The sequence below is a fragment of the Sceloporus occidentalis genome, unplaced genomic scaffold (assembly GCF_023333645.1).
Source record: "Sceloporus occidentalis isolate IW3139 unplaced genomic scaffold, rSceOcc1.0.p SCAF_136, whole genome shotgun sequence".
In the NCBI taxonomy this organism is placed as follows: domain Eukaryota; kingdom Metazoa; phylum Chordata; class Lepidosauria; order Squamata; family Phrynosomatidae; genus Sceloporus; species Sceloporus occidentalis.
In genome coordinates, this window is record NW_028317116.1 from 679,286 (window position 1) to 786,135 (window position 106,850).

The following is a 106,850-nucleotide window of genomic DNA, read 5'->3' on the forward strand; positions in this document are numbered from 1 at the left end:
GAGAAAGACTTTCTTTTTTCTTACTAGAATTATTCCTGTTGGGATGGCAGGGTTGGGATTAGAAAGTAAAGCAATGGAAATGTAATAAAAGCAAAAGCTGAGTATTGTCTGTCTTGGACCTCCACTGAAGACAGTTTAACATTGTAACTCTGATGGACTGGGGCTTACTGGCTCCTGTCTGAACGTCTAAACCCACCCCTAGGGCAACAATAACTAATATATTTGTGACAGCAGAATTCTGGCAGTAGAATAGGGTCTGGGAGAATTGCACTGCAGACAGTGACACCTAGTGGTGGGATTTAGTACAGCGATGGTAGTTCGGTGTTAGCCTTCAGACACAAAAAATTGTCACCCCTATTATTCTTATTTTTCTATTATATAGCGCCAACGAGTTCCGCAGCGCTTCTTACAGTCCATATATTCAATGGTTCTGACAAAACTAGAACCGATAGGCTAACTGATACATTAGGTAAAGAGGGCTCGGCTTGGAATGTTACCCGCTTTTGTTCACTTTGTCTAAATTAGCCATTAAAAAATGCCCCTGGATTTCGCTTTACCTGCTGCAGACTTGGTGCTCCCTACTAACAAAAGGTTATACCTTACGTTTATTTATATAGCGCCAGCAGATTCCGTAGCGCTGGGGACGGTGAAAATATGTAACAAAGACAATCTAAAATCACAGCAATATTAACATACATTAAAACGTTCTGGGGCAGAAGGAGAGGAAGGGCTCGGTCTTGTGATCTTACAGTTTATACGCCGTCACTGTTATTTTTCCCAAACCTTACATTCTGAAGTTCAGTACGAGTCCGGACTGGCCGGATCAGACGGCTGCTGGCCTTAAAGTGACAGAGCCGCCTCGTCATCACCAGTCTGGCCCTGGTTCAGTACATGAAATAAATCATATAATGGTCGTAATTTATATATATACCATATATATTTCTGCAACCCACATTCCCCAAAGGTTATTATTATTAGACCTGGTCAGAGGCTCCCTATCCTCTTACTTTTCGTGATGGTAAATTTGTTGACGCCATTTGTCCCGGCACCTCTCTCCCCAGTAGCCGTGCCAGCTCTAGAGCTAATATATTCCTATCCGAGACGTATCGCGTATCTAAGCACTCATAGAGCTGTGTATGCGATAGTTTGTGGGTCTCTCGTGAAGGTCGATGGGTGACTTTCTCTTCCTGCTCACAGTCTGACACTCGCCCAACACCCATCCTCCAGAGAGTGATCCCTGGGCTCCTGATAACCTCCACTCACCCCATGCAATTTGTGCCAGGGGTACTCAGCCTGCCAGAACGTTAACCCATTATTAGCTGGGTTGGCAGCCCGTTTCCTTTACATTAAAACGATCCTCTAGCTTCGTTCTTGCAATGGCGTCTGCAGGATATTGTGTATAGAATAATAATCAGCTCCACGTCTGGATGAACCTGCGCCTTTATTACCTTAATTTCATTGACCCATGAAAAGGCAGAAAATGATATTCTGCAGGTCTCACGAGGGCCACCTATCTCTGGGCTGATACCCTTACCCTCCAGCGGGGGGCAGTATAATCAGCTCCTCTAGGGCTACTAATCTTTCTTAGATGAAGACCAATAATTCCCTGGTTCTGCAGGAGGTTTTTAGCTCAGAATCTGGGCTTTAGGGGCATCTCCAAAACATTATCACTATTTTTTTACCCCATCTTTATCTGTTCTGCACCGAAATTCACGTAGAATATAATAAACCAGAAGAGCCCTCGTTTTACTGCATATCTCTGCGCGGGAGGTGTGACGGTGGGAACAGAGCAAGATCTTTTCCGATGAGCCTTCTCACATCCGCCGTCCGGCTTTCCACCGGGGGGTTTTATCAGCACTTATTACCCACTAGTGGCATCTCCTGCAAAGCCGGGACCTTATCGTTTCTCAAGCCCTAATCTCTGAGGCTTCATCGTCCCACGGGAAGCAAAGTGTGGGGACCTGGATATTACTTCGCTGAACCAAAGCTCCATTCCTATTGGCTATTGATTTATATAGCGCCCTCCTATTCCGCAGCGCTGTACAATGGGAAAACAAGACATAACAAGTAGTGCATCACATAACAATTTGGAAAGAAATAAAAAGGGAGGGCCTTGCTCAAAGAGCTTACAATCTAACATTTTTATAATAATAAAGCAGCGTTTGCCAACCTTAAGAACATAGAATTCCAAGGAGTTTTTGCCACGGAGACCGTACCCCGAAACGTGGCCCTCCACACACAGCATGTGCGTTAATCACAATACAGGATAATAAATGGCGGTTTGATTAAATGTTTGGGCTGTATTTAAGGTATTTTTGTACCTGCCTCGGACTGCGATACCTGAGAATTTTATTGCACTTTTTTACAAGGACTTGGCATACTTACACGGTAACCTATAACCTCCATAGCTCCTTTATTAAACGTAGCCAAAGCTTGCGGGGGTTTCATTGGGTTGTCAATCAATGTCATTTTGTTTTGGAGATAGCGTTAAAGTAACAGAACAAATGGGGAGGAATAATAATTTATATCCTGAGAACAGGAGGATGATATACAAATTCATAAACACCATTAACACATACAATGTATCACCTGGGAAATCTGAGTGCTTTTAAACGTCGGTCCCACTGGCTTCGGCCGCCGTTCCGCTGATGATGCAAGAAAACTGGCGCGGTTGGAGGGGGAAGTGGGCGGGGAGTGGGCAGGGAGTGGGGCGGGGAGTGGGCTAGGAGTGGGCGGGAGAGGGCTGGGAGTGGGTGGGGTGTGGGGCGGGGAATGGGGCGAGGAGTGGGACGTGTCCCAACGCCTCCCCTGCGACCCAGAGTTTCTCACTGAAAACCCGGAGACCCGGAGAAGCGGAGTTTCACCCGGAGTCCCCACTCGAGTGTTTCCTCTCTGAAACCCTAAAAAAACCAAAAGGTGCTCCAGTTCCGAACAAACTTTTTACTCTATTTATGGGGGAAAAGTCTGAAAAAAATGTAAAAATATATATTGAAACTCAACGTCGCTGTCTTTAATGCTGAGTGACATCATATCCCAGCACGCTGCCTTTTAAAGAAGGGGGGCGCTAATGAATCTATGGAGGCTATTGGCGGGTGAGGGAGATCATAGATTCCCGTTTAACCCATTGAGCAGGGAGTCGGTCGCCCGAAGGAGGTGCCTATAGGGTAAAAGAGCTGAAGCCTCCAAGACCGGCCACCCTGGGCCAGGATAAGGCCACTGGCTATATTAACTATTAAAGTGCCAGAGCCCTCAATGCACGTGGTTACATATTTGGTCACTGCAAGGACCGCGTCTCCGTGCCAAGCGTCTGCACCTTGACTTAAGCTTCATGTCGTCACGACAGGGAAAGTTTGAGATAACACTTATTTTTTTTCAGAAGGACGCGCTTTGGGTCTCGAAAAGCTGTTCTCACCGTGGAAATATTTTTCAAGGCGCGATCTGCGGACCATGGGAACGGGCTGAGCGACGTTCCCTCGCTTTGCTATGTTTTCCCAACTGGTCTCACGCTGGGGGTCCGCGCTCGTGTTTTTCCTGAGCGAGGCTTCCCCGTCACAGAGAGATCTTTTGAGTCCAGATCCTTTCTCTCGGCCGCGGTCCGAGGCGTATCTGGGTGACCTTGCAGCTCGCGGAGGGAAGGAGAGGGTTTAGGTGAAGGAGGTGAGGACAGGAGGGGTTCCCATGGCCTTCCATGCTGAGATCACAATAGGCAAACGTGAAAATACGCTCGTAACCCCTTAGTGGCCGGACCGGAATATTTGTACAGCGCTGCAGTATATGGGGAGCTTTATCAATACATTGCTAGTATTTGCTGTAAAACATCAACGTACAAAACTCCCAAGTTTCATGTTTTTGTGTACAGAAAAGTCCAGCTTTTAAGTAACGTTTTCCTGTGGTTTTTGGGCCATGCACACTGCATATGAATATTATAACACAGTATTAGAACAAAACAGCGCTACGGAGTCTGCTGGCGCCATATACATAAATGTTATGTATGGGTTCAGCAATTACAGATTTTGTATGTCTATCTAAAGGAATGTAAGGAAGTTTTACTTTACTGAGAGGGTGGTAGACAGGTAGAACAGCCTCCCAGCAGAGGTTGTAGAGGCTACTACAGTCCGCAAATATAAACATGCATGGAATAGGCATATGGTTCCTGAATCTAAGACAAGAAACTGGCGACTAGATGGGGCCGAATGGGGCCGATCTGCCTGCTAATTATATGTTTCTATGAATGGCCGTCAAGTACATGCCATTAGAACTCTAGTCCATGGAGCCCTATTGGGCCCGAGCAGCTCTGCAGAACATTTCAAGTGGAAACGCTCTGCAGGGCGCAGGGAGGTTGCAGGTAACGGTATTATTATTTATTTATTTTTGACTATATAACTTTTCCTTTAACAGTTTGAGGACGGCGGGAGGCTCACACCGTGTCACATTCGGAAACGTGGCTTCCGTCCTGATACACGGAGCGCGCTGTTACAATTTGTACCTTTGTAAAGAGATTAGAGGATTGCGCTAATCCTGGTTTAATCATTTAAGACCAGTGAGTAGTCGGTGGCTTCAGCCTGCAGGAAGTTAACCCCTTTGATGCCCAGGGGACATGGCATCACAATGTATATCACTGTCTCGCCCTCTGCAACTGACGGGTTAACCGTGCCTTAAAGATAAGACAGACAGGAACTTTTTCATTAAAAGACATTACCCAGCCCCTGCTAATCTCTCTAAGCTTGCACTGTGAGAGGGCGATAAACCAAAATTGTTATCCAGTCCATGGTATGATAGATCCCAGCCGCAGCAACCAAAGATAGTGCCGTCCACTGTCGCTTGTGGGTTTAACCCCTCGTGTATCATATGCCTGACTAACGGTCTTAAATTCCTAATAGGAATTTCCAATCTAGGATGGAGAAGTGGTTCCCTTTAGACAGGTAGCAGTACATAGAAAGCGCTGCCCCCTGTAGTAAGTGAGATGGATAAACTCATCAGATACTCAGTTATACATCCCGCATACTCCAGGGGGCAGCACTTTACATGTACTGGTTAATAACATGTGAAATTTATATGTCTCCCCCAAAAGAATGGCCAATGTGTCCCAAAGGGCAGATTGTCATCAGAGTTGCACCAGACTGATAATCTGCTAATTGTCAAAGAAACCTGGCAAGGGTTGCAGTTCATGGTATCGGTGCATTTCTCAGCAACCCAACTAGAGACTGCTATGTTTATCAGTCCTTAATGAGCAAGGGGGAGAGCTGACCATACAATCTGAGTGATGGCCAGAAATCTGTGTCATCTGGTACCTATGGTTTGTGAAGCCAGCCCTGCTCTCTTGGATTACCTGTATCCCTTCAGACCCTGTGCTATCTCTCTGTATTTACCCAGGTGTTAGTTTGTCACATATATTACGGTATTATTTGTAATAATGATGGCTTAGTCTTTAGCCTTCTAATACCAAGAGATGGCTTCAGAGTGTTGGGCTATAGATCTTTTACGCTGGCAATCACACTATGAAATGGATGGTTTCATTTTGCAGCTTGCACTGCCCCCTAGTGCCCATTTGGGGTACAGCTAGCACAGATCTGTTACAATGTTCCTTTAGATAAGTAACACTGAAATTCTAGGAGCTGACATCATATAACATGCCAGTCTTTGCCTCATTCAAGATCAATTATGATTATTTTATGTGTGGCACCGTTTTGGAAAAAAATATGTACTTTGCATGTCATGTAGGGACAGGAATTAGAGATTTGTACATATATTTTTTAATATATGTTCTTAGTGGTTTACATGTTAAAGTTCACTGAAGGGGGAAGTACAAAAAGGCAGCATGTAGGAAAGGGTGTGAAGAAGGTACCCTGGCCCATAGAATTTACAATCTAAGTGCAAGATTGTAAGTTCATTTGAGCAGGGTCTTCTTCTGTAAGTCTAATTGTTGTGCTATATACTATTTGTCGTTTCCTATTTACCCATTGTACAGCGCTGCGGAGTATGATAGTGCTATATAAAACACTAAATAACAAAAATAGTAAGCTCACTGTTCAAGGAGAGGATTGCTCTGCAAAAATACATGCATGCATCCTAACAAACTTTATGCAGTCAAATACTTGAACACAGGTGAACGCAGTTCCCACCTATTCACATGCACAGTGCCTTATGCAGACAATGTGCATGTAAGTGCTACCAGCTGTCCCACTGCATATGGTACATATGACTGATTCTTCATACAGTCCTGGAAAACGCAGGACTGTTGGAAACTATTTGGAATGTCATTGCAAGTGGATCTGTTGAGGTTGCTGTGTAGCACACGAGGCTGGGTGAATTATTTTGTACTTCCCACAAAGGGTTACATTTGTCATTTTGTTGAGTACGTGGTTTTTTTTCCACTTGCTCTCTGTGGCCCCAAAATATTTGGCTGAGACGCAAGTCCTTTATTACTCACCATTAATCTTTAATATAGACACCTATCACGCCAACCCGCTGCAATGCTGCCTGGTCCATCATTAGCTGCTTTTCTGTGCCCGTTAACAGGCTGTGATTGATGATGCGCCATTTTCTTTATTGGCCAATGTTGCCAACAATGACCTCACTCTTCGAAGCGGATGAAATAATTTTGTGCTGCGAGGCTCCTGTAATAAGGATCAGGGCTACCATCAGGAGAACAATGGATGGGGTCAGGGCAAGATCTAGAGGTAAAGTCTATGAATGATATAGAATGTTACAACAAAACATATTGTTTCTCAGGGTTCCGTAGTCATATACCTGGGAACTCTCAGAGTTTGACCCGGAGTCTCCAGGTGAAGCTCTGATCCCTGGGTCTCCGGGTCACTTTCCTCTTTCTCCAGGCAATGTTGAGTCGTTTGGTTATACCCACTCCAACTCCCTTCTATACTCACCCGTCTTAAGGCAGCCTGGGGCTAGAATGGCCATATGCACATCTACTCCTGCCCCAATCCTAGACCCCACCCGAACCAGCCCCCCAAAAGAAGGAGAGCTCTGGGTGGCCCACCCTGGCAAGTTTCTATATATGATGACATAGTATACACGTATAGTGGGATTCCAACACACATATATTGCTGGTTTTGATGCGTAAACATGATTAAACCGGTTTGTTCTGTAAAACATAGGATTCAAGAAAAAATCCCAAAAGATCCACTTTTAGATCCCCCCGCCCCCGGAATGATGAACCTTTTCTCCTGCGTATATCTAAAAAATGTAATGCATATAATTGTTTATTATACAATAATGGTCAAAACAACCAAAATTCTATAGGATTTGATATAATAAATGCAATTGCAAAAAAATATATTATTTAACTATGAATAAAGACTAGTCAATGTGTGACTAAGAGTCATAGGAGTTGTAGGTCAGCTGCCTGCCAGCTACCCCCTGTTTCAATGGTTTATTTAAGATGATGTCTGATGCCTGGGGGTGGGGAGGAATAAGTATTATATTATCATTTAACAAATGGTTGTGCTAATGAGCCCTTTCACACCTCAATCCCTAAATAATCTCTTAAACATATTGACATTGATGTCGGCGCAAAGTACAGAGTAAAGAACAAACACTTCACGTCAGGTTTATTCTCCTTCTGTCTGCGCACGGATCTGGAAATGTTCTCTTTATATGGAGGAAAGTACAGTAGAAATGACGACCCATCTTATTACAGAACGTACGTCGTCTGCTTACTTACTAACTTAGGGCAGAACAACTTAAATCGGGGTGTCAGAATGTTTCGGGGGTAGCAGCAGAGAGTATTTGGGAGCCCCCTTTATGAAGGCTGCTTAGGGTGCGCTCCCCTTTCTGTCTATTTTTTGCTGTGCATATTTACACGCTAACACTAACATTTTATTTCTAAGCCCAGAGGTCAGCGGCTTCGCTGTGGAAAAAAACAGAAAAGCTGCTCGGTGCCATTCGTGCCAAAAGGCTATAGCGCACACTAGGTCCCTTCTTGATTTTTTGGGGGGGGCCCCCCAGTCGTGTTGGGGACCCGGCTCCATCATGTCATTTTCGGTGTCATGCTAATTTCTGTGCTTTCTGTGTTTTTTGTGTTGTTCACATGTTTTTCGCACACATAAAAAACATGTGAACAACACAAAAAACAGCCCAATTCGTGTTTAACTGTCTACACGAAAGAATTCCCCATAGAAGCTGCAGCCCTTTAGGCTGGCGTGATTAAAAAAAAAAGTTAATGTATACACCAGATACCTAGCCTAAAAGCCTGGAGCAAATGCATATAAATATAAATTAAAAAAGTGCATTCCTATGAGGTGCCGTTAGGGACATTATTTCAGTTTTTTATCTCACATATATCATATACTAAAACGCATATATCATATACTGAAATGCATATGATATATGAAAAATGTCAGTATATGATATATACCTTTCACTATATGATATATGTGTTTCAGTATATGATATATGCGTTTCAGTATATGATATATGCGTTTCACTATATGATATATGTGTTTCAGTATATGATATATGCGTTTCAGTATATGATATATGCGTTTTACTATATGATATATGTGTTTCACTATATGGTATATGCGTTTTACTATATGATATATGCGTTTCAGTATATGATATATGTGTTTCAGTATATGAAATATGTGTTTCAGTATATGATATATGTGTTTCACTATATGGTATATGCGTTTTACTATATGATATATACGTTTCGGTATATGATATATGTGTTTTACTATATGATATATGTGAAATAATGTCCCTAACGGCACCTCATAGTTAGCGCTGCTTAAATTGTTGTCGCTATATAAATAAAAGATAATAATAATGATAATAATAATAATAAATGTATATGTAGGGAATAAAGGTGAATTAGGTGTTTAAAAGAAAAGTAATGCATTCTATGTGAACAGTTTAATGTATAATCCAATATCCTGCTGTTTCTATACACATTATCGGGGCTTTTAGAGCTGTAGAACCCTGCGATCCCCTCATACCCAGTAAACATTCTGAGCATCTCCATAAGAGGGGCATCAGGGATTCGGGTCCAAAAGCAGGACTGGCCTTCCTAAGGTGAGACAGTTGGGAGGTATGTATAGCAAACAACATGTTTTACTGAATTACAAATGGTAATAAACCAAAAAAAAAAAAATCCAGAAAAAATACAAGGAGCTGGTAAGGAGCTTTGCACACGTAAGGTCTAAATTACACAATTATCATGAAGTTATGAATTATTTCTATTTAATGGCGGCTGCGTCCTCGTCTCTGTCCTTCGAATAACTGTCACAGCAATCATTTCTAGAGCGGGTCCAAAGAGCCATTAACCTGATGATGTCTATACAATGGATCAAAGGTCTATATAGGTAAACCTGGCAATATAGAGGGATAGTTACTGAGACCTTGAGAGAGAGGAGATAAAGTCCAAGGCTATGAGAGACAAAATTGAGGGCTAATATTTACATATTTTTTTTATGAAAAAAGTATATATATATATATATATATATATATATATATATATATATATCTCTGTATATATGTATATATATATATATCTGTATATATATCTATCTATATATATATATATATATAATCTGTGTGTATATATATATATATATATATATATATATATATATATATATAATTATACATATTCCAACTGACTTTACCTTCTTATTTTGTATAACAAACTATTGGAGAATTCATATTTACAAAAATAAAAGAAATGACAATATAGATCAACACACAAAAAAATGGTAAAAAGTTGTAATTACTTTTTATAGGAAAAAGTGGTTATCAGCTTTAAGCCAATGTAGAAAATACATTTATTAGTAGCTTAAAGGAACGGTCATGGCTTATTTCTTTAAATATTATTATTTTTATTTGAAAAAGTAATTGAATTGTTGGAAGCCAAAGAAGAATTTGAGTTTCTATGAGAAACCCCTTTAGGTGGATTCTCTTGCACTGTGTGGATTAGAGAAGGAAACAGAACAGTGACATTGCTATGGTATATGGTTGCTTTGAAAATCTATCCATTTTAAAGGAATATAAAGGATATGGAACTGTTTATAATGATGTCATAGACACAAAAAGTAAAAATGAACCATTATGTCTGAAACAGAGGTATTGCATCTACAACGAAAATGCATCACAGCATTTAAATTGATTTTATATGTCTTTTTTTCGCTTTGTTGGTAGTTTTATGCCAGTCCTTTCTATGGTAAAATTATCTCACTTTATTCGCTTCTAACACATCAGTTGGGTGGCTGTTACATCTATCCACCACTACATAACACATTATTATTTACAGTGCTGATGGCCTTGCACAGATGAGTCCTGTGCAAATATTTGCTTCAAATATATCCTGTAGCCTTGTACAAACCTCATGTGATTGGGAACCAGATGGTTAAATTAATGTACAGAAAATTAACCCCCCCACCACCTATTTTGGTACTTAATAATTCACAAAATCTTTATTATGACTCATTTATATAAAAGTGGGAAAAGTGTTACCCATTATAAATTGTATATACCGTAGTTAACACAAATGAACAAAAAAAATCAAATCATTTTTTTCTTGTCCTGAGTTTGGAAATATTTAAAATTTTCAAGTCCTTTGCAAATATTACAAGGTGCGTATAATTTTTTTCCTAAGCTTTTTAACATTTGACCTTTTTTTTGCATACAATTTTCAAATGTGCTATGGATTTCTTCCATTATTTATTTTATTGTTCTTTTTAAAGGTGTTGGGATTTTTTTCCCCATTTTTAAATTTTTTAGATTTTTTATCACTAATCTAAAAGCAGTTGACCCAGTGATATACAGTGTGGCCTAGGCCAAAGGTTACTTCTGATGGGCATCGCACTGACTCAGGCTTAGGGTCCAACTCATGTGTGCACCATGATTAAAAATAATCTTGGGGTCTTTCCAGAGTAATTTTGACATCACAGAAGTTCCCTATTTATTATTATTTTCATTTTTGAAACAAACTTTGTCTCTCACTTTTATCACACTGATCTCCCTACCTGCTGACTATTGCATTGATGAGGACAAAATAAGTAACAAGTCCTGACAATTTCAGGACTGTTGGTAGCTAGTAACAGGTCTGGATGGCACTGTTCCATTTCTATGCCAATTATATGGTGGGCTACAGCTTGGTTTTTAAGGTCCCTAAGAATGTATAATATAGGATTTAATTATACGAAAAAATACTCTTCTAAAAATGCAATATATATTTGCAAGTTTTAATACCGTAATTAATAATATATTATTATTATTATTATTATTATTTAATGTATTGGTTCTTCTTAGTCTGTCAGACCCTTTGAATGTAGGGACTGTAAGAAGTGCTGCGGAAATTGTTGACGCTATATAAATAAAAGAAAATATATTTTATATTGATGGATTTGTGTCTTTTTTCACCCTAAATTACCATGGGACAAACGTATCATGAGATGTCTCTCTCTTCCCTCTGAGGAGCCCGGCAGATGAATGGGAGCTCTACCCAGATGAAGCATTTGCTTACATTATAGCAGCATCTGTGTTCTTCAATATACATTCCCCACACTTTATTTTCACTTTGCTAAACTACTGAAAAAGTGTTAATATCATTCTAGGTGCATTCGAGGAGCTAACTGGGTAAATATAACATTTATTGCAAAATGTGTTCAGAGACTGGTGGACTTTGTCTGCTGTAATGTTAGTTCAGATCAGCCCATCCTGCCCTGGGTCTAGGATCAGCTTATTCCCCCCCAGTAAGCAGGAGGAGGTTCTAGTTCCTCGTCTTTTTTATAGACTAAAACAAAACACTGCTGTCCTCAGCCATGTTGACTCCTGCATCTAGGAGCTTCTTGCCCCCTCTGAGCAGGGGAAGGGGCTTCTGGCTGCTGCAGGCATGCAGGGGGGCTGTGACCCAGGGGAGGACAATCACAGGGGCTGCAGCTGAGGAGGTCCAAGGAGAGAAGAAGATGAAGACCTTTGAAGATCTCCCTGGACCTTCCCTTCTCACCAACATGTACTGGTACTTCGTGAGAGGATACATTCTTCACAGTCACCAGTTACAAGTAAGAAACTTTGTTACCAAGTCCTGCTACTGTTTCATGATGCAGACTGACATCGCACTCAGACTGCTAACATTACAGCTGATTTACATATATATATAAATACAATTATTATATATCTGATGGCTCATTAGCCTATTGTCTGCTCACTAATCAGGCTTGTAAAATGTTAAAACTTATTAGAAAAGGATTTTTGTTGATTTCTATATTATTGCTCTCTATTTAAACATTTGGTTTAAAAGAAGGACATTAAACTCAAAAAAGAAGATATATATATATTGAGAATGCTGCTACATGGCACTGGTGGATTATCTCTCACCACATCTGTTTACAGATTCTCACCACAATGTTTACAAATAAAATCATTACAGGATACAAATACAAATAAATACATTCACCTTTTTCAGATAGCGGGAACCTCTTTTTTTTTCCTGAAAATGTAGTTCTATATTAAGCATTGGTATGATATACATAGCAAACTATATTTTGTATCTCAGAAAGAATGTGTGTATTCTTTGGCTTGCTTCTGATTGGACATATGTAGCCATAGTTTAATTGACTGAGGATGGTGGGAGTTGCAGCCGACAAAAGCCCCCATGGAAGACATCTCCATTCCAGCTCGGAATCAGCGAGTGCTCCAGACGGCGGTCTAATTAGCTCCCCATGTGCGCATGCGGAAAGTGCTCCCGTTTATTTCAATGGGAGCTCTTTTCCGCTGTTAATTGTCTGCAGCCAATCAGTGGTGTGAAACTTGGGACAATACTACAATAAATACATAATACAACAATAAAGTACTTATAATGTACTTTCATATGCATTGTTAAGGTGGCTCCCTGTGACACTGAGGTGTCCCTTAATATGAACTGTATTATTATTATTATTTATTGTTGTATATAGCGCCAACAAATTCCGTAGCGCTGTACAATGGGTGGACAGGACATATGTAAAATAACAATTTGACTTATAGAAACAACAGGTGAGGAGGGCCCGACTCAAAGGAGTTTACAATCTAGAGGTATTTAAAGACATCATTTAAATCTGGCTTAGCATATATTCTACATAACGCCATACCGGACCCTGCAATAACTCATAGGTGCCCACCTTTCTAATAGACACATGACTATGGCTAATCCTACCTTATGGAGTCAGTGAACTGTCTCATAGACTGTTATCTGTCTAACCTTCTGCTCATGCAGCAAACATCAGGAAATTCCTGCACGTTACCGGCACACCCTCCAACGCATGGAAGGCATTATAGCTTCTTAGAACATACGGGTTTCCTATGGACAACATTCTTATTTTAACCCCCGACGATTCCAGAGCTCCCTCCCTCCTTAAAGTTTTAAATATCTAATGTTGCAAGATTTTACATAAACCAGCATGTTAAGAGTTAAGATAATTCCTGAGTCTTGTCAACATTCCAAATACCCAAAGAAGGATAAATTAGGTGTTACTTAGGATCAGGGCTTTATTATTATTATTTATTGGTTAACATAGTGCCATCATATTCCGTAGCGCTGTACAATGGGTAGACAGGACATATAAAGTAGTGTATAACATAACCATATGACTTACAGAAACAACAGGCGAGGCGGACCCGGCTCACAATCTAACAAGATGATTTATCCAAATATCCCCTTCAGACTACGAATAGATTGTAAGCTCACCAGGGCAAGGCCCTCTGAAGTCTGCTTTATCACATGTGAATCTTACGGCTGATTTGGTCAACTTTAGTGTTGTTGGTAGTTTGTTACAGCGCTTCGGGATCTCTAGAAATAAAAGAAAATGCAACTTAATTTATTCATGGCTATTTCTGTAACTTGAGACATTTATAAGAATTAAGTATTTAAAGTGTGAAATATATAGAATATGTTTGGTGTTTATTGTGAAACTGCATGTGTTTGGAGATGGTTGCTAGAGCAAATACACTATATATATATATTTAAGCTGAGTGCTTGACGGGTTTAAAGTAACACGGTATCTTCTTATATCAGTTAATATACAAGAAGCGCTACGGACCGCTCTACAAAACAGCTCTTGGGCCGTTTAAAATGGTGAACATAGCCGACCCCGAGATCCTGCAGGCCATGCTGAGGCAAGAGGGGAAATACCCCATGAGAACGGAGATCGATATCTGGAGGCTTCACCGGGACAGCAGGAATCTTCCTTACGGGCCATTTACAGAGTAAGTTAAAGTCACCTGGAACTGTTAACCCCTTTTTTTCCCCATGTTATCACGCTGGAGTGGATTGTGTACAAAGTCCTGGTCCACAATATATTAGCAGTGATCCAGTGTAACAGTGTAGTCAGTTACTTAGTGCCACATAGTTATTCCTCCCCATAATGCTGCCGTCCTCTTTTGTGTCAGCTAGACTTGTGCATTCGGATTCGTACACATTTCGATTTTTAACAAATTTTGCTTAATTCGTTATTTCGTACGAATATCAGAAAACGAGGAGAGGATGTCTGTTCTGCCCCCCCCCCCCCCCGCAGTGTTTAAATAGCGTTACCCCCTATCTAATGGTAACATTAAAAGGTTTGGCGCAAGTTATATCTTCATATCGACAGCAATAATTATTAATTATTCTACTCAAAAGCCCCTTTAGCTCAGAAATCTAATAGGATTTACTTAGAAGAGTAGAATCCCAGAAATATTTTTCCTCCCCAGGATTGGGCATAAGTGGCACACGCTCCGTACAGTTCTGAACAAGAGGATGTTAAAGCCGGCGGAAGCGATGAGCTACGCCCCGAGCATCAATGACATCGTGACGGATTTTGTGGAGCGTCTGCAGGCGAGGCGCAGGGAGAGTCCTTCCGGTGACATGGTGAACGACATCGCCAACGAAATGTACAGGTTTGCTTTTGAAGGTAACCAATACCCCGAAAAATAATCATTACCCCTGGGGGCCGACCCAAGAAAAATCGCATTCACGCCCATTGTCTGGTTGACCGATCGGCTCTCTTGTGTTTATTCTTCGCTCCTAGGGGTGGCATACATAGTATTCGAGACCCGAATCGGATGCCTGGACGAACAGATCCCCCCTGAGACCCAGAAGTTCATCGACTCCATCAGCTTGATGTTCCGGAATTCCGTGTTTGTCACGTATACCCCGAAGTGGTCGTGGAAACTTCTGCCGTACTGGAAACGGTACATCGAAGGCTGGGATAACATTTTTGAGTTCGGTGAGTGCCGATCGTGTCGCCTTCTCCTTACTGTCCTTCAATCCTCTCGTGGGACTCCTTGTCTAGAACACAACTACATCCTTCAATGAGATTTGGGGCATAATAATGATTTCACGATGTTCTTTACCTGCTTTCCTCCAAGCCCTACCTATTTTCAAGTATTGGCTCTAAGAATGAGCCATTTCCATGGCCCTTCAACCCAGCCCTGCTTGTTTGACCTGATGTGATATAAATTGTACTATTGTTTGAATGCCAGATTGGCCCTTGGACCTCTAGCCATTTGGCAACTAGATAATACAAGTAATAGGATGGGGCTTAATTATAATGGGGGGGGCGTACAACACCTATTATTATCTCCTTTTGATCCCTCTTATCATGGTCCCCAGTGTGACAGAGCTAAAATATAATGAAGACAAGCTTGGTACCCCATACCCCTCATCACGTACCCAGCGGGATGGAGGTTCCATGTAATATTTCTTCTATAAATATAATATGTGTGTTTAGAAAATAATAACTCACTACTTGATCGTTCCACTTCAGGAAGAAAGTTAGTAGACAAGAAGATGGGTGAGATACAGTCCAGGCTTGAGAAGGGGGAAGAGATAGAAGGAGAGTATCTGACCTACCTGCTTTCCAGCGGCAAACTCACCAGCGATGAGGTGTACGGCAGCGTGTGTGAGCTGCTCCTAGCGGGGGTGGACACGGTAAGACGGTAACGTGTATGTCTCTGATACTTTGTAACGCGCTAAAGGGTTAGTGTAAGAGGGCAAGAAATTTCAAGGAACGCTGCCACAAACAAAACATTGGCAACATTGGTGGGCCATTCGACCTGAAGAAGAGGTCCTTAATGCAACTCTTTTTCATGGTTTCTCAAAGTCTTGGGTTTTTTTACATATTTTTTCATGTTGGACCAATAAAAGTTTTCATTTTTGACTAAGACCCAGTTTGCTAATAGGGGAGTCAAGGAACAGACCCCATTATGACAAGGTGTTATCGAGACCTACAACTTGTTCATGGAATGCTGAAATCGTTGGGTTTTGTATGATTTGCATATATATATAAATATATATTTTTTTGTATTTTATCACACTTTTTTCAGACCTCCAACACTTTGTCCTGGGCGTTGTATCACTTGGCACGGGATCCAGAGCTTCAGCAGACCCTGTACGAAGAAGTCATTAACGCAGTCCCCATGGATCGCAACCCAACATCTGAGGACATCACCAACATGCCCCTGCTAAGGGCCGTCATTAAGGAGACTTTGCGGTAGGTCAGGGGGTCAGGGGCAATATCGTGACCATAGCTGGTTTGAGGTGTCGGACACAAAGCTAAAAGAGCTAAAAGACTAAACGGGGTGAAACGGGGTCAGTGCTAAACCTGGTTATATTTTCTGAATGGGGACAACTGGGAAAATTGGCTTTAATAAATGTATCAAGCAATAGAATCGTCCAATCAGCAGAAGCCTATGAAAGTCCTTATCTTGGACCCATTCTAGTTTTTGGAATGGGGTGGGTTCCTGTGCCCAGGTAATCCTCAGATATTAAGGTGAAAGTGGAGATCCGACCCACGTCGACGTGGCTGCAGAGACGCTTTTATCTTCATGATGAGGTTCTATCACGTTCTAAATAATTCTCTTTCCCGATAGGCTTTATCCTGTGGTGCCAACCAACGCCAGGCTTGCGAGCGAGAAGGAAGTGGTCATTGGGGATTATCTGTTTCCTAAAAAGGTCAGGTGATATATATCCTTACATTGATCATATAGCGCCTGCAGATTCCGTAGCGCTGTCACAAAATAACAATATTTTACATTGTTAGGTAAAGACATATTGGTACAGAAGAGGGCATTGTTCTTGTGATCTTACAATCTATTGGGTGGCTAAACGGGAATGAAATAAAAGGAGAAAAGGTTTTTAGCGCTCGATTTTATCCAAGGCTGATCTCAGATATGATAATCCTTTTTTCCATGTTAATTTTGAGCTTGCGAGCCGAGCCCTTTTTCTCTAAGTTAAAGTTTTATGCAAAATCCTTTAAATGTATAAAATCACTTTTAAAAAGCTTTCATGCTTCGTTCACAGATAACGCTGGGACTGTGATGCTATCCTTCAGATATTAATCATTCATTGATATTAATTAATGAGTAAAGGGCGCTTTCCGATTGATAACAATGTATTTCTTTGGTTGCAGTCTCTTTTTGTTTTGGCTCATTACGCAATAGCCAGAGATGAGGCAAATTTCCCCGAACCCGAAACGTATCTGCCCCAGCGGTGGCTGCGAGACGGAGGGATGAAACACCATCCGTTCAGCTCCATTCCCTTCGGCTACGGGGTGCGCGCATGCGTGGGCCGGCGGATTGCTGAGCTGGAGATGCATCTGGCTTTATCTCGAGTAAGTTGCTTCTAAACGTCCGACGAATTTAATCAGATATTTTTAATTGGAAATATTATCAGCTTTAATATGTTTTTTAAAGGGGAAAATTATTTAGAATTAAAAGTATAACTTGGTTCCCATTCATTGTACGCCATAATTCCAGCGGGATGTTGTTATTAAAATATAAAATTTTGTTAAAAAAGTTTTTTTTTAAATGTAAAATCTAAACACTATTAACCCTTCTCGTTTCTGTTTGATTCTTCAGATAATCAGGACGTTTGAGGTCAGACGAGACCCTAAAGGGGGTGACATCAAATCCATTGCACGCATTGTTTTAACCCCTAGCAAGCCGATTAACTTACAGTTCTTGGAGAGAAAGCCTAGCAGTGTCTAGACTACATCTTACGACGAATAAAAATATTTATTTTCTTCCTGCCGAACTGATCCTTTGATGGAAGACATGGGTTTTTGATAATGAGTCTTTACAATATTGTATATTTAGTTTTTTACGGAAAAGATAAAAATCTCTCCATGTTAACGTAACTATCAATTTCCTAATATTTTTGATGAAAACAGTAACTCTCTGTTATCTATGAATTGTTATCCCATAATAAAACAAAAATAAACAATTAAAAAATAATAAACAATAAAAAAAAGTGTAAAGAATTTTCATTTGCCGTGATAATTGGATTAAAGATTTAGGAAAACGTGGACCAAATTTAACAAAAAGAAAAGGGTAGCAATTCTGGTGGGAAATGTTTGCAGCAATTAATAGAAGTTTTTAAATGTCTGTCCCCGGTGAAAGAGACGTAAGAATTTTATTTTATTGGACTCTTTTTGGCATTTTTATTACAGCTGTCATTTTATTCTTTCCTCTAAAGATTTAATCACGTAAATAAAACACCCATTTGTGGTTTTTCAGCCTCCATATGTTGCTTGGTAAAGTCAGGGGCCTAGGGCAAGTTTCTAGTTACAGTTTCTACAGCACAGTCTGTCTTCTGTATGATATACAAAAAAAGGTCAAATGTAGCCTTGAGATGGTGAACGGTATCTGTGACAGACAGTGAATACTTTAATTTATTGGCTGTTAACATTGATTAGGAATGTTTACCATGCACTTTGGGTAAAGTCTTCAAGACGGTCATCCTCTCTAATGAGCATTGGGCAGATGTTCCAATCCCGGCTGACCATCTGCCCAGCACTTTGCCCGCTATCTACGTTCTACATATTAAACGTATATTGCAGGCGCCGGTCTGCAAAGCTGTTGGGCTCCGATCTCCTCTCACAATCAAAGTTTTTGAACTTTTATGCCATTTGCTCTATTTTCTAGGGCAGGGACTATGGCCCATAACAACCTCGCCTTGGTTACGAGGAAAAACTGCACTTTGTACGGAGAATAATAACATTAGTTTGCAAAGTAAATATGCAGTAACTTTGTATTTAAAGGGAACCTGTCGTCTAAACTGTGGATATTTACTGTTTATTAAACCCTGCGTTGGAGCAGCGCACGTTCCAGCTTTATTTTAAGGTGCTTTGTACATACTTTTTCAGGTGACAGGTGTAATATAATGACACTTTTCAACGGCATCAGTATACAAAAGAAACTGTACATACCTCCCAAGTGTCTTTTTCTAAGAGGGACAGTCCCTCTCCCCTCTCCTGATGCCCCTCTTTTTTAGGAGATCAGAATGTTTGCTGGGTATGAGGGGATCGCAGGGTTCTACAGCCCTAAAAGCCCCAATAATGTGTATAGAAACAGTGCTTTGTCTTTATTATGATTGGTTAGAGTAAGTAGCAGTATTCACATGGTAAAGTGAACAGTTACGCAGTTTGCTTTTGGTCCAATCATATATTTTTTACACATTAACTGCTATTAGCTATAATAGTTAAAAACAAAATAGAACCAGTATTCTCTATTTCTGTTTATTTGATACATTTTAACAATTGCCAAATAGTAATGAATGACATCATCATATATTTAAAGATACAGAACACAAAACAAGATACTTTTATTAAATCTGTTACTAGCACAGTGCTTTATCTGTACCTAGATAAAAATAAAATACAACTGGGTCATCATCTCTGTTCCTCTTTGTGATACAATATACAAAAATATAGCTTTAAACAAAATGAGCTCATGAAACATTAAATATATACGGTAGTTAGTAGATTAAACAGTCTCTGCTCCTGATTAATGATTTTGGGGTGTTTGATGCTCCACGTCCTGATCTGTTTTACTCACTTTTTTTTGTATTATGTTTTTTTCCGAGGTGATTCTGGTTTAAAGAGCAAGACATGACTTCCAGTAACCTCCAAGGGTGTTTATCTATAGGACCAATATAGATAGATACCAGGTCCATGGATCATATGGAGGAGTTTATTGCTGGATGGATACTATGTGTCTGGTACAGTCCCTGTGGGAGGTGTGACATGTTTGTGACATGTGTGGCATAGCAGGGACTCTACAAGTAGGAGTTGCTTGCATTGTCACTGTATTTATTGTATAACAGACAGTACAACCAAGGCTTGCCTCCCATAACCATGGCCAGGCTCCTGTCTGCCCTTAGCACCCTGAGGCTGGCCTTAAACAGCCCCTCTCCAGCCATGTTAACCCCTGCATCCCTGAGCTGCTTGCCCCCTCTGAGCAGGGGAAGGGGCTTCTTGCTGCTGCAGGCATGCAGGGGGGCTGTGACCCAGGGGAGGACAATCGCAGGGGCTGCAGCTGGGGTGGTCCAAGGAGAGAAGAGGATGAAGAGCTTTCAGGATCTCCCTGGACCGTCTCTGCTCACCAATATGTACTGGGTGTTCCTGAGAGGATACCTGCTGTACTCCCATGAGCTGCAAGTAAGTTTAACTCATCTGATTCCAGGAAATGGGGGGGGGGGGGCGCATTGGCAAAATGCAATACACATTTCAACCAGTAGGGGATCAGGGTTCCCAAAAGCTACCAGGTCACTCAGTTTTGGGGCTGTCACAATGCATGCTCAGTTCCCTCATATATCAAAGGTCCCGTAGGGCCTGAGGCGCACACATCAGTCTCATTATGTATTGAGGGAATATGCCTAGGGTCACTGGTGTCTTATTGCCCCCATAGATGGGTGTGCCTTTTTTATTAAGCCCTCCCCTAATCTACGATGCCCCACCCATTCTGCATTGGAATTCCAAACCAAATTGAAATTGTAAAATTGCCTCCTTCATAATCTTAATTAATGAGAGAGAGAGAGAGAGAGAGAGAGAGAGAGAGAGAGAGAGAGAGAGTTAAAAGCAAATAATACCCCAAAATCTGTCTGATTTGGTTTACCAAAATATTTATACTCACAGTTAAAGAAATACAGTTTATTATAATTTACATTAAACTGCATTAAATGCCCTAATGCATTGTTCAACCAAAATACAAATCTGGCAGGGAATCCACAAGAATGGACGCTACCCACAATAGTTCTAATGGAAAGGATCCAGTCAGTGTGTAAATATATATGTATATAAACACTTGTTTATTTATTAGAAAGTAATATTAAAAGTCGGATGCTCTAAGATCTTTCCATCAAAGCAGCGCAATAGAAAACTGAAATTTAATATCATTTCTGGGAGAGAATTCCCATTTTGGATTCCTTCCATCCATACTGACCACTCTCAGCCACACGCACACTCCAATAATCACAACACATATCTTAGCCGCACACACCACTCTCAGCCACACACACTCCAATATTCACAACACGCATATTAGCCGCACACATCACTCTCAGCCATATCCCTGCACACCCATGATCAGTTTGGTGCCTCCCTTCTGGCTGCGACCTCGCTGATCACCCACTAACCTTGGATTGATGGAATTGGACATTTAATCACCAGACCTCCAAGTCACCTCAAAGATGGAAGAATACTTAAAACATGTAATAATAAATAAAAAGATGTAGCAACACATTCAAATATTTAATCAGGGATTAATTGGGAAGGAAGTATTAATACAATAAATAAATACAATAGGTTAAAGGGCTTCAGTTTTTTTCTGATATCTGAGATGATTCAGGTAGCCGGGGGTGTTACAGGGTCACCGTACCCAAGGCTGGGTCCCCCTGTTTGAGGGCTGAGGAATCACCAGTCAGTCCCTCATACGGATAGCACTCAGCTATCCACGGATCATCCAGACCACCATTCGTAGCAAACCAAGAAGAACTCTCTTTATTACAAACGCACAGAACTTTATACAATCTCAATGCAATGTGCACCGAACCCAACCCCCAATCCCATCAGCCACATCCCATCACAAATCCCATCAGTATACAGGGGATGTATCAAGTGAGGGGGATTACAGAATACAATGGGTTCCCCCACCTGTGTTATCCCCCCTGTAGTGCGGGTGCCGTCTGGGCAGACAGGGCTGTGCTGGCTGATTAAGAGCCCCAGCCAGATTATAGGATCGTCTCTTTGAAGGCTGGGGCTGAATCCACATCAGTCTCTGGGCCGGTTACACAATAAACACAATATAATATATTACCGGGTCACGGTATACGGAACCGGACACAAAAGTGCTCCGTGACCCGGCTAAACTTCATATGACACATGAGCCAGCTAGCCTGGCCCTGTCACAGGGGGGCGCAGAGACAGACCCCATATTGTCCCGTGTTACACCTGTAATGTATATTAATGTTCTAACCTCGAGCTCTATAATCATTGTGTAAAGATAAGACTCGCAGTGTTATCGTATTATCATCGTGGGATAGGAGAAGGGGCAAAAAGTCCAAGAGATCTGGGGCTCAGCGGCTGGCCGACCTCTGCTCTAGAGATATAAGGGTAAGGATACACAGCTTGAGAACAGATACATGGTTAACATTAACCCTTTTACTGTCAAGACTAAGTCCTATGTCTTATATTGTTTCTATATATTCCCCCCTTATTACAGGAGTCCCGCTAACTGACATTTGCTCCCACCATCCGCGGGAAAAACGGAAAATGTTCCTCCCTACCCGTTGTCATTTTTAGTGATGCGTTCGCTTTAAGATATTGTGTTACTGAGAAGTCCCTCGCGTTCCGTTTATTGTTCTACCGGTGCGTTTCAGTTTATTTTCAAGAAGAAGTATGGACCTATATGGAAAACCTCTCTGGGACGTTATAAAATTGTACACATTGGTGATGTGGATCTGTTGGAGAGCGTCCTGCGGCAGGAGGGGAAATATCCGGTAAGGAGCGACATGGAGTTATGGAAGGTCCACCGACGGCTGAGGGATTACGCCAACGGTCCGTTTACAGAGTGAGTGCGTAGCGTCTGGGCTGGAGTAGGGATGACTATGTGGTCCTGGCGTTTGTGTCTTGTGTAGCTCCAACAATAACAGTCACGTCGCATCACAAACGTCACTTTGTAAAAAAACATCATGATGTCACTACTTATCGCGTGGCTTATACATCAAACAGCTTGGGGGCCAGGGGTTTCTTCCCACGAGGGTTTCTGTAGGTGGAAACTACTACTTTATGGACAATGAATTCTTCTTTCAGGGAGGGCCAGCGTTGGCGCTCGCTGCGCTCCGTGCTGAACAAGAAGATGCTGCGCCCAGCCGAGGTGGTTCACTACGCCGAGACGACTAACGAGGTGGTGACGGACTTCCTGGCACAGCTCGACGAAATGAGAAAAGACTCACCGTCTGGGGATATGGTGAATAATGTAGCAAACGCCCTGTATAGATATTCTTTCGAAGGTAATAATGTAACAACGTATAGCAATGAATAACAATGTATACTCTGTATAATAATGTATTATAAAGCTCCCCCCCAAGGAAGCCAAGACTTAACAAACCTAGACTGGCCCCATGGCCCGTCGGACACATTCCCAACGGGCAGGTGGATGGAAGGGCTGCGTATTTACCTCCGCCATTCCACGTGCCACTCAACATGGAAGGAGAAGCTGGCTCATTCATTCCAGTACATTTTGTCCCTTTTTCCTATATTTTTTTAGGTATTTCACACATACTTTTTGAGACGCGGATCGGTTGTTTGGAGAGGCAGATCCCCGCGGAGACTCAGGAGTTCATCGATTCTATTGGTTCTATGTTGAAGAATTCCGTCTATGTGCATATTTTGCCGCAATGGACCAACAATATATTGCCCTACTGGAAACGCTATATAGGCAGCTGGGACAAAATCTTTTACTTTGGTGAGTGCTTTCACTATGGAATAACCTCGTTAATTATTTCTTTTTAAAAACATCTCTTGTTTAGTGGTCAAAATTTACTATTTAGGGAAGAAGCTCGTAGACCAAAAGATGGAGAAGATCCAGGAACGTTTGGATAAGGGTGAGGAGGTGCAAGGAGAGTATCTGACGTACTTGCTGTCCAACGGCCAGCTAACAGATAAAGAGGTCTACGGCAGCGTGGTGGAACTTCTTTTGGCCGGCATTGACACGGTTTGTAAAACAGAAGCTTCTTTTTATTTATTTCTCTTTTATTTCCTCAAAAACAGGTCGTATCTAGAAGAATAATGGCCGATAAAGATAAGAACTACTTGATTAAAATGAATGGTTATAGTGCGACATTTTGTTTCTCCTGCCACCAAGTCCTCTTTTGTCCACAGACCTCCAACACTTTATCCTGGGCCCTGTATGAACTGTCGCGTAACCTCGATATTCAGGATGCGCTGTATGAGGAGGTGTTAGGGGTCGTTCCTGGAGATGGGATACCCACCGCCGAGGACATCTCCAAAATGCCCCTGCTGAAGGCTGTGATCAAAGAAACGTTGCGGTAAATCCAGTTCTTTCATTGAGCGTAGCGTCCATCTGTAGGAAGTTCTAATACAGACGATATAATAGAGCTGGTCGTGTTGCGTTGGGGCCAAACCATGACTTGGCTCGGCTTGCCAGAAGGGCTTGGGTGCTAACCAGAGCTGGTCCTCCTGCTACGCCACCGGGTTGTTTGTTATTTATGGACGCACACTTGAACGTTGTACGTATCCGACGATGGGGTTGGATCTTCTCATCTGTTTGCCAAGACTAACGAGGTCTATGTCTGGGTATAACCTACCTTTGGAATAGTATAAGGGTTGTTGCATTCTCATGTATGCCGTACATTGGCAGGGTCTACCCACGCGCAGGAATTAAGTGTTATAAGAGCTGTTGGTTGTCTCCTGGCGGTTTTCAATATTTCCAATTGTGACACAACTCGTTCTCCTCCCGTGTTTTAGGATGTATCCCGCCGTACCAACCAATTCCAGAATTGTTGTTGAGAAACCTATTATAATCGGAGATTATTCCTTCCCGAAAGATGTAAGTCGCAATCATCCCTGCCTTCAGCACTTCACATTGAAATAATTGGCGACCTTGAGGGACAATGGGCAAGTTTAATGCATTAATGGGGTGTTGTTTGGAAGCCAAAAATAATTAGACTCTGTTATCGGAAAACCTACACCTGTTCTCAACCATTTGGAGGATGACAAAGAAATGAAACCTTAAATTCTGGTTTTATCAGTTTTCCAATAGAGAGCTAGGTCACATGGTCTGGATCTGACTCCTTCCTATTCCGCTCCACTATAATCACATATAAGCCTCCGAGTTGGTGCTTTTGCTCCCAGAATGTGTTGGTTGATATCCCTGCTTGAATGCTGGTGACCGAATTTAGTGTATCTTTAAATGATAACAAGTCAAGGTTTCAATGACGACCGGTATTAGAGCCATTTGGGCAACACATTTGGCAAGTCTTCACGGAAGGGTTAATACTTCAAGATTCTCAACACATAGACGGATTCAATATTTAGAAAAAGGTAGGGTTGAATCGAATTATTATGTCACAAACTCACCTATTGCGATCTCCCGGCTTCTCTCTGCAGACCCTCTTCGCTCTGAGCCATTACCTCATATCTCGCGAGGAGGCCAATTTCCCCGAGCCAAACAAATTCATTCCCCAGCGCTGGTTTCGAGAACAGAGGGTAAGGAATAACCCTTACAGCTCCATCCCCTTTGGGCACGGCGTTCGTGCCTGCGCTGGGCGTCGGATCGCGGAGCTGGAAATGCACCTGCTGATAGCGCGGGTAAGTGCGGGCCGTGAGTTTCATTATCACAGGGGGGTGATGTAAGAAACTGGAATTCGCATAAAAAAGTTGCTCTCAACAATAAAGATAGGGGGGAATGATAACCACGGTCCTAGTAATAGCGGCAATCAGAGCAGAGTATACTGTCCTCACTCACTATATTGCCCTTATGTATAGACAGCCCCTATGGAGTTTGCGAGAGAGACAAACTCCCTGTCAGGGGAAGCACTCCCTGCTCATGCTGCTGACAGGAAGCCCACATGGAGCAAACCACTTGTTGTAGGGGGGGGATCTATTCCAACTTTTATTTGGTTTGCCTCTGTATTTTTGGCCAGGTCTGGTAATAGTCTGCGTTGTTTTTTTTTTTGTGTTGAATTGTTTTTTTCTTTGACCTCCAGCTAATGAAGAAGTATTTACTTAAACCAGAACCGCAAGGCGGGGAGATTAAAATCGTGGCCCGGCTCGTCTTGACCCCTCACAAACTCATAAACCTGCAATTTGTGGAGAGGAAGCCGCTGTCCCCCAGGTCTGTCTGATCGCCGCTGCCCGCCCCGCTCATCACAGAAACGCAGATCTTTGTACATGGACAAAATATTCAATGTTCACAACTGTACAAAAACGTCGGCCTGAACACGGGCCCCCAGGACCCACTCATACGTAGCTCCTCGTAACCTAGTAACCTAGTATGTGCCAGCTTTATCAACGTATGACTCAAAATCTAGGACCTAGGGCATGTGAGCGCTTCGTGGCCATGACCTCACAGCGTGTGCATGCGCAGAGTGTCGATTACATCACACACACAGTGGTTTTAATGTATAAAGAAATTCTGATAGAAGTTATTATTTTTGCTACAGAGAGAAATGAATCGATGTGGAATTTATTTGCCGTTTTATAATCACCTCTCTGCTTTGGATTTTATTTACAATGTAAATGTCTGTGAATATAAGAGTTAATAAATCGGATTATTGACAATAAAATTGAATGATATTTACACAAAACTCTCTACTCGATTATTTTTGTTCTCCCGAGTTAGTGATGTCATCTATTGAAGGTAATGCTAGATATTTTTCGTAGCTGATAACATTTTTATGCTGCTATGGCAACAAAGAATGTCCATCTATGATCATGCTCTTCTTGTGTCATATGACTAAATGGAGGCCTGATTCAGACTACAAGGGGAACGAGAACGGTTATAAAAGTAACATAATCGAGGATGTACATGAAGAGCTGTAAACACCAAAGCCTGCCACTAGGGGGAGCACCACACACACACTCACTCTAACACTATACACTTAGTCATTCATACACATAAGCTCCCACCGCACCTGCCCTAGCGATCCCCTGAATTAAAGGGACACCCCGGTGCCCACATGCAGCTCAACCAATGAATGCACATTACTGAGAGCAATGAGATAGTTGTTCGCACAGGCCTTGGAAGCCCAGCGTTGGAGTTGGCCGGCTGTGAGTATAGTGATTGTTCCTTTCATGGAAAGAGGTGAGTATATTCTGCTGGGGGGGGGGAGATGCACTTGGAGATATGTAACGTTCAGACGGCATCCGAAAGGCAAAGGCGTTTGTTCGTGGCTGGCTGTGCATCATGGGGGTTGTAGGCAGGAGGCATAGTGCGAGTGGTTAGTGGCCCTATGTGCTGATCTGATACAACCTCCAGAGCCTGCATTAAACGTGAGATATTAGGCACCGTCATGAGGTCCTTGTCATGTTTTTAGTCATAGGGTGACTTAAAGGGGCTTTTGCCATAGGGCACACATTGGGAAAGTTGGGGGGGGGTATTAAAAGCCAAAAGCCACCTGGATAATGCCCCGGCGATCTTCTTGCCCTAACTGTATTAACATCTACAACTTCTGCTGGGAGGCTGTTCCACTTATCCACCACGCTCTAAGTAAAACATTCTTACATTAACTTTTAACCATATGGTTTTTTTTGTGTGTTAACCATTGCGGGGCCGGCTCAGGTGAGGGATTTGCACCCTACCGGTTCAGACAGTTTTCCTTACTGTGGCCTCGCATGTAACAGGCGTGTCTGGCCTCTCCTGCTGTAGGGAGGGAATCTGGCGTGTTCTCGGAACTGCCGGTATTATAAAGGTCTGTTACACGCGAGTCCTAAACCATCAGAAAAAAACCATGTTAACGGGGCGGCTGATAACAGCGAAAACTGCCCGGCTGCAGCAAACATGCCTGACCTGCGCCGCACCAGCGAGATCCAAAGCCACTCTCGGGGCCCTCGGGGCCCAACTGGACAAGGAGAAGACTCTGAAGACAATGAAAGACCTTCCCGGCCCCAGCAAGTGGAGCGCTCTGTACTGGATATTTCTTAGAGGAAACCTTTTCCATATGCACGAGTTAGGGGTAAGACTCGTTTTACTTTACTGAGAGGGTGGTGGATAAGCGGAACAGCCTCCCAGCAAAAGTGGTAGAGGGTAATACAGTGAGGGCATATAAACATGCATTGGATAGTCAGGAATCTAAGACGAGACCAACGACTGATTAAGGTTTAAGTCTTTACAGCAAACTAGACGGGGGCCGAATGGGGCCGACCTGCTGGCAGGTTCTAGGTTATAAGGAGTATAAAGTGGGGGACCCTAATCAGGTTGCTGATTTAAAATGAAGGATCAGATCCGGACAGAGAATGTATCGGGTATTCTAGTTGTGCCGCCTTCAGCCACAGATCTAGCTAAGAACGGTAGAAATTCTTTTTAAGTGTTAACAATACAAATAAGCAGGTTTTGTGTCTATTCCTTGTTATCTTGTATATCAGTCCGTGAACTGCCCCGTACTCTGTATGTAACAGTTACTCTCAGAGTGCATACTCATACACTCCAGGTTTCACTCGGAGTCTCCGGGGGAATCGCCGCTTCTCCGGGTCTCCGGGAGGAGACTCCGTGTTGTAGGAGCAGTGCCGCGGCTCGCCCCACTCCCTTCCGTCCCGGTGTTCGGCATAAACCAACATTACGGTTCCTTCAGAACTCACTTACTTCTGCCCGTCACCCATGTCAGGGTATGGACCCCCAATCGCAGACCCCCAGAGTCCTGGGCCATTCCCTCTCTGGCTCAGTGTCTGGTGACGTTGACGTAAAACGTGGCCTCTCCAGTCCCATCTTCTCCTCCTGGTTTCATCCTCCGCTGGGAGTTGGGACGTTCTCCCCCAAAGATTGGTGTTGTTGACGGTATCTGGTCGGCGGATCTGTTGATGAAGGTCCAGACCTCCCTGATGGTCGCTTCGTTTGTCCTCCAGGTTCCGCCGTTCGAATCTTTGCTGCTCTCTCTGGAGCTCCAGATGTTATGAGCTGTAAGAAACCATTAATTTAATGGGGGGGGGGGGCTGCTGCCGCCGAAGCATTGGTCGAAGTGTTATTATTATTATTATTATTTTTTTATTATTATATTGTTATTATTATTATTATTATTATTATTATTATAATTTGCAGATCTCTCCCTTCTTCTGCTCAACCAATCAACAATAATCAGCAACTTAACACCAGGGGAGGGATAACTTAATGGGGAGGAATAATCAAGCAGATACTGAGGAAGTTACGATACCTATAAGGTGGGTTTTTAATTAAGACCCGCTGTCCTTGTGTATCCAAAAAACACTTAATTGTTTCTAAAATAAATTAATTAATATTGGGGAGGTTCACGCGGAACCGATAAACGGAGTTCTGGGTTTTGCCGGAATCCTCTGCGTCTTTACGAGTCGTCACCGAGCCGGGGGTTCCGGGTTCGGATAAAGTCCCCGCTGCCCAGAGGTCGGCTGAGTGTAAGAGTTGATATTTAACTTTGTTCAGGGTTTTAGCGACTCTGTTTATGCAAATCGCGGCCGGGATTATTACGCAAGAGAAAGGACACGGACGTCTCCATTTCCCGGCCCCTGAACCGGTATAATCCATAGCTTTGTTTTTCCTGATATTTGGCCGCTAACTCTTTTCCAAACTCATTATTATCAGATTATCCCTGAATTCCTCTCCATGGTTAACACAAAAGAAAAATTCCCTTTTTTTTTGTGCTTTCTGTGGGAGCCGCCATATTGCTAATATTGCTAGTGCTAATAGGCTGGTCTTCCCCGGAGCCCCCCCTGCAGGATACGATCAAGAAGTCCCCCTGATGTCAGTGGGCTGTCCCGCTAATGTCGTTGACATCACGGGACGCGCCACTGTTTGGGGGGGGGGATTGGCGCATGTCAGAATGCCAATGACCTGGAATTTTCCGACGGAGACCCAGAGTAACAACGCTTATCCTGGAGCCTTCTCAGGCGTGGCCATGGCACTGTACCCGGCGCCACACGTCCTTAAGACATGGACGGCCAGGATGTGACCATACCTGGGAACTCTCCGGGATTGACCGGGTCAACATCTTGATCCCCCGGGTCGCAGGGTCATGACACGCCCCTCTCCCCGCCCATTTGCCCTTTAAATGGGGGTATTTCAGTGGGCAGTCCTGCCTGCATCCCGCAAGATAAGGCTCCAGGATATGCCATATATGCAATATGCCGTAACTCATTAGTAAGGACAGTGGGACGCGGAGGGTCCGGCTGGGGGTCTGTGTCAGGCCTATGGGCACCAACTAATCATAAATAACACCCCTGGCCACGAAAACAGGGCATGATTTAATGAAAATCTCCTTAAAAGAAGCGTTTGCAGTCTTACGATACCCGGTGAGATAATGTCATCAGGAACACTAAATGGGCCGAGTGGCTCTTATCTGCCGCGCCGAGGGTGCTCATCCATATTCTAATTAGGCAGATGTTGTGATATAAATGATGTTGCCCTGCAGCACGCTGCGCCCGCTGTAATTCCCTCTTAACGTTCGTTTCAGCTCACGGAGAAAAAGAAATACGGCCCAATTTGGAAAACGGTTATTGGAAATGACGCCATGGTGAGTGTAGGGAGCCCCGAAATTCTGGAGACCCTGTTGAGACAAGAAGGAAAGTACCCAATGAGGGCGGACATGTACATCTGGAGAGTCCACCGGGAACTCAGGGACCACACATACGGCCCGCTGTCTGAGTGAGTAGGAGCTGCACCCTAAACAAGTCGTCGGCCATCTTTACCTTGGGCGATAGGTCTACAACTTTTTGGCCCTAAAAGCATAAAATCAGATTTCTAATCAATTGACATCTTGATACTTTTCGAAAGCGTTGGCATCACGTTTGCTTGAGCCCCAGACATCTTGAACGTAGAGTAGGCCGAGCCATTGCTTGCCAGGATTGTGACTCCTGTTCCATTAAGTGCCAAGGAGATTTACCAATTTCCACTGATCCTCACCCATTGCTGCCCACAGAGAAGGCCACCAGTGGCAAGCCCTCCGTTCAGTGCTGAACCCAAGGATGCTGAAACCGAAGGAGGCCATGCGCAACGAGCTGGCCTTCAACGAGGTCATCTCCGATCTGCTGGCCAAGATTAAGGAAATCAGGGCCGAGAGTCCGAGCGGAGTCATGCTGAACAACATCAATGATTTGATGTACAGATTTGCGTTTGAAAGTAAGAGTAAAAAAATGATTCCTCTGCAAGTACACGGCCCAGATTAACATAAAATACCCAAAAAGGTAGATTAACATAAAATAACACGAATATTTAATATTTTAATGATGTGTGCTTTAGCATTCATGTATTTATTTTTACTCCCTCTTTCATTTTCTGTTCTCCTCTCAATGTTCTCCCTCTGCTGTTTCCCTTCTCTCTCTCATCTCTTTTTCTTTCTTCTCACTCTCTCTCTTCTATTTCTTTCTTCCTTTCTTTTTATCTCTTCTCACCCTCTCTTCCGTTTCTCTTATTCCCTCTCTTTCTCTCTCTCTCTCCCTCTTTACTTACTGCCTCTCTTTTCTTCTCATCTCTCTCCATCTCTCTCTTCATTCTCTCCTTTCCCTCTTTCTCCTTAATTGAATAATTTTATGTTTTGGCAATCGGGTGTAGATATGGCTGAAGGCCGACTTTGATCCTTTGTGGAGGTGGCTGCTGAACCTAAAACAGTTTCTCACAACTTTGCCTTCAGGCGTCTGCACGTTTTTATTTGAGACTAGAATCGGCTGCTTGAAAAACGACATCGCTCCACAGACAGAGAAATTTATCAATTCCATTGGAATAATGCTGAAAAACCAGCTGGTGTTGGAGCACATGCCGCGATGGTCCTGGAAGCTACTTCCGCACTGGTACCAGTACTTAGACGCATGGGACACCATCTTTACATACTGTGAGTGTCGTGGAGGGTATCACCAACACACATTATCAGGGCTTTTAGGGCAGTAGAACCCTGCGATACCCTCATACCCAACTTGTTGTCTCTTTCTGATGTTCTCAGCAAATCACTTGATTGACAGGAAGATGGAAGACATTCAAAAAAGCATGGAGAGAGGGGAAAGCGTGGAGGGCGACTATCTTACGTATTTGCTGTCCACTGGGAAGCTGAGCTTGAAGGAGGTGTGCGGGAGCATGCCGGAGCTGCTCCAGGCCGGGGTGGACACGGTACGTACACATGGTACGGGGCAGTTAGCCTTGGAACAGGAATGGACGGCAGTAAGCTTGGAGATGGGCATTTCACTAAGTGCTTTAAAGGGTACCAGTGATCAATATTAACCCCGTAGCATACACTCAACATTTAAATGGACAGAGGAGGAAATGTTTGTTTTAGGGGGTGTGGTTAGAGGTGTGGCTGGGGTGGGGCTTAACCAATACTTTCTATGTGACCTATTGATAGCTTATTAATTATAATAATATAGAGAAATAATGCATTTTATTTACCTCGCTTAATTTATAAAGCACATTATCAGGGCTTTTAGGGCTGTAGAACCCTGTAATACCTCCGTACGCTGCGGGTTTTTGAGTGTTTGCTAACGCTCCATTTAAATGTTAACTCTCTGCCTCGTCCAGACGTCCAACACATTGTCCTGGGCTCTGTACCTGTTGGCCAGACACCAAGAGATCCAGAAGTCCTTGTATGAGGAGGTGTTGCGGGTTATCCCAGGGGAGGCCATTCCCTGCGCTGACGACATTTCAAAAATGCAACTGCTCAGGGCTGTGATCAAAGAAACCCTACGGTAAGCATGTTGGACTTTTGATTTTTTATGTGACCCCCAGTGCTATATACAGTAATAACTCCCTTTATCTGCAGACCCGGAGCCGTCAGTCATGTGATATTTTGGGTGACTTTCTCGGTTCAAACACCACACTGAGCTGATGCTTTATGGCGATGCTAATGAAGTCCGTTCCTCCATAGACTTTCATTAGCCAGAGTGTCAGACTTGATGATTAAGGCCGAGCCATTCTATAGTTTTCCACAGGCAGTATTATAAGGAGTCAGGGTGTTTGTCTAGTAGATTGGGGCTTAGATAACAGAGCAAGAACCCCTAAAAAAGGCTAATATGAAGCTGTGTGAAAACATATTATGGGGCAAAAACTATAACTGGTTTAAGAAAACAACGCAGGACAAATATAAAACCTCCTATGTTGTTTCCATGAAGCAATTTTACTGGGTTATTTATTCTAGCAAAAAATGTAGGATAGAAAAAACTATTTATAATACTAATTACCGGATTACAAGGGAGGGAAAAGTAATCACAACAACCAAAAAAATGTTACAAAAGATTAATTCAATAATATATTAATTTAAACTGGTTTTCTTTTATTATACATTTTTTTTCCAGCTTGTATCCCGTGGTTCCTCAAAACGGAAGAGTTGCTGTAGAGAACGATGTTGTTATACAGGATTATTTTTTCCCCAAAAATGTACGGTTTGGTTACACTGTATTCATATGAGGGAAATTCCCATAGTAGGTGACCTCTTCTGTGGGCGTGGCTTCACGAAGGGGGTGGAGCTAGCTGCACACAAGGAGGCTTTTGGCCCCACTGATGGAATAATGCTTGTGGGGTATTTTTGTCCCATCAAGTGAGAACAGGCCAAGATACTCTTACAGGAACCTTTCTTTTTGTGGTTTTTCAGACGTTTTTTATCCTTTGCCACTACGTGATCTCACGAGATGAGAAAAGCTTCCCTGAGCCTGAGAAGTTTCTCCCCCAGAGGTGGTTGCGGGGCTCGGGGATGAAGCACCATGCCTTTGCCTCTATCCCCTTTGGATATGGCGTCCGATCGTGCCTGGGGCGGCGTATCGCGGAGCTGGAGATGCACCTGGCATTAGCGAGGGTAAAAGCTTTATGTATACGGAGCAGATTGCTCTTCTGTGTTGTAAATTACTCTCCGAGACACGTGTTTTACATTTTAATTCTATAATCAATAATTATTTTTCTTCCCCCCACAATTAGATGATAAAGACGTTCGAGGTCCACCCTGACCCAGAAGCGGGTGAAATAAAAGCTAAAAACCGCGTGGTTTTGGTACCCACTAAGCCAATCAACCTGAAACTTATCGAACGACAGTAACAGAAAGCCCTGACGCTATCGTGAATCGTTTTAATGAACGTTACACAACTGGATGAATAACCTCTCTGGAATAAATCAATTTTAAAAAAATGGGGAAAAAACTAATGAAAATGGGCAACAACTTGAAGGATAACGCTAAGGACTTAACGCTAAGGATAATTAAGATGCCGTAACTTATTTTAGACATTTGCTTTCAACCTATTTAAGTTCAAATTTGGACAGGATTTTCACAAGAAGTTACAAAGCTACAAATAGTGGAAAAGAACTGGAAACTTCTTTATGCTGCTTTTTGACACCCCTTGTGGCAAAAAACTCCCTTACATTTAACACCTTAAAGACTGGGCACGTAACGTTACTTCTTTCAATAGCCGCCCGTTCATTACCTGCTTATGTAGAAGAGATCAGGCGGTCCCCCCCAGTAGTTTTTTGGGTTTTTTTACCATTTTCTCCCACATTCTTAAACATATTTTAGTTATAATTACCGGTAATATAAAATCAAATCCCTCCTGAAAAGAAATCATACATAGAACTTCAGCATAGAAACGGAACCCTTCCTCGGTACAGGAGCTGGTTTGGCATTAATATCACTCGCCATTAAAGATTTTTTTTTTTTTTTAATTTCTGTTGTAATGTTTCATTGTCTTATTTTTACAGGACAATAAAAGTCATCTTTATAAACATGTGTTTTCATATTGTATTAGACATTATCCTGATTTATGAGGTCTTTTTTTAAAATAAAAATATAACACAGGGAAGACCGCGTAGCATTCCCACAAAATACGGTTGAACTCACCAGACCGGGGACACCATTATTCATTTTAAAACCATCAGCCTTTTATTTAAACATCACATAGGGAGATATATATATATATATATATATATATATATATATATATATATATATATATATATATATATATATATATATATATATATATATCCCTATCTTAAACCTCATTATGAGGCACCAGAGAAAGTATGAACCCTCGTACAATCCAGAATTTCCCAGCGGAACATGGCGCCGGATGCCTAGTAGATCCCGGGAATGCAGGAACATATTAAGCGGACGTCACACAATCAAAGAGTTAGCATTTGCTATGGCGGCTTCAGGATCAGTTTTATACATCATGAAGTGTCCTTGTACTTGGGCCGCACTTATCTTATCTGTGGACAATAAAGCTGCTTTTGCGAATTCCTCGGCTGACGAGGGCGTCTGATCCGGGTAGAAACGAAGGAACATCTGGGACAGCTGCCAGCGCGTGCAATGCCCCACGTACTGCTTCACGTCCACGCGGCCCGGCCGGATCAGCGCTGGGTCTAATCTGCAATCACATATAGGAACATACAGAAGCGTCAGATCTCTCTCCTACGCTGCGGATATGAACAGCCTCGAACGACACACTCCGGCGTGTAACACAATGCAACACAATGTCTAATGTACTTTAGCAATTATTAAAGTAACGCAAGCCTTATAATTGGGACTTTACTTTCTGTAAACCAAAAATATAAGGGTGCAGCCTATATTCCAGCGCATATGTGAATAGTTGCATACATTAAACTGCGTATGTTATTTATCTGCTTACCTGTCAATATGATTGGTTGTCATGAACACTATTCGAGCTTCTGTGGAAGCCACGCCATCCAATGCGTTTAGCAGGCCGCTGAAGGTCAGACGCCCCATGCCCTGATAAGCAATTGGATCTGCAAAGAAAAAATAATCGAAAGTGTGTTACGTTTGGCTTCATCTGCCTAAGAAGTGGAACTGCACCTTTAATAAAACGCCTAAGGAATATAATGGATACATGAAGAAATGCAAGTTAATCCATTTACATCAAGACCGAAAGGGTTAATACGTTGACTTTTCTATTGAGGAATTATTTAAATCGGATGGTTTAAAGCATGGAGTCGGGGGACTTTGTGTGATGCGCGCTACTGACTTTGCTTGCCAAGATCTCGACTGACAAACGCAGCGTCCACGTCTTCTAAAAGGATAATACTCTGCTGCGGGGCCACACTCAGCAGGTGGTTCAAGCGGTCATCGGAGAGGCTGCTGTCACTGAGACTCATCAGACAAATACTGTATTCCAGGTCTCCGGCGAGGGCCGTGCTGAGGGCAGGTAGAGAAGGGATTCATTATAACCAGGCGAGACATAAGACGCTAATTACGGGTTTTCTCAGAAATTCCCACCCCAATTGTCCTAAAAAGCCATAACGGGTCCTCTTATTAATTATCCCGATACGCACCTCTTCAGTTGTAGCTTAACTACAACACCCATGACTCTCAGCAAAACTTTAAGATAAGGACAGAAGATCATGGTCTTCAAAGTCAACAGCATTTTCTTTTATGCTAATAAATCATCTTTTAAAACAGTAGCCCCTCTTCTAATGTCTTCATCTAAGACTAATGTTTCTACTTACATAAAACTGCTTTTTCCGCACCCTGGAGGTCCGTAGAGCAGGTAACCTCTTCTATAAGGGATCCCTGAGGAAAGATTAAAATCATTCATAAGATTAAAGATCTAATTAGTTCTCATTTTAAAGCAACATAGGACCCCCCAATGTCAAACCTCGCTCTACAGAAAGATCGATACGCGTCTTCAGATAAAAACGCAACCCCTCGTGTGCGTCAGGGATTGGATGGATAAACCAGACATCCTTCTTACCTCGATCGCTGTACCACTTGGGGTTATCAATAAATCCTTTCACGTCTTGGATAATCTTCTCTGCAACTCCTTCTTCCAGAACTACCGAGGTCAACGGACGCCTGCGCCGAGGGAAGCCGAACTGCCGCCATTCCGCCCCCATTGCTGCGTACATTATGGTTTTACCTTCCTGTTCGTGCAAAGCCAGCTCCCTGGCTGCATGAAAAAGAAAAGAAGTCTCAACAGGAACAGCTATGAGGGATCTCTGTTTAATGTTTCTATTTTGTTTCTGAACTTTTAAATCCCCTCATTCCTACCCAACAACAAAGCACAGAGCGGACAGCACCGTGTGTGTTCCAAGTGCACATGTGGAGCGATATACACAACGCACACATACCATTCAAAAGTTTGGGGTCACTTCACTGTGTGCATGGAAAATAAGGACATTTCTGGCTGTAACATAATTACAGGGAAAAGAAAAAATGTCGGTGCGCTGAGCTAGTCTCAGGCTCAAATAATACAAATGTATAATACGAGGCCTACCAAACAGGTGTAAGCATGCTGCAAAACCAGTGTATTGGCTGTACAATGTATACAAAAAACAAAAACTGTCTGCGCTTCTCACCCTAATAAAGTTGGCAACAAATATATAAACATAATATAAATGAGAGGTTTTGGTTATATTATGTAACATAATTACAAAAGGGTTTCTAACCATCAATTAGCCTTTTAAACTTAAACTTGGATCAGCGAACACAACCTGCCATTGGAACACAGGAGTGATGGGAGTGATAAAGGGCCATTGGAGCACAGGAGTGATGGGAGTGATAAAGGGCCATTGGAACACAAGAGTGATGGGAGTGATAAAGGGCCATTGGAACACAGGAGTGATGGGAGTGATAAAGGGCCATTGGAACACAGGAGTGATGGGAGTGATAAAGGGCCATTGGAACCCAGGAGTGATGGGAGTGATAAAGGGCCTCTGCACGCCTATGAAGAGATTCTATTAAAAATCAGCCGTTTCCAGCTACAATAGACATTTACAGCATTAACCCCTTCTGTGCTGGATTTCTGATCCATTTCATGTTAATTTAATGGACAACATTTGCGCTTCTTCCAAAAAACAAGTTCATTTCTAAGTGACCTCAAACTTTTGAACGATGGCGTAGCATAGAATTTCCGCTGCTTGGACTGGTAGATGGATCAGTGAAACACATACAGCCTTAACTCCTCTCTGCTTTATACATTCCCCACAATAAGTCACGGTTTATTCTCATGTCACAGGTGACCTTTCGCACGTTACAGATACCCCCAGTTTACCTTCCTGCAGAATGTTAAAGAAAATATTCCGATTGGTCCCGAAGGCAGTGAAGGTGACGGACTCCCAGGGGATCCCCGTGTTCAGGTCAAGCATCTGCTTCTCGCGATTCCTCTCAATGCGGATCCATTTCCTTCGATACCTGCGGACGGAAGAGCAAGGCTTGCACTATAACTAGGTGGTCAACGATACGACATCCGCTAGACAGAGGAAAAACAAAAGATCAACGCAATATTTTAACTCTTCATCAGCCAAATGGTTTATTTGTGCAAGAAAATGTTTAGGAACTCATCACATGAGAGAAATACACAACTCTGGAAGGTACAGGCAAAGTGTGACATCATGGCGTAGAGTATACAAAGTATCATGACATCGCGGCAAAGCTTAAAACCCTGACGCATACAACCAAAAGTTTAAATCCCGAAATAATTAACCAAAAGTTATTTCATGTGTCGCTGAATGGACCAAAGCTCACGAGCGCTGCATTCTGTGATGGAGGAACCACTGAACAACCCTTTTATTTATACACCGACGTAAAAAAAAAAGCTGGTGTAGGGGAAATGAACTCCTATACAAAGCGCGGTGTATACGAAAAGCGATGTTGTCTTAATATGGTTGCCATGGTGATAAGACCACATAGCCTCCGCACAAGGACCACTATTTATAAATAGCCTTAAACGTGTCGCCATAACAGAAAGACCTTAAAGACTACAAAAATAATTAAAAAAAAAATCTGGTGGATATTGTATCAAACAGCTTTATTGTTCACATACCAAATGAAGTGGTTTCCAGGACTTGGAACGAAGTCGAATTTGGTGCTGATCCGTCCGCTCTCGTGCTGCAGGTACGAGGTTTCCACGCTGAGATGCTGCGTGTTCTTGGCATAGTGAGAGATCCAGTTCAGAAGCCACTGGTAGCTCTTGTCTCTGCTGGGCACTTCCAGCGTTATCATGTAGTGTCTCCTGAAGGCCACCATGCCGATCTGGGCACTTTTACGGGCCAAAGCCAATGCCGTGCCCACCCCGACCAGGCCGAACCCGGCACCGAAGTAAGGATTGTCCTTCAGGGCCGCTAGAAAATCAGCAAACGGCATTTCGGCGGCTGATGGAGATGAAGGCGGCTAATGCTTATTCCAACTCTTCATGCTGGAACAAGAGAAGGATAGAGATAGAGACATTACTTTTTAAACATAAAATTAGACTTGTTTCATAGTTTTGTTCAATGAAATACACACTCTTGGGCTTCACAATCAGGGACGCTGCAAAATTTATTTTTATTGTGTAAGGTGTAAAATTAAGAATAAATCTATTAACATCGTTACCATTTACGAGACACTCTGGTGTCACAGGGAGTCCCTTAAACAATGAATGAATATAAACCCCTCTGTGGACCCAACACGTCTTGCCTCCGATTGGCTGCTTGAATGAGCCAATCAGATGCAGATAAGCACTCGCATTAAAATAAATAGGAGCGCTGTCCGCACCTGCACAGGGAAGGGACCCCCTGGGATGTCAGCCAAACCAATGTTTGAGCTGGCGGCATGGCGTATATCATGAGCCAGGTAAGAGTTTGCTCGAACACATCTCCTGTGTGGCAAATACCTGGGGGTGGGGAAAAGGGTAAATGGTAAATGCAAAGGGGGGGGGTATTTTAGAGAATACCTCCATGCATCTGTGACAGGGACGCCATGAACATATAAGCATATAATGCACTTTGTATGCATTAAAGTGCTTATGATGGCTGGAGTGTCCCTCTAAGGTGACTAATATAGGGACTTTTATATGCCAGTTGGATGTATCATGAAACCATAATGATTCTTTCCTTTGTTTTAACCCCAATTGCTGCACTATATGAGATATATATATATGTGCTATGGATCTGCTGATTAACCATTTACACCAGTGTATTCACCCAGTCCCAGCTGTGACACTTTGGGAGGCATGGTAACACCGGAATGTGGATGTCTAGAATCAGACGCTGTAACAAACCAAAGAAATGGCGGAGAAACAACGAGCACCGCGATACGAGCCAAGCTGGAACCCAGAGGTGACCGACTACACGCATATCCCGGCTTATTACCTCCACGGCAGAGGACGGTCCGCCCGCTAACCAACCCCGCATGTCTCCGGCAGGTTTCAGTGCACAACTTCCTATGTGTTCCACGCCTCAGCTTGACACCGGAAATTCTTGTGTTCCATGTTCCTGTCGCGCAGTGGCAAAGCTTGCGTTTCACGCCTCAGCTTCACACGGACAGCTCTGAGAATGTGATTGTGTAGGGTATGTTCGCTATGCGTTCCACGTAGAACTTCCGGTTGCGTTCCAAGAGTAGCTCGCGGGAGTGTGTGTTCATCGCTTCCTTCTGTGCTCTGCTACGGCTGACCAGGCGACATTTCCCGTTGCTGGGCTTGAGCCTATGACCCGTTTCTCATTTCATATTATCTCTGCATCCCCAGACATACCAATCGGGCTGCTGTGCAAGGTGCTGCTGGTTACCAAGGTAACAAAGAGGGAATTATAAGTGGGGAGGAAGTCACATGCTCCCTGTCCCTCCTCCACGGTGCCAGAGGCCTATTGCCTGCCCCTCCCCCACGGTGCCAGAGGCCTATTGTTGCCTTTCCCTCCTCTGAAGACAGCCAGGTGGATGGACATATCGTCCGGCACCTGATCTACTCCCCTTCCGGTCCGCTCCAGCTGGGATAATCCATTCTGTTTGTGTATTGGTTTTAGAAATGATGCAGCAAGTTATGGATTAGTCACAAAGCGTGAAAGGAACGGCCTCCGGGAAATGGCAGAAGAAGAACTTGAAGGGTCTTGCGGTTGGACAAACAAGCCCTGTGATCAGCTTCTTCTTCTCCAGCCCACACCGGACTGCAGGTACCATCTAGAAGATTCCGCTCAGGAAAACGCCCTTGATCGGGATGGACCTCTGCATCTCGCCAGCTGCCTGGATGTGGAGCTGTCCTCCCAGGTTAAAGACTTGTCTCTAGATTCAGCCGTACAAGAGTTCTATGAAGGAGCTCCAGAGAGGGAATGCTGCGAACCCGCAGGTAATACGTGGCGATGTCTCCAGCACAATGCATAGGCAGAGTCGCAAGGAATAGAGGGAACGACGGGTTTCTATAATAACAGTCTGCATGGATACGTCACTCTGCAGCCCATTAGGAGGCTACTAGTTCTGAATAGCCGGGACCCTCTATCCAGACTCCATTATTCTATATTTGCTTTGCTGAACCTTATTTCCATAATTTAGTTTTCTTACATTTGTAATTTCATTTTATTCCATTTTTTTCCAGATTCCCGTCTGTTGTCTCACGGGTTATGTTCTCCGCTTGCAGACACCATTACGCTGGAGCTTCCGAACACTTCTTACAGCAAGACAGAGGGTTCCCCAACAATAATCACCAACTCTGTGTCCCTAAGAACCCAAAAGGAAGATGGAAACCACCAGAAAAGGGGCAGTCTTTCTTGCCCCATTTGTCAAAATGAATACTATTCACACAGTAAGCTCAAGGAGCATTTTAAGAGCCACGCTTATACCAATACTGATTTCACCTGCTGGGAGGGGGGCTGTTTTTTTACCACGCAAGACCGCAAGAACTTTCTTGCTCACCTGCACCAGGAGCATGGGGTGACCCCGGTACCTTGCTCCCAACGCACCTGCAAGTTGCTTTTCTCCAGCCGAGAGGAGATGTCCCTGCATTTTCGGAACCATTTCCCCTTTCATTGTAACTCATGCGACTTTGTCAGCTCCAATGTAAAGCTGTTCACCCAGCACAATAAAAAGCATCCTCCGGGAGAGGAAACCCACTCAGGTGTAGAGTCTATGCTCGATCCCGGAAAGGAGGCTTCCGTAAGAGCCGTGACCCACGATATGTGTCAGACCAGTAAGTACAGCAGAAGAGATAAGAAAAAAGGAAATTACATTAATACCCATATAAAAAAAATAACAATAATAATGTTTACCCGTTTTCAACCGCTTTTTTTTTTTTTGAAAATGCAGAACTTTTTTTTCCTTTCCTGTGGCATCGCGGAAGGATAATCAAACACATCGCAGTAACATGAGATGGTTATGATATGTTTGTACCATACATGGTTTGTACTATAAGCTACAATACGGATGAGTATTTGTATTTTTTAGATGAGGAAGCCAGCTGTGATTTGCTGCCGACCGCGAGACCCGGGAAGCGAACGAACTCTGGAGCTCTGAATAGGAAAGGTGATGATGAGGATAGAGAATGTACGCCCAGAAAGAAAAAAGCTGGGAAACTAAAAACGTCCCATAATGCCAAAACCAAGGCATGTAAAGGTAGGGTCCTCATCCATACAGCAGAAAGACTCATAAAATTGTTCCTGGATTACGGGAACCCAAGTTTATTACCCATTGGGTTAATGCATCATGTGCCGTGGTTGTGCACAGCATGTGATTATGTGGCCCCGGGTCTTTAAATATCTGCTTTCAGGCTTAGTGAGACATTCTCTGTCAGTTTGATTCTTGTTGCTGGTGCTGGTTTCCTAGTTAATGGCAGTTTGTGGCAACGGTACTTTTCACGACATCTGGGCAAGACTATGACTGAGAACACAACTGAACGAAACATGTCCGGCTTCGTCATATTGGATGATGAAAGTGGATTATTATTGGACTACAGGGAGACTGTATGTATTTGTCTCATTATTATGGTGCCTTTTGTTATTCTCCTTTCCTTTTTCTGGCAGGTGATGTAGATAAAGGGAATGAGCACCTTTTTAAGACCCACATGTGTCCGGAGTGTAAGCGCTGCTTTAAGAAGCGGACCCACCTTGCCGAACACCTTCACCTCCACTTCCCGGACCCCAACCTGCAATGCCCAAACTGCCACAAGTTCTTTACCAGTCGAAGTAAACTGAAGATCCACATGATGAGGGAATCGGGCGAGAAGACTCACCGCTGCCCCCTCTGTGACTACTGCTCGGTGGAGAGCAATGCCCTCAACCGCCACATGGCAAGCATCCATGAAGAAGTGTCCAACTTCTACTCCGATACCTACTCGTGCCCTGTGTGCCAGGAGACCTTTAAACTTAGCCAGGCTCTGAAAGACCACATGAAGGGACACAAATCCGAGCAGAATATGCTGCTGTGCTTCCAAGAAGGTTGTGACCAAGCGCTCTCCGATCGCAAAGAGTTCCTTCGCCACCTCAAGGAGTCTCACGGGATCCGCGGCATGGAGTGCACTTACCATGCCTGCTCCCTTCTCTTTAAGAGCCGCGAGGAGATGGAGGAGCACCGAAAAAAACACTACGCCTTTCACTGTCAGGAGTGCGACTTTGCTTGTTCCAACAAACACGCCTTCCGAAAACACAAGAAGAACGGGCACCCTGGCAAAGAGGAGCTGTCCTGCCTCTTCTGCCCTTACAAGAGCTTCAATCCCGTGGAGTACGCTGACCACGTGGGCAAAATGCACGCTAATGAGAAAATCCACCGCTGCGGGGACTGTAGCTTTGCCACCGCTCACAAAAGGGTCCTGATACGGCACATGTTACTGCACACAGGTAGGAAGAAGCGTTTAACTGCCGTTACTTTTGACATTTAGGTTCAAACATGACATGTGCCCCTGTTTAGATTAAAAGAGATCACCTTTTTGCTGGAAAAAATGTAGAAAAAGTAAATATACAAAAAATAATTGGGTGCTGTTAGCATTGAAATCTGGGATAAATAAGTCTCCGTTTTTTCCAGTATATCTATTTACAGAAGTGGGAATTTACTGGAAAGTTCCTCAGCTTCATTATGAATTATAAAGGGAGAACGCTGTCAATTTTTCCTGCATAATACGTAAAACAGGTGACTTTCCAGACGTTTCGCTGGATTACCTATACATTGTGCCAACCAAGGTTTTCTTGTAGCAGACGCTCACTAGGGTTGACCTTGTTCATTCATGAACTTTAAACTGCATGTCTCTTGCAAAATCTCACTTTAAGTGAATAATTTCCAACGTCTTTGGAAAGATCCAGCTTCCGTAGCATAACTCTACTTTGCCGAAGTACTAATTGGAAAAAATTGGTTTATGTCTTTTTCTATCTTCCGCAGGGGAGAAACCTCATAAGTGCAACTTGTGTGACTTCACATGCAGGGACATCAGTTACCTCTCCAAGCACATGCTGACCCACTCCAGCGAGAAGAACTACATGTGCACCGAGTGTGGCTACATCACCAAGTGGAAGCATTATCTGAACGTGCATATGCGCAAGCACAGCGGGGACCTAAGGTGAGCGCCACTGAACACCTCAGGACATGGTGGCATTTAAGGGCAGAGGTTAAGTAGCCACGTCAAGTAATGGAGGTACTTGTCCTTTAATAACTACCGCTAGGTTTACGGTGTGAATATACAGCTAGTATCCTTTTAAGCACCTTCCTAAAATGCACGACGTGACTTTTATTGATGTCTTATTCCAGGTGCGCCTGCTGTTCTTAGCATTTCCCAACCAGACTGCTCTCTGTTAAAGCGAGGCTCTTTCTAAATATAATCATATGACATCATATAACATCAAATCGAATCAGAAGAACCAGTACAGAATGTCCAGGACTTCTCTCTTCCGCCATAACGGATCACTGATTAGTAAATTGCAGAGAAAATCAATTCACCATCAACCAAGATGCGAGCGTTTGTTATAAATATTGATGAGTATATCGGGTAAATAATGCTGTTCCACCAGCACTAAACATAGAAAATAAAACTTAGCAGATCTGTCATTTTATTCATTCCTCTAAAGGTTTATTTACATCAAAACAACGCAGAATCCTTTAAAAAAAAAAAAAAAAAGCTTTTTCATTGGCAGCGAACTCTTCCTGCTCTTTTGTACCGTGTGACGGTGAAGAAATGATGAATTAGGCAAAATTTCATTATTTCTGGGAAGGTTTTTACAATAGTTTAGGTTTTCGATTACTCTAGTCCAGGGAGAAGTCGGACATCCGGGGTCTCTTGTTTCTGGTGCTTTCATCAGCTAAGTTGCCCATGCTTAATCCGGGACTTTAAAAATCATTTTCAGTGATTAAAACCTCTTTTTTTTTTTTTTTTCTTTTTCTCATTAGGTATCAATGCAATCAATGTTCCTACCGCTGTCATCGCGCAGACCAGCTGAGCAGCCACAAGCTGCGCCACCAGGGCAAGAATCTCATCTGCGAGGTCTGCGGATTCAGCTGCAAGCGGAAATACGAGCTCCAAAAACACATGCAAATCAAACATTCCCAGTCATCCCAGTTGCCCGTGTACCAATGCCAACACTGCAGCTACCAGACCAAGTACAAGCAAGCGCTCCTGAACCACGACAACTGCAAGCACACAAAACACAGGGAGTTCCGCTGCGCGCTTTGTCCGTACCGCACCTTCAGCAACACCAGCCTTTTCTTCCATAAACGCAAGTCGCACGGCTACATCCCCGGAGACAAGGACTGGCTGGAGAAATACGCCAGCAAGCAGCAAGAGGTTAACCAGGCTGGACTTCTGTTCCCGTACAATACAGAAGCTTCTGGGATGCCAGATACAAATAAAACTGTCCAAGTTGTCCATCAGACTCAGAAGTGTGAAACCGGGGCATTGGAGGACCAGGAACAAGTCAATCAGGTCGGTGAAGTTAGCGAGCCAGGTGAGGATGCCACCATTACTGTGGGAGATGAGGCTCTGATGGCCACGGTGACCCTGGAACCAGTTGAAACGTGCGGCATAGTGATGAATGATTTTCCCGTACAACTCGAGCTGTCTGCACCCGCGGAACTCTTATCCAAAGGATCTGCAGAGGAGACGCTGGTTACTTGTGAAAACTCTCTTCCGACGAGGGAGGAAATGCTTTGCTTTTCTGAAACCTTGGCCGTTGGGGACAATCAGGAGTTTGAGGAAGAGACAGATCCTCAGTCGGCCGGTCAGGACCAAAACGAGAAAGTGATGTGTCCGACGACTGTCCAGTACAACCAAGAGACCGTTCTGTGTGACCTTAACGGTAAATGTGAAGAGCTTCCCGTTCATGTGGCTACTCTGGACCTCCAGCCTGGAGACATACCAGTGGAAGTGCAGGAATCGTGGGCTGATGTTGTCAAGGACGGAGTGGAATTAACCATCGTATGCGAGTCCGAGGGTCTGGTTCACAGTGACGTTCCTGAAACTGAGAACTCGGCCAATTCCCCGGAAGAGGCACAAGAATGCTCCGGGCCGGAGTCCGTTCTCGAGGTTCTGAGGAAACAGGACAAGGAGCAAGCAGAGACCCTGGTGTTGGAAGGAAGAGTCCAGATGTTGGTAGTCCAGTCCAGCTCTCAGGTTTACAAATGTGAGAAGTGTTCTTACATCACTAAGAAGGAAGGGAGTATGCTCCAGCACTCCAAAATTGGCTGCCACGTGCGCAAAACGTCCCTTGTGTGCAAAGAGTGTGGCGCTAGCTTCAAACAGCAGAGAGGCTTGAACACTCACGTCCTGAAGAAGTGCCCCGTCGCGCTCAAAAAGAAGAAAGCTGTCCAGGCAGCTCCTAGCAGTGAGGAACCAGACCGGTGTCCGGAGTCCAGCATTACCCAAACACCTGGAAGTAGGCGAGGAGATGACCGAGTGCAGGTGGTTACTGTGCAGGGGTCTCAAAGGTCTCACATGTCAGAACACTGCTTAGAAGAAATGGATACGCTAACACCTTCTCAAACCCTAGTTAACAATCAGTTTAAAGAAACGACTCCTAAAAAACTAATCTTAGATCAAAAAGAAACTGCGGCCTTAACCACCCCCGACCCCCAAATAGAGCACGGGGATATCTCGTCATTTCCCTCTGGGTTCCAGGAAAATGGAAAATACAGATATGATAACGGAAGGTTCCGCTGTCTGCTTTGTTCCTTTTCGTGCTCCAGGGAATGTACCATTAGTTGCCACGTCAAAGAAAACTGCAGAGGTTTGAGAAAGTCTGCCGATGGCCGGTGTCCAAAAGAACCACTTTCAGAGGGCGCCTTAGGACAGCGTGAGCAGGAGAACCGCCGAGAGCAGGACCTGTGCCAAGAAAAGGACCAGGGGTCAGAGAGCTCAGCTGATGATGGGAGCCAAAGTATGGAGGAAGATGAAGAGAGAGAGGAAAATGTGGGGGATGCCATTGTGGATCCAGATATGGAAGCCCAACATGGCGCTAGGCTTTCCTGTCCCACCTGTCCCTTCATGTGTTCCCAAGAACGGGCCATGAAGACGCACAAGAAAAAGGGTTGCTTAAAACATGGAGAGCTCCAGTGCCCAATGTGTTCTTTTCGATGCATGTCAGCTGCAGCCCTGAAACGGCACAGAGACTTGCACCAGAAGTATACGCGGAACAGAGTGCAGCTGCAGTGCAAGCAATGCGACTTCGTCTGCAAGCAGCCTCGCTGCATGAAGCAGCACGTCCGAATCCGCCACGAAGGCGTCAAACCTCACGGCTGCCGGTACTGCGACTTCAGCACCACCAGGCGCTACCGCCTGGATGCACACGAGTCCCTGCACACCGGCGTCGGTCGCATTTCCTGCGACTCCTGCAACCGCACGTTCGGAACCAACTCCAAACTGCGACTGCACCAAAGACGGGTCCACGAGAAGAAGCCCACCCACTTCTGTGGTCTTTGTGACTATAGCGGCTACAGCCAGAATGATATCGCCCGCCACGTGGGGAGCTGCCACAGCGGCAAGCCTGCCTTTCCGTGCCCCGTATGTCAAGCGAGTTTCAGCTCGGAGGCGGCGCTGAAGCAGCATAGTCTGAGGAAGCACCAAGAAAAGGCTACCCACGCGTGCCCAAGGTGCCCTTTTACCTGCCACAGCCCGGCCACCCTTCGATGTCACCTGCAGAAGCAGCACCTCCAGTTAGAATGCAGCGTCTGCAAGCAGTCGTTCTCTCGCAGGCTGGATCTGGAAGAGCATCGCAGATCTCACTTCACCCACCGCTGCCAGGAGTGCCGGTACGCAGCCAAAGACCGGCAGCAGCTGGTCCGCCATTACTCCGAGGAGCACGAGAAGTCTGCGCCGCCGGCCACGGAGGGACAAGAGGGGCCCCTGAGGTGTCCTTTCTGCCCCTTCTCCTGTCACCACCAGCTGGTTTATGATCATCATGTTAAGGGCCACGGGGGTACCAAGCTCTACAAGTGCGTGGATTGCGAGTACACCACCAGGAACAAGCAAAAGATCACCTGGCACAGCCGCATTCACACCGGCGAGAAGCCGTACAAGTGCCATCTCTGCACCTATGCCTGCGCAGACCCATCGCGTCTGAAGGTAACCATTCCGCTTGTTTGGTTTTACAATGTCTATTATCATTCTTATTTATTGTTTTATATAGCGCCATCAAATTCCGTAGCGCTGTCTGCCGTTCTCTGTGGGTCCCGCTTGGAGTTTGTATTTTCTTCTCCTGCGTGTTATAGCAAAAAGTATTATTTTTGGTATTGTGGTCGCGCCGGGGGGTTGTAAATAAAGATAAATGGGTTACAGACCCCGATTATGTGTTTAACGGGAGCCGGTTTTCTTCTCTCCTGTTCAGTACCACATGCGCATCCACAAGGATGAGAAGAAGTACTTGTGTCCAGAATGTGGATACAAATGCAAATGGATCAATCAGCTGAAATATCACATGACCAAACACACAGGTAATGTGCTTTTTGTTTGTACAATTTTACCTTAATAGCCAAAAAGGGAATTTGCTATAAAAAAAAAAATCTACATTCTCAGTTCTCTAAGCGAACCTATGGAATGGTCTTTAATGATTTAAGATAAATAATATCTTTGTGTACTGTGGGAGGAGCCATGTCCACAAGATACAAATAATTATCCAACCGCGTTAGGTTGCTCCTCCCCTTCAGTGGATGCCGATTGGTTCAGGCAGCTTTTGTAGGAGGAGTGAATTTCAGGAAAGTATTTTAAGTTCCGCTGATGACCAAGTATCTCAGGCTTTCCCTTTGTCGATAAAACATTAACAGACCGACCTCTTCTTCAGGTTTGAAGCCATACCAATGCGAGGAGTGCGACTACCGCACCAACCGAGCGGATGCTCTCCGCATTCACCGGGAGACGCGTCACCGCGATGTCAGGTCCTTCATCTGCGAACAATGCGGCAAGGCCTTCAAAACAAGGTTCCTGCTCAAAACACATCTGAAGAAGCACAGCGAGGAGAAGCCATACGTTTGCAACATCTGCCAGAGCGGCTTCCGCTGGCCGGCCGGCCTACGCCACCACTACCTCACCCACACCAACCAGCAACCCTTCTTCTGTCAGTACTGCTCTTACAGAGCCAAACAAAAGTTCCAGGTGGTTAAGCACCTGCAAAAGCATCATCCGGATTACCCAGACGTCTCAAAAGGTGTCGGGAAAGAGGTTTATTTATCCGCTATCCACCCCCAGGGTCTGGATAATCCGACGACCGCGTGTGAAGGTGAAGCCTTGTCTGCAGAGATTACTCAGATTTAGCGTCATGGCTGTGGTTGGATGCGATAAATAAGGACATTTTAAAATATTTGATTTTTTATTTTTTTTTATATATATATTTTCAAGAAAGACCTAAATATATTTTCCCATCCCCCCCCCCCCAACTATTAAATCGTATGAGAGAATCGGTCTATTTTATGTAAACGGCAATGATTGACCGTTGGTAAAGGAGGTTTGGTAAAGATGATTGCTGACGGACATCTGCTTTAAAATACGCCTGAATCACGTTCGCTTCCAGAATTCAATGATCGCAGCCTCTGTGTGAATAGAAAGAATAAATGATTTATGGTTTGAGGGGCTTGGTGATGTTGCAGGCTGGCTCGCCACTTTTTTTCTTTGCCGTCTCTGTAGTATGTAAAACAATTTCCGAATGGGTCGGGTTTGTACTTTATGGGTTGAGTTTCACTTCTGGGTATGACTTCAGCGTCCTGGTAACATTGTTAAAGAGACCGGTTATCAATATTCGGCATTACAAGGAATGCTGTTTATTTTGTTGGTTATTAAATGTTTAAAATAAGCAGAGTTAGTGGGACGAAACCTTAAATACAAACTAACATGACTGTTGTTTAAAGTGATTAGGTTCACATCGCGTTTGGAGCTTTTTGTCCTCCTTCTGTTTTGATCAGGGAGCTCCGTGATGCGTTACGGGAGAAATCACCTTTGGATTTTTTCGGGGTGAGATCTGGCTTTTTTGGGAAGGTTGTCTTATTTACATGTTAAATAATTTTAGTAAGTATTATGTAACACTTACGGATGGCAGAGGATGATGGGGACTGTAAGCTAGAAGCGGAGATCGCTGGAGGTGAGTACTTGCGCATGTGCGCTACTTAGCAGATAATGCATTGTAGCTGAACAGGCAAAGGAACCGGGAGCCGGGAAACTCGATCAAATCTATAGCGAAGATTCGGAGGAGTCTGTAGTTTAAAAGGTATAATTTAATGCTTGGTAAGTATAACAGATTAGTTAACAATAAGCATTTGGGAACATTTAGATCTGTCTTGCAGGATAAATAACACTGTTGTTGCAGCGGGGGAGCAATTGCTCTTCCATGTGTGGCTTGGCCTTCTTGAACGAAGCAATCAGCTTCTGGACCGCGATAGCACCAGGATATACTTCTTTTACAATATACATTATGTACAAAATAATTTAAATATATATATATCTATGTACAATAATAGTGTTTTGTTACAGGCGTGCAAAATATAGCAACATTAAATATTAATTAAATACGAGGTCATGGAGTAGTGGCACTGGAGCCGTGCACAGCAGAGTCGTAGGTCTGGAAGCTGTAGGAGATGATGGTATTCGCAGCGGCGTCTACGTGTCCACAGGCGGAGAACTCGCCTCCGTGATTCGGATGTGAACAAATAAAGTGGCGGGCGGAATCCGGGTGCCGTCCTTAGAGAGAAGGTGAATATGACGATAGCCTGGAGCAATCAAAACAAAAACAACGCGTGGTTAAGTACGACATCATGTGATTGACCTACCGAGCCATGTCTGAATTATGGTGTCCTGCTGAGGAGAAGTTGCCATTTAGTGGATAAGCCCCTAAAAGTTTTTGCGCTTCATTATATTCCAGCCGTGTCATAGAGCTGGTCTGTTGTGTAGAAGTGCGGTGGAGCGGATACGATGTTTCTGTAACACCAAGTATCTCACCGGATTTGACGCTTTTGAAGGGCAAGGTGTACTGTCCTATGAAGTCATTCCTTGTGGTTTTATCGTAATCTTCCACGACGAACCTTACGAGCGCCAGTTCCGGCACGTGGATTTTGAACTGCAGGGTCTCATACCACATAGGGTTAAACCCTACGAGGAGAAGGCACAACAAATAATAGGATGAGTTACCCAGAAGAGCCGGCATCTTGCCCGGCCACCGAAGTGACATCGAGCACTAGAACGAGAGCGCACATGGGTTCTAGACAGCTGGGTCACTCACCGTTATTTTCTATATATTTTGTCTCCTGCTTGGCTTGGTCCATAGAAACGCCAAATATTTCGACTCTCACCAGAGGGTCCACGATCGACCCCTCTTTGCTATTTTCAACCTTAGGCAGCTGCTGGGCGCTGATGATCTTCATGATTCACACGGAAAGGAGTTCAGTTTGTCACAAAAGGACATTAAATCTCTGATACAATGTAATATTCTCATTACCCAGGTTTCTGCCCCACCTATCCGCCCTGGGGTCTGTTTCTCTACAGTCTTTTAGATTTTGACCCAGAACTTATCCAACTTTTTTTTTTTTTTTTGTAATACCAAGTTTACAATTATCCCCCCCCCAAAAAAAAAACACGCAGTGAAAAAATGTCACCTGTATCGCAAGGTTGACGACGGAGTATCCCTCGGTGTCCTGAGGTTGGTCAGGATTAAAGGTGGTCTCCACGTGTCTCATGAACCGAGGCTTCAGAACGTAGCCGCAACGTCCGTTCTGCTGGAAGAGTCCATCGTTTAAATCCATCTCCACTCCGGCTGTCTGGAAATTCAGCGCCACTGGGTGGAAAAATACGACAGAAGGGCTGGTGGGTCGGGGTCCCAGGGATAAATGGGGGCTCAAAAGTGACAAATTGGAGACATTGTAAAGGGTTTGTTCCAGTGTTCCATCTTTTACTATGAAACACTCAAAACCAACAAGGGACGCATAATATGGAGAACAGTTGATGTACAGAATAAATAAACCGTTATTTGACTATAATTCCCGTGATACGGGGTGTTTCGATGAGTACCTCCGTTCATGGGTGTTTGGAGAACATACCCATTTGGCATCCGACGTTCCACATCTCCTGCGGGTTATAGTTTGAAGAGTCCGTCCTGAGTCCCGTGGGATAGATTCGGGTCAGCTGCCACGCATTGTGACGGACAAACTCGTTACCTGGACAAAGACACTAATTGTGAAATAAAAGGGACCCAATGCAGAAAATGAATTGGGGGCCCCCTACTAACAAAATTAAGTCATTTTCATGGCAGGGGGGGTAGGCTGCATGGCGTTTCATACACTAAGTTCACCTGGTTCTCGGACGAGTTTCCTGGCTTTGTACTCGGTGAAGGAAGACATCTCGTAGATCCGGTATTTGGCTCTCGAATGCTTGAAGCCCTCGAAGGGAACGCTCTTGCAGTAAATGATGCAGTCAGACAGTTCCTGGGAGAGGCGATCTTTGCCCTTCTAAAGAAAAAGGGGGGAAAAAAGAAACGCTCACAAACTTGACGGTTCTATGAAAAGATCTCTCCAGCTTCAAGGTCGCAGTGATTACAATGTAACCCGTAAGACTCCGGGATGTTCTTGGTTACTCGAGATCGTGCGGATGTTTTTCAAGAAGTTTAATACATTTACAAGTCCGTTGGGCACCTGCCTTTGACCTTTCCATCTCGGCGCTGTCCTCCTCCTCGGACATGTCCCCCGTGTTCACGTCTTCCTGTGACTCGTCCGTTTGATCTTCCAACCCCCCAATCTTCTTGCCTTTTAAAAGTATCCTTCGCCGGAGTTCCTGGAGAGAACACAAAGAATTCTAGAGAAAGTAACCCGCGGAAAAAGGTCAATGAAATGGAATCTGCTTGGACTTCTTCATAACTCTCAGCTTATCTGACTCTGTATTTCGTTCTATAAATATTTTGGCCATGAAAAGGTCATGCCGGCTGTCATCGCCTCTGGGAAGGAGAGTAATTTATATCTTCAAAACTCAATTTTGTGATGTTAATAATTTGCCCCAAAACACCTACCTACCTCTACAGAGGGTAACTGCGTGGGCACCTTTCCATCTAAGGTCTTGGTGACCAAGGTCTCCCCCAAAATGCTTTTCAGGTGCTGAGCCATGACGTCCTGCTGCTCCACCGAGCAATGGTTCTCCAGGGACAAGATCACCGGGTACTCTGATGCCTGTAGTAGAAGACAGATCAAAGACATCGGGCTGGATGATTAAACGAGCCGCTGATAATCAAGCCATTCATTCCATGATTAAAGGATAGAATCCTGGAGCTCTTATTCTCAGTTGTGTCCTGTGGCTGTTGTTGAACACCCAAAGCCTGTGCATAATGGGAGTTGTAATCCCATAAGGGATATCCATACGGCTCCTGAATCTAAGACGAGACCAAAGACTGATTAAGGTTTGAGTCGTTACAGCAGGACAAACGGGCAGACTAGACGGGGGCCGGATGGGGCCGATCTGCCTGCAGGCAGCCCTGATGCCAATCAATACAATTTATTTAAAATCAAAGCAGACGCTTGCATCGCCGTATAAATCTATATACGCAGCATAAACCCGTTCATTGTCCTTTCAGGCTGCTTTTAATGTCCTTGTCCAGACGCTCATATATTTTTCATGACGGAGGAATATTATTGTTCCACTCGCGGAACTCTCTATCTAACCTCAAACCTCCCCCAATGGTACAAATACCTTGATCATACGAATTCTATAATATCAATATTATATAATATTAAATTCCCAACAAAAAAACAATTACTGTTACTTTGTTTCTCTAAGATTTCCCTTTTGCTATTTGAGGTCAGGAAAATGAAATATCCTTTTTTGGAGAAAAAAAAATCTTCTTACCAGTATTTGTATGGGTTTGCATGTCAAATTTTGTCTAGTAGGTAGCGATAACTATGGGACCCAATAAGTTTGATGCATAACAGGGTACATTGCTGAGATCAGGGGTACAGACCCAGGGCCGTAGTGCTTCGAGCGCCTATGGGTACCCTGGGACTTACTCTCCGTGCCTCATACAAGTGATTGCATTAACAGCAGACACAGATTTTAATGAACCCCTTCATGGTTCAGTTACACACCCTGAAAGCGTACTTATTGATGGCTGAAATCACATCTTTGAACAGGATCTTGGAGGTAAACGTGTGCCCGTGATACACAATGGGCTCCCCATTCGGTCCGTCCCAGGTGTCGACCTCCACGCACCGGCAACCTCGCTTAAGTGCCCTGGGGGAATAAGGATATTAGCCCCTGGTGGTTTAGCTGAAGAGGTAACATACAGCAGTTTAAAGGGTGATATTAAAGGGACATTACCGTCCCTTTAATTGTCCCATTGTTTGGGCGTCTAAATGCTCCAGAGCATGGAATAGAGTCACTGGCCCTTTAAAGAAGATCAGAACTTTTTAACAAGGATACAATGTCTCTTGAACTTCTCACCTGATGTACCCTTCCACACTGCTTTGACCCCGCAGCTGATCCTCCATTAAGTACGTATTGTGAGAAGACGAGATGAAGTAGTGACAGAGGGGCTGCGTCATGTCTTGGAAAATCTGTTCATGCGCCACGTCGAAGACAGATCCCTCGGAAGAGCACAAGTAGTTTAGGAACCCATCGATACTCAAGGCGTGGAGTTTCTGCGCTAAAGATGGATACAAAGTTTACAATCGAATGAATCGAGATTTCATATTTAAAGATGAATCCGTCCCCCCCCCCGGGTTCTGCTCATGGTGGTTGATTGTGATGGAAACTCATCAACAAATAGACCAGAGCTACACCTCAACCAATCAAAAGATTTCATAAAGTATTGTGCTTTTATACAATATTTTTTTAAAACATTATTAATACAAAATAACTTTTTTAGCCCTAATATCTCCATCCAAGTTAGTGCCAGCACAATGTCTCACCGGTTTCCGAGGGCTCATATCGAGCAATGAGGTCCATCGCAAATTCCTCCACGTTTTCTCCTTCCAGTTGTTCCTGGCGAAGAAAATCCACAAACTCCAAGAGGGTGAGTTTCTTGCCATCTTTGGAGAAGTCCTGGAAGATCTTCAAGACTTCATCACGTTGGGTCAAAGCTTTGTAAAACAGCACAAACTCCTCTCTTTCGAGGGTCCCCGACTCCGATTTATCCGCCATCTGCAAGAGATGGGAAGAAACCAGGAGGACTTTATGCCCTAATTGGGGTCAGAAATATCTATGATCCTCTTCTTCATCTGTAAAGTTTTTGACGCTGTAATACTACATAATTCAAATAATCTGATGTTATAAAAATATTGGATGTATATGTCTGGCAGGGAACGATATTCCAGTCTTCATCATACCAGATGAGGCAGGAAGGGCAGTTAAGTTGTTGAATTCACCACCAACTGAAGTTACCGCGACATATTCAGTTGAAACAACTAAACAAAGGTTAGATTCTAAACAAAGGCAGACGTTCCATTCCAGGAAACATCTAAAACTCTTTGGAATTAAATAGGTTTTTGGGGGGGTTTTTTGGAGAAAGTAATTGTAGACTTCACAACAAAGCTGGGTAGGATGAACAGGGAGGACTGGTTTTCATTTCTAGCTACAATGTGTCAACGTTACCGCGAGCCGTACCAGAAAGAGCCGGTATGCATGGTGCTCGTTCATATCCACGTTCATCATCTTCAGCAGGTCTTGGACTTCCTTAAAATTCATCCGTCCGTCCTTGTTTTTGTCGGCCTTCTGGAACCAGTCACAGATCCATCTGAGCATCGCCTTAAGGAAAAACCTCAAACTGCGTCTTTAACCGGAGAAAGAGGTCCTGCTGAAGCTACGGCGACCTTTCCAGTGACCTTCCTTTACTAATTCCCCCAGAACCCACATACCTCAACTACTTCGACAACAAGATACATTGTACCCGTACTTTCTTTTTCTTTAGTTTGCAGATGAACACAATTGAAACTAGTTAATCAAAAGAGCTCTTTTAAGAGGACCAGGACCTGAGTGTATGTGTGAGTGCGTGTGTGTGTGTGCATGAGTATGAGTGTGTGTGCGCATGAATGTGTGTGTGCTGCTGACAACAGATACACAAGACAAGAAACTCACACTTGCCCAGGGATCAGTTATCTACCTGCAACCCTTTCACTTTTATAGACGTGATCCTTTCCTAGAGAATGATTGAAAGGATACTGATCCAATATCTCCTTTTGGTCCATCTTCGTAACAGTATCTATCAGCTTTTCCAGGCCCTGGATCCAGCACTGCGCCTCCTCCGGGGTGTTTGCTATCAAGTCCAGGTTTCCTCTCCGGCCGTGGAAGACGATGGTGAAGCAGAGTTCAGACGGGAACTCATCTGCGAGGCTCTGCAAGATTTCAGACTGGTGTCCCTCCCGCACGGTCTCAATGTCGCTAATGGAAACTGGCAAGAGAAAGATGGATTTAACTGGGATGGGGGCAGAGAATGAAGGGGAATCGTGGTGAGAAGGGAGAGTATAACACAGAAGGCCTGAGACAAAGAGAGGAGGGCAGAGGAGGAGAATGAATGAGGAGCCTAAGAATGAGCACAGTGGAAAGGGAAGGAAATGATGGAGGAAAAGAGAGGGAAGAAAAGGAGATGATGAAGAAAAATAGGGAAAAAAGAAGATAATAGGAGAGGGAAAAAAAGGGGAAAGGATAAGAAAGAAAAAAATGGAAATCAAAGGAAAGGAATGGAAAGGAGAGGGTGGGAATGTAAAGGAAGATGAAGAAATGAAAGGAGAAAAGAAAAGGATATGAATGAGAAATGGAATCGAGGAAGACGAGGGAATGAAATGAAATTAAAAGAATAAGGAAATGAAAGGCAAGAAAAATAATGAAGAAAGGAATGTGGGAAAGGATAGAAAAGAAACGCACAAGAAAGGAGAGGAGAGAAAAGAAGAGAAGGGAAGGAAGGGAAGAAAAAAAAGGAGAAAAAGGAGAAAGGAAAGGATGATAAACAGGAAAGGGAAGCAAAGGAGAAGTAGAAAGTAATGAAAGTGCAGAACACGAGTTCCACACTCAGATAAACAGACTTGATTTATTGAAATAATTGTCGGAAACAGACCCTTAAAATTGTTTGCGTTTGGAAGTAAAGATCTGATTTACCATAAGTCTGACTATAAACGCCGGCTTAATAACGATGCCAATCGCTCAGCAATAAATCATACAGATGTCTGCGGCCCAACCCCCACACAACATACTCGCTGCATTAAGTGCTGACCTTGTGTGGCCTTACTGCCCACAATAATTCTGGCGCGAGCAGAGAGGTCCGGCGGGCAGCAGCTCGCTCTTTACGGGAAATCTTATCTGGCTCTAGTCTGATACTCGACTTAATTTCATGGTGGTTTTTCTCTTGTTCTTTGCTGATCTCAGCTTTTCCCCTCTGATACCGCAGGGCCGCAGGGATCTCCTTTATACAACCCCCCCACAAAAAGTTAATAATGACTAAGTGACTACTGCATGGAAAGCGTTCAAAAAGAACATTCAAAGAATCGATAAGCTTCAAACATGCCCCTGACTTCAGTGATGAATATCGGGGAGTGGAGGATAACAGACAGGCGGCCCCCCGGCGTTTCAGATGCTGGGGACTTCAACTCCCATCATCCTTAGAACAGCTGGAGTTTCGAGTGCCTGCTTTCGGGTTTTGTAAGTCAAGTCTAACTCTAGCAAGTACACGTCTAATCTAAAAACCTGAAAGGTTAGAAATAATTGCCATAAATATCATTTATTGAAACAAAACTGGCTTTTGGGGTGTGCAGCTGGCAGGAATGAGGTGGTTTGTGACACGCAGCAGACGCTCACATGTGGACTTGGTGTTGCCCGTCTTCTTGGACTTGTACCAGATGGTCATGCAGTCCTCCTGCAGTTTGAAATATCTCTGCTTCTTCCAGCTGCGGGATTTCACTTTGCGCATGATCGACCCGGTCTGCATCTGCTGCAACTTCTCGTCCAGCTGCAGTCCTGCCAGGGCAAACTGAGACACGTCAGTGGGGGGGGGGGGGGGCGCAACTAACACCGCGCCGGGGGTTCACTCTGTGGGGCGGGAGGGTAAGAACACGAGGCCGCCAGGTTAAATATTTAAATCATTACGGTAAATCATACAGTCCCCCCAAAAAAAACCTAAAGGGAAACCACGGAGGGATCTCTGCCATAAAGCAAACAGCAAGGAGAGGTTTGCGGATTGGGGGTTGTGCCCATATGTCACATGACGGCACAAAATGGCCCCTTCCAGGTCAACATGTATTATAAATTACTTCTAGGCCCAGACTGGCCACCTGGACACGTGAGCATAAATATATAATATATAATATATAATAGAAGTAGCTGTGGGCATCATGCCTTAAAGTGCCAGGGCCACCTCGTCATTGCCAGTCCGGCCCTCGCTGCGAGTTGACTTGGGTCAAGACGACTTCGACTATAGTCCGGTTTGTCACTTTAGTAAATAGATCCGATACTCAGTTTTTAGGTCGCCCCATTTCAGCAGATACTTACGGGCGCTGCACGGAGACGCCATGACAGGAAGCTTACGATCTCAGGTCTCCCAGCATCTGCGGGAAAAATAACTTCAATGCAACATGGAGTTAACAGCCCATATTTCAACAATACCTTCCCAGACCCATTCTCCATGTTCTCCTTTATTCCAACATGTTACGGTAATGTAAGTTTTACTTTACTGAGAGGGTGGTAGATATGTGGAACAGCCTCCCAGCAGAAGTGGTAGAGGGTAATACAGTGAGGGTATTAAACATGCATGGGATAGACATACGGCTCCTGAATCTATCACAGAGTCTATAAATCAAGAATCAGGAAGAAAGCGGATATTGAAGAGAGAGATTGTACAGCGCTGCGGAATATGATGGCGCTATATAAATTAGTGATTAATAATAATGATAATAATAATAGAGAAAACAATGCTAGAAGTGGAGCAATCAGCAGGAACATTCCAATGGTTGCCATGGTGATTATTCTTTGTTTATACAAAACTATTCTGCCTGCAACAAATGTATCCGGAACGCCTGATTGTTTGTTTATTTTTTGCTACAATGTTTTTAAATATTTTTAAACTTAAATATTATGCAATATTCCTGGTCATCCTTTTCCTCTCCGCTTCTGACCTCATCAAAGAGCAATACAGGGGGAAAAACTCAGCAGACAGACAGAAAAATGTCCGTATAATTAGTGCTTTTTAAACATTTTAGGATATTTATCTAATTCTTTATCATTATAAAATAAAACAGACGTATCGTTATGGTTGTTTTCTAATGATTATTGCAGATTCGTGTAGATTTAGTTCCTAAATGATAACTCGGGTCTCCGGTGAGGCTCACGTCCAGCAGTCCAGTGACATCATTATTATTTATTGTTGGATATATCGCCGTCATATTCCACAGCGCTGTACAATGGAACCTACTTGACTGTAATAATTACCTTTAATAATCATCTCGGTGCCAGAATGAGGGTTAAACACAGAAGCGGGGAAGTCTCGGCGGAACCCATGCTGTTCTCCCGCGGCCCAGGTCGGGTCGATCGGGTCGGCTCTCGGTTCTGTCTGATGTAGCCTCCAAGCCTTAACTTTCTGGAAGCCCTTCGCCTGGGTCTGACCCGCGGTGATACTCAGACAGATCTGGCTCCCTCCCAACCCCGAGGATTCCTCCTGGATCACATTTCGCCCACTTAGGTAACCAAGCCCTTTAATGAGCTTTCTGCATCACCTCCGCCTTTGTGTCACTTAATTAGGATACATATAGTCCCGGGGCAACAGAACAGGGCCAGCCGTAACGCAGCGTGCCGGGCAGGGTAGTAGCGAGTATATTCGGAGCTCGCATCCTACCCTATTCCGCAGTGTATGCATCAAGCATTTCAAAGATAAGTGGAACAGCCTCCCAGCAGAGGTGGTAGGGGGTAATACAGTGAGGGTATTAAACATGCATGGGATAGACATACGGCTCCTGAATCTAAGACGAGACCAACGACTGATTAAGGTCTGAGTCTTTACAGCACGAGAAACGGGCGACTAGACGGGGGCCGGATGGGGCCGATCTGCCGGCAGAAACCAACATTTATGAAGCATGCTGCGTTCTGTGATTTGCAGAATCGTCCAATCGCTGGCTGATAACAAACTCGCTGCGGATAAAACAGCCGGAATTAAATAATGCTGCAGGATATTAATCTGCCGCTGAGACGTCCATCCGCTCTACAGCTACATGAGTTTGTGGCAGCTGGCCCGCTTAGTCTACACTACCAGCTCTGCTGGAATACCGTTCTAGGTATCCACAACATTTTCTGTAAAGCAGCACTGGTGCGTTTGGCAAGAAACGTCCGATTAAAGGGTTAAAGGATCTACGTGGAGGGATGATATTCCACCCCGCGGTGTCATCGTACAGAAGGTGGCCGTAACACCGCGGCGTTCGGAGACGGGGAGGATCCGCGAGTCTTACTATTTCCCTCCGCCGTAGGGCGTTCGCTAGTCCTTTTGGACAACAAAGTGTTAAACCCCGGCCCCTATAAATATTGCATCCCCCCCCCCAGTGTAACTTTCCTTTCCGCCAGTAATCGAGAGTAACCTGATAATGTTTTCGGTGGAGGTTTCGGCGTCTCTTCATTTCGATTTAGATTGCAAGCTCTGCGTAACAGGAAGCTGGGTGCATTTATTTAATCCCAGACGTTATTGTTGCCCCGTTTACTGTGTTCTGTTCCTCAGGGGCCCCAGCTGTGGCCCTTTATTGGATAAACTGAACCTTTTAACCAATAGCCCCCCCCTCCCCCATCAAGGTGGCACAATGTTCCCAAGTATGAACTTATCAGCGGTATCCTCCACCTGTATCCAAGCAGGGATTCGCATTACCTTTATATATATAGCGCCAGCAGATTCTGTAGCGCCGTTACAATGTGAGGCAATAAAATCTGCCCATTTGCCCGTAAATCCTGAGAGTTGTGTAAAAGCCCTGAGACTCTGACGGGGCCGTTCTTTGTATCAGATATCGCAGGGATTTGCCCCGAAAGTGGTCACATTTCCCACGTTGCTGACCAGCACGTGTAAATTGCTCCCCCCTGCAGGACGTGGGGGGTATAAACTCACAGAGGTTATCCGTTATTCCTGCTTGAATGCAGGTAACGCAATTAAATCCCGGTTTTAGAGCCATTTGATTAACACCTTTGATGAGTCACTACATAGAATCTTCACAGTGGGCTGTTAAAGGGTTAATATTTCGGCTCATTTAAGTCCCCAGCCATCCGCATCGGCCATTATCCACGGAATTACACGCATTGTAGATTGTAAGCTCCTTTGAGCAAGGCCCTCCTCGCCGTTTATTTCTGTAAATCCAAATATTTAATTGACTTGTTACATCGCGTCTCCTCCTTGTGCAGCGCTGCGGAATATGACGGCGCTATAAAGACGAATAAATAATTAGCAGTAATGTATGGGGTGCTGTGATGTATAAATGTAACACGCAAATCACGATAAGAGAATAAAGGGTTAACGCTTTTAGGGCCAAAACCGCTGATTCTCCGCATAGAACGTCTGTCCGGCCGGCCACGCCCCGCCACGATGACATCATCTGATGACTTACAATCACCGTGACGGTGAAGAGTGATAGGAGTGATTACACTGCGTCCTGCAATGAGATTCCCTGCGTGGCCGGCCTAACACGCCATGCACGGAATCCGTTAACCCTTTGAGAGCCACAGGCGTGCGCAGCCATGGCACTTTGCAAAGACCCCCCCCTCCCCCCCATGCCTTAATGCATTAACAAGAGAGACGACCGGCACGTTCTCAGCGTTATTTACGGATAATAAAAGGGGATGTTGGGCATTAAATGAGCAGCAGAAACCCACGATTCATACTGACACTCCCAGTGTCACAACACACAACACGCACACAACACACAACACACACCACAAAACATACAACACACAACATACAACACAAAACACAACATACAACACAAAACATACAACACACAACATACAACACAAAACACAACATACAACACAAAACACACAAAATACAACACGCACACAACATACAATACACAACACGCACACAACACACAACACACACCACAAAACATACAACACACAACATACAACACAAAATACAACATACAACACAAAACACACAACATACAACACGCACACAACATACAATACACAACACGCACACAACACACAACACACACCACAAAATATACAACACACAACATACAACACAAAACACACAACATACAACACAAAACACACAACACGCACACAACATACAACGCTCACACCTTCACCAGTCGTTGGTCTCGTCTTAGATTCAGATTCAGATGTCTACCCCGCGCACACAAACACACAAACACACACAAACACACACACATACACAAACACACACACATACACACGCACACACAAACACACACAAACACACACACATACACACACACAAACACATACAAACACACACACACGCACACACACACACGCACACACACACATACACAGACTATTCTGACAAAGCCTTTAAAAGCTTAGAGACTTTTTCCTCCATAAGAAGATCGGGGTCTCCCTCTGATCTCTTACTGACCCAGAAAGTCACATGACGCGGAGACCGCCGGGGCTCTCCCCAAATCTCAAATAAATGAATCGAGGAATTCAGGAAAAAAGCCCCCGATACCAAATACAAGCAGGGACGGGGGGGGGGGCACGGGGGTATCAGTCTAAACTAGCAGACCCTCTCCAAATGTGTTACTCTAATGCCGGTCGTCATGGAAACTTTGACTTGTCATTTTTTTACAGATACCCTTAATTAAGTTACCTGCATTCAAGCAGGTATATCAACTGCAACACGCTGGGAGCAAAAGCACCAACTGGGATTCCTACGCATGATCACGGCGGGGAGAATAGGAAGGAGTCCGACCCCTGAGAATCTGCCCCTTCCCCCCCGAGACCCTAAGATTGGGGCAAAAACCCTGAGAATTCCCAGGGAAGGATATTATTTGGGGGCGAAGTGTAGGAAATGTATAGGCGGAACATACACCTGGGAGCATCCACAGAACACAACATATATACATATATATAGCAGCGCACACGCTACACGCAGTATACACACCTTTACACGCAGCATCCCTGGGGTACTGTACCTGGGTGTGAAGCATCCCTCCTGCAGACAGGTGACTCTGTGTTTCGGGGGTCCCTGGGCTCCCCTGTGGCCCCTGCTCCGCAGCCTGTGCTCCTTGCTGTGTGCGCCGTGTGACTGAGCTCAGGACGAGCTCCCGGACTATTATTATCCAGCCCTGCCCATTCCTGGACTCATCTCCCTCCGCTCTTAAAGACCCACTCCCCACTCCCACGGAGTCCTGAGTGTCACTCCCCCACTCCCACGGAGTCCTGAGTGTCACTCCCACGGAGTCCTGAGTGTCACTCCCCCACTCCCACGGAGTCCTGAGTGTCACTCCCACGGAGTCCTGAGTGTCACTCCCACAGAGTCCTGAGTATCACTCGCCCACTCCTACAGAGTCCTGAGTGTCACTCCCACGGAGTCCTGCGTGTCACTCCCCCACTCCCACGGAGTCCTGAGTGTCACTCCCACAGAGTCCTGAGTATCACTCGCCCACTCCTACAGAGTCCTGAGTGTCACTCCCACGGAGTCCTGCGTGTCACTCCCCCACTCCCACGGAGTCCTGAGTGTCACTCCCACGGAGTCCTGAGTGTCAGTCCCACAGAGTCCTGAGTATCACTCGCCCACTCCCACAGAGTCCTGAGTGTCACTCACCCACGGTGTCCCACCTAGGGGCTTTCCAAATCCTCACATATTAACCCTTTTATAGCCCATCACACAAATCCTATTGGCTCTCGGATGGTGGCAGTGAAAATGGTCAAAGCGGTCCTTATGAAAACCGTGACCTGTCAGCAGATATTCAGAATGAAGTCACCTGTATTCAAGCAGGGATTCCAGCTGTGATATAGGAGAAAATGATCAGAGAGAGTGATAGATAGATAGATAGATAGATAGATAGATAGATAGATAGATAGATAGATAGATGATAGATAGATAGATATATGATAGATAGATAGATAGATAGATAGATAGATAGATAGATAGATAGATAGACAGACAGACAGATAGATGGATAGATAGATAGATAGATAGATAGATAGATGATAGATAGATAGATAGATAGATAGATAGATAGATAGATATATGATAGATAGATAGATAGATAGATAGATAGATAGATAGATAGATAGATAGACAGATAGATGATAGATAGACAGACAGACAGATAGATGGATAGATAGATAGATAGATAGACAGATAGATGATAGATAGACAGACAGACAGATAGATGGATAGATAGATAGATAGATAGATAGATAGATAGATAGATATATGATAGATAGATAGATAGATAGATAGATAGATAGATAGATAGATAGATAGACAGATAGATGATAGATAGACAGACAGACAGATAGATGGATGGATAGATAGATAGATAGATAGATAGATAGATATATGATAGATAGATAGATAGATAGATAGATAGATAGATAGATAGACAGATAGATGATAGATAGACAGACAGACAGATAGATGGATAGATAGATAGATAGATAGATAGATAGATAGATAGATGGATAGATAGATAGATGGATAGATAGAAGGCGGTGGATACTGGAGCGATTGTATAAATCAGGCTCAGAACATGAAATCTCATGAAACTAAACAATTCCTTAGAAAGGGTTAATGATTTTTCAGGTCATTTTCTTGCTGGATTTCGGATCAGAAGAAAGTGCATTTTTATTTCATTAAATTAAAAGGTTGGTTTTTGCAGATTAGTTGATGCCGGGAGGGAATGAACCGAAACCGCTATTAATGGGATGAACGGAGTGAAAGTTCCGTGCGAGGTTTATTCGGTGAAAAGCGGCTTTTAACATCGTGAGAGGGATTGGGTCACGAGAAGCTGATGTCACTTTTTTTCACGACCGGGCGGCCCCTGGGTTTTGGTAAAAGAGAAATATCACTTTTTTAATAATAAATATTATTTAAAAAAATTAAATAGATAATAATTTATTGATATAGTTAATGTAATAAACCAGGGGCCAGGCTGGGGATGCGAGGCGGTTTCGGCACTCTAAGGCCGCCGGCGGTCATGTGACGTAAGTGGAAGTTATGTTTTTATACTCAGTTTGCCACGGGTACCAGATGAGCCGCCCATTCATCGCTGTATTTAGTTAATCTTTCCCCCTACCACTGTATCGGCAAAAATTTGTATAAATAGAATTACCTTTTTTTTTTACGTTTGTTCTGGACACAATATCTTTTTTGCTCCAAAATACCGATTTTTACACATAGGATGTTCCGCTTTTTATCACATAATCTCTCGAGCGTCCAATTCCAGAAAAAAAAAATTATTTGTTGCCGCAATCCTAATGTTTCAAAAAAAAATTGTTCTTGCTTTTTTTTTGTCTGTCTCATCTCTGCAGATCACCCCGAAAGCGTTATTTCCGAACCCTAAAGCGGGAGAGAATGATGAAAGTCAAGAGTCTCTACCTAAAATTTCTCAAAATGTTTTCAAAATGTTTTTTTTTAATTCTGGATGTTTCCTTATCACGCTGTGAACTGAATACATATTGTTTTAATTATGTAAAAAATGTATAAACGTTTCTAAGCAAAGAGCATTCTGTCTGGCGTAACAATTTTCCGATAAAAAATCCAAAAATTAAAAAGATTAAATATAAAAGTTTTTTTCACCAAGCTAAGTCACTATTTTACCCATTATTTGTCTATTTTGCCATTTTCTATATTTGCCCGGATGAAGACCTAGATAAGGGGGTAGAAACGTTGAGATGGGCCAAATCCTTTATTTTTCAATGTATTTAGACTCTTTTCGCTGATTTGGCCGCACCGTTGGCGCTGTCTCTGCCGGCGCGGCGTCGAGGCGTGGCGGTGTTCACGGATGCAGACGAGCGTCACGTGGAAAGCGGTGACAATGGAGCGGTCTGCGTGTCGTCTGTACGCACATTCTCTCTCTTTGGAAACAGAAGCTCAGACGTCCATCATGAACGTTGTTTCTTTAAAATATTAACGAGGCTCGGAAAGCCGATCCGGCGCGGGGCGCTTGTACGAGCCGGTGGGGAACATGGAAGTCACAGAGCCTGATGGACACCGGACCGATATCGAGGTCAAGGAGCTTCTGTCCTCTGCGGACTCCTGTGGCTTTAGGCCAGCCGCCGGCTTCCGATCTCACTGTTGGGGGGCCGCATTCTCATGTATAAGAAATAGGCGGTAATCGGAGAGGGTGGGGGGGGGGGGCTGTTACGTTAGGCTGAGATATAGCGGGGCTTCTCACAGTATGGAACCCGATAGGAACACAAGTGAAACACGAGGACAGAAAGTTAATTGTCTGGAATTGATACCTGAGGGAAAAAAAAGGTCCGGGTAGGACGATAATAAAAGCGGGAGAAGAGAAATCTGTCCTCGTGGGACGAAATACAGTTTGGCAAATTATGTCAGGCCCTTGCAATATTCCAAATACCGACCAAAATCGACTATTCTTGGAGTTGTATTTGGAGCAGGAAATTCCTAAACCTTGTCGCACTTAGGATAGGATCTGCAGTCAGATCGGCCCCATCTAAAATGTTTTTCCTGCCACAAAGACTCAAATCTTAATCGGTCGTTGGTCTCATCTTAGATCCAGGAGCCATGTGCCTATCCCATACATGTTTACACTCCCTCTGTATTAACCTCTACCACCTCTGCTGGGAGGCAGTTCTACAGAAGTGAAAAATGTCAAAAGTACCAATATTCCATTTAAATAATGAAGTATACAAGCTCTAACAAAATCAATGAAAACATAAGATTGTGGGTGTAAGAACACTATCAGTATTATAGGAAACCTATTTTTATTATTAAAAAAAACCTCTATTAATGCCTTCTAATTTATTTTTGGGAATGTTTTGGAAATTCAGCAGCACTAGGAGCGATGCATCTAATGCTGCATTTAGTTTAAAAAGGTACTAAATTCGGCAGAGTAGGTGGAACGGCCCCTTTAAACTTGGTGGTGAGGGTAGTAGGTATGTCAACGATGTATCAGAATGTATTCTTTTGGGATACTTTGTAACCACTTTGTGAGCCGATCAATTCAGTCACATTTTTTTCTTGAAAACTATCCATAATCAATTACTTTACAGAGTGGGAAAAACAGAGTTGAAAGGGAGACATCAATTGCCTAAAACATGTTTGAAAAACCTTATTAAAGACTTAAGAGTTAACTATTAAAGACCTGAATCGGTTTTTTTCTTATACTTTGATAGAATGAAGGTCTTCCGAACAGATGCAGTAAAGGCACGCGGTGGTAACGTCTCCCTCCTGCCGTAGTAACGTCCGTCTGAAAGGCTATTCGAGGTAAAAAGCATTTGCTGGAGCGAGGGCACGGCTGTGACAAACGCTCAGATATAACATCTTGGAGTCCAGCCCAACTCTCATTATGCTCAGCCTGCAAATCTACACACACCAGAACACATTCTAAAGAGACATCTGGCTTTATCGGGACAATAAAATAAAATTCTAAAGATGTTCCCGATCATCCCCGTCAGCGTGGTTTTCCGTGCCAGTCATTCAGCGATATTTTAGTAGGAACTGCTTTAAATATTGTATTAAATAAAAAGCCTGCTTATTCTTGCAAACATATTTCTTTAGGCTTTAGGCCATTTATTTTGTTTTCCACAGTCATCAGTTGCAGTTTAGAGGTCTATACATTTATACCAGCTTATCATAAAATATACTTAAGGTGTATCCAGATCCAGGTGAGTAATTAATATAGTAACCCACCATGAAAGCCGAATGCAGGGACGTGTGGCACCGGTTCCAATTAACGCCACGGGGGCTGTTATTTCGCCAGCGGGCACCATGCTGTACTACTTGGGTGCTGCGCCCTTTAAATCAACCTATATTAGGTTATTCCGGGTGTGAATTCGCGAGCAAACAATCCCTGCCCGCCCCTAAACATGTTTTTTTTGATTGTATCACAGACACTAAAACGGATATTTATAGGCAGCATTCAAATGTTTAATATCCAAAATACAAAAATCCCTCCTGATTTACAGATTTATCTGTGCTCTGAGAATAATTCTGTATGCAGATAGTAAACGTTGAGTGAATTATTGGAAGCCAATATGAAATCCATTTACAGAAAACGGCTCTGTGATGACACGGCCATCATCCAAATTGCCCATTTCCAATTAATAAAAGGGACATCAAAAAGTTGTAATGTTGGAGTGTATTCACTAAACCTACTTCACTGCATTGGGAGACCCACATGTACCCTGAATAATGCATAGTAAAATCAGCAAGATCCCACAGAATATTAATGTAGAGTGTTCGAAACTCTGGTCTCTTAAGGGTGCCCAACTGAACACATTTTTAGACTCTCCTCACATCAGCACAGAAGGGCCACCTCTGTATATGACCGGTCTATACGTGATGGATAATTTAGATCGAACAAAAAAAAATAAAAACATATAACTGCACAATGCCTTGGAAACAGCTGCATTTATTAAACCCCTTTTGTTTGGTTTAAGACCGCACTGGTACTGAATGAATGGTCGCTTTCAGAACGTGCAGCCTAAAAAAATGTATGTACTTTTAACCTGTATCATATTCCAAAAAATATAAAATATTTTTATTCCCAAATATTCAGACACAGTTGCAAGCATGAGAGAGAACGCGGAGGAAAAGCAGGCGGCGGGAGACGCACTGAATTTCAGCTACAAAACAGTTCCAGGGGAGACCTGCTGACTGCATTACGGTTTATTTTATTGTAAACTTTGGAAGTCAGAAGATACTCACAGGACAGAGATCAACCCCACCTTCTCCCTCAAGTTTTTTTTCTCAAAAGGAAATACAAAACACTGAAGCAGTCATGTCTTGGTCAACAAGAAAACTATAATCTTACAGTCCATGTAATGCAGCTGTAGTCCTGTATTTTTGCTGGTGTAGAAGCCTTTATCCTTCTTCAGGATTACGGTTATGTTACTTTTAGATGTCATGCAGGCACATCGCAGCCAAGAAGCAGGCAAGATTACAACCCATGTCTTAAAAAATCTTCCATAATCTTCACATTTATCATTGGACTTGCTCTGCGTATGTGTAACGGCCGCACCACATTCCTCCCTGCTTGATGGGAGTGATTATTGAGGAGGGAGAGGTATTCCTCTGGGGTCAGTTACTTGACCTTCTTGCAGGTTCTTAACCAACTGTGCCAGCCAGCGTTTGGTTGTGGTGTCATCCTTCAGTACTTGGGCAAAAGTGGTGTCTTTTAACTGGTCAGGAAGGCACTGTCTCAATGCCTCTCGTGCTCTGCAACAGGTAAATATATATATGTTAAGCCCTGAGCCAGTTGTAGAGGAGACAAAAACATCATGAAACTGGAATATCACAAATATATTCAGAGCAATATACACAAACAGAGATATTTACATGGAAATCACTTTGGAATTTACCTTGGGTTGTCAGATAGGCGAAGATAGCAACGGACGACGTGCTTCAGCAGCCTGGCCGATGGCTCTTTTGAAAGCTGCAGCACCATTTTACCCTAAAAGTAAACAGAGGCTTATTGAGGGCGACACGAACACACAAAATACTTTCAGACAGATTCCAATTTACAAGGTAGCAAAGCGCAGTGACAGTTTGACTATTAGTAAACCTGCCCCTTACAGCGCAAAGTGTGAATGGCAAAAACACGACGTTATCCTTCATAAAAGCCATTGAAGGGATAAAGCTGGTGTATCTTACACAAAATAAAAGGGCGCCAACATTATGGAAACAGCCTTACCAAAATCATAGCAACATGAGAAAATCTCTCATATGTCTGGCAGATGTAAGCGAGGCCTGTATCGTCCAGCAGAATCTTCTGAAGGATAAACGTTGCAACCTTAAAAGAAAAAACGTAAAGGGGTTGGTTAAAAAGCAATAAAGGGATAAGCAACATAAGAATGTGACTAATAAAATAGCTTGTCCAGTTTCATTTAGAAAATAAGTAGTGCAGAAAAAGAAAACATTTTAATTATCATCATCGACAAATATGCAAATGACTGGTTTACAGAAATTAGGAGGAAAAAAACCAAAAAAACAAGACATGCTTTAGGGGGCCTGGCAAACGGTACGGTGTAATCAGACGCCATCCTGATAAGCCGTGGTACAATTTGATATTAAGAAATTCTACACTAGCCAGGAAGGAGACAGGAAACTGCAAAGTGGTGGAGATGGTAGAATTGTCTAATTAGTGGAAAGTAACAATTAAGAACAAATGGGGAAACTGTACCGTTTTGGAGAGCTCGCTTCCAGACTCCATAATACGCAGGCACAGTGGGATTATCTCTGTGGTCAGAAGGAAGTTTATAACTTCTTGTTCATCTGTCTTCACAAGTGCTCCTGGTACAGATAACAAAACAAAACAGCATAAAATACCATCTTTGGTGAAATCCTAGTGCACTTGAGGATGTTCCATCGGACAAAATTATTATTGTTACAAGAGAAAATATATCTATATGCGCATCACACAGATTTAAGAACAACGACTAAGAAAGAAAATACATTTTACAAGTTATACAGAAGAGATTTACAAATTGGCACGCAACAAGCTCTAAAAATCTTCCAGAGAGAGAATGGTTAAATTTCTATTTGGTCTATGAGATTATACGGATAATCCACAGCCTGGTAATGGCCATAGTAAGCAAATCCTTTCGTGTCTTTGTGCTGTTCAGCTATATTATCCATATACCTAGACTGGAGAAGCGTCCGTAAGCTTCCAGAAAACGGTGTCTGGCACAAATTGTATAATAAAAATAAACGCTGGGAAACAAAGTCGTTTTTTGAAGAAACATGTTACAGAACATGCCGACAATTTATAAAATTAAAGCTAATCTGTTAATACCACACGAGATATCGCACAGCAGCTACTTATTTGTAGTTGCCATTGCTCATTTCTTACCAATGACTCCAAGGCTGGTAAGTCGCAGATATTCAAACGGGCGAGTCTTACTTACGGTGTGCAGGAAAGGGTAGAGGAACAGAGGGATGTGGGCTGCGAGAAACGCAGACCTGAAACAGAGAGCCGAAATCAGTCAGAGGGAAACAGAGTTAATACGTTCTGCCGCAGTTGACCTCTTTCTGCCAACCACATCAGACAGAGATTTTGGCCGATTAAATTATGCGAATTAAAGTATTATACACAAGAATCCATGTAAAGACTTAAGTTTAGCAACAGACAAAAACTCAACATTTCAGCTACAGCAGACACAAGTAATGCAGCTGACAGCAAAGAAGGAGCTGGTTTTTCATTTGCCTTTTTGAGGTGAATTGGTCTTTGGAAAATCAGCTTTTGCACAATATATAGTGGGTTTCACTACGTCAAAATAGCGATATAGAAATATCTGAACTTTGAAGGTCATCCAGAAAGCAGGTGCACAGTGATATAGCCCCGCGCCGTTTCTAAGCTATATATAGAGCCAAGGGACAAGATAGTCCACACGCTACAGAAGTGACGCATTGCTAATCACCGACGTTGGATTGGGCCACAGAACTCAGCAGGGACATATAAAGTGTATGTAAAGATGCTTTCTCTAAACATGGGGAACTTGCAAACTTATGACAAATTTTTATTTAATCCATTATCTACGTGGATCAAGTACTGTGACCAAAATTTGTGGTTTTAAAATATGGATTAAAAACAGACCATTCTTTGGAAGCAAAATGGTTTTAATCATGCCTTTTCTCCCCGTTTTATGAGACAATACTATACCTGGTTTCAGGGTGTGAGGCGACACACTGCAGTAGTGCAAGGGCATTGCAGACTCTGTTAGACTGATGAGCTGTAAGCGTGGGTGGGTTTATTGATGGATATATATTTACAATTTCCTATGGACAAAGAAACACAAAACGTACAATTGGATTCAATCCGATGGCAGAATTTTCACATTAACTGTCCAAGAAAAGCCAAATACTGTCAATTATATAAAAAAACACGCAATATTTACTGCAGTGAGTATATTAATTTCACAATGAAGGAAATGCTATAATATTTTAACAGAACAAACAGAAAGCATGCAGCAGGAGGAAATTCTATATAGTTTTTTTAGGTTTCACGATGCAACCTTCAAGGAATCATTTTGAATTTACATGGAGACCTTAAAAGGGCTTCAAGTTTTCAGAGCACATAGAAAAACAAGCCTTTTGTGATTAGAACTTGCCTTTCCAAAAACACAGATTGTGTGTGTTTTGCCTTTATTTAAGTTTGGAGGCTCCTTGTCAGCTGCAGATGCAGCAAACAGGAGCGGGAAGCACTGAATGAGCGGAAGATGGGCGGAACTAATTTTATTGGCGCGTGTTGCCAGGGGACCGCATTACTAATGGTCCTCGCTACTGGAAGTGCTCCCTTTTATCAGGCTCAGTCTGGATCCTGAATACCTAAACCCGATTATAGGTTGCACTGCTGATTTAAATTTTTTTTTTTTGTGTGTGTGACCTATAATCGGGACAATACAGTAATCAGGCATAATACGGCCGTTTGCAGAAATCTGAACATACCTGTAAAAGTGCAGCAATGGTGCCGAACGAGTGCCACAGCATGGGTGCGAGGTCTGGGACGGACTCCCGCTTCTTGCTGAGCTCCAGTAAGGCATTCTCACGGGTATCGGGACTCGACAGCTCATTGATCCATTGGTAAATCTTCTCTCTGTCCACCTGGGCTAGTGCGGTCGGCACAGGCTAAAGAGACGAGAGGAATGACTGAAACCCGGCAGAGATTCGAGCAAACACCCCAAACGCAACATTAAAAATAAAGGGAAAAGCCGTCTGATCTTTCTGCCCGGAATACCCCGGAATTTAAAAAACGCGGCACTAAAATTCATGGCAAGATTTATTTTTTGGTATTTCGGGCACCTCGTTAAAACTTAAGTTCCACGAACATGTGCAGAAGTTAAAAGTTATATTATAAATAAATACTAAACGCGTCAGGATAGCTTCTTTAAGCATTGGGGATAAGCTTAGCTTTTCCCTGTACGGAATATGGCTGTAAGTCTGAAAACAAAAGATAAATCCGCCTATTATTCCAAATTACTCACAACCAGAATTCTGATGTTAAAGCCTAATATGTTAAATAGAAACATAGAACCTGCCTGCAGATTGTCCCCATTCGGCCCCCGTTCTTGGATTCAGGAGCCATATCCCACGCGTGTTTAAATCCCCTTACTGTTTTAGCCTCTATGACTTCTGCTGGGAGGCTGTTCCACTTGTCTGCCACCCTCTCACTTCCTTCTGCTACATTGTTTCTTTATCCAAACAACAACATTAAAAAAAAGTCTATTACATCCCATCTTATTAATCACCCAATTAGCCAACAGGCAACTACGTAACCAAGAGGCTTCTAAATCTTCTGAAGTTCGGGGGCAGACAGAAAACACAGCGTTCCCCCCGGTCTCGGCTAAGTTTCGAATGCTAAAGTTTTTACTCAAAACATGTTTCAAAGCAACAGTTCCACTGCCGTAACAAAGCGAGCTACAAACGTACCATAAATAAAAATACATTTTCTTTACATTAATAAATTAATAAAGTATAAAAAAAACTGTTCCTGGTAACGCCGAGTACATTAAGCCTTATGGGGCGAGTTAATGTGCCATGTAGTTAATTACATGTATGAAGCGGTTCTCATGTATGAGGCGCTCCCAGTATCGTTGCCAGATGTTTCCACTCTTAGCAATAATACCGTATCACCCCATTCTCCATCACCTCCACACTTTCTTTGCACCCCACTAGCGTCATAACAGAATGCTCTGGGGCAAATAAAAGTACCCTTTTAACCCCCTGAGAGCCACTCTGTGCCTCAGATATAAGTATAGGCTGAGTGTGATTAACCGTTACAAAATTGTAAAACCATCGGTTAAAATTGTGGACCTTCTCCCAACAGGCTATACTAGGCCTCCAGCCGCAGCTGGTATGAGAAGACCGGGTTACAGTATACACGGCAGAGATCAGGCCCCTCTCCCCCAGGGTAGGCCCAAGCCGGCTTCTTTCCTAGGCCTCCCTGCCTGGCCTCCTCGTCACTCGAACCACCGTGCATAGCCTATCGTTCCCACCCCAGCTCCCTCCCGGGCCTGCCCCTCTCCTCACCGCCGCTGTGGCCAGGCTGTGCATGTTCGGAGCCCGAACCCAGGCTCTGTACCGCTTCCTGCTCCCGCGCGGGCGACCTCTGACCCCCCCCTTCTCTCAGTCACCACAACAACCGTAGCACCGCCCTACAAACACGTCATCGCGACCTGTGACCCTTGACCCGTGGGCACTCTCAATACAGATATCATTTTGATTATTTATCCACATTATTATTATTTGAAGTCTTTCTAAAATAAAATATCTGCACTAAAATTAGTAAAAAAAAATCGCTGAGAGATCGCGAAGGCACATATCGTGACGTCATCGGCATGCGCGGCGCACTGACGTCTTTCTGCCTATGCTCCCTTCAGGCTGTGGCGCTCTTTCTAGTGTGAGGAAGATTGGGATTTTCCCGCCAATTTTTCTCAGCTGTGACAGGAGCCAGGACTTGGGAACTGTGTGAGCGGGGAACGGGCGAGAGGCGCCCCGAGAAGGTGAGTCTTCTGACCCCGGGGGCAGCGAGGAGGGGGGACGACATCCACTCACACTCAGCTTACAATGTAAGCTCTATGGGACATCCGCTGTCTTTTCCAATGTATAGCTGCCTAGCGCCCCGTTTGTAATGTCGGTACTTCTAGATTGTAAGCTCATGTGACCAGGGTCTTTCTTATGTTACGTGAAGAGCAACTTGTTGCGTTTCTGTTTATTGTACAGCGCTGCAGGATATGATGGCGCTATCTAAAACATTAAATCATTTATACAGCAGCTCTTATTTGTAACTAGCATTAATCGTGCTGTAAAATGGGGACTGCTAAATCCGTCTATTAGAACAAAATAAATAAGTGTTTTTTGTGTATAAATATAATCACAATATGTTGGCCTCCTGTCTCAGTGGGGGAGGGGAGTGGACACTAAACTATGAGAAATAGAATGATAAAAATAAAATCTGTAGGCTTGTTTTCTTTCTGGTGTAAAATGACATCAAAAGTTGGATGTGGTTCCTTGCTTTCTATTTGCGATCTAATATCATTTTTGTTAGTATTTCTTTTTGTATTCCTGGGTTATTTAATGGCGCAGGAACGCAGATGTTAACTAAACGGCGCTATTTCTTTACCTTGGACCTTTACTGTTTGCCCTGGAGTCTCAAGGCTTTTCCCCAATCTCAGGGTGAAGGGGCAGATTCTCAGGGTCACACACAGTCTGGAATTGACCCCTTCCTACCCCCCACTGTGATCATATATAAGTTGGTGCTTTTGCTCCCAGTATGTCATGGTTGATATCCCTGCTTGTTTGCAGGTAACTCAATTAAGCGTATCTTTAAAGTCACGGTTTCCATGGGGACCGGTATTAGATCCATTCGGGTAACACATTTGGCGAGTTGTTACATAAAATCTTGACAATGGGCTGTCAAATGGTTAATATTTCAAGCGCCTCAGTCAGTCGGTTTAGAAAGTTCTCCGGGTATTCCTTGGGTTGCTCCTGATGGCCTCTCTGGTTAAATGAGTTTTGATTTAAAAACTCATCCTTTTCAGGATACCCGATATTTACAGACTGCGCCCGGCTGCCCCGTTACTCTGGGTGTTTCGAGGCTTCTGGGCAGTAATTTTTGGCATAAACAGCACCCTTTATGATCTGTCTGGAGCCACCTTAGCAAAAGCCTGGCAGCCAATCACGCTGTATTTATTTATTTTTTTAATGATTTTTGTTTTACTGCTCTGTACCCTGAGGCTAAAATTGCAGAAACATTTTTGAGTTCGGTTTGTAGATTATAGTATTCATTTCAGATTTAATACTTTTATCAGAGGGTAACTCCGTCATTGTGGATACAGCTCTGTGGCTTTTGTTTTAAGTGTGACGCATTCCCACATTGCGTTGGGGGGAAAAAAATAGGGGAGGCTAATTTGCCTTTTTATATAACTTTTTTTGCGTACAAATGAAGAATGTACGCTTTGTAGGGCCGGATTATGTAACTTTTTTCTTTGTGTTTAACTTGGAACACTAAAGTTGTTCCCAATGTTAATACTATTTATTAAAGCATTTTTTTTAACCGACAGACAGAATGTGTTAATGTTTTCTATTCTTTTCATTTCAGGAACAGCATTGTTTTTTTTGTTTTTTGTTTTTTTTTGGTAATTGTAATATAACAATGGTTTCGCTCTGCCTGCGCGGTCCGATCCGGATACACTGTCTCAATATGGGAACATCGAAGTGGAAAGAGGGCAGCTGTGAAGTCGTAGAGAAAGACAATAAATTAAGTTTGGTTGTAAACTTTAATGCAGGAGGGGCACCGGCAAAATTTCAGGTGAGAAAGTATAATATCGTTTTTCTCAGTTTTGATGATATTTGTTTTGTTTGTTTTTAAAGATCTGTTATAGAAATCGGTATATTTAGATTCTTTTTTTTTTTAACCTAATATTTATTGTGCCTTGGTGTTCTGAAAGCTGTCTCGTGTTGCCGGAAAATTGGTTTGCCTGAATTGTAATTTTATACAAAATCCTTCCTATTTTAGCTAAATCACAACATCAAAAATGTTGTTCTGCGGCCTGTTGGGATGAAGCAGAGTCGCCTGATGCTAACCTTGAAAGATGCCAGCTCTCTTACTATAGATAAAGTCCCATGCAAAGATGCAGAGGAATTAAAGCGTTTCCTTGATACTGTTGATAAGGCTCAATCAGGTAAAAAGGATATTTTTGCTGAATTACCTGTAAACTTTAATATTTTTGCTGCATCAAAAGATGCCCCAGTTCATATTGGGAAAATAACCTGTACATGTATGATACATGTGATTGGAATATATTTTGTACTTTTGGCCTGGAAAATGTCTTTTGGCCCACCCTAAAACTAAAAACAAAGTAACCATTCCTTGCCCATCATATTTTACCTGCAGTGAAACCTGTACAAGGGTCTGGAAGCTTTGGTGGCATTTTGGGGAATAGAAGCACCCACAAGGAGGTTAACAAGCCTCTGTCAAACATCAAAAGCCAGGTTTGTGCAAAGATTAATGTTTTGGCCTTTTTCTTATTTTAGAATTCATAACTACTTTTGAGATTTAATATATTTTTTCCTTAGACGCCTCCTAAGAGAGTAAACTTTGATAATAAAGATGAAACGCCTGTGAAAAAGACACTAACAGGTGTCGTAAGAACGCCGCTTAAAACCTCTCCAGGCAGCATTACTCCAAGTCGAATTAGTGCTTCCTCTGTAACGTCTACTCCTCAAAGAGCTGGTCTTCTGGAAAAGAGGTATTGAGAAATATACATTATAATGCATTTTCTGTTTGATAAAGTATATAGAAATCTGCTCAGTGAGGTTCCACAATTGTACATCTTTTTACAGTTCTACAAAAACGTGATACATTCAAGCCTCCAAGTCTTTCATGCACTGATTTTTGTTGTTTTTTTGAGGGATGCTGCAGAATCTGCACAGTTATATAACCATTAAACCCTTAAGTCACTTGCTACGGGGGGGTTTCAGTGCAACACGTTAAGTGCAAAAAAAAAAAAAAAAGGGAACCGTCAGGCCCGCTTTAACACAGGGTTTGCAAATCATGGGTGCTTCTTTTTTAATGACACTTTATAAAGCAAAACAGATGCAGAGACTTATTTATTTTTTATTGTGCCCCATTTTAAAAAATCTTTTACATCACGCAAACACCCCCCCATTCTTGGCGTAGTGTTACTCCTACTCTGTTCAGGTTGACATCTTTCCTCACAATAGTGTCTGTGAGAGACTTGGGACTGACTTCGGTCAACTTGAATTATGTTTTTCACTCACAGGAGTGAAAAACGGAAACGAATGCCGACTCCAAGCCCCGAAATAGGCGAAGATTACCCTAAAGAGAATGATTCATCTACGTAGGTTTTGCTCAAAATCTTCATCAGTTGGGTCAAGGGTTGCTTGGAGTTTTGGCTTTGGTTTGCTCAGCTTAATGGTTCATGATGAAACCATACAGCGTGCATAATTGTCTGGGGGGGGGTAATTAATTTCGCCACGTTGTGTTTCAGACATCATCCTTATTAACATTCTCAGCTTCCCACTTGTCATATTGCATGAGTTGCAGGTATCCACAGACATACAAACATGTATCGGTGTCATTTCATTGATCTGCCTATACTGATGTGATGCAAACAAAGCATTTATTAAAGAGCATGCTGTAGTAGTCTTAGTTTCAATTCATTGTGACAATACTTCTTTTAGAACACAGAGTGCAGGGCACTTCTCTATCTGGATATGTGTTGCAGGTAGCTGTAACATTTTTTGTTCATTATTCAGAAGTGCTCTGCTCATACTGTGCATGTTGCCTTAAAATTGTGTGAGTGGCCTCTATTCTAAGAGGTTGTTTTTTTTCTAGGCACAATTTGGTTTTTTTTTCTTCTTAATTTTGTTTTAATCTCTCTAGTACTAATAAAGCATTGACAGACCCAGCACGCAAATTTTTGAATAGCAGCCGTGAGAAGCAGTTGAATCTGAAGCAGACTGAGGAAACCAGGCAAGGTCAGGTCAACTTTAATATTGTATTGCAGATATTCTAAATGTGCTGTTCCACTTGAGTGTTAAGTAAATGAGCATTCTGCTGTGTCCTTTAATGTGTAATTTACTTCTTTCTGTCCAAGAGTCTGTAAGCTTCACAGGATGACATAATGTAGGAAGTCGTTCTCAACATTCTTTATGCATTAAGGAATAGTGCTGTATTTAGATATTGAAGTTATCTTTTTAGTTGATTCTGTTCAATTGTGCTGCAAATATTTATTTTGTGCTATTGATTTTTTTTTTTTAGGACCAATGCCGTTGCAGTCCTCTTCCTTTTATAGTAGCAGATTAACACCAAAGGAGTCTGCAGGGAATATGAACACAGACAGGTATTACTTTTCTTTCTGGGCTTTTGTGTTAATATAACGGAGCAATAATATATAATACACACTGAACTAAATGTGTGGGCCAACTCTGCAGACCTCAGATGTGTTTTCACTTGCGTGTGCAAGCTCTACTTTTTGTTGCTATGCATGGAAAATATCAGTCCCTCTCACTTCCGCTGGGTCAATGACACTCAGTGGTCAGTACAACAGGTAAACCTTTTTTGATGAGTTTGTAACTTCTGCTATTACTTACCAACGCAAGAAAGCTAATCTGTAGGAATTGTGCTTTCCATTCTAATTTCAACCAGGTCGTCTGTGTCGGCTCAACCACCATCTGCCAAGAGAAGTTTAATCCTCCCATCTCAACCCAGCCCTCTGTCTGTAAAAAAACTGAGGCCTAGTCAGGACTACACTGGATGGAACAAGCCAAGAGTTCTCTCAACACAGCCACAACCGCAACAGCTTCAGGGGTAAGTATACTTTAGGTGCCATCATTTTCCTTAGTGCACTAGTTCTTGGAAATAAATATTTATAAACCCTATCTATTAAGCCCTTATGGTTTTTTTTCAAGGGACGTGTAAAGATTTATACTTCTTTATGGGATATAAAGGGATAAGCTCTATAGGAGCTTATTGTGATTGAATCTTGAATTTGTGATTTAAATGTCTCTGCCTTTTTTTTTTTTTTCTTTTTTCTTTCATACTGCTCCACTTTGTCACACTAAATCTCTGGTCGTATTTTCAGATTTTCCAATCTAGGTAATACCTGCTATATGAATGCGATACTGCAGTCCCTGTTTTCCCTTCAACCATTTGCCAATGATTTACTACGGCAAGGAATTCCCTACAAGAAAATCCCATTAAATGCATTAATAAGGTAGAGTGAACCATCCTTCTTTTTTGTGAATATTGGAGACATTTGTGGAATATGTAAATCTGAGGAGTAAGGTATTTTATTTGTCATACTTGTAAATGCTGTAAAATTTTAAAGCAAGTTTATTTTAGACAGTGTCTGCTGCCCAAGTTACACCTCAAATAGGTAATTCTCACCACATGATTTCTCAGTATGGTTTGACATTTTTATAAATAAACCACTTTATTTAAATCCTTAGTTTAACTGGACATGGAAGTGAGATTACTTTGTAGTTTTTATATATATATATATATATATATATATATATATATATATATATGTATGTAATTTTATTTGGGGTTCCCCTAAACTTTGCCTTGAGATTAATTTTTTCTTTATTTATTCAGACGGTTTGCTCTCTTGCTCGCCAAGAAGGATGTTTGCAGCCCAGAGATGAAGAAAGAATTGCTTAAAAAAGTCAAGAATGCCATTTCGGCCACGGCAGAGAGATTTTCTGGTTATGTGCAGAATGTACGTCTTTTACCAATTTCTACAACTCCAGTGTGTAATTGTTGTAGTAAATAATGCAATAACCGAAGTCCCTTATTGCTCATAAAGTAGTTCACATTGTAGATTTTTATTATTGTCCAGCAAAAGTTAATTGTCGTTCCTCCTGTGTAGTCCGTTGGTTTTGAGATTTCACACTAAATCCATTTTTATTTTCAGGATGCCCATGAGTTCTTGAGCCAATGCCTTGACCAGCTGAAGGAAGACATGGGGAAGCTAAATAAAACATGGAAGACTGAACCATCATCAGAAGAAATTTCAGGTGGAAAGCCAAGTGATGATATCGCTGCTACCCGTATATACACCTGCCCAGTGGTCTGCAATTTTGAGTTTGAGGTGCAGCATTCAATCACATGCACAATGTAAGAATAAATGCATGTAATACTTTTGTTTGGTAGCTGGTAACTTATCCAGTTTACCGTAGATCAACTTATTTTCCTCTGATCTTTTTGGTGTTCTCACTCCCCCCCACAAAGGTGCGGCGAAACAGTAACTAAATGTGAGCAGTTTAATGACCTTTCCATTGATCTTCCACGAAGAAAGAAATTGTTGCCTTGCAGATCCATTCAGGATTCCTTAGACCTCTTTTTCAGAGTAAGTAATCAAAGATATTTTTTACCTTGTGACTTTGTCTTTAGTTACTCCTAAAACTCTTGTTGGGCCAAAAGACATACTTTAAAATTGTATTTACAAAAGCAAAATTTTAATATAAGTTACGGTCAAGAGCTTAACATATTCCCTGTCTGCCTTTTGAATATTTGTATTCGCTTGCTGCATACAAATGGAGTTATAATTTACTTTACATTCATAATTAGCTACTTCACCATTTCTTTTCTCTTTCCCTGAAGATGGAGGATCTTGAATATTCTTGTGAAAAGTGTAATGGAAAATCCGCAACAGTGACGCACAAATTTAGCAGGCTACCCAGGTAGGTGTCTTGCATATAGGGTAGGGAGGGGTTTTGTATATATTCTTATATGTAATTTCAGTTAATGACAGTGTCTTTAAACTTCTCTCCCTCTCATTAGGATTCTTATCCTTCATCTGAAACGATACAGCTTCAATGTAGTTCTGTCTCTGAATAACAAAGTTGGCCAGCAAGTTATCATCCCAAGATATCTGACGTTGTCATCACACTGCACAGAGAGCACGCACCCTCCTTTATCACTAGGTTGGAACGTGCAAGCTGCGATGTACGTACACTTCACAAGCTTCTGGTTTCCAAAAAAAATCACCTTTCTTGTGATCAGAAAATAGTAACGTCTTTACAAAGCGTGCAATAGTTGTTGGAATTTTAATAAATTCATTATTGAATAGCCTATGTTATCCTGATTGGCTTTTTATGCATTTGAAGTCTTTGTAACTTGTGCAGGCATCTTTAAACAAGGGTACGTGTGTACCATAAATGCCTGTAAGCATAAAGGATTACCCACAGAGCACCATGTACCTTCTGTTCCACTGTGTTCAGTTGGTAATATTGTAATAAGGGACTAGGCAGATGGTCAGTAAAAATAGTACTTAATACATCTGTTCTTCGTGTGTGTTCAGATATATATTTTGCTTTGTTGCAATTTTCACTCCATCCTGCGATTGACTCTTACTTGGTCTTTTCAAGGAACTCCAGACCATTAAAGACTTCACAAATGGTAAATTCTGGTGCAGTGAGCACCTCAACCCCTCTCAGGTAAGAGCCTAGGAACATATTCTTGTCCCTTTAGCTGATGTTCTATTTGGTTTCTTGGAACCATGAAATATTGAATATTTTAAGTAAAGGAGTTAAAATATTCAGAGAGAGAGATGGGAGAACAGCCAGAACTTTTGTTTGCTCTGTAACCTAATGTAAACTATTATGATTTTAATATTTTTTTTTCCCCTTGTGCATAGGAAGCAAACATTTAAAACTACTAACGGCCTAACCATTTGCCTGGATTCGGAAAGTGAGGATGAGCAAGTCAAGCGATGTGTTTCTCAAAGCCAAAGGGTTTGTGACCTTCTGTCGGAAAGCCAGGACAAGGTATACCCTCGTTCCAAAATAGCATAACCTTGTTTAACTGTTTTCACAGGAACTGTAATAAAATATTACTTATTTTTAGCCTGAATAATTCAAATCATGGCTTGACTAATGGGCACTGTTTAGTTGGTAATTCAGTTGATGTGAATGGAGCAATATTTATTTACAGCCTGTAAAAAATAATAATGTATAGTGTGTAATTATGTTGAGTCACATGTAAACTTTCTGCACAATGTAACTGCTTGAGGCGAGATTGTGTTATTCCAGCACTCTACCAAAATTAGAGTCCTCTCCCTGCTTTCGTTTGAAGTGACAAGTCTCAAGTTTCTTTAAATCCTTTTACATATATTTTCTTGATTCTAGAAAACTTCAGTGGACAGCAGTAGGAGTTCAGAGCTTCTTGACACATGCTTCGATGGTCTGAACGATGAGGAATTGGTGGCTGCTGTCTTGGAAATGAGCAAAAAAGAAACCTCTCTGAGTGAGAGTCCTGCGGATGATGGGAAGATCACAAGCAGCCCAGATACTGGTTTTGGGGGAGATGATGATGTCCAAGAAACTGATAACCCTGAGCCACTTGTGGAAGACAAAACCAAGGCTGTAAAAGACTCAGGTATTCATAATATGCTTTTAATTTTTGGGAGTTCCTGGAAAGGACATGGAAAGGTTAAGTCTTCCTGTATTTAGGAATCACACCTTTACTTTGTGAATTGCTATGGAGACTTCACCACTTAACAGAATTGCCCATTATACATAACCACACATTTTGGGATCTTTCCCTCCCTAAACTCCTTGTATATGCTTTTGCTACCAGGTGTAGTTCAATTCAGTGAAATGTCTAAGGACTTTGATGAGAATAAGGAGAATAAAACCCCAGAAGGCCCCCAAAATGACATTGACTGGCTTCAGTATGATCTGGAGAGGGAGCGAGAGGAACAGGAACTGCAGCAGGCACTGGCTCAGTCTCTTCAGGAGCAAGTAAGAATATTACCAACCTTAGTTTTATCCTTGTGTTCTGCTAATTGTGTCTCTTATGACGTCTACATTACACAGCTTAAGTTTGTTTATTTTCAGAGTCTTTAGTGCAAGGTAATGCAATTTTATTGGGCCTACATAGTCGCATAAGCGTTCAGGACCTTAGAAGTCTCTTCTTCATTCTCTAAATTCCAAGAAAAGCATCTGGGGTCCAGAAACCTCATGCGGCTATTCTTGTGTGATATGTTGGACCAGTTGTGTGATATGTTGGACACAGATTATAGCACAACACCAGTTTCTGTAAAATATATATTTTTTTCAATGTGTCACATATTCTAATAGTAAAAACTATATATAGGAAGCCTGGGAATTAAAGGAAGATGATGAACTGAAAAGAGCTACTGAACTAAGCCTACAAGGTGAGCATTAACTTTTTATCCAACACCTACAGAAGTGGTTCTGTTTTGTATTTATATTTGTTTTGTATTTCACTTATTTTAATATAAGCAAAATCTGGTTGTAGAGTTCAACAGCTCCATTCTTGATGGCATGGTGTCTGATGAGGATTCTGGAAATGAAGATGTTCTCGATATGGAGTACACCGAGGCAGAAGCAGAGGAACTAAAGAAAAATGCAGAGGTGGGTAGTTATAGGAAGTTATGTATAAAGTGCCCTGGTGCAATGTCTCTATCACAACAAATGGAATAGTCCATTTAGTAGATTGCTTTAGTAATAAGGGCGTTTTTGCAAACCTGCTTTTTTTGTACACCATTAGTGTACATTTATGTGAATTGACGTTTACATGTTTTTAGATATTGGTTTCTAAGGTATAACAACGAAAAACCTTTGTTTCATTATCATCTGTATAATTCATTTTGCATAATAGCAAAAGGTGTTGGTGCTATATAATTAAAATGTTTTATTCCAGGCAACTCTTTGCCGTATGCTTTAATTAGGGACAATGACACATTTTCAATATTTAAATATTTCAATATTACTTGGCAGCTTTCCAGTTGAACGTTCCTCGGCGTAAATGTTTCTGGCAATCCCACAGCTGTTTATTTTTTTCAGGCTGGAGAGCTTCCCCATTCATACCGCCTTATCAGTGTGGTCAGCCACATTGGGAGCTCCTCTTCGTCTGGTAGGTATTTCACGGTTTCCATTCTCAACTTTTTAGTTAGTGCAACAAATTTCAAGGTATTAAAAATAGATGTTTCTAGTGGCTCTTCTATCTGATCTTGAAGCCTCAATCTTACAGAGAGAATTCTCAGCGGAAGAATAATTATTCTGGTTCACATTTTGTGTTTAGGCCATTACATCAGCGATGTCTACGATATCAAGAAACAAGCTTGGTTTACGTACAACGACCTCACTGTATCCAGGACACTCGAAACTACTGTGCAGAATGATAGAGACAGAAGTGGCTACATTTTCTTTTATATGCACAAGTATGTTTTTACTCCAATATTTCTTATACCATGAACCATACGGTTCCAATGTCTATCTGCTCTTTACCAAAAATCTTTCTTTTTACAACAGAGATATATTTGATGACCTTGTAGAAGAGGAGAAGCGATCACAGCTTTCATCCGGCGACAGACCTTCCCGGCCAGCTCTGTGACAAGCACATGCACTTGAATCCCTTTCATTTGCGTGGGTCGTTGATTGTTGCCTTTTCGGCAGCAGAGTGTGATCTATTTCCATCTGACTTCTGAGTTGTGGCTGGAACTAATGGCACCGAGTCCAGGCCTCTCCTGAAAGTTGATAACACTTCACTTTCTTAACCTTTTGCGTTTACCAATGCAATGTATTTTCAACGGTTCCTTGTGACGTGTTCAGCTGAGGTTGCGTCTTCATTTGGACATTTAATTAAAGCTGAGTGCTCTTCTTGGACTTGGGCATTTTAATATGCCCCTTTTTTACAGCAATAAAAAATAACTAGGGGATTGAACACTTGCCACCTATAGGCAGCTTTGCCACTACAGCATTGCAGCTGAAGACTGCTTTTTGTTTGTATTGAACTCTTGTATATATGTTTGTGGGTTATTTTGTTGTTTTTTTTTCTTTTTACAGACTGTACATTGGTATTGGTGCTGTCAAATGAATCGATAAAGCTGCAGTCTAATGATCAACGGCCTTCTGCTTTTTGTTTTTGGAAAATGCATTTACTTTTGTTGTTTTTTTACTTTTTAAGGGGGCTGTTGCTGTAACGACCACAAATGTCCCCCCACGTGCTGAATAAAGGCAATAACAGAGCGGTCTCTCTGCTGGCAGCTACCATAGAGATTTTTATAGCCTACTTTTACATGCCAGCCACATGGAAGCCTGACGTGTTTAGACAATCACTACCCGAGTTGACGTAACAATGTTTTTAAACGCCTGTACTCGTTTCATTTTATGTTGTATATTTGTATTTCTCTCTGGAATTTGGGTATTTGTCTTTTTTTGTGGGTCTCATCTTATTTGTGTATTTTTATTTGTACATGAGCCTAGAGTGGTTTATTTTGAGTTAGCGGATAGTTGGTGAATGACCGAGAAGTTCTGCCTGGGGACGAGGGACGTCTTGCTGTGATTTGAAATGCGATTTCTACAAGAGGTAACAAGGCGTTTATTTGTTTCAGATGTACATATTCTATTTAACTATTTTAAACTGTTTTATGTTGTCCATTTTCTGTAATACAAGATCTATAAAGAGGTTAAATAAATGTTTATTTTGTTTTAGCGACAAGCTGCAGTATCTTGTCAGGTTCTCAAATGGATAACCAATGGTCTTGGAGTCCTCCTGTGTTATATATAATGATATGGTTTTATTTTTTGCTGCTCAAACTAGATTTTTTTTTTTTTTACATTAACAAAACTCAAAAATAAGCTAGATTGATGCATCTCTAGAAACCCTGGATATTTTCTATTGTTCCTATATAGGAGCCTATTGTGGGGGTAATGCACAGTACTCGGTATTTGCACTGAACTATAAGTCTGACTTTTCATTAAATAAATCGTACAGAGTTTACTGATAACTGATTTAGTTATTTAGCTGATTTACAATGACAAATCTTTCTGTATCTGGTCTCAGATTCCCCCTTTCATATTAGTTTGTATGCAATTTATTTTTTCAAACTGAATTTATCGCTGGGTAGGTTGGTATTAAGTCAGGATACATATATTTTCCCTAAAATATTTAAGAACAGTGAAACCACAATTCTCCAAATAACGTCATCATTCTCATGGGAGATTGGAGGCTTTTTCTTCTTTCTCCTCATTTTCAGAGGAGGCTTTAGTGCTTAAGTCTTCATGACGATGGCTGGGGTGCCTGAACTTCAGGAAACATCCTACGTTTTATAGACCAACCCTGCAGTTAGAGTTTTTGTGTAGAAAAGTATAGCACAAGTTTCATTGATAGCTTCTAGTCAAATTTTCCGGACTATCAAAAAAAGCCATTGCACACTGGACACGTGATAAAAACTAACACTAGGCCTACGCAGAGAAGTCTAGGTACACTTTCGTACTGACAAATTAACCTATTCATTGACAGAAGGAAGTGAATTTGTTCCAGCATTGCAATGCAGTACAGAATGGTGTAGTTTATGTAGCACATTTGGGGTCACTTAGCTTATTCATGGAAAACAAGGAAATCATTAGAAGGCTTTTCTAAGGATTAGCCCTTTACACTTAAACTTGGATCAGCGACCACAAGGCGCCATTGGAACACAGGAGTGATGGGAGTGATAAAGGGCCGTTGGAACACGGGAGTGATGGGAGTGATAAATAGCTACAATAGTCATTTACAACATTAACCCCGTCCGTGCTGGATTTCTGATCCATTTCATGTTTTTTTTCCATGGACGAACTTTGCTTTTCTTTCAAAAACAAGGAAGTTTCTAAGTGGCCCCAAATTTTTGAACAGTAATCTATATCCTGTAATAAAATCTACCTTCATACTCGGGTCTCAATTGTTTACTGTGTGCCAGCTTTACTACAAAGACATATTTCTAAATAACCACATGGCGCTCTGGTGCAAATGTATTTGATTATGAAGCTTGACAGACGCTCTGCTAATGCGATGGAGGTGGAACATAGGGGGTGTAAAAAAATAAAAAAAATAATCTTTGCCATGTGCTTTATAAAATAATTTATTAATGTTTTAGAATCAGCATTAATAAAGATATAGATGGAAGTAGTAAAATCTGATAAATCCTGACAGTTTGCGCTTGTTGCTTAAATCCATACAGGACTGAGTTTAATATTACGAGTATTGGGTTCTGGCTCGGTCATATAGAATTTCAACTGTTCCAATAGCTGAGCTTTATTTTTATTTTGATGGGAAACGTGGATTCTGCAACATAACACGATCTTTAATACGGAATGGTTCAATGTTAGACCGCCAATCAAATCCATTCTCAAGGGTGTTTAAATCCCCTATGTCACCCCACCAACAATTTTTTTTTTTTTGTTCTGTTTATTGAAAATGTTGATCATTCACATTCATCTTTTCCGCTCTACTTTGCAATATTAGAAATTTTTTACATTTCTTGTTATCGCGTTTTGACACTTGATTGGTCAAATTCTAAAAAAAAAAAAAAAAAACCTAAAGACTTATACTGATGTTGTGATACTTTTTATTTTACAGTTTGAAGGTTGTGCTTCTATCTGGTGTCTAAAGATGTTCCTCGGCTTTCCTAGGCAGTTTCCCCGCGTTCTATCACTCACTGCTGCCTGTGTGTTATGAGAGTTGCAATCAAGAGCAGCTAGAGGGCCCACTCCTGTCTGCCATGGATCATTCAGGTTTATTCCAGTGACCTTTCCTGGCCTAGGCCCATTTACACTATGGAAGCTGTGCCTTTAAGACATGGAGCCGCGGGAAATGATACGCCTTTTAATGCAGGGAAGACGGCGCATTTTTGTTCTTTACTATACATTATCGAGGGCCAAATCAACTCTTTTCAGAAGGGACATACGACAATGGGCTTTATTCACTAAAGGCAGAGCAGCGTTGCAGCTCTTTGACTTCACTATACCTTATGAAGCTTCTTTATAATGAATGGTGAAGTGAGGGAGTTAAAACCATAACTCCTTTCACCTTTAGTGCCTAAACCCCATTGTCTTCCATACTTGCACCCCTTGGAATAGTAACAGGATCTAAAAGGACTGATGTGGCCCTTGACACGGCACAATGAGCTGTGGAGAGTTAATTTTCTTATCTTTGCACTCTTTAGCCTGCTCTGGTGGGTTTCTGCTGGGAAATGGGTTGCATAGGAACCATTATAAACAAAGGAGCACAAAAAAAGACTAATAAATCAGAAGAGTCCTTTTGTTTTTTTGAGATTCTGCTTCTTCCATTCTGGCAAAGCCTGGAATTCTCCGGGGGACATCTGAAATATGGACTGAAATTCCTGGCTGGACAGGAAATCCTAGGGGGGAAAAGGGTTTAAAGAGCACTTTTACTACGGCATGATGAAGTATACTAATCTGCTGTTTTTTGGCACTAATATTCTGACCAATATGAACGTTATTGGTAAAATAAAGGGGAACATTTGAACCTAAGATCTAAACAGTTCTACCGAGTATAATCTGATCAATAATTGTTTAAATTGCAACTGTGTATCTAAAAAGAATGCTGGAAGCTTAATGTAACCAGAATAATTTGGCCATGTTTGGTAAATTATACCAAATATTTAGCTTCTTTTACCTCTTTTCTGCTGGGATCCACATCAGCCGGAAGTTCATCTGTTGTTTTGTTCAACAGGGCTTCTGCGGGATAAACCTTCATCCCGGGGGCCGTAAACTTTGTTTGAGCCGTGAAGGATCCCAGTTCTGTGCCGTTAATTTCCTAAAGGGAATGCAGGAAAATGTCTCGTAAATGCCTGAACCTCTGAAGTCACATAAAAGCTTGTGGCAGAAAACTGTTGTATAGTAAAGATTTTCACAAGATATTTTGAGCTTAGGGATCTCGCTCTGACAGCGATCATCTACCCGCTTAATTTAACGCCTAAAGGTAAAATGCAATATTAGGAACATCGTTAATGGGCCGCAGGGCTTTTAAATCTTTATCTGGGGAAAACGTGATTTGTACAAACTACTTACCAATGTGATCTGCTCGATAACATTATCATCCCCCAAATCAGCCTTCATGTCTTCGTAAGATTTCCTGTTCTGAAACGGTAACATTGTGTTTAGAGAACGCGATAGAATCTAAGTACGGTCACAAAGGATGAGTAAAGAAGCGGTAGGACAGGCTGTCGTCGGAAATGTGGATATTGATTATTTACCTCCCACTTAAAGGGATCCCAGGCCAGGAACCACCCTGTGAAGGTGGGGGGCTCGTATCCTTGCTTCACTATAACGATCGGAGTGTTAATGTCACGGCCGCCAGGATGGGTCTTCAGATACTCCTGAGCTGTAAAGGCTGCTTCTGTCTTTTCAGTCTCGTTAGCATGTTTTCCGATCCAAAGGAATACCTATAAATAAAAAAAAAGAGTGTTGAGACATTTCAATGAGTTATGGGTACCAAGGAGTCTAGACTGGGACATTTTTAATTTAGAGATGTGAATCAATCACTATAAAGCAACGAGTCCCCTCATCCCCACATACATTCCGCTGATAACAAAGGACTCTATTATAAGTATCTCTCATCATATTAATATTGAGGTCAATCATAACGTGGGGATGCATTTAGCGTCCACATAAAGCTGAGGATTATGGGAATTTTAGTTCACTAATATCCATAGTGATCTTGTCCCTGGCCCTATAGAGTTCTTCCCTGTTTACCTGGTCCCAAGCGTCTAGTAAGAACACGTCATCGTCTTCCAGGTCGTCTTGGGTGAAATCTGCGATCTCGGTGGCCCTAAAGGTCCCAGTCTGATTAGAGCATTCAAAGAGACGAGGGGTGATGTCGCTGGTTTCTTCTTGCAGTCTGACAAAACAATCAATGAGTATTATCGCCACGGTTACAGGTTGTAGTAAAATATGACATTTTATAAGCAATTTAGGTCTCATTTTTAGCAGGCACCACGAGACCTTACTTGGGGCATCAGTGGTCAGCAAGAGAACATTGGAAAAGAAACACACATGTGGTGGCCTGGCCACGCGTTTTACCTCTTGCTACTGGCGTACTGACTCTTTCCCCCGAGGGCCAGCCAGAACTCGGCCGGTTCCTGTCCTTCAGCAACTACAACCTTCTCACCCTTGGAGATGATATCAGCCACGTTCTTCGCCATGAGACGTTCATCACCGCTGCATCCCTGTGGGGGGGAAAGAACGGTGACGATAATAATTTCATATACGTAGAATATTGTCCCATTAATTATCGGTTGTTAACCCGGGCAACAATGGGTTAAACCAGCACAGGCATGCTGTTTTTTTTATTTAAAGCCACGCCCACTTCAACTCATAAAGCTCTGCATCATAATAGGCTGGAGTTATAGAAGCAGGTTTTCCGTATAAGGCTTGTTAGAGCCACACCCACATTACATCATAAGGCATGGGCGTGCCATAATAGGCTGGAGCTGGAGCAGTGTATGAGCTCAAAAGAGTCTTGAGTTATTTAGACAAAAGACGACTCCTTTTGTCCCCCACATTTTCCTCTGGATCACTAGGCAGGAAGTTTAGGATCAGGCTGCAGGAAGGGTCTACAAGGATTTTTTTCCCCTTTAGGGATGTTTAATTGCCCTAAAGTTTGTATTTTTCCTCCATTATCAATGTGCTGTTTTCTGATAAATAAAATGTTTTTAAAATTGTAAATGTTTTCATTTGAATCTGTTCTCAACATAACAAAAAAAATGCGGACCCCTGGCAGATACTAAACCAGCAAAGTGAGATAACTGCTGTGATGCAATCGGCTCTCTCATCAGCGGAAGGGGTTAAATCAACCCAGCTAAAATCTAATAGACACCTATAGTATTTTGTGTCATCAAATATTATGGTTATTTAATCCATTTACCCAAATGACATTAAATTCAAATTCGTGAATGTATTTAAATTACCCAGAACCAAGAAAACGTGCTGTGGGCGGAGCTAAAAAGCCCTCCAATGAGATCAAAGCCGGCACCTTTTGTCAGTAAAACTAACAGCTGGGCTTGATTCAGGATCGTAACATTGTATCCCAGGTAAATCCTTTCTTTATTTCCAAATGAATGACGCGGCCTAAGTAAACCAAGAATGGGATAACATACTTCCCAAGTGCCCCAGTTTTCCCAGGACAGTCCTGATTTTCAAGCACTGTCCTGTTGTCCAGTGTAGCTGCCATGATTCATGAGTAGAAACAAGAGAACAAGAGATCATAATCTAAAATTCTTACCTTTCCACACCACAAGTAGCAGGTCCCTTTCGTCTTCAGCACAAAAACATCATTGGAATTGAGGGAAGGGGCTTTGACCGGTACCTCGAAGGCTTTAGTGTTGTACTCGTTACTTCCATGCACCTGAAACAAGCGGACCTCAGGGGCCGGCTCTGTGCTGTCCGCGCGGGATGTACCACCCTGAAGAGTAAAAAAACACTGAATAAGAAATTCTAATTCTCTTAAAATTGTATCCATTATATCTTTCCACCATCATCTAGCTTTATCAACCAATGGGGGATGGGCACCTGGCAGGAGGGATGAGGGACTTCCCATTAAAAAGGTTAAACATTTTTTTTTATTTATTTATTTTTAATATTTGTTGTGTTTTTAAGCTCCGCACTCATGACATTCATATGGATGGAAGATCCTCACCTCGTACACCACCATATTGCCCTTGAAGATCGCCATGAGGTGGGCCGGTTCCTTGCCCATTGCTACGCGGACCTGAACCGGTTCCCCGCCGTACTGCTGATCCAGAATCACCGCCTGATAGGCGGACGCCGCAATCTCGTCCTGACTCGCATGGCGACCCTGTCCAAAAGGGAGCGTAGACATTGATTAACGGCAGGTCATGTACCTGTATATACTCGGCCGTCTTCTCTATTTACATGGTAAGACATTGTGAATGAAGTCACCTGTATTCAAGCAGGGACAAGCACCAGACTGTGTAGCCCAGAGAAAATGCCCATTTGCCCCGAGACTGGGATAAAAACCCATATATGTCTAAAAGAAGAGACCTGATCCTAAGTATCTCCAGATATGATTGGGCCGCACCCTTTATATAAGATGATATCATAATGTGTTTTGCATAGTGACGTCAGAAAAGAACAAATTGCCCAAAAAAGCTTTACTTTTAGGTATGTTTATAACCCTCGGCGGTCCTTACCTGCCAAATGTAGAGCATGTAGTGTTTCTTGTTGTTGATGAGGTATTTGTAAAGAATCAGGTAACAGTCGCCGCCGTAGAAATGGCCGATCCATTTCTTCTCTACTGGAGCCAATTCCACGTTCTCTATTCTCCAAACCTAACAAATAAATAAAAATAGGAGAAACAATATATATATATCAACACCCTGAAAAGATATAGATATAAAATAATAATAAAAATAATAATTCTAGGGCAACATTCTTAAGAGTCACCATGGAAACCAGTGATACATATGGAGCTTTACCCCAAACAATCTATATAAATACACATGTTCGCTGTAGCTAGTTTTAATAACAATAATTATTCTGGGGCAATATTTTAATAAACTAATAATTTTAGGGCAACATTCTAAAGGTGGAAGAGTCACCATGGAAACCAGTGATACATATAGAGTTTTGCCCCGAACTTAATCTATATATGCTTGCACGATGTTCACTGCGCCCCTATAACCTATATAGTAGCGAGTTTTATCTTAAAGTTAAACATTGTATTTGTTAACCGTCCAAATGAACATATATCTGGAAATTACATTTAATAAAGAAAAAAAGTATATTAACGCCAATAGGTTTAGATATCCGAGAATTTATGGTACAGACACCTATACAAACATATATATAGAGAGAGAGAGAGATATAAATCAGTAAATATCATCACCTCTGCCTCTCCGCTTCCATCATCCACCATCTTCTGCTGAGCGGCTAACTGAGGGTTGGCGTGCAAGGTGGTCGCGTCAAATTTCACTTGTTCCACTTTGGCTGATAAAAGAAAAAAAGACGATATGATGATATTATGCATTATATATAATAAAGGACTACAACCAGTAGCCATAATTATTATTGTGCTTATTATTATATATTGTATTATATGTATAGCGCCATCATATTCCGTAGCGCTGTACAATATAATTGCATTGGTTAAGGGCTATATGTGCTTTTCTGGGCCAGCCATAGAAAACCATGTTGTATTCAGTAGAGCAAGTAGAACAGCTTGTTAAAAAGTTTCCTTTCAATCATTGCCCAGGGCCGGCCCTGCCATATATGCACCATAGGCAGCTGGCCATGAGGGGGGCTTCTTCATATCTGTGCCGTCAAAATTAAGCATCACAAGGGACGTTCTCTGGTTTTCTTCACTCAATCGCTAAGCATTAAACAATTTGTTTAATGTTTCATCCTGAAGAACGTAGCTATTTTTTGGGGGGTGGTGGGGGGTGGAGGACTTACCCACTTTCCCTACGGTACTCGTCTTGCCCATGCCCACGGTCTGGTCCTTTGTAGTCCACTTTTTAAAGAGCTGTTTAAACACCGCAGACTCCGACCCGTCGTTTTGCACCTCTACATTGGTGGAGGGAGGATAGTTTTTGGCTTTGATAAAATTCTGTGGATAAAACAAGAAAAACTTAACAATCAATCAAAAAAAGAAAATGTTTGAGCGCAGAGCACTTCACGGCTCCTTCCACCCTACAGATGCGGACTCTTTCACTGGACAATGTGGAACTGTAACCACGGTTATTAAACTGGTCTCAAGCAAACAGGATTTTCTTAACCATGAATTTATTGGGTGGTTTCATATCATTCCTTGGTACAAAAATATTTCCTAATCTGGTACCCCATTTCAGATAAAATTAATTTGCGTTTCCTAGGTTTTTAGGCATTACGATGATTTTTGCTGATGCGATTTGTAACGCGGTCGCCCTGTCTTTAAATGAATCTAGAAACACAGAGCAAAGTCAGTAACTGAAACATAATGTTCTTTGTAGAATTCATAGAATTCCGCTTATTGCCCCAGGAGGTGTTTCTTACAGGGTTTCCCCCAGTAGTAGATCCTTTTTTCTTCTTTCTAGAGCCTATCGGTGAACCTCACACTAGGAGAGCCAATGCATGTTGAGCTGATCTGGCCAACATAGACGATTTGTTAGGAGTTAGTCCTACGGAACGTGTTTTGGAACCACTTGGCCGAGACCCTTGGCTCGAGACATTACTCACCAACGCCCGAGACATGGCTTGTTGTCTCTCCTCTTTTGAAGCGTTCTTTCCTTTCCACACAAAGATCTTACTGCCTCCTTGGTCTAGGATGTAGCAATCCTGTTCATACAGATGGCAATAAAAGTCAAATCAAATCAAGAAACCCAACTGCTTACCATTATCAGATTATCCCAGGGGGTCCCACTAAATAAACCTTTTGCCCCATGGATCTGCTTTAAGACGCTAGTCTTGCTTGGACAGATCCTATAAAAGTGGGGCGTCCCTCTTCTGTAACTGCAATTTTGTTGCAAATGAAGCGTTTCCTACAAAAGTCCAAAATGTGGCATGGAGACTAACGCCGAATATATTCCCTAAAAGCGCCTTCTGAGAGATCAGGACCCTCTAACATGGAGCGAGATCCCGAGTGCTTTTAGCTCGGGTTGAAGCCATGGTCGACTTACAGTGTTGCTCAGCAAATCCTGGGTCAAAGGCTGGGTGGCCACTTCTTGCACCATTATGTTGCCGCTTGAATCTGATACCCTGCAGACACGGAAGAAGATTGTATGGAATTAGGGTGAATTAGTATTTTTGGGTTGGTGACACCCCATCGTGGCAAGAAACTCAGCCAGCCCCGGCTAATCCTATAAATCCCATGATTCCCACCAGCCCGACAGTATTTGGGGTCTACATTGTCTGCGTATTTGTGCAATTGTGAGGCTCAAGCTCGTTGTCCAGTAACACAATGTCCCAACGGGGCAGATCCAGGGGAATGTCAGCTTTTCATCTACTCACTGATACAGTTTGATGGATGTTTTCGCAGCGTGGTCCACCACGTCGTCGGAAATGGCCGGTTTCAGTTCCTTTCTCTGTCCCAAGGTCTGGGTAAGGACCTCCATGAGCTGAGGGGAAGCCTCCTCATTGTCCCCTTCCACCACCAAAACTTGGGCCCTCCCGCCACGCTCACGGTCACGGATATCCTTGGCCAAGTTCATACCCTAGGGCAAATCCAAGCAATAACCAAGAGTTAGCAATGAGAAAACTGTATTTTTTTTTATTTATTACTATTTTATTTTAATTTCCAGATTAAAATAAACATAATATCACTTTTTAAATCATTCCATACGTTTTAGATAAATCCGGAACGTACCCTCAGTCTTTCTGTCCTGTTGCTATCGGGTCCGTTCCACTGGATTATTGCTTTCCCGAGGTCCACCAGGAAAACATCACCTCGGTTGAAACTGTTCCACTCCATGGGTACCTGCGATAATACGTTGGGCATGAATTAGATCACTAATTAAAAGGGCCCTTTCCAGTAAATGGATTGTTAAATGTCAATATATTTGTGATTATATATATCTTTTAAAAATATATAGAATTCTTTAACAAGCATATTTCTAAAAGAAGAAGAAGGGAGAAGAAGGAAGAAGAAGGAAGAAGAAGGGAGAAGAAGGGAGAAGAAGGAAGAAGAAGGGAGAAGAAGGGAGAAGACGGAAGAAGAAGGGAGAAGACGGAAGAAGAAGGGAGAAGACAGAAGAAGAAGGAAGAAGAAGGGAGAAGACGGAAGAAGAAGGGAGAAGACGGAAGAAGAAGGAAGAAGAAGGGAGAAGACGGAAGAAGAAGGAAGAAGAAGGGAGAAGACGGAAGAAGAAGGAAGAAGAAGGGAGAAGACAGAAGAAGAAGGAAGAAGAAGGGAGAAGACGGAAGAAGAAGGAAGAAGAAGGGAGAAGACAGAAGAAGAAGGAAGAAGAAGGGAGAAGACAGAAGAAGAAGGAAGAAGAAGGGAGAAGACGGAAGAAGAAGGGAGAAGAAGGAAGAAGAAGGAAGAAGAAGGAAGAAGAAGGAAGAAGAAGGGAGAAGAAGGAAGAAGAAGGGAGAAGAAGGAAGAAGAAGGAAGAAGAGTGAAGAAGGGAGACGAAGAAAGGTGAAAATAAATTATAATATTGAAAGTGATGTTTTTTCTCACGCATAAACAGTGTTATATAATATAAGACTCTATGACGGCACAAGGAGCGCTGTCATCTTTATCTTTGGGGTAGGAAGGACTCACCTCTCCGGCCAGAACATTCTTCTTCCCTTTGACGTGTAGGAGACGCTTGACATTATATGTATTGGTCTCCACTTGCTTCATCCCCGAGGCTGCTCCCCCGTTTTTATAACTAACGGGAAAAAAGATGCATTGAATGAAGACAAAAGCGTAATAATTATTCCACACCCGCGAATTTCTAAATAAGCCGTCTTGGATAATTTAAATATTAACCCATTAATAGCCTGTCACGCAGATTCTATTGCAGTAACTCGCTGGTTCTAATATCGGTCATTATGGAAACCGTGACCAGTCAGGAGGTGGAGATGTTCTGAATAAAGTCACCTGTGTTCAAGCAGGGATTCAAGCAGTGATATAGAAGAGAATATGAAGGAGTTGGCTCCAGATTGTGTGACCCTGAGAAACTGCCCCTTTACCCCGAGACTGGGGTAAAAACCCTGAGAATCTGTTTATTCCCCTCCTGAATACCCCATGGAGTGATACCTACACAATCCCCTGTTTGAAGTAACCCTTAAAGACGTCACTCTCATAACCCTGGGCTTCCCGATGCTGCACAGCCACCCCTCCGAGGTGGTCGTCCATCTGGATGGTATAAATGGCAGCCGCTCCTTGTTCGTCCGTCGAGGAATTTCTCCCAACCCAGAAATGGATATCATAAGTGAAATTCTTCCCGGTCTTGTGTGTCTGAAAATAAGGAAAAAAGGGGAAAAAAAGAAAAATAATTAGTATTAGCGACAAACAGCACAAATTGGGCAAAAATTATTACATTAAGCCTTAGTTGGCTCCTCTTTGGATACATATTTACTTTTCGCAGTTAATCATTGGATGCATTTCAAAGCCTTATGTATAAAACACTTTAATAAAAAGTTACGGATAAATTAATGTTTTTAAACATTTGCATTTATTTGTGATATTAAAAGCAACATAATGTATAGAATAAGATATATATATATATATATATATATATATACACAGTGTATATATATATATATATATATATATATAATAAAAAGAAATTAGTGTTTCTAGAACGCCACCGAAAGACGAAGGAGCGAAAGGAAGATAAATGCTGATAATTATCTCAGTAAAGGCAGCGGTCCCAAAGGAGCCGCTCACACACGCTCTCTCCCCGGAGATCTTTGCCCCCGCGGGGGTATTCCGTGTATAAGTAGCCGGGGCTGTTACATAATAACATTTTCTTGAGATCACCATCTTTTTTTCTTTCAACCTACCATACGACGGAGCGAGTGTATCAAACATGATTCTATTACCTATTTGAAAAGGGGCTTTGTTACCATAGCAACCCGAGTAATTATTCGATCACCGCAAACCTCCATGGGTTTCTACGAACGATTCCACGACATCTCAGTGATGGAGACGTAGAAAGTCGCGTAGACTTTTCAAACCTTCCATCCCAAAACCCCCTATTTATCTTCTCTAATCAGGGGGGAAACATCCAATTTTACTGACAATATAAAAAATACTTAAATCCAAGAGTGAAAAGTCCACAGAGCCTTAGAATTTAGATAATAGGTTAATGACCTTCTACCGGGGGGGGGGCAATTGTGACCGAGGGACATTCTCTCTGTGATGAGTAGATGATAAAATACAGATTTATCACTCCCATCACTCCTGTGTTCCACTGGCCCTTTATCACTCCCATCACTGCTGTGTTCCAATGGCCCTTTATCACTCCCATCACTTCTGTGTTCCAATGGCCCTTTATCACTCCCATCACTCCTGTGTTCCAATGGCCCTTTATCACTCCCATCACTTCTGTGTTCCAATGGCCCTTTATCACTCCCATCACTCCTGTGTTCCAATGGCCCTTTATCCCTCCCATCACTCCTGTGTTTCACTGGCCCTTTATCACTCCCATCACTCCTGTGTTCCAATGGCCCTTTATCACACCCATCACTGCTGTGTTCCAATGGCCCTTTATCACTCCCATCACTCCTGTGTTCCAATGGCCCTTTATCACTCCCATCACTTCTGTGTTCCAATAGCCCTTTATCACTCCCATCACTCCTGTGTTTCAATGGCCCTTTATCACTCCCATCACTGCTGTGTATAATTGATGGTTAGAAACCCTTTTGTAATTTTGTTACAGACAGAAATTTCCTTCTTTTCCAGCTCAGTGACCCCAAACTTTTGAACGGCGGTATAAATATATACATAAACATTAATAGATAATGATAAAACGCACCATTAGGAGGATATAACAATCTCCGTCGTAAAAGTTTCCAAAGGTTTTTTCCGGCACAGGAACCATTTCCATATTCTGCAAGAGAATGAAACGGAAACATCGGACGTTAAAAGTCAGCCGGACCTGTCTGCGCATGAATTACGAGCGGACGAGTCAAAAGTCTCTTTATTTCAATTAGACTCCCCGTGATTATGAAATCTCTCCCATTAGTTACATGCTCTGGACTTGTACCCACAGCGGGACCCCTCACTGTATTACCCTCTACCACTTCTGCTGGGAGGCCGTTCCCCTTATCTACCACCCTCTCGGTAGACTTTGCATACTATTCTTTGTTGGAGATATAGTGATATTTGCGTACCTCGATCCTCCATATTTGAAGCCCCGGAGTGGTTTTATTGAGAGACTTCGTGACTTTTTCCGTGAGTTCCGGCATCTTGTAATATCGGGTGGATAAACGTCACTTAGAAACCTGTTCAAAGAGAAAATGTGGTTATTATCCTCCAATCAGAAGCTTGTGTCAGTCACATGCGCGACCATAATGTATATGAATGAGAATCATCCTTCATCATCACTCCGCATCATAACGAACCCGTCCCAGGATCTTCTCCTGCGCGGGGGCATAAAGCTGACCCTATAGGCATATTATACATTATACAGTATACGGGGCCGGCTCAGCCCTTCCTGCGCGACGGTTATCCGTATTGACGCAGATACCGCATTCTACTTAATAAATGACATAAAGTAAATCATTGGCTGATAAAGTAATGTTATGGCATCGATTATTTTTCTATTAACTAATAATTGTCCCCGGGTTTGCTAGCGTTTCAGCATTCCGGGTCACGGGAGCCTTGGTTCTAGATAAAGTTCAACAGAAATGAGTAATAGGGATTTTATGCAGCATTTACACTATGTCTGGATCCTTTCTGTGCTCCTATTCTGAGATCGCTATTCTGTGCTGCCCCCTTCTGGCGGGTTTGTATTATAGCCCAAATATGTTCTGATCTGCTGTGTTTATGGGTCGGGCTGAAGGATCCCATCCAACAAGCTCTGCGTTTTCCCAAATGATCCGTTCTGTACCCAGCGCCAGAGATCGGCCCTCGCGGACCTCGTACCCCCTAACAAATATAACAATCAGGGCAAGGGGTGGCACCGGTCAACCTGGGGGGGGCAAGTCCAGCCGTGAGGCTCAGTAATAAACACGACACAAGGAGAATTATACTAAACTCGTAGAAGGTCCACAGAAATAATCCAGTTGTGTACATATTACCCTAGTGGCTAAAATTGGAACTGCAAGTAAAATAAAATAGAGAAATAAATTCAGATCGTGGTCCAAAAATGTTAAACCCCTTAATGACAAAGGCCGTACATGTACGGCTCAAAATGCATTGTTTTCAAAGGGTTTTGGGACCCCCCATTGTCCTTAAGGGGTTAAATCAGAACAGCCCAGGGGGGGCAATTGTTTCCGTTTGCCGTCCCTCCTCTGCTAACGATCCTCAGTGTCTGTTACAAAGATACAAAGTAACTCGCGGCTCCTTTATTATCGAGGAAGTCGGATCTCTTCATATCTTTGTACGATGACCCCGGCGTGGCTCGGCTTGTGGTTATCTTGGTAATTTACTAAAATCTGTCCCACATTCTGTCTATAAAACCCGTAAAACAGAATAAAAAAAAACGGTAAAAATAATCATCGACCCCGAAGCCCAGCGGCAGTTTAATTGTTTAAATAAATCCGGGTTCCTCCCCAAAGGGAACGGCGGCTTCCGCGACACATTCTGCAAGCGACGGCTATTATTATTATTATTAATTATTATTTATTGTTTCATATGGCGCCATCATATGCCGTAGCGCTGCACAATGGGTAAGCATGACATCACAAGTGGTATATAACATAACAATTCGACTTACAGAAACAGGAGGTGAGGAGGACCCGGCTCAAAGGAGCTTACAATCTAGAAATATAAAGAACTTCTATCCATGCTGTCATTTATTTCCAAATATAGTTAATAACGCCCACATATTCCGCAGAGCAGTACAAAGGGCAGATACCAAAATAAAGAGCTAAAGCAACATTATGTTGGTTGCTACGGCGATTGCACTGATTCTGCCATCGGTGTCTTTATACATAGCCCCCCCCAATATAAAAATAATAGGTGACATTCAGAGCAGGGCGGTGGGACCCCGAAACGTCTAAAATAATCAGACGCTGGGTGGGATTTAATGGTCATTGGTGGGGTTACTGGTTTGGGGTGAAGCTCATATAAAAATGGACAAAAAAGAGTCACTATTGGGGTAGGGTGACCAGGCGGCTCCGTTACGGGGAAAAAAAGTATATTTAGGGCAATTATAGTAATAAACATTTGGCTGTTTGTCGCCCTATATTAGGGAATAAAAGGGGCTTCGTTTCCCAGGTGCCCCCCACACAGGTGAGGGGGGGGTCTTACCTGCGTGTCAGGTGTGGCCGGCCGTCGGGAGAGCAGAGCAGACCTGCACGGAGCTCAGATACCTGCAGACTGTCTCCTGCCTGCGAGTACCGACCTTTGTCCCAAACCCCCGGCAGCTCGGCCCGTCATCTGTGTTTCCCATATAAGGGCATACGTCTCAGCTGGTGAGAGGAGGCAGGTACAGACCTCTCCCCGGAGCCTCCCAAGATGATTGAACGCACTTTATAAATTGCTATTTATTTAAAGTACGACGTCAGCGCCTTTCCCGTTCAGCCGCAGCGCTGTCTTTGGTTGGAGGTCCAATGAGGGGGGGGGGGTGGCTCCATAAAAAGTGATTCTGGTGCAACATCTGAAAAGTGGTCTTATCACCATAGTAACCAACAGATGGGTCCTGCTAATTGGTCCATTCTGTGAGTTTCTATGGTGACCACGTATCAAAATTTGATGAATCAACCAGATAAAGTCATCCATCTCAGAACTATCTCAGAGGCTTAGATGGAATGGAAGGAAGTTTATTGCGACGGTAGTAGATAAATGGAACAGCCTCCCAGCAGAAGCAGTAGAGATTAATAATGTTGGCAATAAAGTCATTAGATAGCATAATATTTCACGCTGCAGAAAGCAGAACCTCCATGTCCTCCGCATGCAAATAAACAGCGATAACCGGCTGCTTAGTCAAGAGATTAACATAAAACGGCAAAACTACAACTCTCATCATGCTGGGCTGGGAAAAGAGGATTTCGGTGAACAGATGAGATCCCCCCCCCTCCCTTTACAGAGCTATTCTCTATATTGATTCCATAATCATATTTAAAACTTTTCACAAATTGAACACAATATTTTTTAAAGGTTTAAAAAACAAATGATCCCCTTTATTAATAATAATTATTATTACTATTATTAATATTATTACTATTATTATTATTACTATTATTACTATTATTATTATTACTATTATTTTATTATTATTATTACTATTACTATTATTACTATTATTACTATTATTATTATTACTATTATTTTATTATTATTATTACTATTACTATTATTATTACTATTATTATTATTATTACTATTATTATTATTACTATTATTATTACTATTATTACTATTATTATTATTATTACTATTATTATTACTATTATTATTATTATTATTATTATTATTACTATTATTATTATTACTATTATTATTACTATTATTACTATTATTATTATTATTACTATTATTACTATTATTATTATTATTATTACTATTATTACTATTATTATTATTATTACTATTATTATTACTATTATTAATTTTATTATTATCTTACATTTATACGGCGCCAACATTTTCCAGTCTAGTTCAAAACCAGAACCAGTGAGGGGAACTCGGCTCGCAGGCTGACAATCTAGAGGAAAACTTTGTGAAATATTTTATAACATTATTAATGTCGGAAGATTCCGCTCCGCCTTCCAACGACGCGGACTGGCCGACAGCGCCATGCACTCACACACACTCACTCATACTCACACTCACGCACTCACACACATTCGCACACACGCATTCACACACTCATACATACACTCACACACACACGCATTCACACACACGTGCTCACACTCACTCACACATTCACACACACACACACACACGCACATACACTTATGCACTCACACCCTCACACTCCAGCAGATGAGGAGTGAACATAACGATGAATCTATTTCATTTATTTATTGTTACGTGGAGCGTTCCTCCAATCAGGACGGGCCGGCCCGGTGCATGCTGGGATTAAAATACAGTTTTTTTCAAATTATCAGGAGAAAAATGCAGAACTGGCTTTAAAACAGAAAAGCGATGGCCGCCGGGGTTTATAGCGCCCATATTATTTACAACCACGGAAGAACTTTGTGTCGGCCTCCAGGGGCCGATAAGGATAGGAATTAGCCAGGTAACCCTTTCACTCCCAGAATATTTTGCGTACCTTTGGCCCCTTGGGAGACAACGAACCATCTGAGACGCCTGGTAACCCTTTCCAAACAGCCCGCAGCATCCTATGGGGGGCATTTTCTGTTAACCCCTTAATACCTTTTTCTGCATCAAACACAATCAGAGGCGGAGGACGACAACACCGCTCCGCGCATGCACAACCCAACATTTACTTGGTAACGATAGGAAACAAACACATTTACACCTCATTAATTGGGGTGACATTCCCACGGGATTGGGTGTAAGGAGGTTTTATTTTAGTGAGAGGGTAGATAGGTGGAACAGCCTCCCAGCAGAAGTGGTAGAGGGTAATACAGTGAGGGTATTAAACATGCATGGGATAGGCATAGGGCGACCAACGACTGATTAAGGTTTGAGTCTTTACAGCAGGAGAAACGGGCGACTAGACGGGGGCCGGATGGGGCCGATCGGCCGGCAGCTTCTGTATTTCTCCAAACTGCTTAGGTCAGAGTTCATCGTTTGTTCCCTGCATGCACAGAGCTAGGGAGGGGTGGGGATCGCCGGCTATAAATATTCCGGTATAAAGGGAGGCGAGCGGGGCGTGCGGACTCAGAAGGTCAGGCGGTCCTGCGCGACATCGCGGGACCAGTCCAGGAATCCGTTTCCTCGCGTCTTGTATTTATGGTGGGGCCCCCTAAATCTTTTTTTTTCTTAGGGCTCCTAAAAACCTGGAGCGACCCCCAATATAAATGAAAGTGAAATAAAGGGAAGTATCGGGGAACTCAACTCGATAAAAGTCTTTCTCCATCATAAAGCGACGGCTGATAAGAGGGTTTGAGTCACCCTGCCTGATCCGACGCCCAGCGGGGCCCCTCAGCTCCAGTTAACTCTTTACACACAAATGCAAACGGCTCTACGAGCCTTTAGTGAGCGGATCGGGAGATTCTTGATGTATTAACCCTTTAATAGCCCATCGTGAAGATACCATGCAGAGGACTCGCCAAATGTGTCACCCAAGTGGCTCTAATACCAGTCGTCAAGATGCACTTAATTGAGTCATCTGCATTCAAGCAGGAGTATCAACCATAACATACTGGTAGCAAAAGCACCAACTGGGAGTCTTATATTTGATCCCAGCAGGAGGGGGAATAGGAAGGCGTCAGACTGTGTGACCCCGAGAATCTGCCCCTTCACCTTGAGATTGGGGCAAAAACCCCGAGAGTTCCCAGTAACAGGCGTGCGTAGACGTGATTATCCACGAGGGCGAGAAAGTACCTTTGAGCCGCGTTCGTTGTACAATAATCTGGGTGCGATTCGCTTTTTCTGCATTCTTTATCTTAATAAACGTCCCGTATCTGACATTCCCCCAGAGTTACAACACAGGACAGCCCTGACAGTGACTATCACTACTATCACTGCCATCACTACTACCACAACTATCACTGCCATCACTACCATAACTACTATTACTACCATCACTACTACCACTACTATCACTGCCATCACTACTATTACTACCATGGCTACTACCACTTACATTACTGCTATCACTACTATCACTACCATCACTGCTATCACAACCATCGCTACTACCACTACCATCACTCCTATCACTACTACCACTACTATCACTGCTGTCACTACCATCACTACCATGGCTACTATCACTGCTATCACTACCATCACTACTATCGATACTATCACTACTGTCACTGCAGTCCAGTGGGATGCCCACATTACGGCCTCTCCTCACGGCTGCGCATACACTGATTTACAAAGATTTTGCACTGGTCCGTGTCATCATTGTTGTGATGTCATATCACCGTTCTCTGCTTCAATACATAGCAAGTTGGCCGCGTAGAAGCCGGAACTGAGGTCTACACTAAGTGGGGTCGTCAGGGCAGATCATCGGATGTCCCTACCCAGCTGAGGATACTTGAAGGTGGGGTCGTTTGGCTGGACAGTGCCCAAAAATCAGGACTGCCCCACTTAAAACAGGACACTTGGAGGGTATGCATAGTCTGCAGAAGAATGAATTAAAAATTATCACTAAACTAGAGCCAAACCTTTCTAGGTGCAAATTCCTTCTTCATACCTAAATCCGAGTTACTGTTGCTCATCCGACTCTTTTTACGACACTTTTATATGCAACACCCTTGTTGATGAGGCAAATCAAGGGTTAACGGGAGGGAATGGCGCTCTGTTTAAGTCATCTTTGGATGCAAGGGTTAAAAAAAAAAAAAAGACAATAATTTGACCGGAGTGTGAATGAACCCAGGCTGTAATATACAATGTATTTTTTAAACCGAACCTCGGGGGTGAGGACTTGTTTTTTTTTTTTTTTATAAATGAACATTTGGGGTGGAAAAATTAAACCGAATCATTCGTAATAAATAAATTCCATCCGGCTGCTGGGAAGTTAAAAAAATAAAATCTGCTCTTTAAATGCTAGGAGGGTAAGAAAATGATTTATCTGCAGCGCACTGCCCATCACTCTGGCACGCAAAGGGTTAATCATCAACCACCAAGAGGCAGTCTTGACCTCCCTTCGCTGCGATAACCCGAGTACGGATCTGAGCTGTCATGAACTTGCGAGTTAATAATGTTCCGGGGCATCCCCGCCCCGTGTTATTGATTAAGAAATCTCTTAAGTGCGTGGGTGCAACAGATAAACCATTAAAAGAGAGCACATGTTGGGCAGAGGGGTATGAAGGGCAGGTGATGGTTAGCAATAGAGCAGCTCTATGGGCTTCTCTGATTTGGTGAATTTGGGTAATTTTGTGCTTTCTTCACATTCTTAATATCTCTACGACTGATTTCACAATGACTGGATCCTTTCTGTATTCCTTCTATGGTCGTTCTGTGCAGTCCGTTAGGTGAATATGTATTGTTTGTTCGTCACAGGCATCTTGATTTTCTGTACCTAGGTTACATATTTCACTTTGAATATGGTATCAAGCTTACAAATATAGTGCTTCAGATATTTAGAAACATAGAATCTGCCCCTAATTGCCCCATCTAGTCTGCCCGTTGTAAGGACCCAAAGCTTAATCAGTCCTCTGTTTCTCTTCTACCTTAAATGTGCTGTCTAATGTCTAAAAGGCACACAACATACTAAGTACGATGCTCACGTACCTGTTCCTTTAATTAAAATATATTAAGCCCCACCCTCGAGGAGCCCATTGCACTTCATATAGTGTAGTGTAGTGATTCCTGGGGGGCATCTTAGAAAGACCAGCAAGAATTATTACCCATTTGAGTCGGTCTACAATGGATTCATTAAATTGTTTCTGGAATTTGCCATATAAGAAAGTCTAGTATTTTTTCTACTTTTCCTGCTTTGAGACCTCGGAGGTTCTTCGCGTTGGAACCGGTAACCCCTTTCCCAGCCCTAATTTTCCAGGTAATAAACGTGAGATGGAACGATAGAGATCTGGCCAAATATTAACCCGAACGCATCCTATTACCCTGACAATTTATGAGTCTTTTATCTCACAATGCAAATACCCGGCAACCTATGGACTAGAAATTTGCAAACAACACAGCAGCCTTTATTTATTTTTTTATATCC

General features: G+C 42.7%; 8 protein-coding genes and 1 pseudogene across 10 annotated transcripts; 5 read left to right on the forward strand and 4 right to left on the reverse strand.

Annotated features, from left to right (window-relative positions):
* Window positions 1-11,780: 11,780 nt before the first annotated feature.
* Window positions 11,781-17,961, forward strand: LOC149281269 (sterol 26-hydroxylase, mitochondrial-like). Its single transcript, XM_089499474.1, has 9 exons — window positions 11,781-12,020; window positions 14,012-14,202; window positions 14,686-14,885; window positions 15,003-15,200; window positions 15,741-15,904; window positions 16,300-16,466; window positions 16,846-16,927; window positions 17,385-17,585; window positions 17,833-17,961. The coding sequence occupies exons 1-9, from the start codon at window positions 11,781-11,783 to the stop codon at window positions 17,959-17,961; spliced, it is 1,572 nt and encodes a 523-aa protein (XP_089355600.1).
* Window positions 17,962-20,242: 2,281 nt separating this feature from the next.
* Window positions 20,243-27,918, forward strand: LOC149281270 (sterol 26-hydroxylase, mitochondrial-like; annotated as a pseudogene).
* Window positions 27,919-28,600: 682 nt separating this feature from the next.
* LOC149281271 (sterol 26-hydroxylase, mitochondrial-like) lies at window positions 28,601-33,969 on the forward strand. Its single transcript, XM_089499475.1, has 9 exons — window positions 28,601-28,672; window positions 30,413-30,603; window positions 30,878-31,077; window positions 31,589-31,786; window positions 31,895-32,058; window positions 32,464-32,630; window positions 33,237-33,318; window positions 33,533-33,733; window positions 33,853-33,969. Exons 1-9 carry the CDS (start codon window positions 28,601-28,603, stop codon window positions 33,967-33,969), a joined length of 1,392 nt encoding a protein of 463 aa, XP_089355601.1.
* Window positions 33,970-35,038: 1,069 nt separating this feature from the next.
* LOC149281272 (mitochondrial chaperone BCS1) lies at window positions 35,039-39,022 on the reverse strand. Its single transcript, XM_089499476.1, has 7 exons — window positions 38,703-39,022; window positions 37,932-38,071; window positions 36,633-36,827; window positions 36,388-36,451; window positions 35,907-36,076; window positions 35,553-35,670; window positions 35,039-35,291 (listed from the first exon to the last, which is right to left on the reverse strand). Exons 1-7 carry the CDS (start codon window positions 39,020-39,022, stop codon window positions 35,039-35,041), a joined length of 1,260 nt encoding a protein of 419 aa, XP_089355602.1.
* Window positions 39,023-42,650: 3,628 nt separating this feature from the next.
* Window positions 42,651-49,343, forward strand: LOC149281273 (zinc finger protein 142-like). The gene is made up of 5 exons (XM_089499477.1): window positions 42,651-43,455; window positions 43,991-44,168; window positions 44,993-48,158; window positions 48,421-48,526; window positions 48,874-49,343. Exons 1-5 carry the CDS (start codon window positions 42,684-42,686, stop codon window positions 49,341-49,343), a joined length of 4,692 nt encoding a protein of 1,563 aa, XP_089355603.1. The 5' UTR covers window positions 42,651-42,683.
* Window positions 49,344-50,678: 1,335 nt separating this feature from the next.
* LOC149281274 (1-phosphatidylinositol 4,5-bisphosphate phosphodiesterase delta-4) lies at window positions 50,679-58,551 on the reverse strand. The gene is made up of 15 exons (XM_089499455.1): window positions 58,530-58,551; window positions 57,840-57,998; window positions 56,211-56,439; window positions 55,656-55,785; window positions 54,962-55,193; window positions 54,495-54,696; window positions 54,140-54,284; window positions 53,078-53,230; window positions 52,707-52,841; window positions 52,363-52,519; window positions 52,112-52,228; window positions 51,671-51,849; window positions 51,298-51,433; window positions 51,018-51,167; window positions 50,679-50,788 (listed from the first exon to the last, which is right to left on the reverse strand). The coding sequence occupies exons 1-15, from the start codon at window positions 58,549-58,551 to the stop codon at window positions 50,679-50,681; spliced, it is 2,256 nt and encodes a 751-aa protein (XP_089355581.1).
* A 10,661-nt stretch (window positions 58,552-69,212) lies between these two features.
* Window positions 69,213-74,214, reverse strand: LOC149281275 (CCR4-NOT transcription complex subunit 9). 2 transcript variants are annotated; one of them, XM_089499500.1, is made up of 8 exons: window positions 74,191-74,214; window positions 72,610-72,789; window positions 71,825-71,940; window positions 71,015-71,124; window positions 70,346-70,455; window positions 69,857-69,955; window positions 69,525-69,616; window positions 69,213-69,381 (listed from the first exon to the last, which is right to left on the reverse strand). In XM_089499500.1, exons 1-8 carry the CDS (start codon window positions 74,212-74,214, stop codon window positions 69,213-69,215), a joined length of 900 nt encoding a protein of 299 aa, XP_089355626.1. The 2 variants fall into 2 exon arrangements, with proteins under 2 accessions (XP_089355626.1, XP_089355625.1); XM_089499499.1 differs by having other exon boundaries at window positions 69,213-69,386; window positions 69,524-69,616.
* A 2,101-nt stretch (window positions 74,215-76,315) lies between these two features.
* LOC149281276 (ubiquitin carboxyl-terminal hydrolase 37-like) lies at window positions 76,316-85,051 on the forward strand. Its single transcript, XM_089499478.1, has 23 exons — window positions 76,316-76,471; window positions 76,679-76,844; window positions 77,057-77,154; window positions 77,239-77,411; window positions 77,946-78,023; window positions 78,569-78,663; window positions 78,947-79,028; window positions 79,334-79,495; window positions 79,770-79,901; window positions 80,285-80,408; window positions 80,604-80,806; window positions 80,921-81,038; window positions 81,293-81,372; window positions 81,473-81,637; window positions 82,060-82,128; window positions 82,329-82,458; window positions 82,819-83,068; window positions 83,270-83,433; window positions 83,789-83,849; window positions 83,954-84,069; window positions 84,502-84,571; window positions 84,740-84,878; window positions 84,970-85,051. Exons 1-23 carry the CDS (start codon window positions 76,316-76,318, stop codon window positions 85,049-85,051), a joined length of 2,913 nt encoding a protein of 970 aa, XP_089355604.1.
* Window positions 85,052-88,724: 3,673 nt separating this feature from the next.
* On the reverse strand, window positions 88,725-99,336 carry LOC149281277 (villin-1-like). Of its 2 annotated transcripts, none has more exons than XM_089499442.1 (19): window positions 99,262-99,336; window positions 98,904-98,978; window positions 97,185-97,381; window positions 96,701-96,809; window positions 95,801-95,911; window positions 95,446-95,648; window positions 95,115-95,193; window positions 94,675-94,773; window positions 93,913-94,066; window positions 93,347-93,447; window positions 92,652-92,789; window positions 92,138-92,296; window positions 91,724-91,903; window positions 90,523-90,668; window positions 90,196-90,340; window positions 89,697-89,885; window positions 89,512-89,580; window positions 89,117-89,257; window positions 88,725-88,838 (listed from the first exon to the last, which is right to left on the reverse strand). In XM_089499442.1, the coding sequence occupies exons 1-19, from the start codon at window positions 99,334-99,336 to the stop codon at window positions 88,725-88,727; spliced, it is 2,484 nt and encodes an 827-aa protein (XP_089355568.1). The 2 variants fall into 2 exon arrangements, with proteins under 2 accessions (XP_089355568.1, XP_089355569.1); XM_089499443.1 differs by having other exon boundaries at window positions 89,117-89,241; window positions 89,505-89,580.
* Between the last annotated feature and the right edge of the window lie 7,514 nt (window positions 99,337-106,850).

Coding starts and splice junctions, on each gene's coding strand:
- LOC149281274 (XM_089499455.1), bottom strand. CDS start 58,551: ATGGCGTCTCCGTGCAGCGCCC. Junction 51,850..52,111: donor GAACGTCGGATGCCAAATGG/GTATGTTCTCCA, acceptor TTTTCCACCCAG/TGGCGCTGAATTTCCAGACA. Junction 51,168..51,297: donor AAAATATATAGAAAATAACG/GTGAGTGACCCA, acceptor TTCTCCTCGTAG/GGTTTAACCCTATGTGGTAT.
- LOC149281272 (XM_089499476.1), bottom strand. CDS start 39,022: ATGCCGTTTGCTGATTTTCTAGCGGCCCTGAAGGACAATCCTTACTTC. Junction 36,077..36,387: donor TGCGGAAAAAGCAGTTTTAT/GTAAGTAGAAAC, acceptor ACCTGCCCTCAG/CACGGCCCTCGCCGGAGACC. Junction 35,671..35,906: donor TCGAGATCTTGGCAAGCAAA/GTCAGTAGCGCG, acceptor TTTTCTTTGCAG/ATCCAATTGCTTATCAGGGC.
- LOC149281269 (XM_089499474.1), top strand. CDS start 11,781: ATGTTGACTCCTGCATCTAGGAGCTTCTTGCCCCCTCTGAGCAGGGGA. Junction 12,021..14,011: donor TTCACAGTCACCAGTTACAA/GTAAGAAACTTT, acceptor TTCTTATATCAG/TTAATATACAAGAAGCGCTA. Junction 15,201..15,740: donor GGATAACATTTTTGAGTTCG/GTGAGTGCCGAT, acceptor GTTCCACTTCAG/GAAGAAAGTTAGTAGACAAG.
- LOC149281273 (XM_089499477.1), top strand. CDS start 42,684: ATGTGTCCGGAGTGTAAGCGCTGCTTTAAGAAGCGGACCCACCTTGCC. Junction 43,456..43,990: donor GCACATGTTACTGCACACAG/GTAGGAAGAAGC, acceptor TATCTTCCGCAG/GGGAGAAACCTCATAAGTGC. Junction 48,159..48,420: donor CAGACCCATCGCGTCTGAAG/GTAACCATTCCG, acceptor TCTCCTGTTCAG/TACCACATGCGCATCCACAA.
- LOC149281275 (XM_089499499.1), bottom strand. CDS start 74,214: ATGCACAGCCTGGCCACAGCGGCG. Junction 72,790..74,190: donor ACAGCCTGGCCACAGCGGCG/GTGAGGAGAGGG, acceptor TCGTCTCTTTAG/CCTGTGCCGACCGCACTAGC. Junction 69,956..70,345: donor GAAGCGAGCTCTCCAAAACG/GTACAGTTTCCC, acceptor TTTTCTTTTAAG/GTTGCAACGTTTATCCTTCA.
- LOC149281277 (XM_089499442.1), bottom strand. CDS start 99,336: ATGCCGGAACTCACGGAAAAAGTCACGAAGTCTCTCAATAAAACCACT. Junction 94,774..95,114: donor AGGATTTGCTGAGCAACACT/GTAAGTCGACCA, acceptor CTGTATGAACAG/GATTGCTACATCCTAGACCA. Junction 89,258..89,511: donor TTATCGAGCAGATCACATTG/GTAAGTAGTTTG, acceptor CATTCCCTTTAG/GAAATTAACGGCACAGAACT.
- LOC149281276 (XM_089499478.1), top strand. CDS start 76,316: ATGGTTTCGCTCTGCCTGCGCGGTCCGATCCGGATACACTGTCTCAAT. Junction 76,472..76,678: donor GGGCACCGGCAAAATTTCAG/GTGAGAAAGTAT, acceptor TTCCTATTTTAG/CTAAATCACAACATCAAAAA. Junction 80,409..80,603: donor TTTCTGGTTATGTGCAGAAT/GTACGTCTTTTA, acceptor TTTTATTTTCAG/GATGCCCATGAGTTCTTGAG.
- LOC149281271 (XM_089499475.1), top strand. CDS start 28,601: ATGGACCCCCAATCGCAGACCCCCAGAGTCCTGGGCCATTCCCTCTCT. Junction 28,673..30,412: donor CAGTGTCTGGTGACGTTGAC/GTAAAACGTGGC, acceptor CGTTCGTTTCAG/CTCACGGAGAAAAAGAAATA. Junction 33,734..33,852: donor TGCACCTGGCATTAGCGAGG/GTAAAAGCTTTA, acceptor CCCCACAATTAG/ATGATAAAGACGTTCGAGGT.